The 118,175-nt window shown below is 32.3% G+C and overlaps 16 protein-coding genes across 24 annotated transcripts; 8 read left to right on the forward strand and 8 right to left on the reverse strand.

Moving 5' to 3' along the window:
- Positions 1–8,752: 8,752 nt before the first annotated feature.
- LOC114420909 (cationic amino acid transporter 1-like) lies at positions 8,753–10,911 on the forward strand. The gene is made up of 2 exons (XM_028386619.1): positions 8,753–9,173; positions 9,518–10,911. The coding sequence occupies exons 1-2, from the start codon at positions 8,753–8,755 to the stop codon at positions 10,909–10,911; spliced, it is 1,815 nt and encodes a 604-aa protein (XP_028242420.1).
- A 2,272-nt stretch (positions 10,912–13,183) lies between these two features.
- On the forward strand, positions 13,184–16,980 carry LOC114421810 (protein WHAT'S THIS FACTOR 9, mitochondrial-like). 5 transcript variants are annotated; one of them, XM_028387889.1, is made up of 4 exons: positions 13,184–13,403; positions 13,556–14,005; positions 14,199–14,769; positions 15,158–16,980. In XM_028387889.1, the coding sequence occupies exon 4, from the start codon at positions 15,251–15,253 to the stop codon at positions 16,526–16,528; it is 1,278 nt and encodes a 425-aa protein (XP_028243690.1). In that variant the 5' UTR covers positions 13,184–13,403; positions 13,556–14,005; positions 14,199–14,769; positions 15,158–15,250; the 3' UTR covers positions 16,529–16,980. The 5 variants fall into 5 exon arrangements, with proteins under 5 accessions (XP_028243690.1, XP_028243691.1, XP_028243692.1 ...); XM_028387890.1 differs by having other exon boundaries at positions 14,249–14,769; XM_028387891.1 differs by having other exon boundaries at positions 13,556–13,909; positions 14,249–14,769.
- A 1,084-nt stretch (positions 16,981–18,064) lies between these two features.
- LOC114421812 (DNA damage-binding protein 1a-like) lies at positions 18,065–29,001 on the reverse strand. Its single transcript, XM_028387894.1, has 19 exons — positions 28,725–29,001; positions 28,581–28,629; positions 28,377–28,436; positions 28,188–28,279; positions 27,089–27,140; positions 26,870–26,932; positions 26,703–26,752; positions 25,122–25,197; positions 24,432–24,641; positions 24,193–24,299; positions 23,950–24,058; positions 23,012–23,212; positions 22,652–22,867; positions 22,133–22,243; positions 20,459–20,734; positions 19,895–20,169; positions 19,409–19,760; positions 19,037–19,321; positions 18,065–18,887 (listed from the first exon to the last, which is right to left on the reverse strand). The coding sequence occupies exons 1-19, from the start codon at positions 28,826–28,828 to the stop codon at positions 18,306–18,308; spliced, it is 3,270 nt and encodes a 1,089-aa protein (XP_028243695.1). The 5' UTR covers positions 28,829–29,001; the 3' UTR covers positions 18,065–18,305.
- Positions 29,002–30,532: 1,531 nt separating this feature from the next.
- On the reverse strand, positions 30,533–34,211 carry LOC114424601 (glucan endo-1,3-beta-glucosidase 13-like). Of its 2 annotated transcripts, none has more exons than XM_028391469.1 (4): positions 33,859–34,211; positions 32,189–32,527; positions 30,956–30,986; positions 30,533–30,848 (listed from the first exon to the last, which is right to left on the reverse strand). In XM_028391469.1, exons 1-4 carry the CDS (start codon positions 33,911–33,913, stop codon positions 30,746–30,748), a joined length of 528 nt encoding a protein of 175 aa, XP_028247270.1. In that variant the 5' UTR covers positions 33,914–34,211; the 3' UTR covers positions 30,533–30,745. The 2 variants fall into 2 exon arrangements, with proteins under 2 accessions (XP_028247270.1, XP_028247269.1); XM_028391468.1 differs by having other exon boundaries at positions 32,189–32,545.
- Positions 34,212–48,602: 14,391 nt separating this feature from the next.
- Positions 48,603–50,361, forward strand: LOC114424308 (protein kinase PINOID-like). The gene is made up of 2 exons (XM_028391153.1): positions 48,603–49,356; positions 49,449–50,361. The coding sequence occupies exons 1-2, from the start codon at positions 48,779–48,781 to the stop codon at positions 50,251–50,253; spliced, it is 1,383 nt and encodes a 460-aa protein (XP_028246954.1). The 5' UTR covers positions 48,603–48,778; the 3' UTR covers positions 50,254–50,361.
- Positions 50,362–57,766: 7,405 nt separating this feature from the next.
- On the reverse strand, positions 57,767–63,423 carry LOC114421813 (cytochrome b561, DM13 and DOMON domain-containing protein At5g54830-like). Of its 3 annotated transcripts, XM_028387897.1 has the most exons (3): positions 59,198–63,423; positions 58,511–58,897; positions 57,767–58,142 (listed from the first exon to the last, which is right to left on the reverse strand). In XM_028387897.1, the coding sequence occupies exon 1, from the start codon at positions 62,900–62,902 to the stop codon at positions 60,260–60,262; it is 2,643 nt and encodes an 880-aa protein (XP_028243698.1). In that variant the 5' UTR covers positions 62,903–63,423; the 3' UTR covers positions 57,767–58,142; positions 58,511–58,897; positions 59,198–60,259. The 3 variants fall into 3 exon arrangements, with proteins under 3 accessions (XP_028243698.1, XP_028243699.1, XP_028243697.1); XM_028387898.1 differs by lacking the exon at positions 58,511–58,897; XM_028387896.1 differs by having other exon boundaries at positions 57,767–58,897.
- Positions 63,424–65,536: 2,113 nt separating this feature from the next.
- On the forward strand, positions 65,537–68,836 carry LOC114421814. Of its 2 annotated transcripts, XM_028387899.1 has the most exons (7): positions 65,540–65,809; positions 66,184–66,419; positions 66,790–66,850; positions 67,482–67,606; positions 67,871–67,933; positions 68,029–68,153; positions 68,349–68,836. In XM_028387899.1, exons 1-7 carry the CDS (start codon positions 65,719–65,721, stop codon positions 68,497–68,499), a joined length of 852 nt encoding a protein of 283 aa, XP_028243700.1. In that variant the 5' UTR covers positions 65,540–65,718; the 3' UTR covers positions 68,500–68,836. The 2 variants fall into 2 exon arrangements, with proteins under 2 accessions (XP_028243701.1, XP_028243700.1); XM_028387900.1 differs by lacking the exon at positions 67,871–67,933 and having other exon boundaries at positions 65,537–65,809.
- Positions 68,837–73,051: 4,215 nt separating this feature from the next.
- On the forward strand, positions 73,052–76,203 carry LOC114424596 (very-long-chain 3-oxoacyl-CoA reductase-like protein At1g24470). Its single transcript, XM_028391465.1, has 3 exons — positions 73,052–73,788; positions 75,129–75,198; positions 75,821–76,203. Exons 1-3 carry the CDS (start codon positions 73,139–73,141, stop codon positions 76,076–76,078), a joined length of 978 nt encoding a protein of 325 aa, XP_028247266.1. The 5' UTR covers positions 73,052–73,138; the 3' UTR covers positions 76,079–76,203.
- A 1,083-nt stretch (positions 76,204–77,286) lies between these two features.
- On the reverse strand, positions 77,287–78,415 carry LOC114422806. The gene has a single exon (XM_028389340.1). The coding sequence runs from the start codon at positions 78,179–78,181 to the stop codon at positions 77,447–77,449; it is 735 nt and encodes a 244-aa protein (XP_028245141.1). The 5' UTR covers positions 78,182–78,415; the 3' UTR covers positions 77,287–77,446.
- A 1,117-nt stretch (positions 78,416–79,532) lies between these two features.
- On the reverse strand, positions 79,533–85,241 carry LOC114421817 (actin-related protein 3). The gene is made up of 9 exons (XM_028387903.1): positions 84,684–85,241; positions 84,019–84,478; positions 83,452–83,598; positions 83,009–83,101; positions 82,677–82,796; positions 81,996–82,106; positions 81,580–81,705; positions 81,076–81,174; positions 79,533–80,033 (listed from the first exon to the last, which is right to left on the reverse strand). The coding sequence occupies exons 1-9, from the start codon at positions 84,731–84,733 to the stop codon at positions 79,953–79,955; spliced, it is 1,287 nt and encodes a 428-aa protein (XP_028243704.1). The 5' UTR covers positions 84,734–85,241; the 3' UTR covers positions 79,533–79,952.
- A 2,247-nt stretch (positions 85,242–87,488) lies between these two features.
- LOC114421819 (photosystem II core complex proteins psbY, chloroplastic-like) lies at positions 87,489–88,406 on the reverse strand. The gene has a single exon (XM_028387904.1). The coding sequence runs from the start codon at positions 88,218–88,220 to the stop codon at positions 87,642–87,644; it is 579 nt and encodes a 192-aa protein (XP_028243705.1). The 5' UTR covers positions 88,221–88,406; the 3' UTR covers positions 87,489–87,641.
- A 6,146-nt stretch (positions 88,407–94,552) lies between these two features.
- Positions 94,553–98,609, forward strand: LOC114421815 (ultraviolet-B receptor UVR8-like). The gene is made up of 7 exons (XM_028387901.1): positions 94,553–94,668; positions 95,369–95,410; positions 95,510–95,800; positions 95,906–96,258; positions 96,350–96,754; positions 97,124–97,508; positions 98,026–98,609. Exons 3-7 carry the CDS (start codon positions 95,567–95,569, stop codon positions 98,266–98,268), a joined length of 1,620 nt encoding a protein of 539 aa, XP_028243702.1. The 5' UTR covers positions 94,553–94,668; positions 95,369–95,410; positions 95,510–95,566; the 3' UTR covers positions 98,269–98,609.
- Positions 98,610–101,031: 2,422 nt separating this feature from the next.
- On the forward strand, positions 101,032–101,573 carry LOC114421820. Its single transcript, XM_028387905.1, has one exon. The coding sequence runs from the start codon at positions 101,125–101,127 to the stop codon at positions 101,440–101,442; it is 318 nt and encodes a 105-aa protein (XP_028243706.1). The 5' UTR covers positions 101,032–101,124; the 3' UTR covers positions 101,443–101,573.
- A 1,010-nt stretch (positions 101,574–102,583) lies between these two features.
- On the reverse strand, positions 102,584–107,461 carry LOC114421816 (actin-related protein 3-like). The gene is made up of 9 exons (XM_028387902.1): positions 107,108–107,461; positions 106,458–106,917; positions 105,865–106,011; positions 105,376–105,468; positions 105,031–105,150; positions 104,394–104,504; positions 103,992–104,117; positions 103,590–103,688; positions 102,584–103,218 (listed from the first exon to the last, which is right to left on the reverse strand). Exons 1-9 carry the CDS (start codon positions 107,155–107,157, stop codon positions 103,138–103,140), a joined length of 1,287 nt encoding a protein of 428 aa, XP_028243703.1. The 5' UTR covers positions 107,158–107,461; the 3' UTR covers positions 102,584–103,137.
- Positions 107,462–110,886: 3,425 nt separating this feature from the next.
- On the reverse strand, positions 110,887–111,715 carry LOC114421984. Its single transcript, XM_028388140.1, has 2 exons — positions 111,555–111,715; positions 110,887–111,265 (listed from the first exon to the last, which is right to left on the reverse strand). The coding sequence occupies exons 1-2, from the start codon at positions 111,657–111,659 to the stop codon at positions 111,176–111,178; spliced, it is 195 nt and encodes a 64-aa protein (XP_028243941.1). The 5' UTR covers positions 111,660–111,715; the 3' UTR covers positions 110,887–111,175.
- Positions 111,716–112,636: 921 nt separating this feature from the next.
- On the forward strand, positions 112,637–114,422 carry LOC114423105 (protein JINGUBANG). The gene has a single exon (XM_028389727.1). The coding sequence runs from the start codon at positions 112,969–112,971 to the stop codon at positions 114,262–114,264; it is 1,296 nt and encodes a 431-aa protein (XP_028245528.1). The 5' UTR covers positions 112,637–112,968; the 3' UTR covers positions 114,265–114,422.
- The last annotated feature ends 3,753 nt before the right edge of the window (positions 114,423–118,175 follow it).

Consider the following 118,175-nt stretch of genomic DNA (forward strand, 5'->3'; position numbering starts at 1 on the left):
TACGATGTTTGAAAAAACATACAACTAGTAAAGACTTTTAGCTGTCAAGATATGTGCCCACCGTTTTAGGAAAAGATAAAATTCTCTGTTTATTTTTTGTTTTAAAATATTTTTAATGTCTTTAATTTAGTATTTTCTTCATTTTATCTCTTATAATTTTTTATTTATTTTAATCCTTATAAAATATGATTATTTTATTTTTTGTCATTAAATTATTTTAGATAATATTTTTTATTGTTCAAAATATTTTTTTATTATTTAAAGTGTTACCTAAATAAAATAAACACATTTTATAAAGAAACAAAATTCAAAAATAAAAAAAATAAAATTATAAGACCAAAAATATATTTAAACATTTATTCTTCTATAAAATGACGTCTCCATGTGCACAATTAATACACATGCCATGTGCTTAGTCCCTTTTTTTTTTGCAATGTAAATTGTTTTTTCTTTGACTATGAAATAATTAACGAAAAAACAAAGCTGTAAAATATTAACAAAAAAAAAATAAATGTTGACGGAATGAAGTAATTAGTGGGTGGTTGTTTAATGAGAAAAGTGAGCCGGAAACGAAGAAAGAGTCATGTGGAGACACCAAGGAGATATGAAGTCAAAGGACAAAACGAAGTACCTATACCGTTATCATTTGACCTTATAATAATAAATTCAAAATTTTAGTTTAAACTAAAATATCCTTCACTTGATCGACATACATATTATCTTACTTTACAATAAGGTGTAGCCAAGCAATTTTAGTTGATATTTTTTGTTGTTGATAATTAAAGTTAGATAAATAGATAAGAAATCATTTTAAAAATAATATAAATGTATTTTATCAATATCTTTATACATATAGAAAAAACTAATTCCTGTCTTTAAATATAAATAATAGAGTTGAGTTTGGCAAATGGGATAAAGAAAGGAAAAGTGACATATAAATCACATGATTTGCTTAGTTTTATATGGGAGCATTTGTTTTATAAAATCTTGTAACATTTTTTAAATGTGGAAATGAGAATATTATTTTCATATTTATTTGAAGGTAATCGAAAAATATTATTTGATATCTTTAATTTCCAACTAAGTGAGATATTTTAATGTTTATATGATATTGTATTGAATTTTTTCCAAGAGGGTGGGAATGTGAATTCTTGTGTGATGAGAATCATATTCATTAGGTAAAAAATCTAGGCTTAAATATGCTAATAATTCCTAATATATACCGAAATTTGTTTTTGACCCCTAATAATTTTTTTCTGTTTTTAATTCATAATATTTAAATTTTTTTTATTTATGTTCTTATCATTAACCGAGTTTGTTAATTTGTCACATTCACTTACGATGTGTTACATTGGATTAAATGTGACATTTGTATTTTTTTAATTAATTACTTAATGGAACTTTTCTAACGATTAAAAACCACAAAAAAAAAGTTGGAAAACTTGTTTAAAATAAATTAAACTCGATTACAATTTATGATGACTTGTACATGCCAAAAATTGGTTTTCTCTTTTCCAAAACTTCTATGTCATGGTAATCACACAAAAAATTTAGATTCATGCCCATATCAAGCTCATAAAAAAGGAGACAAAGCAATCTTATGCTTGACAACAACCCTCCATTGATGCGTTTGCATTTTGATGGTGAACACCCTGTGTCGCATTCTACACACTGACAAACATAAATGGAGCTTGAACGGGCCCAAACGACGAATGGTTGAGGGTTAGCAGTTTTGGAAGCTTCTAGAAGGTTGATGAAACCAGTGATGTTGTTTGGATGTAGGATTGGGGGTTCTGGGTGGCAAGGTGCACAACGTGGGTGAAGGGGACGACATCGAAGAGCTTGCAAAGGAGAGTAGAGTCGTTAAGGTCGAAGTCCACGGTGAAGACGCCGACACGATTGAGGAGGTGTGACACCCTTTACCCTTACAATTATAACTAACTAATTAAATAAATCATACAAAATTTAATTAAAAAATTATAAACACATAATAATAAAAGAAGGAAAAAAAACATGAAAAATTAATTAATAATTTTTTTCTTTTTAAACACATTTAATTTAATCAATTCAAAAGGATAAAGGTTCACATCCACTTAGTGAAAACATAATAGAATATTATTTTTTTTAATAAAAGATAAGACTATCCCGGCTCAAAACAAGGCCGTCCACTCTAAATAAATAATAAAAAGAAACTAAAGTAGAAAAGTATAACACAATTATATCATTCAGTAAATCATAATCCCTATCACAGACTAAGTCTCTCCATCTCTAGCATGTGACTCATCATATGAAGGCTCACCTGAAACAAAGTGGCAATCAGCCCAAACACAAACACACACCGGGAGTGAGTTATCACATTCGTATATAATAAAACATTAGAGCATGTGAAACATATAATACTTAAAGCTGAATTTATATAAATAACATTACTGCACAAAATCGCACACATTATTCACACCCATTCAAGTTTACACACTCCATAAAATAACATCAACCACAATTGTTAACTCAATGAAATTCAAACACAAGCGTTATGCAACAATTATACTAAGACTTGAGCCTATATGCAATGTGGTACCATGTCAGTGAAAAACAACACTGGGGCGCTTAGGAGTACATGACAAAGCACACCACACAATGGGTATACTCGGTCACTCTCACTAAGTAACATCATAAGGTGACCAGTCAGGGTTACTCTATTTTGCTAGAATGCCCCAACCACATGGGATCAACATGGGCTTAAAGGAGCACTCAAACCGAGTATCTTTACCCCCAAGGCCTAGACTCCGAAGAATCCGTTTGGACCTCACCTTCCTGATCCAGGTCCAACCCCTAAAATATTTTTTTTATTTGCACGCAGACACTGTTTATGAGTTATATCATACCCACGACCTTACTCTTATATTTCAAACATATTTAACAAATTGCACTATAGTTTAACCCTTCAGGATCCTAACTAGGAATCCTACAATTTTCTTTAACACTGCGCATAAAAGTTCTCTCAAGGTACACACTGGTCGGGTTACTGTATAACTCATAACTCACATGACAAGTAATATCACTACAAATATCAATCACACACTCATTCACAACCATGTTTCATGTCTACAGTTTAACATTTCACACTCTAACTAATTACAAAATATACTCAACAATTAGATGACAATGTATCATAATAATAATAACATACAATATTTAACTTCAAGGCTTATAAACAAGTAACTATAAAATACACGTAAAATATATATATAAGTATATTATATTCAAAATGTATAACAAAAATATATATTAACGTAAACGTAAACGTACATATTATATATAACATATAAAAAGTATTAATTATATATTAATATAAAGTAATCACAATAATATCAAATATATTATTAAGTAAATACAAATTATATATAACAATAAAATATATACTCATATTGATTTCTATGAACAACATGTATACCTATATTTTAAATATATTTCAACTAAGTTGCCAACATCAAGAAAATGCCTAATTACAATGTGAATACAACTTTAGTTAATTTCTTTAAATGATTTTAGCCAATTCAATTATCTAACAATCCCTACACCTATGAATTTCATGACAAGAAATCACCCACGTGAAATAAAATATACAGTTTGTAAAAAAAACAGTATCAATATATATGTACACGTATACACTGCGGTGTAAAAATAATTATTTGGACACAATATACATTAGCACAGGAACAAGATTGAAAGGCCAATATGTCTGGTATAAACAAAATCATCACCACACAATTTTTATGCTAATTATAAAGAATTATAATTCCTAAGGTACACACCTAACACAGAAACACATCAATCCTACAACAAACTCGCAACAGAACACATCAATTCTACAACAAACTCGCAACAGAACACCAATTGGTTCATCAAACACACTCAATCCGCGATTAAACATGAAAACATAATTAAATTCATAAACACCCCAAAATAACCCAAAAATTGATCCTCTAGGGATCCCTACACATGTTCATTCTAATCCCCAAGCGTGAGTAACTCATCCCTTACCTCGAGCTAGTCGCTTAAATGTTCTCTGTTAGCAATGGTGGCGTCTTTGGTGCTCTCTAGAGCTCCTCCTCTGATTGCTCTGTTAGGGTTCTTGTGCGTCAGAAAAGAAGAAAGAAACATAATGTGTTTTCCAAAAAGCTGCTCTAGGTTAACATTTGGCTTATATAGTGGGAATTTATGACCTAATAATTTTTATTTTATTTTTTCTTATTTATTTATGTATTAATTTATTAATTTATTATTTTCTTATTTACTTATTAAAGTTACGGGTGTTACAGGAGGCACTGGAAGGTGCACTTGAGAGAGGGGGTGTGGTAGTAACTGAAATTATTGAGGCCAAGGATGTCGTTGCCATAATGCTTGAGGGAGAGGGAGACATGGGAGCCGACAAAGACAGTAAAGTCGATGACGAGGATGGAGAGGTTGGAAAGGGAGGAGCGACGAGCAAACTTGGCAACGCGCTTCTCCTAGTGGGAGTCACCCCAAAAGTTGCAGATGGAGCAACGATAAGGGGAAGCTAAGGGCGATGAGTGTGACAAAATGAAGAGAAACATGTTTGATTGTTGGTTAAACAATTTTTTAATAGTTTGTAGGATTTTTTGATATGCGACTTGAAGTAACATTTTTTAAAAACGTTAGCTTTTAGTTTTTTATATTTTATTTCACTTTTATTTTCAATATATTCATTCATTTTAATGTCACATTTTTTAAATAAATCATAATTTTATTCTTTTTTTTATCATTTTATATTTTTTAGTATTTCAACAGTCAATTTTATAACATTTATAATTTAGTAAACTAATTTTTTAACTTTCAATTAATTTTGTTAAACTTAGCCTTAGTTTGTTTCCTTGTAATTTTTTTGTTCATATTTTGATGTCATCATAATAAATTTCACTTTACACCACAAAATATTTTAGATTCTGCAAGTTCAATTCTGATAACAAAGGTGGTGAATTTGAAAGCTAAGGATGAGTATGTTGTAGTTGTTGCATGTGGGGCAGAGTTAGCACCATTTTTTAAAAAAGTTTTGATATACATGTCTTTTTGTGTTGTTTGTTCTTTATAAGCTAGGTTGAAGTGGATATTTTGGTGTTAAATTTAATAGTAAGATGTGGTTAAAAATTTATTAAAAAAGTTTGAAAAATTCGTGGCTGCTATTTACAAAATGCAGTTTACATCTAGCTTCGTGTTTTCTTGTATGGGTACATACAATAAGTTTTTTAATGAAAAAATATTTTAGTAATAAAACATATTTTTAGAAAAAAAAATAGTGTGAACCAAATAATTTTTTAAAATATTCTCGAGAATATAAAAAGAAATGTCCAACTAATTTTAATAGTTAAATACATATTTTTTAAAGATACTCAAAAATATAATTTTCATCTTCAGGAAATATTATTTTCAGGAATCCTATAAAGTTCTGTGAAACAAAAACTACCTAAAATTTGGATCAATGACCTTTTAATAGTGGCATGTGTACGTGATGAGTAGTATATTAACATCAACATCTATTAAACAACTTATAACATAACAAAGGTGAGGATCAATTATGAAAATAAAAGGATCAACTATGAGAATAAAAGGAAAAATCAATAGAGATCAAAATCGAAATTTACTAATTTTATTGGGACAAACATATTTTACTTTTTACATTTGTCATGTTTAATTGGTGATATAACACTATTATTGGAAACTTGTAGAGGACTAGTTTTGCATACATTGAATTAATAAGGGTCAATATTTAGGTTAAATTTTTACTAATAACTAAAATTTAATTTTAATTTTTAAAGGACATATTTACCCTTATTTAGGAAATGCCTATAAAAAAACTTATTTAGGAAATATTTTTTAATTAAAAAAGAACAACATAAAATTGTATCCAAGTCTTATCTTCATGAAAAAAAGACTTTTTTTACCACCTAGTTTCAAACAATTGCTTGATTGGGCCATTGGAAATTCTTATTCTGTCAAGTTGGGTGTTGAAAATTCGATGGCGTGTTTGATACTATCACTTGGATCGGGGTCAAGTTTTCCCGTGGCACCTAAGCCTTTTAACATGCTATTGGCCACGTTTTAATATTTATGTATTGCGGTTTGGCTGCCATAATTATTATTTTATTATACGTCGTATATTTCAATTGCTGATGACATTATTTATACAAGAGTTTTTTTTTTAAAGATTGCATTATATATTTATATATACACGTCTAAGCATTATAAGTGCCAGACTATAACTCAAATGTTAAGAATAATACAAATATAACATAATATAATATATACAATGAAAAAAAAAAATATGCAACCCTAATCAATTAATATCGTGATCATTCATATCGACCAATCTCGCCACTGGGAAGGCTGTTGGAAAGGTTCACATGAGCATGGAATATGGATAGCTCATCGGAATGAAAGCCATCATCAAAGATATGAAAATTGACATATGAGAGATAAAATATCACCATGAAGTGTATTGGAGCATGCATTTGCAGAGATTCTGATAAGAATCAGGTAAAAAGCATTTTTTTCCTTTAATGTTTCTTTTGTTTCGATTATGTCTCTTTGTTTGGGATCTCTCTATTCTAACTCCAACATGCAAATTGTCACCCTTGCAACTGAAGATGAATTTAATTATATACAAATAATCACTCTAAATATAGTGGATAGTTTTTTTAAAAGAAATATAGTAGATAGCTAGAACATAAATTAATTTTGATAAGTTAATTAAACAAATACGTACAACTGATGAAACCCAAATCTAAGACCGAGTGAAAATCATATGTTGGACGTTGCTAACTTGCTATCATATTGACACGGAGTTATCCACTTATCCGTCCTCACCTTAACTTATATTTCACAGTCCTTTTTTTAAATGATATTTGATGGAACATTTTTTTTAACAAACACCTATATTTTGCCTATTTTTCACTTTTCATCGCATCATATTTCTTATAAACTTATCACATGTTTCTTTAACTTTTAGCTCTCACTAGGTGTTGATAGACATTGGGGTGTCCATCAAACATTCTTTTTTTTTCTGTTTAGAGTAAATTACAAATATTAACGTTGATTTAGTTGCAACCAATTATATCGACCGTTCAAACAAAAAATGACATTAGAAAACGTGTTTTTTTTTAATCAAAAGAAAGTATTTTTAAGATAACTATAAAAAAAAGTATTAAAGTTTGGATACCAGTGGTGCATTATAAAAACAATTCATATAGAGCAATATGAAATATTTGTAAACATTTATGCAATGAGAAAATATAGTGGTCTCTTATAATTAACTACAAAAACAAAAGTTAGTAAGTGGTTAATTCAATTGATTACTAAGTAGACAATTTAAGATAGGATTTTTGATTTTTTTTTCTCTTTCTGAACTTCACTCTTTCTAATATAAATTTTCTTACATATTCATCATAACAAGAATTTAATTTAATTAATTAAACAAGTGAATTGTTGTCTTATGATACTTATTTTTAATTTCTAGAAATAAAAAAAATATTAAATTATCACATGTTAGAGTATTTATAGATTTTTTACTAACATTCCAACAACTAATATTTATCAATAAAAAAATATACATATTTAATTAGTATCTTAATTTGATTTTTTTTTTCAGGTTCTCTTTCTCTTACATTTATTTTTCATCCGCTCTCTATTCTTTCTCTATCGTATCTCGATCTTACGTTTTCTCTCTTTCTTTTATCTGTTTTTTTTTTTATACCTTCCTTTTCTTTTCACTCATATTAATTTCACACCCAATGTGAAATTAACATTATTGATTTAGTTATGGTGTGTATGTTACTGTATTTCTTTTATGTAAGCTATACCATAATTGAGTTTCTATCACAACTTTTCTCATCCAATCATTTTATCAATTTCTCTTAATTAACTCGATCGTTTTGATTCTTCTATATTTGTCAACAAGTTCTTTTTGTTTTTTTCACAGGTTATAGATCGCTGATGCCATCCAACTTTAACAACGTGGCATACACTATAAAAATAGAAAAAATAAAATATAATTAAATTGTGTTACACCCGAATACCAAACAAATTAGTTTTTCGCTTCTGGTTTTCGTTATATACTGTAGTTAACAGACATAGACCGGAGAGGTAGCTGAATCTAGTTAGTAGTTACCCATCCAACCGCATTTCATTAAAGAAATACGTTGTAAATTTTTCAACCAGAGGGGTACATATCAAAATATGGACAAAATAATCCATATGAAAACAAAACAAAAGAACAATATACATCAAATTAAAGTAATAGTTAAGGAACCTAAACATATTAATTTATAGTAAATCAAGTTGTACCCTAAAGTAGTGCGACTACGCGTTTCTTGTTAATTACTAATTTAGGCACACACATTCATCATGACTTATTATATACTACTATATGTTGCATATATAAAGCACAACCCCCCACGGTCTTACCCAGGTGCACCCGCCCCTACTCTTTAAACGCTTTCTTTCTTTCTCTCACGCACCAGACGATCGCAGCTGTTATCTCCGCTTTCACTTCCTTAATTATTTCATTCCATCAATTAGATTTTGCATGTTTCCCTCCATAATTATCTGTAAGTACTATTTTAATTTGCTTATTAGCTTCCTCATATATACATTTACACGGTCAAATTAGTGCTTTCCTCTCTATATACTGAATCATTACGTACGTGCATGCATGTTGATATATAGAGAAAGAGAGATGACCAGAATGGAAATGGAAGAAGGTGGGAGCAGGGGTGCGCGGAGAAGGGGATGCACGTTTCAGAAGAACGATTTCTTCCCGGAGGAATCGTTCAAGAGCTGGGGTAGCTACGGAATAGCGTTGAGGGAGACGCCGTGGAAGTTTAAGAATCGGGTCATGACCCGATCCAAGGACGAGACGGAGGTGGTGGAGATGAAGGGGCGGAGCAGCAACGAGATGAAGAAGACGCTCAACTCGTGGGACCTCATATGGTTCGGCATCGGCGCCGTCATCGGCTCCGGCATATTTGTCATTACCGGCCTCGAGGCACGTGACGCTGCCGGTCCTGCTGTCGTCTTGTCCTACGTTGTTTCCGGCATCTCCGCCTTGCTATCCGTCTTTTGCTACACAGAATTCGCCGTCGAAATTCCCGTCGCAGGTTTTTCCCCTAACTATTAATTAAGACAAAGCTTACTTTCAGTACTTTGGTGTTTTTATTCCGGAGAAACTATGAAATGGTCACCTAGCTAGGAGTTCATTGTCCTAATCAATCTCCAGAAACTACGTAGTTGAGTAATTACGTGTTAGTGGGAGATTGACAAAGACTATAGATTCATGGGGATGGATTATTTCTATTGTAGATTGGAGTTTTATGTTAGTAAGTTATTTTAACTTTTAATTCAATATTTTATTTTATAAATTATAGAGACGAAAACTTTTATAAGAAAACACATTGATATATGATTGTTTAATTAATTAAACTTTGTGGTGTGTGTTTTTCAGGTGGGTCATTTGCGTACTTAAGGGTGGAATTGGGAGACTTCGTGGCGTTCATAGCCGCCGGAAACATCCTCCTGGAGTACGTAATCGGCGGTGCCGCCATATCGCGGTCATGGACCTCCTATTTCGCCACCCTCTGCAACCACCACCCAGACGAGTTCCGCATAATAATCCCCAACGTGAATCCCGACTACGGCCACCTGGACCCCATAGCCGTGGTGGTCCTCATAGCCATCGCCACCCTCGCAATGGTCAGCACCAAAGCCTCCTCCCTCTTTAACAACATCGCCACCATCGTCCACTGCCTCGTCATCGTCTTCATCATCGTCGCCGGACTCATCAACGCCAACCCCCAAAACCTCACTCCCTTCACACCCTTCGGCGTTCGCGGCGTTTTCAAGGCCTCAGCGGTTCTCTTCTTCGCCTTCATCGGCTTCGACGCGGTGGCGACGATGGCTGAGGAAACCAAGAACCCCGCAAGAGACATTCCCATTGGACTTGTCGGCTCCATGACGATAACAACGTTGGTGTACTGCTTGTTGTCTTTAACACTATGTCTTGTGCAGTCCTACAAGGATATTGACGTGGATGCACCGTTTTCCGTTGCGTTTCATGCTGTGGGGTGGGATTGGGCTAAGTACATTGTCGCATTGGGTGCGTTGAAGGGAATGACCACTGTTTTGCTTGTGACTATAGTTGGTGAATCTCGTTACTTAACACACATTTCACGTACTCACATGATGCCACCTTGGTTTGGCCTCGTGGACGACAAGACCGGGACGCCAGTGAATGCTACAATAGCAATGCTAACAGTAACATCAGTGATTGCTTTCTTCACAAACTTTCGTGTTCTCTCTAGCCTCTTGTCCATTTCCACTCTCCTTATTTTCATGCTGGTGGCCGTGGCGCTTCTTGTGAGGCGATATTACTCAAGTGGGGTAACCACAAAGGCGAATCAAGTGAAGCTTATTGTGTGCCTTGTGCTAATATTTGGGTCTTCGTGTGGCGTTTCGGCTTATTGGGCAAACAGTGATGGGATTATTGGGTATGTGATTTGTGTGCCGTTGTGGCTTTTGGGGACTGGAGGGCTTTGGCTTGGTGTTCCAATGGCCAAGACACCCAAACTATGGGGGGTGCCTTTGGTTCCGTGGCTACCTGCTTTGTCTATTTTCATTAACATTTTCCTTCTTGGATCTATCGACGTGGCCTCATATATTAGGTTTGGGGTGTGGACAGCGTTGCTCTTGGTTTACTATGCTTTTGTTGGCTTGCATGCTTCTTATGACGCCGCAAAGGAGTTAAAGAGTGCAAGTAGTAATACTACTACTAATCAGCTTGACCAAGACTTGAACATGCTGGAACAGGGAGTGCAAAGCCAAAATATCAGTACTACATAGGTAAAAGTAAAAAAGAAAAAAATAAGTTGTTTTTGTTGTGTGTGAACGTAAAGATTCACATTTTCTTTTTTGTTTTTATAAGCACTTAAAGATTCCGATGTGCACATATATACATATGATATTAGATTAGAGATCAACCACTGCAAATTAGTCTGACATGGTAATTATGTATGTGAGAATAAATACGCGAAGTATTTTTTTTTGTAAGAAAAATAAATATATATACTATATATGCTTTATATATTCTGTGATGCTACTAGAATGTAAGAGTTATTACTATATATTAGATATTAGATTAGAATGCTTTATATACAAATCACTATATATTATTCAAGAAAAAAAATAGTACCAAGCTACAATCTATAAAAAAAAACTATACCAAAGTTATTACTAATTTATTACTTTCCTTATTACATGTTTAAGTTTATATATATATATATATATATATAGTTAAAAATATAGTTTGAAAATTGGAACCGATCCTATCAGTCTGAGTGTCTGACTGTGTCCCGATGGCTGGACCAGGTCCTATTGTTTTTTTTTCCTCTGTGGAGTGAGAAACGGCGTCGTTTTAATTTTTAGGTTTCTGATTTTAGAAATCCTGATCCGTTGTCTTCTCGTTCTCGCTTAGTCGCAGGCTCGCAGCTTCTAGGCTCCTTCCTATCGCGGCGCCGTCGTCCACGCTCCGTCGTCCGTCGTCCGTCGTCCGGTGTCCCAAAGGTATAATTCTTCTCTAAAATGCAATTGCTTCTTCTCTCTCGTCAAAGCAAAGACTGCTACATGTTTGTTTTATGGCAAATTCAGATTTTGGGTTTTGCCATTTTGTTCCTTCATATTTTTCCAATGTTTGTGATTGTGTGTGACTGTGTGTGCCTGCGGGTGTGGTTCGGTATCTTGAGCGGGCCTAAGTAAATAACTTATTACGCAACCTCGTAGTCGTACTGTTACCCCCTTTCCCTTATTGTGCGAAAAGGATTATTGAACTGTTACGTTTGGTAGTTGAAAATCCTATTGCAGATGCGGTGCTCTGTTGCTTATGGGATTTCCATAATCCTAACTGCCTTGCGTGGCAATGTGAACAACACTTGTCGATAGGAAGAGAGAAGCTTGCATGCTCAGGAACACAGTTCTGAACTTCTGATATTAATTGGAAGCCAATAATATGAGATATTTTAAAGGGTGATAACCAAGCTCTAATAACTTTTGAACGATTGAACCTGCATTATTATGTAACGAGTTGGATGTTACAACACTAAAATTAGCTATGTTAGTGCATATATTATTTTATAGTGAGGAGGGACAGTCCAGGCATGCTCGTATGCCCATTGCCCACTCATAAATATGGGATAACATGTAGCTTCTTTGATTCGTATTTTTTTGTATTTTGTTGAACAAGTTTCCTATCCTTTCTAATGGACAAGGAATGAAAATAACATTATGTTATGTAAACGTAAGTATACTTTACCGTGATTATGAAAAGAACATTATGTTATGCCCACTCAAAATTTAATTTTTTTTTTTTGGTGATTATAAAAAAACTAAGATAAAATTATTTAAAGAATATTATGTTATGTAAACGTAAGTATACTTTACCGTTTTATAAATTAATTAAAATGTTATACTTTATTTTTACAGAAATAAAATACTTGTTTCCGTCAGTTTGATTAGGATTCAGGGAGTTGTTATTTACACTCTTCATTTTCACTTGTACACTCCTCTTTCCCTTTCTTTTTCATAATCTTCCTAAAATGCCCTCCTTAACACACTCCACCTCGTCTCTTTCTTCCAAAAAAAAAACACATCGACCGTGGATGTGTCTTATGGGTGTTTAAATTCAAATCATCCAAACCTATTCTTTTTTTATTTGTTTGGATGATTTTTCTCTCAAACACATGATTTGGTTTGGCAGCGGTTTGTGGTTTTTAAATCAACCAAACCACATTAATTATTTAATTATATTAATACAGTGTTATGTATTTTTTGGTATATTATTTAATTTTTACAATTTTTTTAGTATTATGTACATGAAACTTATATAATGTATATTATTTTTTTAAATGATTTTTTTGTAGTATTATGGACATGAAATTTATACAATGTATATAATTTTTTTTGTAGTATTAAGTTTTGTAAATTATTATTTGTAATTTTTTAATGTAATTTAATTTAAAAGATGTAAAGGAAGGATATAAATTTTAATGAAATAATATTTTAGTAAAAATCGTAAAAAGTCAAACTAAACAGCAAAATATTAGTTTGATTTTACAAAAAAGGGAGTGCAATTTTCAGGCTATTTTAAGAAAAATAATTATGAAGGAAAGTGTATTAGTAACCAGAGAAAATGGAAACAGCAAATTCCTTTTATTAGGCAGGGCCGGATGGAGTCTACAGCGAAATGAAAAAAGGAAGCACAAAAACATAACTTAAACCCTCCCAATCCCATTCCAAAGTCTAAGAAACGGTTATCCCTTACAAAGTGCCGGCTGTCTCAGGTAAACGAGTGTTCTTCGCCCCCCATCTCAATTTTTCAGCTTTTTCTACACTCCACGCTCAAAAGTCAAAAAATCTTTTTCTTTTTCTTCTGGGTTTTGTGATTATACACTCTAACCAGTAATCAATCATTTTTGTTGTTTTTTTTCCCCAGAAAGCAATGTTGTCAAATAGCGGCTATCACGGCGCTATCACGCTATAGCGTAGCGGGTTTTGGAGAAAACGCAATTGCAACGGCGTCGCGTTGCGGATTCCGCGAGAATCGCGATCCCCGGAGTCTTACGCGTCGCGAAACCACGTTGGGTCGTGGCTGTTGCGTCGTCGGTTTCCGACAAGGATGAATCCGGAGAGAAACTGCATCGACGGCGACGGCGCGTTTAGGGTTCATCGTGCTGACTGCTGAAAGAGGAAACCGGGTCGGAGCGGATGCGGGTCAGTGCGGATTGCAGTTGTTTTGGGCTTGCAGAATGCTCACAAGGGCCCAAAAGTAGCCTTACTTCTACTTCACGTAAGTTTTTTCCAGAGCATTCTAGAACCTCTCATTTCCTCTGATTCTTAGTCACCACGTAGCCTTCTTCTTCGCCCAGCCTCTGTTTTTTTACGGGTAAGATTACAACTTTTTTTTTTCTTTTGTATAATACTTCTTTCTTCTTTCTCTGTTTTTTCTTTCTTCTTCTTCTTCTTCTTCCTCTGTTTTCTTGATGCTGGGGCAGGGGCAGGGGCAGAGCAGAATAAATAGATGTTTTCTTGATGCTTTTAGCTTTTTTTGATTATATGCCTTAATGGGACTTGTTTAGCTTATATATTCTATTTCAACCGCTATGGGCCTTCGCCTTCTGCTGTTTAGCTGCGACGCTATCCGCTATATTCTGTAGTGGCCTTTTGCGATTTTCCGCGATCCACTACTGACAACACTGCCAGAAAGTGAAAATGAAGAGAATGATATCGTTGAGGTTTGAGGGTTCAGCAATCAAGATTGGTGTTGGGGTAGTGACCTTAGATGACACAAGATTTGGAATTTATTTTAAAAGAAAATTGAACCAAACCGAATTGCATGTCTTATAAGTTTGATTCAGGTGATTTTTTTATGAAAAAAGAATCAAATCGAGGCACAAACACCTCTAATGCACCGAGCAGAGCAACCAGAATGGGATATTTGTAGGAAAAGAATGCGGAAGGGGGAGGTTCATATAGTAACTGTCTTCAATTCAACGCTTAATCTGTGATTCTCTCGGGTTATGACCCGACCCAGTTCAGCCCAGCCCATTGTACATTTCTCTTTGTGACAGTCACACTCATTCTATTTTGCCTTAACCTACTCTACTGCATTCTCAGGCAGTCGGGCTGAACTCTGAAGATCAAATCATTGTGAGTTTTTAATAATTGTTTCTTTGTTACATCAAAATGTTAATCGCGCAGGGCTATTTTTCTTAAATCTGTGTATGTAAATTTAGCTTGGGATGGAACAACGGGATACAAAGCTTAATCTTCAATCACATTCTGTTCTACAATTTTGCATACCTTCTGGTGTGGGTTTTGTGATATTCACTCTTTCTTAGGTTTCACTTTTGATGTTTACATATCTGCATGTGATTATATTTTTGTTATAATTTTGCTTTATTTGTAGTCCTAGGGTATTTGATTTCTAGCTGTAGTTTGAGATCTGATTTTGTATGGAGTAATACCCTTCCTAGTGGTAGGAGAATATTTCTCACTTCGTTTAAATTGTCTTAAATCCAAATTTTTACATATGCAGAGCATTTATTGAAGCAAAGTGTGGATTCTGATAACTACAAGTGCAAAGGGCATCTTTCTGTGCTAGTTATGCTATCTGTAATCGGTTTATAGTATGTTCCATTGGCTTTTTGGTATTGCAAGAAATTTTGGTTTTGTTCGTGGTTATCAACAAGGATACATTTACCAGCAGAAGTTTAGTCTGGTGAACATAAAGTTGAAATGGGTGAAAGATAGGACATTGGATGCTGTTGTTACTGGTCAGAGGGATCTTAAGGCAGCTGGGATTCTTGTCTCCATCATTTATTCTTCTTCTGAATGCTGCCTTCCAATATACCATCTTTCTCGCCACCGTGGACAACTTGGTCTTCCCAGTGACCTCAAACTTTCCACCTTTATAAGAAGATATCCCAACATATTTAATGAGTCCTCTTTTCTTGATAGTGGAGGCTCTCCTGTTCCGTGTTTCAGTTTGAGTCCTGAAGCCTTGGAGCTCCATCATGAGGAAGTCAACATCCTTCAGCAAAATCAGTTGGAACTCAGGGATAGGCTGTGCAAACTGCTTATGCTCACAAGTGATAGAATCCTTCCACTACAAACCATTGACCAGTTAAAATGGGACTTGGGTTTACCATACGATTACCAGCATTCTTTTGTTCCAAATCATCCTGAAAGTTTCTTATATGTTCGCCTTCCTGATGATCGTATTGGCCTGAAATTGTTATTTTGGGATGACAAGCTTGCCATCTCAGAGTTACAGAAGAATACTTCTCTACAACAAAAGGCAGAAGACATAAAAAATGGATCCTTAGCATTTCCAATTAGTTTCACCAGGGGTTTTGGTTTGAAAAGAAAATGCATGGAGTGGTTGAAAGATTGGCAGAAACTCCCTTATACTTCACCTTACATCAATGCCTCTCATTTGGATCCCCGTACTGATGTATCTGAGAAAAGGATAGTTGGAGTCTTCCATGAGCTCCTTCATCTCACACTCCATAAGCAAACTGAGCGCAAGAACGTTAGCAACTTGCGTAGACCCTTGGCCCTACCTCAGAAGTTTACTAAAGTATTTGAGCGTCATCCTGGTATTTTTTATATTTCCAAGAGGAGTGATACCCAAACAGTTGTTCTTAGGGAGGCCTATAATGGTCAGGAACCTGTGCAGAATCATGCCCTTGTACAAATTAGAGAGGAATTCGCAAGCCTGCTGAAGAAAGGGCTATTGGATAGGAGTAAGGGTGTATACAAAAAAAGCAGACACACTAATTTGGTGGAGGGTTTTAGAAAGGAGGTTTGCATTGCTAAAAAAACTAACCAGCTTAGTTCTCAGGATGAATCAGATTCCATGTTTTCTGAATATGATTCGGATGGCCCTCCACAAAACCCATGCTGATATATGTGAATGTGATATTTCTCTTTAGCCATTATGTTAAAGTGGTTTGGCTTATTGACAATCTTGAAATCTGGCCTAGATGGGGGATGTTTGCATTTTACTATTTTTCACCCGCTTTTGCCTCTTGTGAAGATCTGTCAATAACCAAATATGTCAACAATGCTATCTTCTTAGCAAGGGAGAGCATTTTCTGATTAGATGTAATATTCTGGAATAAGGGTTACTGCTCAATCTCATTTTAAGATTAGATAGACCCAGGTATAGCTACAATTCATTTTACCGAGAGAAATTTTGAATATCTCAAAATCTTTATGGGAGTTCAAAATGTAATTTAAAAACAATGACTAGATACCTATAGTTTTAGAGCATCTTTTTTTCTTGGGGTTGTGGGAGGTGTTTGACAAAAATCACTATTATGATATAATTTGGTTAATCCGGTATTCTATTCTTACTATGGCATGTCCTCCCGTCCCAAAAAGTTAAATTTTGCCAGGATATTATTTACGTCATTTATAATTTTATATTATGTTGGATAAAACTAATTGAAAAATTAGTTAGAAGTTGATAAGTTAGTTTATTAAATTAGAATTGTATGATAAAATTATTTGTTAAAAATATAAAATGATAGAAAAATAATAATATCATGATTTATTTTAAAAGAGTAATAAGAAAAATAAATAAAAGATAAAAGTGATAGAAAATATAAAAAGTTAGAAATTAGAAACAAGTATTTTAAAAAACATTAGTAATGTTTTAAAAAATATTAAAAGTGATTGAAAAATTATTAAAAAAATTTGTTTATCGAATAATTAAATGAATTTTTCAAATAATAAAAAAAATTAAAGTTAACTAAAATATTTTGTCAGAACATACTCATTCTTTTTAATAACAATTGACTTGTCAATTTTTAATATTACAATTTTGTAGATGACCAATCAAAAACCAATTTTTTGTGAACACAATTTAAATAAAAATCCTTTCATCCTCTTAATTCTTAAATCAATTTTGATCTTATATTAAATATTTTACAATAATATTCAAATATTAGCGATTGACGTAATAAAACACTTAAATCTAAATTGTTCTTTCAATTTTTATCAATTTGACCTACCATTTCAACTTATTTTCACAACATTGTTCTTTGTTTATAATAACTTTTATTTTGACCATCAATGGATTTTGAAAATAATTTATTTTCTTAAAAGATTATTACATCAACAGATCAACTTAACACTTACATGGGAAATATGTTGAAATTAAAATAATTAAAAGACTACTACTGCTTGGTGAAATCAAAGTGACAAAGTCCTTCAATGATTGAAAATCAACTTGGTTTACCATTTTTTCAATGACCAAATTTGTCTCGAAAATCTTTCGAATAACATTTTTTAATATTCAACCAAAACTTTTGAACAACGTTAAAATACTTCTTGATATTGGATATCAAATCTGACCAGATTTTTTTATACTTTAAAATTCACTTGTTAACATGGCACTTAACAGAACTGCAACGTATAAATAACTTGAAAGCAAATATTAGGAAAATGATAGCGTGTCCAAAAGTGTCAAATAGAAACTTAGAACATGACATCCATTTCATACACCATTTGTGATCCATGTATTGTAAAATGCAAACAGAAGGTAAAAAGCGGGGAGAAAATACAAGCATATAATGTTATTTTAACCCCCACCCAACCCCTCAAAAAAAAAGGAAGAACAATATTAAATAAGAAAAAAAAAACAAACAAACAACGAAGCTACACAGATTAATATAAAATCAGTGCAACCTTGTCAACTCTTCTACTCTCTTGCATAACTCCTCCACTGAAACGTCCACTGCCTTGGAAATTTCATCCATCTTACTGCGGTTAAGATCGAGAAATGATTCGATCAAATCTCCATCTAAAAAGTTTCTGGCTTCAACAGTTTTCTTCTCATTGTTAAATGATCTCCATTGCTCATGGCTGAGCCCTCCAACGCCTTTAATTACCTTCCTCAAATTTGACTGAAGTTTCTCCAAGAAAACATATTGCTCATGTGGAAGAGACGCAATTACCCCAATAACACCATTAATGGTGCCAAAGATAACAGTTGGAATCTGGCCCACATCAGAATCTGGCAAGCGCATAACAAGGGAGCCATGCCGGAACCGATTGACAAATTCTCCTAGGTGATACTCACCAACCACTTCAAGACGACCTCGCTCTTCATCAGTAGCACCTTCACTATTTTTCCGAACAGTGAACAGATTAAAACTGTTTTCTGCACCTAGGTATATGTCATCATCAACGATTTCAACGGCTGACATCCAATTTGCATTGTAGTCACGAGCTCTTTCCTCAATAGCACCTTCTTCATGCTATCAATAAAAGAACAATTTATCATTCCAAAAGAATGTACTCATTATATATACAAAAATCAGTTATTCATCCAAAACACTAAGCAGAAGAACAGTTGAAATTTAACAAAACCAGACAGAAACTAGTGTCACAACAGTTTAAAATTTACCTTGTAGATTAACAAGGAAATTGACTTCATCAGATCACCAACTACAATAAAATCTCCTCTAGTTTGCACATAAAGTGCTAGGATGTGTCCGTGATGTCCACATTCAGACTGCAATTCATGAGTACCATCATCCCGGAGCACCCACTTATACAGCTGAATTTTTTGATTAATAGCTGCAAGCAATTTACCATTAAATGCATTCAAGCAATAAACAGCTCCTTTTGTCTCTTTCTCGGCAATTAGCTGTAGTTTTCCATCTTCAACAGCAAAAACAAGAATTCTTCCCTACATGTTTTAAAATGGCCAAAGGAAGCAGGATATCAGAAGCTTTGACTAGAACAATGCTGAAAAAATACAAATTTCTCAACTTACTTTGGTTGGTTCATTTTCCTCTGGCAGTACATATGCAGTTCCAACACAGTAATACACATTATTGTCATCTGAGAAGGAGCAGCTAATTATGAAGCAACCATACTCATAAGTGTCAAGAGAATAAGTTGATATGAACTCAAAAGTCTGGTCATCCAGCAAGCGGACAAAGTGCATTTCTGAGTCTTCACCACTAGCTGGGTTGTATTTCAAACTACAAATAGCAAAAGTCCTAGATTGCTCCTGGTGGCAGATACGTCGTGCGTGCTCCCCCAGCGGAATAGAGCGAATATGAAGTTTTTGTATATCATCAATAGTGCCAATAGTAAGCTCACCTTCTTTTGCAATTGCCAAACTGTTTCAGTTATTAACAGTAGATGAGTGTCATCACCAGTAAAAGATTTTACATTAAATTGTACAAGATCCAAGAACAGCACAAGGGGATATGTAAACAACTCTAGTAAGTCAAACTAACAAAGACCAAGATACCTGTCTGGAAAAGCAGCAGAATTGAAAGGACACATGTGACTCACTTCCTTCAGATTCACATTACTATAAAGTAATTTTTTGTTACTACTATAAATTACAGTTGGCCGATCAGATGCAGCAAATACATGAGTAGTATTTTTGGAGGAGAAAGTCCGTAGTGTTATAGGTTGTGTCCCTAGAGATACCTTTTTCCTATCTGTTAATTCACCGGTACTAGTATTCAACATAAAGTTTAAGAGATGGCCATCACCAAGGGCACATAGCAAGTACGATATCTGGAGAATAAAATGAAAAAAGCAACACACTTTAATAAGATGTTTTTAAGAAGGAAACTACCATTAAACTTGTGACATTGAAAGTTAAGCAATGCCTCAATTTAACATGAGCATAAGAGTAAAAAGATATTAATGTTGCTGGGTAGTATATTCCTCACAACTGTCGCACATGTAAAAATCCAAAATCTCTACTTCAAAAATAGAACTTACAAGAAATAAAGTAAGAAAGCAGAATGCCAGAATCAAAAAAATAAAAGCAAGTACAAAAAATGACTCAAGGAAAACCTACCCCTTCAAAGGCACAAAGAAGAACAGAACGAGGTATGATCTCCCCTCCTAATTGTTCCTTTGTGATGAGACTCAGATCAGGAAGAGAAAAAATTCTAACACTTATGTCTGTCCACATTCCAACTGCTGCTAGATTACTGTGATTGGGGTTTTCACCAATGGGATTTATGTCCAGGCATGAAATCTCATACTCTAGCTGGGCATGCTTTACTTCCTGTAATATGCCATCTCCAATTTCAAGGTAAACCAAATGCCCTCCTCCTGTGGCCAACAAAACCTGTGTCCAAGTGTAACAATAATTATCAATTTAATTGCAAACTCAATATGTATTGTCATAATAAAATCCAACAATATGTGCATAGTGTAAAAGTAATGCAATAGATTGAAGCAAATTCTCTTAAATGGTAACTTTAGTAGAGCTTGATTGGATACCATACCAAAACTACTCTGATGGAGATCCAGAAATAAATATCAAAGGCCAAGTTTTGAAGTTGCAGCCAAGCACAACATTTATTTGGCCAGCATAAAAAATACTGATACTTCTGGTCAAAATTGATTCTAGTATTTCTATACGAATTAAACAAAATTATGTTTGGCTGAACAGTCTTATATTACTTTGTAGACTGTAGTCTGTAGCTTTAAGATATCAGAATCTGGAGTTCTCCACCCTTTGGAGGAGTCTTTCAGTGATGGAAAATCCTTTCAACTTTTAAGGAGTTAAAATGAGTAAAATATACATTGTCACTGGGTCATTAACTTTTTTTAGCTTTAACTTTCACTGTTATTGGATTATTGTTTTATATTATTAAAAACATAGGGCAAAATAAATATTACAATATCTGAATTAAAATATCAAAACAAAAAAAAGAAACAAATTTATCGGTATAAAAGACATTCTTATTCATGTAGAATATTTTATTATTGGAGTTTCACTGAACACCAAAAACAATCCATGGAGAATCAAAGAACATGATTCTTTAAGTAAATGAAATGATGGAAGCAGGCATTAAAAAACTACAGCCTTCACACCTAACTAACATTTACTGTACCTTCAGGAAATCTGTCTTTCATGCTTATAGCCTCACTGAACACCAAAAAACAATCCTTGAAGAATCAAAGAACATGATTTTCTAAGTAAATTAAAAATTGGAAGCAGGCATTAAAAAACTAGAGCCTTCACACCTAACATAAACTCGAAGGAAATATTCATCTTTCATGCATACAAAAAAATTCCATACAACCAATGACAAATATTTACAATTACTAATTCAGCATCCCTTCAACTGTCTTCCTCCTTTTATCTTTAAGAATTAACCCAAGGTAGCATTTATTACTTATCAGGATTACATTCTACTTCAATGATCTTATAGCTTTCTAAACACAATAATTTCACCCAAATGACTCTGGCAGCTAATAGGAAAACAGGGGCTCAAGCCATATTAAAATTAATGATAAGGAGCTTTTCATATGTCACTATTTCCATTGCCCTGATAGCTAATGTACATCAAAATTATTTCCATCGAAACAAGTAGGAGGGGGAATGTGACAGACTCTGATCTGCCTCTACTCAGATAAGCCACATTGACGAGGGAACCCATTGCAATTAAAAAACCACTAAAAAAATATCGCCTATAATTTTTTAAGATAATGTTTTTGTAAAGCATCCAAATCACACCTGGGTAGCGTTTGCCGTAGCTACATTTACTGAATAGCCTGATGGTGCATGCCATTCATTCCGAAGATCTCTAGTTGTGGAGCTGACCAGTCTGACAGAGCTTGAAGTAACCTGTAATGCTGGTTTATTAGCTAATGGCAGGTGACTGCCATAAAACAAAATAAAAATTAACTAAAAAAGCATAGAAGAGTACAGCAGAATAGCATCAATTTACAAAAATTAATCAAACTAACAAAAAAGGAGCATGCAAAACTTAAGCTTACAAAAGAAGCTTCAAGAATATTAACACATTATATAAGTTTAAATCTTTATTTCTTTAAAGTTCCAACGCATTTTAATTCTTTTAGTTTGATTCCAATTATGACTTACCCACAGTTTTGTATTATCCAAAAACTCTAAATAAATTTCTTATTTTTTTCACAAAATGGACAATCTTTTATATAACAAAGAAACTAAAAAGATGTAGGTGTTAAATCAAGATGAAAAGAAAACCAATATGGTAATAAGGCAAGAACCTACTTGAACAAGTTGATTATGAACTGCATCATGGCAAAATAAAGTCTGCACTTGAGAACAGAATCCCTCAATCTCAGTTTCTTCCAGCTCATCCTCAAGATTCATTGCTAAGATTCTTGTTTCACTTATAAAACTCACAACCAGAAAAGTATCAAAAGGATCATCTGTTGAGGATCTCAGTGACCACATTCCTTTGATACCTTGAAGTTCTACCGATGCCTAGATCAAATACATGCATAAAAAAATTAATATTTTGTAAGGAGTTTGTCATTAATATAAAGATTTATTTTTCCAATTTCCATTCCTTTTGAATGTGTCTTGGGTGCAAATATTCCACACTGAGGTAGAGGAAGGGGAGCTGACCTGTTCATTAATCCCTATTCCATTACGAACGACACGAAGAGAACCATCCTTGTAAGCTCCAGAGCAAGTTACAACCTGACCTTGGCCCTGCCTTTCGAGGTCTACCACACAGAAGTCAACAATAGGCCCCAAATTGACATACCTTTCCAATACTTCCACATAAGAACCTTTTGCATCAGGCTGTAGATTTAGTTTTATTAGCTGCATTTTACCATCAGAGATTGTCAATATGTTATGTCTGAATATGTAAGCATAAGTATTCAGCTATGGATATGCCATACTACACTTCCAAAGTCTTTAAAGCAACATGAATAGAGAGGACAATGAAGAAAACACTTCACATATTGCAAAAGCTTCCTGATACAGATTTGTTCTTTACCTTGTTATCTTATATTAGAGGAAAAAAATTAGAAGAAAAGAAAATATCCTTAGAAAAAAACTTGATTGTTTTGGTGAAGCAGGTCCCTCTTGTATTGTCTTATTGCCTTATGTCCCTACTATACTATTTCATTTGCTTTGTTATGGAGTTGGAATGCCAGAATATTCATTATATATATATATATATATATATATATATATATATATATGCTGTTAAATTATGTTTGGGGTACCAGGATAGGTTTTAAGTAATATTTCAAAAGTCTCAAGTTTGACAACCTTGCTATTTTACTATATAAATAAAGCTGTGCTCTCTAAGCTATATTTAAACAAGTACATTCAAGAGTCATAAATTCTCAAATCTCAATACAACTAATAAGCAATCAACCCAACATAAGCTACAGATTCCATTTCATATTAAAATAATGAAATAAGTCAAAGCCTCCATACTAGTTCAAAACTAGTACTTGGGGAGACAGAAATTGGGAAATAATTCACTTTCATGTTATGATCTCACAAAATGAAAATTTATAAAGTAATTTTCCAGTTCATTACCCCACCTGTGAATCTCCATAACTTGAACCAACGTAGACGAATGCATTATCAAGGTATGATATTGTAGATGCAATGGAAGTCTCCCCAAGGGGCTCAATTTTGAGTCCCGTAACCCTACAAAATAAATGTAAATGACAAACCATAAGATCCAACAGTTAAAATAGTGGTCCATTGTTTTTTTCTTTTTGATAAAAATACAGATTTTTATTCAATCAATATACTGATGACAAGAATGAAAGATCACATACTTTTCTTTCTCATGGATTATTACAAGTAGGCTAACCAACCCTGTATGGTCACCAAGTAAATATCGAGAACCGTCAGGATCAACTCTTCCATAGGCTTTTGTAATTGACTGAAAAGCACACAAGGTATAATTAAGATGGAAGGGAAGTGCAAGAACTCGTATTGTACAAATGCAGTTCGTGAAAATTCAAAAATTTACAGATGATTTAAATGGAAGTACAAAAAATAATTTTTAGCATACAGGTCTGATTGGGATAGCCTTGAAAGCATTAGCACTGCAGTACACTATGGTTTCTTCCCCAATAATAAGCACACCACAAAGAGGTGGGGGAACTGGTATCAATAAATCAGCCCCATTATCGAGATTGTTCTGGGACCATGGACCTTCAACAAAATCTTTATCCTTCAGTGCAACCTCATATGTTTTAACATGACGAGCATCTTTATTATCCTGTCATTGATGAAAACATAGTAACAAATCCATCAAAACCAAAAATGTTTATGCTAAACACCATTTTTCCAACCAAATATATTGCATAAAGGAAATGCAAGAAAAAAAAAATCATATTCTTGCAGAACTGCATGCAGCCACATAAATTTAGCCTCCTTGTACAGAGCTCTAGATTTCTAAAAGCATTTAGCATGGACCCAAAGACTAAAATAAAAGAGCAGAGGAAAGAAAAGAAGCAAAACAAGATGACACCTCAGAATCTACTCAATGAACTAACAAACTAATAACACCTCTGTCCAAGATAACACAAATTTTGCATCCTTATATAGAGCTCTAGATTTCTAAAGTATTTAGCATGGACCCTAAGACGAAAATAAAAGAGCAGAGGAGAGAAGAAGCAAAACAAGATAACAACTCAGTCTATTCAATGAACTAATCAACTAATAACCCAAAAACAATAGGTAGAATAAAATTAGAAACCTGGTAAAGAACCACAATAGTTGGCTTTGAACAACCATAAAGAAATTTGATATCCAAAACTTGGAGCTCCTCAAGCCTGAAAACAAATGCATCATAATTTTAATAAACTATATCAGAAACAGAAACAAAAAAAAAGGAAAAAGAAAAACTAAGTATGAAAATTACAAGAAATAAATTATAAATAAAAACATTTTCAATTTATAAAATGTCATTTTATTTTAAATTCCAAATAAGGTTTCTAGAAGAGTTAGGTAGTAACGATCAAGATCAGAATAATCTGATCTGATTCTCCCTTATTTTCTCCATATATTATCCTAATATTTATTCTGTGATCAGGGTGGTTAGGATCTCTCCTTGTCAGCTCTGCCTTTATAAATCATGTAATTCAAATCAATCAATAATACAAAAATATATTTTTCTTCTCCTAAAATTACATAGGATCAAATCTTCAGCCCTGATCCTGTGTTCAGTGTTCGCAATCCATGTAGTGTGTTGACAAGCCAAAAAAAAAATAGTGACTGCAACAAAAAAAATATAACATACTTGAAGTTGCTCAGGCATTGTTTCAAAAAGAAGCACCAAAATATCTTTGGGGGTAAAGCAATCTTAATTGGAACTTTTTTTTATCAATAACATGTATAGCAAAGTTTTGAACTTCAAAACTCCTTTTGATGTACTCAAGTTTCTTTTTCAAATAATAGACTCTCTCACTTCACCTCTAAGAATATTTGGGTGTACTCTGTACTGTTTTTGTGCATACTCATGAACCAAATTTAAGTAAACTTGAACCTATAGCAAAAGTATACCGTTATGCTCCCAACCAAAAAAGATACAAATTACTTACACCCATATTTTAAGAATGTTCTCTTAGGTAACATAACATTTAAAACTGACACCAAACAAACTTGCAAGCCACTATGAGATCAGCAAAGCATAAACAAAGCTAGGGTTGTTTTCCCGGCACTGCAGTCGTCCAAAGTCACAGCGGAGCTAACATGAAAAAAGATACAGAGAAACTAAACTGTACAGACACCCATTTACATTCATGACTTAGCTCCACCACCATGACATCCACAGTTTTGATCAATGTTTCTAAAACCAGACCGATTATTGAACCAATTAAGGCATTGGTTCAAGGTTCAATGGTTCAACCATGGTTGAACCAGTATTAATAAAATAATAATAATTATTATATAATTGTTAACTGTCTGTACAGGAGAAAGTTTGGATTTTAAAACCATCTCAATTAAATACATAGATTAAACCAACTAATAAAAGTATATTCATACTTCATTTTGTTCTTTCAAAGAAAGCTATATTTAAGTTCACTATTGACCCAAATCCTTGACGCATGAGATGCGGAATCCACTTTTCAATCTTATGTAAAGACACCAACAATATCCAACTTGACATAGGTTCACAGTTCATTCTTACACAACCAGGGCTTTGGCAATGGTAACTGGTAATCCTTAATCAAGGTCATAGGCTCATAGTTACTAGCACTACATTTATGCATACCTAGCAAAGGTCAAATTGTAAATAGAATCCATTTGTAGAAAACCAAGGGAATAATATGGTTACCTTATATTAAATGCTTCCTTGAGCTGTCCTTTATTGTCGAAGGGAATAACCTGGAAGATCAATGAACAGTTCATTCAAATACTTTAACATGACATTAAACAGAAACATATTGTCATTCTAATCTTCTAATATTTTTACAGGATGGTGAATGAGAAGAAATTACATACTTTAAACAAACCATCATACAAGTGGAGTCCAATCAACCTACAATCAGGATCAATAATGCCAATCTGCAGAAAGAGAATGGAATAACAGCTGAAATGCATTGAACAACTTTCAACTGATCCTAGACTAGATAAAGCATAAACGTTAAAAATATCAAAACTGAGAGAATATTATAACTATCAAAGTTTTATCAGTAGATAGAAGTAAAACAATTCAAATACCTGACCATTATCTGTGGGACGTCCTATCCGGTCAGAAACATCCCCCATTGCCCTGGATGGCAATAACATAACATAAGAGAATTAAACAGATAAAGAAGACAATCATTCATGCCCTTACTAGGAATTTCAATTTATAGTAAGATACAGAAATCGGAAAGCCTAACTGTTTCTTTGAGCTATTTTGACTCATTATGTCATTTGTTTTCATTTTTTAGGAGGATTTCCTCTCCTGTCTCCTGCCCCATATGTACATTCTCTCAGACTTACACCACTCACACACATTTAAGTTAGGGATCTGGGATTCCATTCTTATTTTGACTTACAATTCCCAACTTAATTCCAACTCCAAAGTCCTGTTAGGGTCCCAAATGACCCAGACAAGACCTATTCAATTAACATAAGGTAATGTCTTGTCAGGACAGAGGAAAACATTTCAATTTTCATTTTTCACAGAAATTCCTAGCTTGTATGCTAAAGATAAAGATACTGTACTCAAAAGCACAAAATTATCAACCAATAATCCCATTCAAACGAAGTAAAAGAGGCATCCTAATGCACAAGACTCAATCTGGGGAGGTCGGATGCATGCAATTTACCCAACAACTGGATTTTTCCCTCCCAAGTTCTAAGAGATACTAATTTCCTTCTTTATAAGTTCTAACACATCAGAAAGAGGTTATACAAAATATATCAATCTGGACTTTCTTGTCATATAGAAACAATGTGCTATGTTAAGTGCAAGCAAATACAAAATACATGTCAGAAACATATTTTCTCCCCATTCCTTCATCTGGCAGCACCAGCAAGCTTAGTAGTAATAACTAATGAAGCAGTAGTCTATTAACAAAGACACTGCTTCAAAGTTATGAAACTATCTTTTACACATTGCATACAAAGTACCCTATCCTAAACTAATTGGATTATTGAATTAAAAATTCACATTGAGATTGTTAATAATACCCCAGCTGACAGCTTATACAGCCCCTACATCATAATTGCTTATGATTAAAAACAATGTTGATTTCAATCTATACAAAAACAATACTGGACACAAGTAAATCCACTCCAAAGGAAAGAATTGGTGCTTCCTCACACATACCGTGTAACAAGCTCACCAGTCTCGGAATCCCATTGAAGAACACAGAATTTGTATCTTTCAGTTGCAATAAAAAGATAATCCTGCGCTTCACCCTGGTTGAAACCAAAAAAAAAAAAAAATACATTATGGAAGAAAAAACTACAACATTAGACAATAACTCAAAAAACAAGGATGCTTGAATTTTCTCACATGAGGGCGGAAGAGTTCAAGTGTTGCAATTCTTCCATATATCGGCACATCCAACATAGGCTGCAAAAAGAAGTTCCAGTTTAACATTTATCTGATTTTATTGAGCACATTCGTCGAAAACAGAAGACAACAAAATCCAAAAAATGCATATTCAAATAAAAATGATTAAAACAAGTAGCCTGTGAAATGGAATAGAGAAAGAACCTGCAAGCCTTGGGGAGAAAGCAGGTGAATCTCGATGCGCGTGCATTTCCTGGAAGAAAAACGAAGTGAAAGGGTAAATAAGTGGAGATGAAAATGAAAGAGAAGAAAGGAACCCTAGGAAAAGGAAAGAGAATGAGTAGATACGCGATGATGAGATTGAGGTCTTGAGGACTGGTGAAATTGCCGACGCAGGAGTGGGTGACGTTGGTGGGTTTGTGAGCCGTGACGACGTAGTTCCATATAGTCATCGTTCTCTTCTCTTGTTTCTCTGGTTCGAATGTTCTGCGATTCCGAAATGAATAGGGTTTAGTTTCGGTTCGGTTCAGAGTGATTAACCGCTTCCGCTTAGGGCGTGCCCCACAACGCAACAAGCACCTCCTTCGAGCCCTCGTCTGCTAAAGTGAAGTGAGTGAGCTGCTTATTTTCTTCTATTTTTTATTATCCAACAACCCCCTTTGCCTCAGAGTCACCAATCGCGGTAACAATCTTAATCAAATTATCTAAGAATAACTTTAGAAATTACCAACATCATTATCAGTAAAATAAATAATTAAAATATAATCTATAATTATTAATAAAAAAAATTTAATTATTTTTGTGACAAACTAAACAACTAAAGAAATTAGTAGTGCATATATGATAAATTTATTAATTTTAAAATAATTAATTTCAATATGATTTGTAATTATATGTAAAATTACATTGTTCCCATATATAATTTATATTATATGTTTTCTTTTTAAATTTAGGTGTACTTTTAAATTATAAATTCAAAATATTCACACGTAAATATAAATAAATAAAAACGTAAGTTGTTTTAAATGTAAACAGTAAAAACAGATGTTCAAAACAATAACACTCATTTGTGCCCTCATGAATTGGGGAGAGAAGAAGCGGCCATGATGGATTGGTTTATGTTAAATTATTTTTTTTCTTTTTTTATGTAAAACTCTAAAAATATACATTTTGAACCCGAGTAATTAAAGATTAAATATCTCAATTTGAAATAAAAAAAAATATTTATGAGATTTAAAAACTAAAAATATAGTGAATTTTAATGATTTTGTGAGGCATGAATTTAAGGTTTTAAAGAAATTTTTGTCTCAAGCTAGCCTTATAAGCCATCAAATTTTATTGGCGATTAATTTTTATCAAAAAATTTATTTAATTATTTTTAATATAAAAAAATCTCTTAGACGTGAGACTTATGTAGTATAATGGTAATAAGTATAAGTGGAGTAAGCAAAGTCATTGGTTTAATTCCTTGGACGTGAGACTTATGTATTTTTCTTGAAACTAGGCTTGCATGAGTAAAAATGCATCGCATTTAGCCTAATTATTATGTGAGAATTTAATTATTTAAAATTTATTTTTAAAGCTTCTATAAAACATTTAAAGAAATAAAAACACGAAAACAAACACATTCTTTATCTTAAAAATTCAAATAAAAACTTTTTTAAGAAATAAAAATAAAAAAACTTTTCTTAAACTAGATATGTCTTTAAATAGGAGACAACCCCTAACTTCTTAAAAAATGCACAAGTACATAAAAAACTTTTCCAACTAATATCTCAAAGCATTAGATGTCAAAAAATAAAATAAAACATATAATTGATTAATTATTATGATAATCAAATGAAACTATTATATTTCTTCTTGAAAACTTATTGTTAATAAATTAAGATAATATTTAACTATTAAAAATGATATCTTATTTATAATAATCTTATAATCAAGAACAATTTACATTAAAATTATAAAAGATTTATTTTTCATTATCATAATCTCTATTATGATAACAAGTCTTTAATTTTAATTAAAGACTTATCAAATTAATAATTTAATAAAAAAATATGATAATAAAATAAACAAATAATTCTTTACTAAAATTAATAACATAATAAATTGAATATTAAACATATATATTTATCCCAATATAAATAAAAATAACATTAAACACCAACAAACAAATAATATACAAAACTACAAATTAAACTGCAAAAATAGATTATTTGCACAATTAGAGATTCTTGTCCTGACCCAACATGAAAGCTAAGAATACCTTAGCAACAAAAACACAATTACAAAATGCTAATAAAGGTACAATATTCCCTAACCTTCCTCTAATTCACTTTTCCTTTTGTCCACGGTTTGGCCGACCATAGTCACATCCAAAAGTATGAAAGCAGTAACAAGGCAGCAAGTTTCGACCAAACCAGGTTTTGGTTATGCTTCCTCAGTGAAGGTGGGGCAGAAGCAACTAAAGATCTGTCACATATAAAAAAAAATAATGAAATATAAATGTGATTAAATAAAATGTGAACAAACTTCTTTCAATTCAGGCTATGTAATTATGCTATAAACATCATACATACCCAGATGTAGAATAGACACATTTTCCATAACCTGAAGTGAAAAGAAACAGAAGTTTAGAATGGATTCTATTTCAAAATCCAAGTATATATGAACATTCAGATGTGAACACTCCAATAGTCCAATGGTTGAGTATTAAGTGATTCATCTAGAAAGACTAAGATCAAAATTCCACGAAGCCGGAATAAAACTTAGGGGAAGAAAATACGCTGCTCACTACTCTGCACTTAATTTTTTCAGAAAGCATCCAGCAAATAATGCGTAATATGTACACTTTATGTCATGAGGAATACAATCTAATGTACCTACTTATTTATATATACCAACTCAAAACAATTGCTTATTCAAAAGTAAATCTTCTGGTGTCTTCTAAAAGAATATCACATCACAGCACTTCACGTTAATTATAAAAACCTTTTGCAGTTTTACAAAGAAAACTAGTTACTTAATTTTAAACTTTAAAGAAACTAGAATAATGCAAATGCAAAAAAGCAAGCACGCAAAACAAAAGTAGACTAGCATTAGTTGCTTAAGCACCTGTCTTCTCAAACAAAAAAGAACGAAAGATAAAAGCCGAAAGTTCCAGAAAACTTTACAAAATGATATTCATCAACCAGCTGATCAATATGTAAACATATTTATAATTATATTCATCAACCAGAAAGAAATTCAGTAATGATCACACAACAACTAACGCTATTCATAATGCATTACACACTGCAAATGCATCATCACTATGGCACCAAAAGGGAAAGGATGCTCCGTAGACATCAAAACAAAAATGGCAAAGAGGTAAAGTACTAAACTTCCCAAGATCCAAGAGGCAAAACTGATTGTCACTTGTGACCTTCACATAATGCATCCACATCTTTTATGGTGGGGCTATGGAATCTTAATCACATATTTCATAACATAAACTTCCCACGTACAGCACTAAACATAAATCATATTTAGATAAACTTTTCAATATCACTTACGGGTGAATAAAATAAGAAGATAAAATAAATAAAGTTTCTTTCATACTTTAAAATCAATTTATACACTTTAACTTTTATAGAAGATCCCTCATTTAATCTATCCAAATTCTAAAATCTCTCTCATTTAATCATCTAAAACTGATTATTTAACATATGCATAAATTTATTTTAAATTTTAATTTTATTCTATCGAAGTGTTTATAGAAAAATTTATCCAAACTGGACCTGAATTTGAGTGCCATTAATATTTTAACTTACTGGGGTTATGCTTTGTCAAAGCAGCAGTTCCTCCAAAATTGCATGCAATATCAGAATTGCCATTTATCTGATAGTAGCTGTTGAAAGCAAAGGATGCATGGGAAACTAGTGTATCTGGTTCAAAACATGGTCCACCATGTTGGATGGCTGTGCAATCTGCCATTCCAAGTCCACAAGCCCAATCAAGAGCATTCTGCAAGTCAGCTTGGGAAACACCAGCAAGAGCCACACACCAAGTTGTGCCATCAATGAATGTAGTGTTGCCTTCAGGTGGTGACAATGTTGTCACTGGGATTGCAGCTTCTGACTTTTGTTGCACCACAATTCCCCTTGCCGTGGCTATATATTTTTGCCAGACTTAGAACCAATAAAAGCATTGCAATAATTATGCTTGAATTATTTTAAGATAATTATTTAAAAAATCATCAAACTTATCATGATTGATTATGATTAGGAAACTTTTTATAATGTCAATGTACAACCCTTCCTTTTTCTCTATTTGAGTTTAAAATTTATGCACTAATAATATAAAATAGATTTATAGTTATTTAAAAAATCACACACTTATTGTAAATGGTTGGTTGTGATTAGATTAGCGTGTAAATAAATAAATCACCAAACCAATCATTCAATAGTATTGTATTTCGTGAAAATCATGCGATAGCATTAACCGTTGGTTCACCAATAAATTAACAACACAAGAAAATGAACAAGTGAATAAAAGAAAGTGGTCTCATCACTTTATGGTTATACATGTCTGAGATATATAATATTTAGATTAGATTAGATTGTTTTGGGGAGATTGTGGCATGAAGGAAGCAAAGAATTTGAGCTCCATTATTCTTATATCCTTTTATCCCTCCTTTTCAAACTAAAAACTACCAAAAAAATTGACATTTTGGTTCATAAAAATAATAACCTATTGGGTTTAAAGCCCACAGAAAGAAAAATAAGGTTACAAATAATGACTCAAATTGGATACAGCAAATATTTTTGGTCGCAACTCACAACTTCACAATACTCAGAAATGTGACTCAAAAATCATTTTTTCCTGTTTACAAGACTACAAGGTGAAAAAGGAGTGGTTGGGTAGTTTTTGAGGATTATTTTATTTTTAGTTAGTTCTCCCCCACTTGACAAGAAGAGTACAAGGAAGAGCATTAAACATGCTTCCTCTGATTTGTTTTTAAGAGTCAAAGTCTACTCTCTTTTTTTTTCATGCTAAATATTAAAATCAACATAAGTCACACCATTTTTTGCCTACCTGGTTAACAAAAACTCACCATGACCCCCCATCCCCTTCCTAAACACAAGCTACAAAATTTAGTATTGCAATGATAAAAATTGAAGTACCCCCAAATAAAAATCAAAATAAAAGAGGAGATTTATTGATTAGTTACCAAGAGGCAGAGAACACTAAGATCTGCGGAACTGAGTAAGTTTTAAGAAAATGATCCCTTTTAGCAAAAAAAGAAAATAAAAGAAATAAATAAAAAGAAAAAGTGATCCTAAAACTTGCACACTGCACAGCAAGCAAGACACTCAAGAACCAATCTAAAATCCAAAACACACACACACACACACAAAGCAAAACAGAGTTATAGCTAGCTCTGAAGAGGCAAACACCAACAAGACCAAACTAGTACAAACAAAGGAGAAGGATGACATACCCAGATAGCATTCCATAAAAAACAGGAAGAGGAAAAGGCACATTTTGTTTCTCATGTTTCCAGCTACAAATGACCAAGTTGCTACAAAGGTTATATAGAATTTAATATTCCAAGTTTTACTTGTACTCTGACTCCTGAAGAAAGGTGGAGTGCAATCACTAGTGCTATAAGAGCTGCAGTGTCAATGGAATCACCGGTTACTTGAAGGAAGATTTCATTTTATTTTTTTTCCTTTTTCACTTTTTGTGATTTTAAAATTATTTATGATGAAGGAGAATGCATCCTTCTGAAGCAAGTACTATCTTTGACAGACTACTGCAGAGGATACATTTGAGCCTTTTCACGCTCACACAGCTACAAAAGGCAGTAGAGTCCAGCAAGTAATATAAAGCCTATGTTATTAACTTATTATCAATTGATAATGTTTTATATGTGATTTACTTGGTACAGTGCAACGAAATTAAATTTGTTATAATTTTTTAAAAATAGTTTCATCTGATTTCATTTGAATTAAATTAGTGTAATTTGAATTGATCTAAAAATTAAACATTATGTTTCAAAATCATTATAAAAAGTTTGATTTAATTTTGATTTGAAAAACATTGTTATAGTTGGAATTTAAGGGGAAAATGAGGTTTTACTTTTATAAATACTATAATTATATTTTTTGTCGTGAAAATAAGTGACCAGAAATGAGAGGCAAAATTTTAAAGTGTCATAAATTATCTATATCTATATACTTAAAAAATTAAAAATACTCACGAATAAAAAAAACACGTAGCATTCTGAAGATAAAATGATTTGATTAAAATATTAACCTGAAGTAATATGTATCCTATGATAAATTTAAATCTCAGTTCGATTATTGTATAAAAAAACGAAATTTTATTAAGAATAATAATATATATACATTCATGTTTTTAAAACACCAGATCAATACTCATAATTTGTATCTCTTTTCATATCACATCATAATACCAATAATATATATATATATATATATATATATATATATATATATATATATATTATTTCTCTCCCTATAATAACATATTTGGTGACCATTAATATTTTTCTTTTATTAAAAAAAGCAAAGGCTACCTTAAAACCAAGCTCAAACAGTTACAATAAATCATAAAATTTACCTCCCATCAGATAAAGAAAGCCCTTGTCCCCTTAACCAAAACAATTAAACAACCCACCCTGCACTGCACATACCAAAAATTCCCATGTGAACTGATGTTTGCACCAACCAAAATGGAGATTTTTGTTAGAGCAGAAACATATACCATATATATCGGCTATTTCGAAAAATTCATCCTCTGCCTGCCATTACTAATAATGAACTTGCATAACTTCTGCACGTTCAATTCATGACTTGCTCCTTGCCAAGCTACCACACAATCATGATAAATCAGCCAGTACCATAAACACAAAAACTCATCACATCTGCATCCCTTCTATGTATCAGAACTTAATACAAAGGGTAAAATCTGATAGAAAAACCTCCCCACACATATTCACCTCGAAAAACTACTTCTCAGTGCCTCCACTGTATTGTCTCTCACAGTCAATCTAAACCACTTTACCCCCCATACATGCATATGGCTCTGCACCTGCACCACTTCATTTCTGACAATCACTTTGTTCCTTCCCATCCAAATGGCCCTCATCTATGATCTATCAATAATTTGGTTTCTAAATTATAATAATTATAATGATTGTTAGGACTGATTGACAACAATCAGAATTTTAATAATTGCAATTTTTATTTGCCAGATTTTGATAGTCTATAGCAAATTAAATTCTTTTATTTGAATAATCAATTAAAAAAAATCTAAAAGCAAGGAAAATATAATCTGCAACAAATTGCACAGGTCTAAATTAAGACTAATATGGTGGTGATTTAATTTTTATGTAATTATGACAATTCAGTTTAACATCATTAACGCCTAATCAATAATTGAACGATCATTTGTTAATTTTGATATATAATTTGTTAATTAGTTATTCTAAGTACCAAAAAGATGGGCTACTCTAAGATGGATTGGGCCTAAAACATCTGGACAAATGAGAAGTATCAAATGCCACAAGCTAGACTATTGAATCATGCATCTCATTATTGTATCATATACTTCGCATTTTACATTTCAGAATAGGTATTTTAAAATGTAATGGGAAGTGTTTGATATAACAGTGAGAGTGCAAAATATAAATGTCCAAGCTAGAATATAACTCAACAAAGGTCCATTTGGGAACACCACTACTTTCTGACTAATTTCAAATTTCAATGTGTATTGTGGACCAAAAATGTTGTTTTTTTTATATAAAAAAAAACGAGTTTAATGTGTTACTCCGTAGTATTTTGTTTTAACTTTTGTTTTTTGTCACGCACAAAATGTTGAGTCACCCATTCTCGTTGGTTTTAACTTTTGGTGTGTCGTTTCACAAACAACATTTTAGTCGCAATGTGGCGTGTAGTTACTGCGTAGTATGAATAGTGTAGACGTGATAGTATTTTTTGTCACTAATTTAGCCATGTTATATATATGGATTTATATTTTTACCAAACTACGTTACTTACCTGATGAATTATTTGAGCAGCCAGATTAGAATATCACAAACTGGAATAAGGTAATTAGTTGTCACATCTCTGATCTCACATGACATCAATAAATGAAGAGAGAATTTACTAACTGACCCTGGAGCTAAAAAATTGCTAAGGCACAATACAAACACAACGTTGTTTAAAACAAACAAGAGCTTCAATAAGTTCCTCTAGGATATTAAAACTTAAAAGCTTTGAGTAAAACTATTCTGACTTCAGAACATCTTTTCCATTACCAGCCTTAACAAGATATACTATGGCGAATTCACAATGGAATCCGATAAGTTTAACGAAAACTGAATGTATACCTACTTGTGTAGGCAGTGAAAATGATTTGTAGCAATTTATTTTAGTTGTTTGATTTGGTGATAGAAAATTATGATAAATTCACTAAAAAAAACAACTATTTATTAATTCTATAAATTAGGATGAATTGAAATCACCACCAATTCAAACACATATTATATGGTGTTGGACGGTTGTAGGAGAGGGCACCGATAGGGGTTCTAGTCCCCCACCCTTAGGCTTCTTATAATATTCCATGAATTTATTGTTCAAAATTGGGTGTGAAGGGTAGTAATTGGAGTGAGCAAATTATAGGTATTTATATGTTGTTGAAAAGCCTTTCAATTCAAAAACTGCACCTAGAGATGGGCTTCCATTTTTTATGAATATTGGAGATTTTGGAGTTCATGTATTATTTGTGTTTGTCTCTGGCGGGGCTGTGAATTTAACATTTCTATCTTATTTTTGTTTCAAACATATATTAATTAATATTATTTAATAAAAATGACATCTCTGTGACTTTCCATTAATTATTATTACCTAAATTAACTATGCTTTGTGTGTTGTTATAACTCTTCATCATATAATTATTAACATTATATTATAAACATATATATATATATATATATATATATATATTATATATAATTATAATATTTTATGACTTTTAGTTATTATTATATCTGATAAGTTTAATTCTTTTATTGATTATCATATTATTGGTGTAAGTCTTGTTTGATTGTGTTATTACGATAGTGAAACCAAAAAAATCTTTAAAAAATTTGAGACAAAAAATTAGTGCAGGTAATAGTATATAAAATTTTTAGCAATAATATTTTGAAACAAGTTAGAACATTTGTTTTCTTCTTGTATCATTTGGAATAAAACTCAATTTTGTTAGTTTTATGTATAAATCTAATAAATAATTTTATAAATTTATTATTTACTATAAGTTAAATAGTTTTCTGGATTCGTCCTGTATATGAGTGTGGAAGTGAGCATTTCTTCTAATTTGCTAATAAATAATAAATTCAATCTTCTTATCTGTTGAGCTCGAGTTTCTTTATCCACCCATTGGACATGGAATAATAGAACGTTTTCAAGTCCCTTCTTAAGCATATAATTGAGTTAAATCATGAAAATATATGTATATAAAAAACTATATTATCAATTAAGAAGAGTTCAAGCCATTAACATTTGAGCTTACCATATTTCAAGTGATTATCTTCTCGCCCAATTTATCTAATAAGAAGATACCCAGAAACTAAAAGCATGCAATTGTACCATTTTTATGAACTAAACTATGCCACTAAACTGATTTAAATATCTTAAAAAGTTTTTCGATAGCTAAATGGTTCAAAGAGATAAGGACCTATGTGAAACAGTTTTTAACTGAAATGTGTTAAAAAGTTAAATCGCATCCTATTAATACTACCACATGAAGAGTACATGTGACTCAAAACATGTCACTAATGACCTTCCTACATCATTAAAGTAATATAGTAAACAAAGAAGTCGTATTAAAAATAGATGCGGCAGCTAATTGACTAACATCTTCTCCAAAATCTATGTTATAAAGTCAGTTAAAGCCCTTAAAACCGGTTGACTCTAAATCGATCTGACCCATTTAAAATTCTTTGTTGCGGAAAATCGTGACGTAGTATTACCTTACTAATCACATGATTAAATTTGGATTCTAGATTTAATATCATATATCATATATATGGTGGGACAAAATCTGTAGTTAGATGAACAACCACTGATGAACCAATTTTTATATTATAAAACCAAAGAAGACATAGAAACAGTGTAGAACAATTCGGGAACATATGGCGTGGACATCATATTATTATGGTACCGAGGAGGAGGAACTGAGATTCCACATCAATTTTTCCATGGATTTTGCTAAACATTACTTTAAAAGCCATGGTCACAGAAGGAAAAAAAATGAAAAAGAAGAAGATATAATACTTAACTATCATTTTTAATAAAAAAAATCCTGTTTATTATAATTTTAACTATTTTATAATTATATTAAACTAATGAATATCACAGACATTTTTTTTGTATGAATTGCTTTTTGTTAAGCCATTACGTTTATTGTTTTTATCACTGGATTTCCTAAACATTCATACATAAAACTATAATCTAATTAGACAATGATTAAACTTTCTTTTATTTATAATAATAAAATCATAGACAAGATAATGCGTAAAGAACATGAAAGATGCTGATTTTTTTATTTTTAATTATCTTAAGTTGGTGGCATGATGTCATTTCTTCTATACTAAGTTTAATTTTACATCAAGGATGAGTTGCTGTCTAATGTGACAGATTTTGTCTGATTGTCGGCCTATCAATATAGCGGGAATATTGGTGGGTGTTTTCTTTTTTCTACCATAGACGGTGCTTCATTGCACAATAATTTGCTCATAATCATAATATTCTCGAAATTTTATTCTATTATTTAGGACATTTGTTTTCCTGCTTCCTTTTCCATTTTATTAGCCGGTTACATTTTAAACTCCACTACAGATAAGTAATTTCTTTCATTATTTTGTTTTATGAATGAAAAATAATAATTTTCCATGTTCTTATGGAGGAAAGTGAGTATTTTGAAGATTAACAATGTGTTAAGTGTATTATCATAAATTAGGCAAAAAAAAAAGGTTGATTTAATCTCTGATAGACTTTTTAACAGGAAAAATTGGAGAACAGATGTAAGGGGATAATGAAAAGGTTAATTCATATAAATAAATGAGTTTTAAGTTTACATGAAAAATTTAAGTATATATGCAAGACAAGTGACCTCTGCACGTGTTATTCTTTTAATGTTTGTAATAGTTAGTTCAGGCTTCTTATAAATTCATATGTAAATTTACTCCATAGACAAGTGAATTAAATCGCCCATCCTTTTTCGAGGGTGTTTCAATTTTATGTGAGTACACATCATTTTGATTAGCTACTGTATTGATGTTTTGCTTACAAGTGAAATGATATCAGTTTATTCCAATAACAAATTTATCAACGACGTTCTATTTTTCCCTAAAAAGCCATAGCCCAAGAGTCACCACTTGCAAAGTTTTTTTTTAAAAAAAATAGTCAATTTTGTCCCTCAATGTGTAATTTGTTGACAAATACGTCCCTGAAAGATAAAAATATATCCTACGGTTAACTTTCATCCGTCACCGTTAATAAAATAACCTATGAGACACGGAGGGACAAATTTATCAAAGAAATAATTGCCAACGTAGATTGCCAACATAAGGGCATATTTGTTATAATATTTTTTTTGACTCTACTCCGCTGACAAATACATCCCTAAAAGATAAAAATGAAAAATTTAGTTCACGAAAGTATAAGAAGTGCAACAAAAATATATATGGATGTTAATAATGAATTGTATAGGAGAGAAGTTATGAAAAAATGGATTAAAAAATAATAAAATACAGCTTAATATTTGAACTCTTATACTTTGATTATCTATCTATTTATTCATCTATCAAATTGTTAATTAGTTTTTTAATTAATCAATATAACTACTTATTTTCCAAAATAAAATAAAATTCTTTAATTTTATGATATAAAAAAATTGAGTTACCATTTAAAAAAATGAAAGCCTTTTGTTTTTTGAATTTTTTTTTCTTTAATTAATTATTAATTTTTATTACGTATTTTGTCATAATATGTCAAATGAAATGCAAGGTAACTGTAGTCCCTAAATCAACGGGAATTACAACTCTGCGTCCCATAGACAAAGAATAAACTTTTGTATTAGTTTTTTTTTTTTTAAAGTTAACCTCTGTATTAATTTAAGCATTATTGTATTTTTATTTAAATTTATTTGGATTCTTTATTTGTTAGTAACTACTTTCATTTCTTTAGTTTTATGATATAAAAAAATTGAGTTACCATTTAAAAAAATGAAAGCCTTTTGTTTTTTGAATTTTTTTTCTTTAATTAATTATTAATCTTTATTACGTACTCTGTCATAATATGTCAAATGAAATGCAAGGTCACTGTAGTCCCTAAATCAATGAGAAATACAACTATGCGTCCCATAGGCAAAGAATAAACTTTTGTATTAGTTTTTTTTTTTTTGTTTTAAAGTTAACCTCTATATTAATTTGAGCATTATTGTATTTTTATTTAAATTTATTTGGATTCTTTATTTGTTAGTAACTACTTTCATTTCATTCATATTATATATAATAAGTGTTGTCTCGAATGGAAACACAAGTTTATCCAAGGAATTCTTTCATATTTGAGGTATATATATATATATATATATATATATATATATATATATATATATATATATATATATATATATATATTGATTAAGGAAAAAGACTTATAATTCCACTTTATCTTTATCTAGTTTAAATTTTATGAGATGTTTTAAAAAAAATAGTTGATTAAATTCTTTTTTTAAAATAAATAAATAAATTTGATCTTGAAATCGATTGTGTTTTTTCTACTCAAAACTCTTGACATATTATTTTCAATATAAATACGAGGACACTTAATTTAGAATTGTGATATAGAATAATTTTAAACATTAAAAGTGAGAAATTTAGTAAAAATTTGATAAAATTATAAGATATAAGATAAAGTTTTTTTTTAACAACAAAGACTAAGGTTTGACAAGGAAATTAAAATAATAAAAATATATATATTAAAAGAAAATTTAAAAAATATATTACATAAGTACTAAACGAATAGGAGCAGTAAACTATAAACACATAATAATAATAATAATAATAATAATAATAATAATAATAATAATTAGTCACAAGCTATTATTAACGTCCGAATATATTTGTCAGACTTTTTTATATTTTCAGGGACTAAATTTTACATTTTTATCTTTCAAGGACGCATTTATCAGTGAAGTGAGAAGACGAAAAATCAAAAAAATATTATGACAAATATGTCATTATGCCGACAATCCACGTTGACAATCATTTCAGTGATGAATTTGTCCCTCTGTGCCATGTAGGTTATTTTATTAACGGTGACAGGCGGAAGTTAATGGCATGATATATTTGTCGCACTTTTTACACTTTCATGAACTAAATTTTATATTTTCATCTTTCAGTTGTCAACGAATAACACATTGAAAGACAAAAATAACTATTTACTTTCTAAACTATACTGAAATGATCAATATGATAAAAAATCACCAACAAAAAGACAAATAAAAGCATAAAAAAAGAACAATGAGAAAACAACATTGTTACCATAGAATCATACCAACAAGGAGAAAACTTGAATTAGTTCTAATTTTGACAATGAATACTCATTTTGACCGTGTACATATATGAGTACGATATACAAATATTATTCTTATTCTTAAATGAAGACAACTACAAGGATGAGTATATAATTATTCGTCTCTCACCTGTACTCATACCATACATGCCCCCATTATGTTATTTTATAATATTTTTGTTATATATATATATATATATATATATATATATATATATAATATTTTATTGTTATAGTTTATAATTTTTAAAATATAATTTAATTAGTTTAATAGCTAAATAATTTTTATTATAATGATAATTAACTAACTAATTTTAAATTATATATTTAACTAGGATACAATTTATTTTAATTTCTTTGTTATTAATTTTTATATTATTTGAATTAAAATATAACTAATAACCACCGGAGTTTTGAATCTTTATTGACAAAATCTTGACTCTGTATATGGTTTTGGGCGCCCTATACACTTATTTGTTGATTAAAAATAATGTTACTATATCTAGTAATATATATATCTAGCAATATATATACACTTATTTATTGATTAAAAATATAACTTATAACTTAATATATAATTTATTTAAAATGATAATATTAGAAATAAAAAATGGTGTGGTGATTACTCGAGGGTCCCCAAACTCAATTAAACTCAACGGAGATAGAGATCATGTGCATTGAAATTTTAAATTTGTCTATTTTATATTTGAACTCGAATCTATTTTGTTTTTTGTGGTGATAAAGACAAGTAGAACCAAATTCATTCCTGGCCCACCTCATTCCGTCCAGTTGTCATGCCTAATTTCAACGTGTCAATAGCAAATCAATTTTGGGGTTGCTTATTATTCATTTCAAAAAAAATTAAAAAAGGAAAATGTGAGATTTTTATAGTTTAGGTGCTCGGGTTATCATCGATGACTAGGTCATTGCTTTACATCTAAAAAATTCAAACCTTCAGAAAAATTATCAGCAAAAGCTTACGTGACACTTTTTTTTTTTAATTACAAATGGTTGTTTACGTTAACAATATATTTCTTTTATTAATTTTACCAACGATTTAGTCGTTGCTCAATAGCCTCGAGGTTATTGCCTTTGGTCCACTGCTATTATGATAATTTATCTATACTAATAGTAAACAAAAATTTCCATTTAGTATTCACATTTTTATTGGATTTTTTTTAAAATTATTTATTTTTTCTTTTGACTTATATTAAACTCCCATTACTTTTATGCTGTTAGTTTTTTTATTCTCATTTTTTTATTAATTTTAATTTACTTCTTTTTTATTATTTAGAATTTTTTAGAGAGTGACTCTCTTTTCCAGTACTATAACGTGTTTAAATATCAGCACTCAATATTAATATATACTCTAACTAAATGGTCTACTTGTAAACCCTAAAAATATGAAAGTTGCTTGTGAAGACGGCAAATAGCGCAAAAACTAGAAGGAGATAAGTGAATTTAATTAGGCCACAAATATTTTTTAGAGTGAGATTAGTTAGAATTTGGAGCCATTCATTGTAATTGTCTATATTTTTTTTAATCGGCAAAATAATTAGATTTGTTATCTTCTGTGATGCTAAATCCGATTTATTAATTGGTAGATATCACCCAATCTATCAGTTGATAGTAGTCTGCTTCAGAGTATGGTTTGTGCCATCGGGACAATCAATTATTGGTCCCCTCTCGTGCGTTTAGGCAAAAGCATTCATAGTAATGGCACATTAATTATTGTTTATCTCTTATGAACATAATCATCAACAAAAAGTAAGAATTAATTAAAGTGCATGTAAGGGTGTCTGGTTGGTACGTCGGTATATGAAAGTTTGCTAGGTTCCTTGCGTTGCGTTAGTATAGTGTTTCAAATTTTGTCATGGACCTCAAAAGCGAACAAAATAACATCAATGCTAATGTGTATTTGAGTTTCCCTTTTTGGGATAACGTTGGTCCCCCAGGCATAACAATTCCCTTTGATACACTTTTTGTTGTTCTTTCCCTAAACAACAATTCCCCTCCAAACAATTATGGGTCCCTTGTGAACAATTTCTTCTACATGTACATCACCAATAGTGAGAGGGTGATCATCAAATAATACAAATATCAATATATCATGTAGGGATTTTTGGGAATTATTCCTTTTTATTGGGACCCGATTATTTTCCATCAACTGCATGCATGGACCTCACTTTTCCATCCTTTATTGTACGTGATGTTCCTGTGGAATAATATATAAATGTTTTTCTAAGTGAAATTTCATATATATATATATGAAATTTCACTTAATCAAGATTGTTTGCTCACTAAATCAATTTTTCAGGCTGACTCATCTGGTGTCATATGTAAGTTTCACAGTGAAGGAAGTCTAATTAATTAGTTGAGTAGAAGGTACGAATTATTATAAATCCTATAATATAATATTATCTTTAATTCCTATAAATTAAAAAAAAAACGTGAATTTGAGCTAAAAAACAATAAGTAACATGTAATGATATGTGTAAAAAAAACATTTTCAACGTTACTATTACCCTTTTTATTTTTAACTAATTAACTGTTTTTTATATAAAAATATATTTAAAATTTTAATACGGTATTTATTTATTATATATATTTCCAACAAAGTTTGGTTGTTTTATATATTTATCATGAAACTAAACAGAAAATGAAAAAAATAACTGACAAGAAAATTAATCAATAAATTAAAGAAAATATAATAAGAAATTGAATAAATATCTCAATGGAAATAAGAATATCAGATATATTTTCAAATTTAATTTATGTATAATATTTTTAAAAGATACTTAAAAATGAAAGGTACTATAAAAGATAGATTAAAATGTAGTGGCCACGAATTATTTTCTTTATTCAAAAGAATATAATAGTATTATTTGACACGTAGCAAAGGGTTTGTGTTTCAAATTATAGCTTCAAGTGTTAGTGTTAGTGTCACAGGAAATAAAAAATAAAAAAAAGCTTCAAGCTAGTGTTAATTATACAAGGATGGTATTGCTTTATATCGTCTGTTATATATAGTTACCTAGTTAATTTGATAATTTTTACAAATAAATTGAATTGGTCGTTTAATATTAAATTAAACTATTGTTATTTGATTTTACATGTCTCACTTTATCGTATTAAATATTTATATATGAATGGCTAAATAATTATTATTCTTCGTTTTTTTTTAAAAAAAATCAACCCCGTAGCATGGCGTATTTAAGTGATGAATGAAAAATTTACAATATGTTTTAAAGAAAATATTTTGCAAAATAAATTTCCAAATAAAAATTCAAATATACAAATCCTTGAATATATTTAATTAAATAAAATTTTCAAAGTATCCTTGTTTTAAGAAATACGACACTGGCTATGCTCGATTGGGCAAAAAGATAAAAAGGAAAAAATACAAATAATATTATTTTGTTTGGTTGAAATGAAGATAAAAAAATAGTTTTGAAAATAAAATCATTTTTGAAGTTAAAATTTTCTCTTTGAATTATTTTTTATTTTCTATTTAATTTGAAAGTTCTTTTTTCTATATTTTGTGTGCAAAGGAGTATGTAGGAGGGTCATCCTCTGCATTTAATTGCCATTATTAGGCCCCCTGCTCCCTACCCTCTAGACCGAATACGTTCACGCAGGTATCGCCTTTGAACGGTGATAGTTACACTTTTTTGTTTTTTTTTTTACTTGTTACATCATTTTCATATCACATCAAATGATTAACTCTAGATAAGTTTTGAATGTTGGTTTTTAATAATGACGTGTTTTGAATTATTATTATTTTTGGTGAATGTTTTGAATTATTTTAATCTTATTTTAAATATTTTTTATTATTACTTTATAAACTTAAAAGTATCTATTTTCTTAAAATCTAAATCCAAGCAGAAATTTGTTAAAATTAATTGTTCCCATGAGTATACAAACGAAAGCTTCACAATTATTAATGAAAAAACTACGGTAAGTTTCACTTTCAACCTAATTCATTTTAAGTTATTGTACAAATAATCTTGATATCTTCGGATAAATAATCACTTTTAAAATTACCACATACTTTAAATTATGTGCACATTTCTATATTTTTCAAATAAAAATTCAAATGTAATTCTGTTTTATTTTTTATTATTTATGTTTTTTAATTTAAATACTTTTGGATTTAAAAAAAATGATATAAATTTAAAAACATTCTTAATTTTTAACGATATTGATTATTTATGTATTTTTTATAATTTAAAAACTTGTTAATTTGATATAAATTTAAATAAAAACTTCGATAGTTAACAACATATATAAAATTTTCTTAGTAAAAAAAGAGATTAAACAAAACAAGCCACAATATTAAAAAAACAAAAAAAGAGATCAAAGAAAACAAGCCACAATATTAGAAAAACAAAAAACAAAAAAAGAGATCAAACAAAACAAGTCACGATATTAGAAAAACAAAAAAGAATTCATGATATTGATGTGAACGAATAACAATAACATTATGTTACATGGACAAATGGACAATTGACTGTGTGTTTGTGGAGGAGTCAGTCACACCAAACTTAACTGGTATTTCAGGAATAGCTTTCCTCACGCTGTTTTAACATTTTCTGTTTCGAAAAACCAATTTTTTCCATTGAACATTATTTGGATGGATTTCTGAATACACTCTGAAATCTGAATCATGACAAAATTTTATTCTCTTAAATAACATCGATCTTTTTAAATAAATTGGATTTTGCTCCCATTTTCTTAAGAAGGTCATTCAACATTTTTTTTCCACCATGTCATCATCACTTGCTAATACTTCTTAATGAATTATTCTTAGATCCCTTTGTTCCAATAATAGGTTTTTCGCTTAGGTAAATGGAATAAGAATCTTGATTGTAATATATAGAAATTATTATAATTCTTATTTTCCTGTATAAGATTGTGGCGAGAAAAATCTAAGACGATTCGTTTAATAAACTAGGAAAATTTTCTAGATATTAAACGACCCTTTCAGAAGGATACAACCTAATTTTTTTAAAGATGTTGTAACGAAACAACATTAATACAGTTATCATGATTCAATTGTTCGTGTGCAACCAGATGTTTTCGTAGTATGCACTTTATATCAATAGCGTGGATATTAGACCAACATTATCTTGATATGACTAGTGGGGTCTATTTTTTTATTAATATAACTCTAGGCATCATTTTTTGAGAGTAAACTTTTCTATATACATATGTATTTCTCCTTACAATTATAATTATATTTTGCAACACATTTTGATTAGTTTTTATCTATTTTTATTAGTTAATTTTTTTTTATTGTTTGATAAATAATTTTTTTAATATCTTTTAGTATTTTTTTAAACTACTTGAATTAATATTTTATAAAACGTTAGTTTCTAACTTTTAATTTTTTTATATGTTATTTTATTTTTATCCTTAATATATTTATTAATTTTTTTTAAATAAATTAAGATGTTATTATTTTATGTCATTATTCACTTTTTAGCTATTATAATAATTAATTTTATCGAACAATTTTAATTTAATAACTTAATTTTTTAATTTTCAACTACAAATTAATTTTTTAATTTTTAATTAATTTTTCAGTTAGTTTTGTTTAACATAACTTGTATATTATTATTTCCGTTTAAGGGCTATTTGATGTTTTAGTCTCTCTTGCTATATAATTTAAGATTATTGATATTTTATAAAATTAAATTTTATTATTTTTTTTATCACATATAACTCTATTTAGAATAACTGGATTTGATATTTACAAAAAAATACTACACTTACAACTCATTAAAAAAATATTTCAACAAATAATGAACCACATTTATATTTTATATTAAATTAAACAAATGAGTATTTTAGACTTATTAAATATTTTTAATATGTGTACATTGACCTTAAATATTAATAATTGTAGAACAGAGGTAGTAAAATTAAAAATTCAATAGACTCACTATTAAGTATTTACACATTTTATACAGAATTAATAGATAAAAAAAAATGCCTGAGAAAGAATTTTTTGGTTGCGCTGTACAATGTACTAATGTTAGACTCAATTTCCGACACAGGCTAACCTCGCACAAGAAGATTCCCATGCCAATGCCATGCAGTAGCTTGAAAGGTATTATAGTCAGAAGGGCCACGTCAAGACTTACCCTTTGTTTTGGTAAACAAAAGTTTGTCAAAAAAGATAAAGTAAAGATAAAAAAAATATTTTTTAAAAATAATTTGAGTGTTAAATTTAAATAATATGGGAGAAAAAGAAAAAAATATTTTATTAGCTAATATCTTTTAATTTCCATCCATGTCAGTCAATAAAAAGAGAATATATAAAATAAATATGTAAAGATAAAGTTATTTATCCGAAATAATATTAAGTATAAAAATAAAAATGTTTTCTTTCTTATGTTTATGATCGTAAAAATTGATTTATTTTTGAGTAATTTGTGAAAGCTGAGCAATGCTGGAAAGAAACCCCTGGCACTGCCACGTGACAACTCTTCCTCCGGTCCTCAATTGGTCATCATCCTTTTTCTCTATGATCACTCCTCACGTGTTGAGCATAAATACAACACAACCACCTCTTGTGTGTCGCTTCCTTTCTTTTAACACTCCTCTATCTATTACTGCTCCATCTCTTTTATTGCTCTGAAACGCCTCCTACCATCCAACTTTTATTGTTCTTTCAATATTGCTGCCTAAACCCTATGCACTTACAGACTCTTTCCCACTTTCTTTCTCTCTTTTTCGTCTTGTACTACCATGTTAGACACTGCTGAGCGTGATTCTGAGGTGAGTTTGGAGACCGTCTATTCTTCCACACTTGGAAGCTCAATGAGCAGCGAGAGCATTTGTAGCACCAGTTTCAGCCGTCTTTCCTTCGATCTCCTCCCTCCCTCTCCCGAGACTCTCTCCATCAAGCCTCACCGCTCCTCCGACTTCGCCTACTCCGCCGCCTTCCGCCGCAAGGCCGCACTTACCTTCCGCGACTTCCACCTCCTCCGCCGCATCGGCGCCGGCGACATCGGCACCGTCTACCTATGCCGCCTCCACAACAGCAACCAATTGAAGAATCAGGATGAAGACGAAGAAGATGTTTCTTGTTTATACGCCATGAAAGTGGTGGACAAAGACGCAGTGGCATTGAAGAAGAAGTCGCAGAGAGCGGAAATGGAGAAAAAAATCCTCAAGATGCTCGACCACCCGTTCCTCCCTACGCTCTACGCCGAGTTCGAAGCTTCTCATTTCTCTTGCATCGTCATGGAGTTTTGTTCCGGTGGAGACTTGCACTCCCTGCGCTTCAAGCACCCTCACAACCGTTTCCCTCTCTCCTCCGCAAGGTAAAAACAAAACAAACAAAATTTAAAACCGTTATCCAAAACGATGACGTTTCGTTTTCTCTGTTCTGGTGAACTCACAAATTTTATCTCAGATTTTATGCGGCGGAGGTGCTGGTGGCGTTGGAATACCTCCACATGCTGGGAATCATCTACAGAGATTTAAAGCCTGAGAACGTGTTGGTTAGATCAGACGGTCACATCATGCTTTCTGATTTCGATCTTTCTCTTTACTCAGAGGCAATCCCAGCCGTTGAATCCTCCCCAGATTCCTTACCATCTTCAAACGCATTACCATTACCTTACGCTTACACTCGCTCGCATTCTTTTATGAGTCCATTCTCCTGCTTCTCAAACCGGTCGCGCGAGGTTCGAACTATTGAACCGAATCGGCTTTTTGTTGCCGAACCGGTTTCGGCTCGGTCCTGTTCCTTTGTTGGGACCCACGAGTACGTCTCGCCGGAGGTCGCTTCTGGCCGGTCGCACGGGAACGCCGTGGACTGGTGGTCGTTTGGAGTATTTATCTACGAGCTCATCTACGGTCGCACGCCGTATGCGGGTCCATCGAAAGAGGCTACGCTGCGGAACATCGTAAAGAAACCACTGGCGTTCCCCACGGCCACACCAACGAGCAATCTTGAACTGCACGCGCGGGATTTGATATCCGGCTTGCTGAACAAGGATCCGGCGCGCCGGCTCGGCTCGAAGCGCGGCGCCGCTGACGTCAAAAAGCACCCCTTCTTTAAAGGGCTCAACTTGGCGCTGATTCGCATGCAGACGCCGCCCGAAGTGCCTGGCTCCAGAAGAAGGACCAAAACGACGTCGCTGTACCCCGTGAAGGGTAACGGCAACAACAACCATAAACAACAACAGACGGCGTCGTTTGATTTTTACTTCTAAAAAAATACTACGATGAAAGTTTTGTGCCACGTCTCCAGTGACCTATTGTATATTGGAGCTGTCCTTTTTTTTTTATATATATATATGGAATAAAAATATTTATAGTAATTTTTATTTTTATTATGTCGAGGAATTGAAAACAAGAAGTAAAATAGTTTGAAGAAAAGGGAGGGGAAGTGGAATCGTGGTGTTGTTGTTTTTTTTTGTTTTTTGGTTGCTTGCCCTATGACGGAATCATCATAGATGGGTGGCTTTAAAAGCTGCTGAACTTGGTTCTCTATTTCCTCTTGTGGAAAGCTTACAGGAGGAGACACTGTGGAAAAATGGTTGGACAATTCTAAATGAAGAAGATTCGTTGCTTAATAACTTTTCCTCCTTCCCCCACACACTAGAGTAGTCAAGAGAAAGGTTATTACGGTATCAATTCCAACGTCAATTTTGATTTGTTTATGCGTCATAAGGACATAAAGTCAATATTATGCCTTAATCGAAATTCGTTAACTTAGAGCCATGTAAGTTGGTAGTAGTTTGTAATTACCGTCATTTATTTGGAAAACGTAGTATAAGAAAAAATATCAAGGCATTTATATTTTATTTCTGCCCTAACCATGGACATTTTTTTAAACGGCAAACTGAGAAAAAAAGGTCAAGTTTACAACTCATCATTGACCTAATTAAAGAGTAGTACTAATTAGACTCTAGTTTTTTACTTGCTTCTGCCTCAACACAGGGAACAAAGGAAAAACAGCATAAAGAAACGTGCATATATAGAAATACTGTACTACATATAAATAAAGAAATGTGCGTGACTTTCTTGCATTAATCAATATTCATTTATTTTTCCTCTCTCTCTATTTATAGGATGTCAATAGCGTCAATGTTTTTCATTTAGTAGGTATGATGAAAATTCTTAACTAGTACTATATAAATGTCATATATAAACGTTTCTGTAGATTTTTTTTAAAATGCAATATTGTTGTTTTTCTTGGCAATATATGCATCTAACTTACTAGTAATAGAGAGAATGTTGACCATAATGTGCGACTCACGTAAAGAATTGCAAGACTTTAATAGGATATGTTTAAACATGTCGCAGCATGCAACGTATAAATATAAATAGTTATATGCCATCATTTACAACTTGTTCACGATGTGTGCCTCAAGATTTTTATGAGCATGGACTTCATTTAAGAATGGATTCCCCCAGCTCATTAAAATTCTGTTTTTCTGCTTTAAATTGTTACTTTCAGCCTTTACAGATATATGTTCATTCCATCAAATACTGTTCATATGAAGTATCATCCATATATAGAGCTTTAAAATTCTCTTTCTCTTTGTCATGCACGCTTTAGAAAGTCCGAAACTCTTTTCTATATATCCTTGTACACCAGACGGGTGAGTTCACCATTTTATCACTTGCGTTTCTAAGAATCCTTTTTGTCCACTCATGTAGAAAGCCTATGGTTGAAATTCACCGACATAAATTGTTGAATTAATTAAACCATTTTCTTTTTACATTTTTTGAATCAAGCATATACTCCTTTGATCTCAAATATAAAATAAAAAAAAACTTTTTTCTTAGTTTCAAATATAATAGAATTTCAACTAATTTTATCTTACTAATGTTACTATCTTTAAAATATACTTCATTTAATTGAGATGCTAATTTCAATGATTTCTTCTCATATTTTTAAGAGTAAGTTAGAAAAAAATTATTTTTAATTGAAATTGATGTGATGAAATGTAATTAACTAATATTCTTAATTAATGCGCCATTTTTTCCTTATATTTAAGGCTAGAGGCTAGAAATAACTTTCTTATCTAATTTTATTTCTGGTTAAAAGTTAGGTGAAATAGTTTTTGTTTTTGTCTAGAAATGGGTTCAAATAGTTAAATTGACGAGTTTGTAAAGTAGGTATTGGGTGTAATATTTTTTTTATTTCTAAATGTTAATTGTAAATTTTTGTTAGAATGTTAATGAGGGAATTTAAACTGAGGATCTCTCATCTTTCTTCCTCAACCACTAGCTAGCCAATCTTATAAATCCATTGGGTGTAATGTTTTTATGAATTTTCTCATCACATGCTCCCACTTTTAATTAAACAGGGGGAATGTTAGAGCGGATGATAATTAAATTTTAGATTCATTGTAATATTTAAAAAATTGTAAATTTTAAAAGATTGAAATATTAAAATTGTGGAATCTAAAATTAAGGAACCAAAATTTACAAATTGAGAATTATAGAAAAACCAAAAGTGTAATTTAGTTAACCTGAATTTTATTATAAGTAAAGTATTCTTAAAAATATAAATTTGTAAATACTTAAAAATAATGTCAACGATTCTGTCCTTATTAAAACTCACTTTCATAATGATTTGACATGCATGATTAAACGCTATTGTTAAGAAAACAAACATATTCGCTGCTAATAGTATAGTTTAATACTTGTTTAAACTTAAAAAAAAATAAAGATTTTTTTTATCAACAATTCTCTCTCTAAATGCCAAGAAGTGGCAAAACACTTCATAATAATAATAATAATAATAATAATAATAATAATAATAATAATAATAATAATAATAAACTCCTTAAAAAAGAGGCACTAACAAGATCCTTCAACAGAAGACCATCACAACCATTAGGTGATTTATCTAGCAACCGAATCCCAATTCCCAACTAAAATCATGAACAAACTTAGTATGCCATTCTTCATCAAGAATATTAACGAAGAGAGGTACACATGATTTATATTTAATTAATTTGTAAAAAAATATTTTTAAAGTTTAATTGATGTGTAACATTTTTATGAAACCATGGGTTCTTTTATATCATTGGTAGAATTTATTATTAGACCATCAAATGTTATCACTCTTGAACCAATTATCCATTCGATCATGACACCGATGAATTAGTTTTAGTATTTCTACAACTTTGAATTCACTATTCATTGTAGTTCTACCGATGAATTATGCTTTCAAATATGAATAGCTAGAATTATGAACAAATGCTTTCTCATAGACCGTGTCAGCTCAACACAAAGTTTAACGTACAGCCACTTCAAGAACCTATTGTATTGGTTTACTATCCTGCAGAAATTTAATTTTCCAACAAGTTTCCATAGCATCCAATTCAGAAACTATTATGAAACAGTATATTGGTGTGCCGCTAGAAATACCACATATAGCTATAAAAATGGAAAGCTAACAGTTTTAGTACAGGTTTAAATAATGATTAACATAATAAACTGAAAACATCCATGAATACAACCCAATAAACCATCCTATAATCGCTGCCATGGAGAAAGCAGAGGGAGGGGATGAACAAATTGCAAAACTAGAGCAAGCCATCCACCAGAGAACAATTAACAAAGCGTCCCACTTTACATTTAGCATTTCTGATAGTTTGAGATATTCTAGCAGACTCATCCTGTGTTTTACCTAGTGTCTCCTTGCAAGCAGTCTCTTTATCATATATTCGATCAAGTAACTGTTGGAACTCTGCTTCTAGTGCCTTCTTCTCTACTTCACAACATTCCAATTCTAGTTATAACCGGTTATATCTAAAATCAATTACATAACTGGCTATGAATGAATAAAAATAAGTTATTTGAAATAATCATTTCTATAAAACTAGTTATAGTTTTATAACTATATGTATTTTTTAAATAAAAACAAGTTATTTGAAATAAAAATAACTATAAAACTGGTTATAGTTTTATAACTAGTTATAGTTATTTTTTAAAAATTAGGTTTTTTGAGCAGCCCTAATTGTAGTTCTACCCCAGAACATTCTCAAACTTGGGCCTGCACAGATGTTCCTCTAGTTTCAATAAGCTTCTTTGCTGATCTCAAAGAGGCAGGGCGGGTAGAAATGACAGTGGAATCTGGAATCAAACGCTTTTTGGTATAAGGAGGGTACCAAGACACTGACTGAACATTGAACACAGGCCAACATTGTGCAAATTGGAAATAAACCAATGATAATTAAGGGAAAGAAAAAAAAAAGGTCATTGCTCATCCTTTATTATGTTACTGGCATTCACAAGAATGAAAAATACATTTGCATTTTGAATACCAAACGTAGAACAGTAGAAGTGTTACGGATCCTTCATTTCCCCTTAACAAAACAGAAACTTTTTAGATGGTGAGACTCAACTAAATATTTCTGTATTTTTGTGCAACAAAGATGAGTATTCACATTGCATCAACTCTCAAGATGACTGTAATGATTTTCCTTAACATCAAGATGTGCAACAATGAGTATTCACATTGAATCAACTCTCACTAAAGTAAAGGGATTATAGGCAATCTTGAACCTGCTGAAGAGGTTTTGCATTGTAATAAACAACTGAAAGAGTTGCATGAAAGCTAGTACACTAGTAAATGAAGATAATTTCCTTTTACACTTTTCACTTTATGTGAGTTTGGGGACTTTTTTCTCTCTTCAACTTTCTATAGAGTGCAAAAGGAGTGGTTTAACAATTAAACATTTTGATTGATGCGAGCAAATGAGGAAAAAGAAATGTGCATCAACTTGGGTACAATGTTAAAAGTAAATATATAAACAAAAAACTCTCATGGCCAACAAATATAATAGAATGAGAATTGAGCTTATGATTGACAAAGGCTGATAAATGATAAATCAAGAAAGTTGTAGTGACATTAAAAACCATAAGTGTCTCCGAGCTGTGATTATGATTCCGATTCCAAGTTCATGTTTTTACCATTTAATTTATACAAAAATGCCTCTATTAAATCATTTTCATTTTTTTGTGTGGAATAAATCATGGTACTCACACAAATGCTGCAAGATTCATGCATAACCACAACATTTGGAAAGAAGAGGGTGGATGGATAACATGTCTTACCTGGTTCTTGGATGAATCAGAGTAAGAAGAATCCATAAGCTGAACATGCTTCCCTTTGTTTTTCATTGTTCCTTCTTCTTTATGTTTGTTTAGTGACACAACACAGCTATTGTTCTTACTCCTTAGTCCTTACTTATCAGTGTACTTGCCAAGAAGAGTCTATAAGGCTAAGAAGATGGTTTCTTAGGACACAAAGTACTTGCAATGTGTGCTAGATGCTGTTGTGTTGTGTATGATATGAGTACGGAATAATGTGTGATGCACACCCAATATGCTACTTAACACCTAGTGAGAGAGAAAAATTATAGGTATAATAAGATTTATAATGTAATAAAAAAAAGATAAATATAGAAAAAATAAAAAGTATTGAAGAGCTATTTAAAATTAGAAGATGTTTATGTATCATTACTCATAAGTAATGTTTAGAAGTTAAAGTACTATTGTCTGCTTTTAGAATAAAATTTTTCATATTATATTTGATCATGATATATATATGCACTGTAACAACAGTGACACTTTCATTTTTTAACCAAAAATGTATGTTTGATCTTTACCAACATGTGCCAAAATTGAAAAAACAATCAAATATGTAATTGTGTTTGATTGAGTTTATTTGTTACCTATTTCTATTAACCTTTTGTTAGTCACTCACTCTATATCTAATAGTCACATTATATTTTGATCAATTTAAGTTGAGTTGAGAGAACTTGTTAAAAGAGTTAAAAACTCTTTTCGATGTTTATTTTTAATTTCCAAGATTAAACAAATTTATTTAAAGATAATTAAATTCCTTGTCACTTAGATCAATAAGTGTTGGTATAAACATATAATGTCCCAACAAAATAAAGGCTAGTTGGTCAACTTTGTTCTTGGCCTAAATCAGCAAGCAATTTCCTTAACCACGTTGCTTGATTTGCAGCAGGTTGTCAAACTAAAAAATTTAAGGAAACTCATGAAGTTTCCATAAATTCAACTAGTAAACTCTTATGAGTAGAGAGTTTACCTACCTAACTTAAAATAATTAAAAAAATATATGATAATATTAAAAAAAAAGAGAAACTAAAATCTATCACAAATCATGATAGAAACACAGAGCAAGGATCTGCATGCCTGTACATCCGATCAGTTATCCATCCGTAGTGTTCTTAAGATGTCACAAGACTATGGTTATATTACATTTCGTGTAATGGCATATTAGAGGGATATAGGGGTTTGTCTTGAAAGTATTCCATATCAAAGCAAAGTAGCATAATCCTTATTGTTTGTTCAAAGCCCTCTATTTAGCACATATCCTTCTTCCTTCAAGATGGGTTGACAAAACAGTTCTTTTGGTGATGGGTTCATAGGCATCGTTGTGATAGAAGACGAATGACACAAGTTGACAACTAACGAAACTTCATGCTTCGACTGAGCTTTGATTGGGTAGCAGAAAATGGAAAACGGTGAGGGTTTCATCAATTTGTGTAATTGATTTGAACCCCAATAAAACGTTACATTTACATTGGCTTCAGAAACCGTCATGGGTATCATAAAAGTGATAAAACCAGTAGGCGTGCGGGGATTACATTTGATTTTAGACTCCCTTCTCAACTCGAGGGTTCATGCTAGTTTGTACTACTTTGCCAGAAAATAATACTGGAAGTCTAAGAATTAACTCTAGAGTTTAAAACATTGCTAGTGGAACATACTCTACTTTAGCAATTGATTGTGCCACTACATGTAATTTTTGCATTCTAGAAAATAATACTCTCCAATTCTAAATATAAAACTTTTTTCTTAAATTTGGTTGTCCATTTTTATAATAATCTTTCTAAGTTGTCTTTTAGATTAATTATTTTTTTTATCAAAATGTTCTTAATTACTTTATAATAAATGTTATGAATTAAAAAGATAAATACATTCTCTCTTATAAGAATTGAAAAACAAGACTAACATATCATCACTAATTAGGTAGAGATTAATTAAGTAAAAATAAAATAAAAAATTATGGATTTCAATAATTATAAGGATAATTTTGGAAAAACAATAAAAATTGCTAACAAATTTGATACTACTAATTAAATTAACCAACTTTATTAAAATGTGTGAAATAGTTTAAAAGAATCTTATATTTAGATATTACAGAGAATACATGGAAACAAACTATTAAAAAAATAAAGAAGGACATGAACCAATTGTAACTGCATAGATTGAATTGGTCTTCATGTTATCTACACTTCCTGCCCACTCACTGTCAACATAGACATTTTAGCTTAACAACTCCTGTCTTTAAATACTAGATGCCAAAATTTGTGGTACCTTTACAGCACCCTTTTTGCAACTCCCATGAGATGATGAGAACATTGCTTGGTGAACTCGTGAACCTAGAAAGTATAATATAGTTGGAAACATCAAGTCTAGTCGTTGCCAAGTACTGTAAACTACCCACCAAGCTTCTATATGCAGAGGGCTCTTCAAGTTTCTCACCATCATTCTCAGAATTTTTCTCACTTTGTGCTATAGCAAAGTTACTACTTCTTTGCATGATTCTAACCTAGACTTCTTGAGATTATTAACAAATAACAACATATTTTCTTTGTGAAATAAAATAAACCTGAGCTACATTGGAATACTTCCGTTCAAATGAAGTAATTCATGATGCCAAAGTTAAGACATGTCAAAGTCAAATATATCTTGCATTTCCATTTTCAACTGGCCAGAAAAAGTAAAATTACTTCTTATCACAAGCATGTCATCAACATAAAGTGACGCTACAAGTTACAAACCACAATCATTTTATTTCAAATACAGAGTTGTTTCATTCTCACTCCTGAATCCAAGTTGGATTAAGTAAGAGTCAACTATGCTATACTAGGCCCTTGGTACTAGCTTCAAATCATAGAAATCCTCGTGTAGTCTGTAAATTGTGTTCTTGGCCAGCAACCCAGCCTTCTGGTTGCATGATTCCAAATGTTGATAGTTTTACCTTTAAACACCGGAATTATAGACGAATTGCTAGAAGTAGACATTTTCACCCAAATACCTGAAAAATAAATTGCTCAACCTCACCAATGTTTGCACTCCACCTCTTTGCCTCCAAACACAAAGAAGCCGGCTCTTATACCACAGTTAAATATCAGATTTGAAAAAAACCAAAATACTGGAACTAGCAGAGATAAAAATTGAAGAATACAATATTTCATAAATGAAAATGCTTATTTATAGGAACATCTTATTTACCCATAATTTTCACAAATCTACTACAAAGCATGCTATTGGGCTGGAAATAATGGTAGGAAGAGGAAGAGGAAGAGGAAGAGGAAGAGAAAGGTATGTTCATTCATAAAAGTAGCAGTCGACAAATCCTAAGGTGCAAATATACAACAAAACAAGACGAAATAAAATATTCACCTTTGCCTAGTCTTGACTATTGACTAAGCTTTACTGCTATGGCTTGCAAGTTCTAACTGGACCTTCTCCCTCTAAATCCTTTATTTGCACACAAAATGTCGAAAACCAAAGCATCTACCATTAATTCTGATTTCTGAACACTCCAATAAATAATAAGATTAAGCTGGTTTGTAGAAAATTTGTAATTTTAAACTCACTGCACAAACACACGCATAGACACAGATAACCACACATATGCCGCGCTGCCCATCCATCCACACTTCCATCTTGTTTGGCAGCTGCCACATACTTGTAGAAAGTTAAATTGGGTTTACCATAATGAAATAGTACAGACCTGACCAATGTATTGATTGTATGCAGTTTTACACAGGGCAAGCCATGTACCACCTACATTGGAATCAACCCATTTAAAATTTGGCTATGATAATATGCTTTTTCATTTCAAAAATCACAGAGCGAATAAGATCCAGAATACAGAAGGTGATAATATGCATTTTAATATTACTCGAATCATCTTGCAATAGAACAAATAATATCACACACAAATAATAACATAAATATAACAATCAGATCCAGAGTCCAGAAATTAAAATAATACATAACCACCAACAAAATAGATCCAAATCTAGTTTTCAGAAAATAAGAACAAAAGAAAAAGATTGGAGAATAGTAAGAAATTTTTTTTACGTGGTCCAAAGAGAAGAGCTCAATCACAGAAGATCCGAGGGAGAAGGGCACAGAGAAAGCCAGAGAAGCTCGGACAAGAGAGTGATCCGGACTCAGGAGCATGTAATGGTAAGAATTTAGAGCCAGAAAGAGAACATACGAGGGTGAATCAGCCGCACACAGTGTGGGCGGTGATGATCAAAGAGAATTTACAAATTCTGAGTTTTGGTGTTATTTGAAATTCTCTCATTTTACTTTAAAAAAAAAAAACTTAGAAAGTGCCCATTATTTAAAAAAATCTTCGAATTTGATACCAACAATATATTTTAATACTTGGCATTTTAAATCAAGTGATTAGACACAAGTGGTTAATATGCTGAAGTTAAGATTAAATCATTTAAATACTACCTGAATTCAATCTTTGACGAAAATAATTTTTGATCAGATTTTACTTACTTTCGGATCAAACTCTAGATTAATTAAGGTCTCTTTTCTCCGATAAATCGGAGGGTTAAGACAAAAAAAAAATCCTTTGGAAATTGAATTTCACTCTCAAAACTTCCCACACTCTAATAGAACTAAAGATGAAATATGCAATAACATAGAATCTAAAACAATAGAGCATTATTGACGATAAAAAATTATGTTGTATTAGTTTTCTGCATCTCATAATTTACAACAATGCCTTTGGTCAGATAACACTCCATGTCCCAAATCATCCAAGATACTATCAAACTAACCATTCAGAACCTACATGGATCCACAAAAAAACATTCACCTTGTAAAGTTTGTTTTCTTCTATTTTGGGAAGTAAGAAAAAACAGAGTAACAGCTAGAGTGGAAGTATCTATATAACCTATTCTGTTGAAGATGTATCACTATACGCACTATATGCTGCAGGAAAACTACTCTATATAGAAACAAGAAAGCAACATAAGTCAAAAAAAGAGATTGATAAGTGCCTCCCTTTTCACCTCTGACAACACCTCATAACCAATAAAGATGACTGCCAGCTCGCAGACTGAACGTGAAATTTGCAAAAAAAATGGGTTAACTGTCTATCAGAACTTAATCAATGCAATTTTATCTGTTCAGCGGTTCTAACTGGACTTCCATCCTCGCAGAGGGTTGTAACTGTTTATCTGCAATTGTTCTGGTTGGCCTCAAGAGATCAACTGAATCATCTTCCTCAAGATTACCAAGCACCCAATTGCCTCTTCCAGATATCTGCCGCTCTATTCGCTGTCTTTCATGGTATTCCAAATAAATAACAATCAATGCACCAATTAAGAACCAAATTGCCATAGCCCATTTGAGTCCATGGACATTTTCCACGTCATATCTGTCTCCTAGATGCTTCATCCCAGTAAAAAGTGCAGCAATGCCAACAACAACAGCACATCTACCAACAATTCCATGGAAATATTCCCAAATAACCCTCTTGGAGGATGCCTGCTCCCCATTTGCTGGTTTTTGAGGCCTTAGGAAAGCATTTACTGGCTGTATACAAGCCAACAATATAGTAGCAAATCCACATTTAACATGTGCTGAGCTGAAATAAAATCCCCGGAGCTCAGCCACGGCAAAAAGAAGGGCAAGTAGAACAATTACTAACCCTGAGTATTGCAAGTAAACATGAATCCGGTACCATCCATCACCCTTGAGATGTTTTAAGTACCTGGCTGCCAATATCCCTCCAGGAAGCAGGATACCCCATGCAATAAACATCATAAATCCATGCACAGCCAAAACAGGAAGCAGATCCTGCTCTGCTTCTGCTGACCCACGCATCAGGTGTACGAGGATAGGCCTATTACTTGTACTAGAATGCATATTCCTGTCAGTAAGATGATCATTAGCCCATTTAGCACCCATTGCCCAAACAACTTTGAGTGAAGTTGTGGGATCAATAATATTTTTACATTCCACCCTCTTTTCCAGCCTACAAGATGGGTCCAAGGGACGAGTAAACTCAAAAGTAATGATGCCATTTTCTGTTTTACATCTCACATGTGTCAAATTTTCCTTTGTGCGATGTATGCTTGAAGCATCCTTTCCATCAATCCAATAACTGTTTACATGTCCTATACCAGTATCATCAATCCAACCCACATACACATAGCTGTTCACCATTCCACTTCCAAATCCTACGGCAATATAACCACTTTTTTTCTCGCCACGAACAGCGATAGATATGGAATCCTTTGACAATGTCCAAAAGAAGGTAACCTGTTGATCATCCAAAATAACACTGTTATTATACATGTCCGATAAACCCCCATCAACCACCTCGACCTTCCAACCCATTTTCTGGTCATACAAGGAATGATAGTAGACGTGATCAGGAGTGTTCCTGTCAGGAGCCCAAACTAATTCAGTAGGGCTGGCTTGAACTCCGTGGGCCTCTGGACCTCCAGCATAAATAGTCTCAGTCAGATTCCTCGTGGTAGCATTTCCACCAAGCGGATCCGAAGTAATATAAAGTGCAACATCATGCCCGGCTTGGATCGAAAACTTGACAGGCACCCCTCTTTCCACTCTCAAGACAGGAGCTTCCTTTTTGTTGATGTAAAGAACCTTTTCAGGATTTGGAGGGTTGGGGTAATGCATTGCTGGAGCAGAAGAAACCACCAATGGAACTTTTGCATCTGCAGTGATGAGACTTTGATCTTCTTTATCTTCAGCGTCCAAGGGACCTGTACATTCATTCACATGCTCCGAGACATTCAGAACCAAATGACCATAATTCACAGCCCCATGATTCTGGGGAAGATAGTAGGGATTAATAGAATCAGGAGGCTTAATGCGCCCCAAAGCCCAAATAACCTTCATATTCGCCGAATGGTTAACAGGATGATCATACTTTTCATCGACCTTAGTCAAATGCCTGCGGTATCTGACAAAGGTCACCCCATCCTTCCTATGACCATAAATCAACATTGAATTGTTGACTAAACCCACCCCATCAGGGCCTTCATAAAAGGAATCAGGACAAACCCCTTGAGCAACTCCATCACTATTTCTCACACACTCACTATACTTGGTAATGAAAAAATCATCCACAAATGGCATACCATCTTCCATAAACCCTGCAACAGCAATATCAGCACCAATCATGAGATCAGAATCTTCAGCACTGGAATTAGCCCAACCAAAAGCCATATAATTGGTGATCCCAGTCGCAGCCTCCAACCCAATTTCAATTGAATCCTCGGACACATTCAAAGTCCACCTCAACCTGAAATTCTTCGATAAAACCTTGCAATTCTCGAACACCGTCGGAGGTGGCGTCGTTGCCGGGGCCTCGTTGCGGAGCACGACGTGGCCGAAATCAGAGGCGGTGGCGCGATCCCAGACGGCGAGGACGTTGATCTTGCTCCAGGAAACATTGCTCAACAAATGCACATCGAAGGTGGAGTTGTTGTAGGTTCCGTTCAATCCGTCGTTGGAAACAATGAATCCAGCGGTGAGATTAACGAAATCGGAAGCCTGCGCGCCCCACCAGTGGACGTCGGAACCGGGAAGCATGTCGAATTGGGAAACCCTAAAGGAGCAATCGTCGTTGATTTTGAGCGATCCTCGGAGTTGGTGTTGAACCATTTCGAACTCAGACTCCGAATTGACGATGGAGCTGAGGCGAGTGCAATTGGGAGCAGGATCCGCATATCCGAACGAGAACAACAAATGTAAGAGAAAGGGTACTACGATGAGGGATCTGCGAAGCATGACGGGTGCAATTGCAGCACTGTCACGCAAATTCTGCGGATCCGAATCCACGGTGACGAACCTTTCAGGATCCGATCGTAACTATGATCTGTGCGCGTGGCGGAGGGGTTCAGTTCAGGTAGGTCACACGTTTGTTTGTGTTAATGTTATGTTCTGGTGGAGCAATTAACAACGTTTTCCCCGTTTTCATGAGTAAAAAATGGTGGTGTTGTATTACTATATCACTATCAGCTCATAGAATGGATCTGAAACAGTTGTCCTTAGTCAGGGTTTTGCTTGGATTCCTAATTTTATATTTGTAATTCTGCATTCGTGTTTCAACTTCCAGCCAACAAAAATTACGATTAGGTTAAATAAATTAGGATTATGCATAAATATATTTGACAACAAAGTCCGTATCCGTAGAGTTCCGTCCAAACCCATCCCGACTTCTTTGATGGAAAATAAGTTTGGGTTTTATCTAATAATCAAAAGCAAGAACGGGTATAAATTTGAGATTACTCATATTTGTCCCACCACTTAAGAAATAACATAAAAAAAGTAAAAATCCTAATATATATATCTAAAACCTAAACCTTCCTCATCCTAAAATATGGGACGATGTACTTCATGAGGCTAAGCCTTCCTCACTCATCTCTCTACCTCTCACCCTAAAATCATCTTCCCTTCCTTTCCGTTCTGGGTCACTAGTGCGACAAAGTCTTCCCTTCCTTCACCAGTGCGTCGAAGGTCAATGCCTCCCTTCCATCAATGCTGCAACAAAGTTTTCTCAGTCGAAGGTCATACTTAAAGTTATTATGTTCCTTTTGTGTTTTCTTACTTTCGTGTTAAGCTGGTTATGGTCCTTTCGTGTCTGCTTACTTTATTTTCTTAGTATTATTGATCGGTAAAGTAATAATTATACTTATTTGTGGATGTGATGTTTGATTTTAAGATTTGAAACAAGATCTAAAATATGATATTTGATTTTGTAAATACCAAGTTGAGAAATAAATGTTGATGACATCTTTGATGAAGTTGATGACTATTTTGATGAGGAAGATTATTTTCATTTTTTAGTTATTTCTAATATGATGTAATTTGAACTAATGAACATTGGGTTAGTGTTTATGACTTAGTTATGTTGTTTAATATTTGGTAGATTTTGTTTACCTTAAAAATAGTAGAATCATGAAAGACAAATGTGTTAGTCTTAATTTTATTTTAAATTTTTTACATAATTTAATATTATTTGCTTGACAATTTATGTAGACAAATGCGTTGTAATTAATTTATCGATATATAAGTAATTACAAATAAATGTATAACAATCAATTTATTTTTTTTAAAAAAATCACATTTTTAATATATATTTTTTACAAAAAAAATATTTTACTAATCTAAATTAGGTATGGGGGAATACCCGATACTAACGGATACGAGAATTGAGTAAATAAATTTTAACCCATCCAATGTTTGGAATGAGTATGGAAATATATTAGAGAATCAGACCTAGGGATACAATACTTATCCCCGCCCGCCCTGTCATGTCTATGCATAAAACATGATTTTGGTGATTTTTTTTGGTGCAAAAGCATGATTTTGGTGAATATTTGATGTCATTTGAGTAATAATATTAAATTTTTTTTATGAGTATGCATGTAGTGTGTGTTTGATTCAGATGATATAAATCAAGAATGAAAATAGAAGATTTTTTTTAATTAAAGTAAAGTATAAAAGGAGTGGGGTTTTATAGAAAAAAATATAATTTTTTGATTTAAATATATTTTTACTTCTTTAAATTTGAATAATTGTTTGTTTTCCTTAAACAAAAATTTATTAGTCTTTCAAATTTTGAAAAGTTACTTTTAGTCTATTTGTCCATAGTTTCATATTCTGTGATGATTTTTAATCATAAAAAAATATATTTTTAATTTATTTAAAAAATTATTTTTAGCAATTTTAAATGGCCAAATTATTTTATTCGTTTCGTAACTTTTTTTTTTTTACAGATTATGACCATTTTAAAGAAGAAAAATAAAAACACTGAATGTGAAATAATAGGCACTGGGTTCAATTTTGAAATCTGTAAAAGAAAATCTAAGCTTTAGCCTACTTCCATCAAGAGTTTTCAAGAATACTATACTTTTGAGTACCAAAAATTATTATAAACTCAAATTTTGGAAGCATTGCTGAATCATTATAAACTAAAAAACGATCGTTAGTTGTACTTATTCAAGCCCAAGTATTTCACTTGAGAGGATTTCATAAAATTATGTTAAGGAGTATTTTTTTCTTTCTTTCTTACACAACTATATGTCTTTCTCATTTTGTAACGTATGTATTTTTCACTTTCATATCAAATGAAATTAGTTTTCTTTCTCTTTAATTAGTTATTTACTTTTCTTAATTTTTATTTTATTTAACTCATTTTTCATCAACATTTAAGTATAATGAATTATTTTTTAAAAATAAAATACTTTAAAATGATCTGCCATTAATTAAATTAAATTTTAAAATTAATAAATTAAATACATATCTCTCTAACAATTTTTTTACCACTAATAAATTAATTTATGGCAATCAAATAATTTCCACAAATAAATTTATTGATAATTTATACCGGATGCAAGTGAAATTAGTGGATGAAGGAAGGGTCTGTCTGAAATTGTCAAGAAATAAAATCGGAACTCGGAAGCGCGACACCATCCAAAACTTGCAAATAAGAATCGCATGTTATGCTGGTTAGTATGAAGGTGAATTTGAAGGGCAAAATCCCAAATGGAATGAGAAAAAATTTCTATAATTAGAGTCTCACTCTCATACTCGTTGTATGTATGGCTACGCTCTCTCTCACTCTCAACTGTTGGAGTACCGTGGAACTTGCTCACACCAGATTTTCTTCTACCTTCACCTCCCTCGGTCGCAGTTAGTTCAAACTTCCTCAACCGCTTCTGCATTTATTTATTGGATTTCTGTTTATTTCGTTGTTTTATTGATGTATTTCTATTTACCCAAATTAGTAATTAGAATAGATGAATTTAAGCATAAGATTGGTGGTTTTGTGCATCATCAGGAATGCTATTTAGATTTTAGTATAAATATTTTTTTTTGAATTTGCATGAAATGGATTTTAACCAATCAGGGTGGGAGTTTGGGTTAATGGATGGATAAGAGAAAGGAAAGTAGATCACCTAATTCATCTGTTTTTGTACTCTTTTATCAACATTCACGAGCCTTCACCTAATAGCTTAAACTTTTGGGATGGTTGGTTCACAAGAGTTTTTTTTTTTTTTTCATAGGGAGTAGATATAGCATATGTTCTTTTGCCAAGAAGTCATTGAAGAAATCCAGAAGAGATGTAACAGAGGCAGCTGGAGATCTCTTAGATGATAAGTTTGTTCAGAATGACAACTTGGACACTTCTCTTAATCCAGCTGCCCCGAATTCTAACCCTTTACCTTCCAGGAGTGCTGTGCTTCAAGCTTGCATAATAACTTGTGGTCTCATAGCTGCTTTGGGAATAGTGATTCGGCAGGTGGTCTTCCTTTTATGCATTACTAGACCAGTTTCACCCTTTGCTGCACTTGCATGTTCTCAACTTTGTTGTCTATCTTAATGATAACGATATAAGCAGGATTTCATATGAAATTTATCTATGTTTTATTTAGCCATCATGGAGAGTATTTCAGTATGATTTTTTCCTTACACCAAAGTATTTGGGAAAAGTTAAATTGAGATTGAAAGTTTTATTCTTTATCACCTAATTTGTAATTGCAGACAGTTTTTATTTTATTCTAGAAAGGAGAGTTCTTAAATTTATCACAATTTGACTTGAGATTCTGAAGATTGTATAACATGGGATATCGTGTTCATTTTGTAATTCATTTTGTTTTTGCAACTTGCAGGTGTCTCATGTTGCGTCAGTGGAAGGATTGCCAGTCTTTGACTGCTCTACAGAAGTATCATGTATTACACTCATATTTTCTTAGTTCTTACTATTAGTTTGTGGTTCAGACTTACATGGATTCTCTTTCATTGGAAGGGAGTCATAAAAAGATATTGGATACCCAAGAACTATTTTTAAACTCTTAATTGCATAAAAATAAAATAACTGTTCTCATCAAACAAATGTGCTTTTACTGTAGACCTGTACTGACATGTGTTAAATACTTAAATGCATATGGCAATGCTGGATTTTCAAGTGGTATCTTGGGTGAAAATTGTTGATCAGGGGGTTCATAAATTTGAATTTTTTTTTAACAAGGCATGAAAGTACAACCTTTCCTGTGTTTTCCCTTTTTTAATATATTTGGAACAAGGCTACACGCTTATGGGTATGGCTCTATTTATTGTGACATTTGCATGCATAATGACGTGAAATTAAAATCATCTTATTTTATTCTAATGGAACTATAAGGCTAATGTGACTTGAACTTCTAATTGATCTACTCGTGAATGTGAAATTTTTGTGATGTTTAAGTGCCTGAAGCAAATATAAATGTGCTTGTTTCTAGGTAAATGTTTTGTAATTTGTAAATGTGTAAAATTTATTCTGTGTAGTGTATCTTAAGATCTTCTTTTTTCTTTTTGTCTACAGTTGGCTTTGAAATGTGGCATCTTGAGTTGATTACAGGACTTGTAGTATTAATATCATCATGTCGCTATTTGCTATTGAAGACGTGGCCAGATTTTGCCAAGTCTAGCGAAGCAGCCAATCAACAGGTAACTGAATCAAGCCATTGCTCTGGAAATGTCCTTTAAGATTTTGCAAGCTTGGTTTGTTGTTAGTTGATTGCCATTTAAAACTTGAATATATATCATAGATCATAGTAAGTTGAGTAAAAAGGTAGTGCATCTGAGTAGAAATCGTTCCTACTTGAGATAACTTTTCTTGCAAGTCTGTTGCTTTTGTCATTTTGTGTTTGCGTCTGTATCAGTACATGGATGCTTTGCTGAACTCTGGAAATATTTTACTTTCTGAATCAGGTCCTTAGCTCACTTCAGCCTTTGGATTATATTGTTGTTGCATTTTTGCCTGGTATTAGTGAGGTTAAAGGAGACTACTCTCTTCTTGGCTTATTTTGTCTTTCTCATTTATTTTTCATCATTTGACTGATATCACTTATTATCATCATAAATTCTAGGAACTACTTTTCCGAGGAGCGATTCTTCCACTTTTGGGAATGAACTGGAATAGTATTGGGATTGCTGCCTTGATTTTTGGTGTTTTACACCTAGGCAACGGTCGAAAGTATTCCTTTGCCATCTGGTGCATATCTTTCCTGTTTCACCCCTTTCCCCCCTTATCTCTCTTTTTTCCCATTTTTTGAAAATTGTTTTGCCAAATTTATATCCTTTACTACATCCTCCCAGATCATCCTGTGTTGCGTAAATCATAACTTTTTTCCATTTTTGTGTTGTTAGTTCTGATAAAATTACATTAAGATTTTTGTTTGTGTTTTAGGGCAACCTTTGTTGGTCTTGCTTATGGATATGCTACAATTTTATCCTCTAGTGTTGCGGTTCCCATGGCTTCTCATGCAGTGAACAACCTGATTGGAGGGCTTTTATGGCGGTACACATCAAATACACCAAACCAGAAACTAAATGAGTGATTTCCATCTTCATGGATAAGTCACCACATCTCTATACATCTAACCCTCCCTGCCCCGAGTTTAATGTTGTATAAGAATTGTGATACAGAAGTCATAGAGTTAGAGACCAATCCAAGAAGTATGTTTGCAAATGCAGCAACTAATGGCAGCACTGCTCTCTCCTCCATTGTTTAAGGAAAAAAAATCAAGTTTGTATATTACACATTATATATAGATTTCTCTTGTAGTTCTCTGAAAATTGAAAAAAACGTGCTATGTAATTTATTTACCGTAAATAGATAACTGTAATTTATAACGTGGACGGCGTATCTTGGTTTGCTTGTTACCAATTTGGTTTTATTAGTCTCCCATTTTTGGAATATGGTCTCATTGGATTGGGACTAACCTTTTGAAGGAATATTCCCCTAAAAATAAAGCGAAAAATAAACAGAAAACCAAATCACCCGCGTTTTGGACGAGTGTGGCACGCAGGAAGGTAAGATCCCAACAAGCTTGGGTTGCACTCCTTTTTCTATTCCTTACCCCTTTATAAAATGTTGCATTTATCAACCCTTTTTTTTTTATAAAACATTCCAATTCTTTTCAATATCTTCTCTGTTATTTTTTTTTTCTTTCTCTTCTCTTTGTTGTCGTGTTCCTTTTCCCCAGAATTTTGGGTAACCACCATATATTACAAAGCTTCAATCTTGATGGCTTCGGTAAGAATTAAGATCCTCCCAGCATGTCATGTAATAATGCGCGTTCATTTCTAGCCAAACTATTTTTTCATCGTTTTAATAAAAATCAAAACTGAAATGAGGTTTAGCTATGTATGTACCTAGGTTTCCAGCAATTCTTTGTTGTTAATGATGAGCAAAAGGGTATTTTTTTTTTTTCATTTTCTATGAATAATTAATCTCTGTTTTGAGGTAAGCATTTTATCTTTGCATGTGCAGTATGAACAAGATGGAAAGCCACTACCTAAGTTCGGGGAATGGGATGTGAATGATCCTGCCTCAGCTGAAGGATTCACTGTTATATTCAACAAGGCCAGAGATGAGAAAAAAACTGGCAGAGGAGGATCAGGGCGCGCTACATCACAGCGAAGAAATAATTCGTGCAAAGATGATGATAGACCCTGTAAGGTACTTATCAATACTATAGAGTTATATGCTATTTAGTATGAGAAACAATGGTATAAATTTCTCACCAATGGATGTACATGTGTTTCATTGGACATTTGAAAGTTAAAAACAGAAAAAAAACTTGTCTATTTCACAGAAATCATGGGAATGTGTTTCTACGGTTGTTTCTTTTTGCAATTAAGTTGAATAGCTAATATTATACGTATGATTTTGGGTGCAGAAAAAGTGGTTTTGCTTTATTTAGACCCTAGACAGGGATATAAGGATGTGCTTCTCGCTCGCTGCTTGGGACGTATGCCATGATTGTCGTCAGTTTTCTTCTGAGGCCTCATCTGTCTCCAGACCACCGATTAGAGATAAAGAAGAAAAGAAAGAAAATAGTTGCAGAGCCTGAGCCTGCTCAAACCATCGTTGTAGATTCTAGTTATTAACACGTTTTCCCTTCTACTTGTTGTACCCACCAGCACAAAGTAAATATGTAAATAGGAGAATCAATAACTAATACCTTTTGCAATGACAGAAGTTAAGCAAATATGTTTGTTCTTGTTACTTTCATGATGTTGATGAGCTCAACTAGCCAATTTTTTTCTACCCCCGTTTTTCAGATTGTGCCATCTTTCTAGAGCCTTTTTTTCTCTCATTATTTAAACATGACGATTATTACTACTGGGGTTGTTGTTGAATGAAGACAACTTTGAATGAATCTTCAAGCCAGCAGCATATTGCCGACAACGTTTTGAAACTGATGATGCAGAGCGATGTTAAATGCCGCAAACCATGGGCTACTAATTAGAGCCAGAGGTGAAAGTGAAACACGGTGCTTATTTGTTATTCGTTTCATTTTTAGCTATTGGCAGTGAAAACCAATACTCAAGTTACTATGAAGGTTAAGGGTGAGGAGTTTAGAATTTTGGTGTCAGTTAAAATTGGTACAAGACAAATCCTTTTGATATTGCTTTGTCAAGATAACTTGCAGATAATTAATCAGACAGATGGAGTTTGGGGTAATTATGTCTAAGCTGATTATGTTGGAAAGTAGAAAATCACCACCAATCAATTTGCCATGGCAACTTCTGGATGAAACTCGTTTTTACTTGGTTTAGCTTATTCTGTTTTTTTTTTTTTATCTATAAAAATTGAATACGATTTTAAGAAATTCAAACCCTCATACATTCTTTTTAACCAAGTTATACCCCTTTGGTAGCGTATTATGTGGTTTGACATTTCTCTTGGGAATCCTATCTTCTCATATTAACTTTCATAAATAAATAAAAAAAAACCCGAAACACATCCTAAATACTTAATTAAATTATTTATTTATATATTCCATATTAATTACGACGGCCACAGTTTTTAATATTAAAAAGAAATAATGTTTAATTGACAAGCATTGCAAATCTAACTTGAACCACTTTTTTATACATCATTATCAGTTATGATTTCGCTACACATGTAGCAAATAAATGGTGGTGGTGGTTACTGTTGAATGTATTTTGGTTTTTCTATTTTACATGATTTCTTACGTTCTCAATGAATCAATGAAATCGTTAGTTAATATATCCTTACAGATTCAGATACTCACTAAAGATCATTTAATAAATAAATAAATAAATAAACATGTGAATATTAAAAGCAATTAAAAAATTGGAATAACTAAAACTTGTCATATGTAGAAAGATTACAAATATATTTAAACAAAAAATTAACCACCGAATGATTATTCTACTTAATTAAGGCAATGTTATCCCATCACATAAAAGTTAAATAATCCCAGACTGATAAAAGAGTAAAGACCCCAGTCCAATAGAGGTGTAAGACAAAACAAAATACAAATTCAGATAAAACATAAAATTCAACCAATAAAATTTGATTTATTCGTATGAAGAATAGTGTCAACTGTCAAGTATATAAGGTTGTTGGTGAAGAGAGAAAAGAAGGAAAAAGAGATTGTGGATTCCAATTCTCCCCTAATAAAAATTAATAAATTAATAATTAATATTTATTAAAAAAATATTGTCAAGTAGGAAAACAGAAAAACAATTCAGAAACAAAAAGAATATGAGGTTGGACTTAAATCGCGACCATTGGTGGTTGGTACGTGGTGTATATGTACGACTCACGTGACTCATCATTGCTCAGTTCATGCAAAACGGATTAGGCCCTTCAATAATTCAACTTAGAAGAAGTTGAATCATTAATTGATACAACTGCTAGTTGCTTCTACTTTGCCAACTTCATTTGCAATATAGTAATTATATAATGAATAAAATTAGTAGATTATATAACCTCTATATAATCCCTCCCGCGATATTTGACGAGTAGTATAATACAATTTTGAGTAAATCTATCTGGAATTACAATGGTTAATTAAATGGATTCTTAAAATTAATAAAATAGTAAACTATTTTTTAAAAATGCTGCAAATGTGTAGGAAGTATACTAAGAGAAGCCTTCAACTATACGCCAACACCTTCAAGGGAATTCCACGTGTCTAAAAATTTATGAAAACAATCTTAGCCAAAGGATAAAACAAATTTTTGTTAATTAAGAATGAAGCAAATTGTACTCCAACTTAATAGTGTAAGCAAATTTTTGTTAATTAGTCTAAAAAATATTGATTTTCTGAATCCACTAATTCTACATTATTTGTTCATAAAACCGATCTAAAATATAAAAAAACAATCAATCTCAAATATCTTTTTATACTAATTAATAACATTATTTTATTAAATGTATAGCAACTTAAGTGTTAAAATGTGTTTTCAACATCCGAATGCATCATTCAATTAGCTTAACTAATAATTTTGATCTGGGTAATTTGAATTCCATCTAAACTAGAAATGTATAAAAATCAATCTGATATAAAAACAAACCGAACCAACCCATTTTAATGGTTCCGTTCTTAAATTCAAACGTGAACTGATTTAGAGAATCGATTTGAAATGAACTAATTTTGAATTAAATTGGTTTAAGAGCCAAATTGATTACCGCCTTAAAAAAAAGAATCGAATTGATTTCCAAACCAATTAAACTAATCTTGAAACCACTTAAAAAAATAATTTATAAGAAAAATAGTTAAGTTTAAATCAAACCTGTTTTCGAAAACCAATTCAGTTCATTTTAATGGAATCAGTTGGAGCCTATTGTTTTTTTTTTTACAGCCCTAATCTAAGCATAGAGCTACCTCCATCTTATAAACTTATTGCACCAGCACATCCACCTTTTTCACTTCCGAAGTAGATCCCATGACTCTTTACTGATAAAGATACGTGGTAGAAGAAATTTGGTATGCTTGGGCTATGTTTATGTGGTTTGTTAGGTGTAGGAATTCTTATTTGTTTTCACATTCATTAATAAATTAATTGAATTCCCAACCTCCGTGCATGTGACTGTGATGTATTCACCTGTCACAATATTTAACGCAACCCAGTGGTGCCCTTGGCCACTACACTTGTGCCAAAATAGGAAAGCACGCAAAAAAGCATAGCCAAGAAAAGAAAAAAAGAGACACGACAATGCCAAGTATAGTTATTACATGCAGAAGTGTTGTTGATGGGTGCTACCTCACACTACTCATAATCTCATGCCTCGGTTTGATCGTCACACTCAACCGCTTCATCTCCTTCTTCACATGGATCTTCCGAACCTGTTTCCGATCCGAGAAGAATCTCCTCCGAAGCTACGGTTCGTGGGCTCTGGTCACCGGAGCCACCAACGGCATCGGAAAAGCCTTCGCTCACCAACTAGCGCAGAGAGGACTCAACCTTATTCTCGTGAGTAGAAGCTTCCAGAAGCTCAAAACCGTTGCCGGTGAAATAAAAGCAAAACACCCCGGCACGCGCGTGAAGATCGTTGAGATGGACTTCGCCGGCGACCTGACGGAGGGTCTCCGGCGCGTGGAGGAGGCGAGTGAGGGTTTGGATGTTGGCGTCTTGATCAACAACGTGGGGATAACGTATCCGAGGGCGATGTTCTTTCATGAGGTGGAGGAGAAAGTTTGGAGGAACATTGTTAGAGTGAACATCGAAGGAACCACGAGAGTAACGAAAATTGTTTTACGTGGGATGTTACAAAGGAGAAAGGGTGCGATTGTTAACATTGGATCCGGTGCTTCTGTGGTTGTGCCTTCTCATCCTCTCTTTACCATCTATGCTGCTTCAAAGGCGTAAGCTTTCTTAATTTTCTTTCTGTCCAATGTAACACTTTTCATTTTGTCTCTTTCTTTTTCTAAATTTCTAACTCAAAAAATGCTTTTACAAAGTAATTAATTGGAAAGATGATTAATAGTATTGTTCATAAGGAAAATAATTAACTCTTTTTATTTATTTATTAATGTGTTACTTTTTATTATGAAAATAAGAATGAAGAAGGAAACATTAACTTGCTTCGTGTTCGTTAATGTGAGGCAAACCAATATTCAACCACTAAAGGACGAAGCTCTCAAAACAAACGAGGTGTAATAATGGTCGATAACAAAGAATGATATATGTTTTTACATCCTTGTGAAATAAAATGAGAAATACAAAGTATAAAAAATTAGAAAGCAATTTTTCTTTTCCTTGTTATGATATTTTTACACTCCAAATTTTATATTGATTTAAAATTTTCTTCTCTTCTTATTTTTCTTTTCAATTCTGAAGTATATATATATATACATGCTTCAACGAGTACTTACAAAAATTTCAGACATTTTCTTTAGTACGTTCGTGGTTATATTGTAACTGGTATTGGGGTGACACGTTCATATCGTAAATTAAGGAGACTGAACTCTCATTTAAGAGAGACAGCAATTCTCACATCGTCACTCAACTATATTTTAATGAGAGCAATGCTATTCTTAAATAATTTTTTTAAAGAAGAAGAAAAGCCCTGAGGCATCCCAGCTTTCAAAAAAAAAAAAAAAATCAAAACAATTCTTATAATTTAAAAAATTACAAAATAAAATGATAGATGTAATAAAAAATTAAAAACAATTATAAAAATATTGTAAAATTTTATTGTAAGCATAGTATTATTTTATTTTGGTATGATAATAATCTGAAATTTTCTATTATTTTATATAAACAAATTCTAAGAGCTTTTATTTTGTGAATAAGAAGTTTCTAAGAGCTAGCGTATATAGAGATGCGAAAAAACATAGCTAATATTTTGTTTTAAGATAATTTTTTTTAAAGATGAAATTATTAAAAATAATATATTTTGTAATGTTATGTAGATTTAAAACTCAACAAACTTATTTATCATACAATCTTTTATTAGATGACAGTGAAGAAAAATCTTTTATTCTAGATTAAAATTGTTAAAATTTATGATAATTATTTTATAAGTCAAACATAATAATTTTTAATTGAGTAACAATATAAATATACAGAATATCAGAAATAAACCAATAATATAAACATATAAAATCATAAGTCAAATAAAATAATATGCATACTGTCTTTATTAATTAACCCGCACCCCTTGGGGTCCCCGGCTGAACTGAATGGAGACGATAACATGCAGTTACGTGGACCAGTTATCAAGATCTCTGTACGTGGAGTATGGACAATACGGGATTCATGTGCAATGTCAGGTACTTAGATACAGTACTGTTTATCTGTTTTTGTTTTTGCAGTTATTATTTTTACACTATTTTTCTTCTTTCTTACGAGCTGATATTTTTTAAGGATACAAACTAAAAGTAATGTGCAGCAAATATTTATTTAATTTTTAAACAGTTTTTTTTTATAAGATAAAATATTTTACTTTAAACATTTTTAAAAAAAAGTCGAGCAAACATACTACCAAGCTTGGATCAGCTAGCGTAGCTAGATGTCTAAAGCAGCTGCATTATAAACTCGTACAGTTTAATTTAACATTCACAGTATTTTTATTTGATGTTTGACTGAAGTCTTGGAAAAGAATATCAACTATTGGAAATGAGTGATCAAGTGCACTTTGCATGTGTGTTATTATTCTGATCAATGCATGTATGGTTTAATTAGCATGATTAACTGATCAGATTTTTGGATAAACTTTATCAGTACGCATCATGATTAATATATATCTAATACTGATCATGAATGAAGGCACCATTGTAGGTTGCACCCAATATATATGGTATCAAGGGATGACTCCAGTATTCTGATTTAATTAATTATTTCTTTTTTTTGGGGTAAACTATTATGATTAATGCATAATACTGATGAATGAAGGTACCACTATACGTTGCAACGAGTATGGTATCAAGGGTGGCATGTATTGAGAGAGATTCTTTGTTCATACCAACAGCTGAGGCTTATGCTAGAGCTGCAATTGGTGAAATTGGGTACAGACCAAAGTGCACACCTTATTGGGCTCACTCAATTCAGTGGTGTTTTGCAAACTTAATCCCTGATCCACTACTTGATGCTTGGCGCTTCTCCATTGCTATGCGCCGCAGGAATCAAAACGGAGAGTCAAGTCAAAATTAACTTAAGGACTACGTTCCTCACTATCATTAGGAATCATTTCTCACTTCAATTTCATTGGTACGAATTGTTAGTATAAACTATGTTTTTATTTATTTTCAATAATTATATATAGATATGTGATGGTATATTGGTATATATTAACTGTTTAATTTTTTTCTTTTCACACATGGCTTCGCTTGTCCGTATGGATCTTGCACTTAAATATAAATTCGTGATAAATAATTATTAAATTTAAAAATAATTATTGAAATTCAGTTTAAGATAAAAATGATGAATTGAAAAAGATATGTTTTTATAAAAAAATTAAGTATACAAATAAAAATAAAAGGTAAGTGGTTTGAAATAGTTGAGAAATAAATTTTTGGAGTAGTTTCTAAATCAAATTAAATTTAAAACTAAATTAAAAAATTATATATTCAAGGAATAGAGAATTAAAAAATTAAACATTCAATATATAAGATTAAGATATATAACATGACTCATGAGGCTCTGGCTCAATGAGAGTGAATGCTCACATATAACTCGTAGAAGCACTTTTAAGAATAACTCCTAACAACTAATGTTTTTAAAGACGCATATATGAAAATAGTCTATGTTAAATTTAAGTTTTACATTTACGAAGTGAAATAAGATATAAACATCTCTTTACATAATGGTGTAATACGCTCTTGAGACAGGAATAATCATGCACACAAAAAAATATAAACAAATCTATGATAAAAACACTCTATTCGTATTCACTATTTTTCTATATATCTTTCTTATAATATTATATCACAGAATATGAATACCTTCCTATTATTTTCCTTTATAAACTACGTCATACTTGATGGAAGTAACCTAAAAGAATCTAACCTGACCGGCCTGTTTCAATTCATACTATTTATATAATTAAAGTTGTGATTAAATTTGTTTTAATTTATTATTAGTACAACTAATATGGGACTGACCAGTAGTTGAATCACACGTTACGCAGAAGGACACAGATTGATTGATGAGTACAGATGATGCCTTTTTCTTTTATGAGATCATATAAAACACTTTTTAAAAATACTATAATATAAAAAACTGCAGAATAAATATATAAAAAAAAAACAAGATAGAAAAGAACTGACATTGCTTAAAATAAAATGCATGGTAGAGTTCTTGTAGATTGCTATCATTATATATATAACGTATTACTATGCTATCCTAAATCCATCGTAACCTAAGCAAAATGCGCAGTGCAATAAGCAAATTTGATCATAACCCACCGCAACGACCACCACCACACCGCTGAATCATTCAGCAACACTTTATAAAAATCAAATGCATCCCCAAAAAGAAAGAAAGTGGGAAGAAAAGAGAGAAGGAGTCTAAGGAGGAGGTTCAATGTACGTTCTTACGAAACGCAACCTCGGTGTCCAATCCAAAACCATCGACGCTACGAACGTGAACCAGAGCGGAGTTCCTAAACATCGCTACGAGGGGCTCCACGCTGAAGAGGTCGTTAGCGGAGTACTTATCCGCGCGTCTCGACAGCGCCACGTGCAGCACGCACACGCCGTTGGGCTTCAAGGTGCGTTCGATCTCGCCCACGAATCGTTCCGGGTACAGCGCGTGATCGAACACGTTCGAGAATTCGAAATCGAACGTGCCGTCATCAAACGGCTGGTTGTGAAAGTCGCCCTTAACGACAAGCGGAGGGTATGGAACGAGGTCCATTCCAACGGAGTCACTAACGCCGATTCGCCTCAGCGCCTCCACCTCTTGGCCCACGCGCGCGCCTATGCAGAGTGCCTTGGACGCGTTATTGAGAAGTTTTTTATCCTTAAGGTCCTCGAAGAAGCGCGCGAAAACCGGGATTTTGCGGTTCCAGTCGCGGGTTGTCCATATTTTTCGGAGGCGCGGGTTGAGGGTCTTGTTGAGCTGGCGTTGGATGTAGGAGTCGTAGGAGGAGTAACCGGGTCGGATTCTTAGGTCGTTGGTGGTGGTGGTGACGTGTGGCGGCGGAGAGAGGAGGTGGAGGAAGAGGAAGAGGAAGGGTAGGGAGAGGAAGAGGGAGATGAGGAAGCATCTTAGGATGAATGGTTTTGTGAGTGAGATGTTCATTCCCGCATGCATGTCGCTCTTTCATGCTATGCTATGGACAACAAAAACGGAACGTGATCGTGTTCTTGGTTTTGCTTTGTGTGTCTAAGAACGTAGCTTTGTGCATTCTTTAATTTGGATTTGTGTGTAGCATGAGATTGAGAGGATAGCTAGGGGTGTGGGACATGAAAGTTTCTGAAAACTTAAATTTGAAGACCCATAGAGAGAAAGAAAAAGAAGAAATCAATTAGAAGACGAAGGATAATAGATAAGCCGTTTATACTTTTAGGTTACTAAAGATAAACTGTATTTGACCAACGGAGGGATAGAGGGCATCAGTTGATTTAGGATTGTTTGAATTTAATAAGTGATTTTGAGGTTTAGTTTTGTCAACTCACCCTCTTTACTTTCTTTATATGGTCAATACTATTTTTTTCTCTCTCTTTTTATGTACTTCGCATAATTTAAAACATTTTTTTTATCTTTAATTACGACTTTATCTATATATCTGATATTGTTAATCATATATCTATCTTAATCCATCTTGTTTTTATCTCTAAATCAAATTTTAATAACTTTCAATTTTCGAAAATATCAATAGTTATAAATAATCTTATATAAAAGTTTAAATTATTCTTTATAATTATAACTTATTTATCAACAATTATTTATTATTAATTTTAAATTATACAAACATAAAAGCACATAATAGTATAATATGTAAAATGACATAGCCCAAATATACGTCGCATAGAGTGCATGTAACTTTGCTTACCGATTTATGATTGTTTTTCCATGGTGCCATTGGTGGTGCGATTAACACGTTGATGAACAAGCACTCGGATAGGTACATTATTTTATTTTTTTTACATCAGATACGGTACATTGTTAAGATAATCAGGTTAAAAGACTTCACATTATATTAACTTCTAAAGATTAAACTTTACCCATTCATTACTTGGAATTTTGATTGAATGTTGTAATGTAACAGAGTAAGGTTTGCATGCAATAATGTGATGACACTTATATGGACTGAGCCGTCTGAGCTTATGAACAACAAAACATATGTCAAGTCTTATTCAGAATAAACATGAGTTCACAAGGTAGATTAGAAAATTATCACCTCAGAATTAAATTAACTCAACCCAACTTGAGTTGAAAATATGGTAATTCATTGTGAGTCAACTCGAATGTGCCAGATTACCCCAAAAAGATAATTCAACCAAATAAGTTCAATCAAAATGTGTTGGGAGAGAAAAGGGTTGAAAGAATGAGATGGGAGAGAAGGGTGAGTAAGAAAAATATTTCTTAATCATATCATATTGAATTCTAACCTTGACCATAGGATAAAATTTTGCCCGGTAAATAGAATATGATACAATAATAGGATTAATTTATCATATCTTATTATCTCACCAAACCATGAATTAAGATGGGATATGATAGTATATCTCATCTTATTTCCCTTCTCATGCTCCGAAACTGTCCTTAATGGAATTATCAGTCCCAACACTGAATGACAAAAAATACAGAACTTCATCAATCTCTAAGCTCAACACCAAAAATTGCAAGTCAAAGATCAATTTCTATCTAACCATTAAGTACTATCTGCACCTGCTGGCAACTGGTGGAATAAAAACAAATGCATATTTTCACTGAATATACATATTTTACACTCACTCCTGCCACCACGAATACGGGTGAGAAGAAAGACCAGGAGGGGAATTGAGGATCAAAATAACCGGATATTCATTCAACTGTTTATCAAGTAACTGTATCCACTATCAACTAATTCGTCGTTGCTTTAATACATCCCCTTGAATACCGGATTTGTACGGCAAATGCTAGCTCCATACTCCTCATATTCTGCCTTTGTATGACAAGCCTGTAAGTTGGAACATATAGTAAATTAACGTTTTGCATTGAGACTTATCAGAAGGATTTAAGAAACATTAAGAAATTGTGGATACTCTCACTAGGAGAACATTAAAGCAAGAAAACACATTGCAGTCCACAAGGATGGCAAACAAAAAAAAAAAAGAAGCTCTGATGTCATACATTGTTCATGTTTCATATTTCTAAGCTTAACAAACAATACCATATGATTTGTTACCATGTATGTAATCATGGATTCATTTAACCTGGCAAAGCATACAAAATTCAGGTTATCAATACCAGGTAAAGAGGCATAGACAACCAACTACAAACATGACTGTTAGGAGATTAGTTATGACAGTTAGGATACTAATTAGTTAGTTAGGAGGTTTATGAGTTAAATAAATAGGAGGGGAAAGGATTCATTATATCTTATACGATTTGAGAATTTAGCTTTGTTGTTTGTGAAAGGAGAAATCCTGTGTGACACGGAAACCATTGGAGGAGAGTTATTTCTCCTAATTTTGTTCTATAGCAATCAAGAAATATCATCTTTCTTTTCTTTCTTCTTCTTTTTTTTAAGTTTCATATTTCTAAACTCAGCAACAATACCATGTGTGCAATCATAAAGTCATTTAACCAGGCAAAGCATACAAAATTCAGGTTATCAATGTCAGACAAAGAGCATGGACAACCAACTACAATCATGACATTGGCATGTAATCCATCCACCATTGCTTTCTCATGGACAATAAATAATCTAAGATTTATTGTCAACAAATAAAGGTACATCTCAAACCTATAAATCCATACATACCATTCAACAAATTGTCTCAGATCAATGTGCTCAAGATCAAAAGAGATTTTTTTCTTCTTTTTTTTTCTGGGGTATGGTACTTATAAGTCATAGCAAGTAAGGAAGTTAGTCATTGAACAAGTACCCCACCCCCTTTCCAATTACATATATGCACACTATTAGTACACAAAATTAGTGATTATAGGATGCACGTACTGAACCTCATAACCCCCAAAAAAATGTCGGAAATGCATACCGTAAAAAATTCAGGTGTTGATGCAAGTACTGATCCTCCAAACCAAACTGCAAATCTCTGGATTGGATGGCTGAGTACATTTACCTCCACTGGCTGTGACTGTAGGCACCAAATTAATGAAGTAGAAAAAGTAAATGCAAGACCAAAGCAATAAATATGTATAGCAGTACAACCTGCCATAACTATATCAAGGTGACAATTTGTTCATGCATGTGTTGGGTCACAGGGGAAGGAGGAATTGAGTACGACCTTGTCAGCACAAGTTACATAACCAAACCAATCAAAAACCAGCACAACACTATTTTCAATGAAAATAATTATGTGACAAAAAAAATTGTAATTATTTAATACAACATAATGATGTATTATTGGTTGTCAATTGGCTTAGTCCATACAACTTGTGCAAACAGGTTTACATATGAATTTCTTATCCGTGATTGTGGTGTGTGTGAGAGAGGGAGAATGATCAGTTTAAAGATGGTTTAAAGGTACCTAGTTACTTACTTTTATCTCCCCATTTATGCGTGCTTCAGATGAAAGGGCACGGGCATCCACTATTTTCTTAAGATCACGTTGCAACCTCCTGTGAAAATCCTTGAACATTGTTGAACCTCCAGACAACACGATATTCTGAAATAAAAAAGACAAAATAGGCAAGAGATAAAGAGATCAATCATTAAGAACAAGTTAACTAAAGGGCTTGAAATTCGTATGATCAAAAATTAAATATCGCAACTGGACTGATGGACTGATATAACACTTGACACTAGTGTACTCCACCTGGGCCAACAACAAAAAATACCTCAAGCTTAACATTGAGGTTTGGAAGATCCCTAATTTTATGATTAGAAGTAACGATTCACTAAAATTTAAAAGCACTCTTAGAGATTATTAATACACGTGTAAGTAAAGTACTTCACCTTGTATAGTGATCTCCTTGTGTCAATTGGCGCAGACTGAATGCATTTGTCTATTACAACTGGCAAAGGGGTAGTAAAGTCACTACTATATATCTCAGGATTAAAGAAAATCTGCAGAAATCATAGGGAAAACATACAGATATGTTAAATTGACTGGTCCTATTGATATAATGACCCCAACTGAACCTATAGATTAGCTCAGGAATTACACCAAGGCACTACTAAATTTCATGAATTATTCAATAGTTAAAGGAACAAACTCAAGTGGAATCAATAGCTATCACTAAGTGATACCAGGACTCTTAGAGATAGAGACTACATGATCAGTTGATCCCAAGTTCAAATACCCAGAGGCAGCAAGGCTACACTGCCTGCACTTAAGCCTCCCTTGCCTGTTCCCACACTACTTTCCGGGCCCCTTTTATAACCCAAAAAGCAAAAGGAAGAAATTCTGACCTTCTAAAGAGAAGGTTTGGATCAAGGCAAAAAGCATAATAGCACTTTAGTTTTTTTTACCATTTTCTCATATAGACCTCTCTATTTCAGCTATAGAATATAGATATTAATGTAAATATCTCCAATCCAAGTCCCCCTCCCCCCCCCCCCCCCCCCGCCCCCCCAAAAAAAAGGCAGATTTATGACTATAATAGAGAAAATCTAAATAGTGCCCATAGAACAAACCTCAGGGCCAAGAAATCGCTCATAGCCAATATCACATGAATATGGTGCCCCCGTCTTTGGTTTAATACCTCTCCAATGCTTGATGTACTTGCCTGGTTCTTTGTCATGCTTATTAAATTCCTGAGAGAAATTTAGCTAATGTTATGTAGGAAAACTAAAAATTTAAAAGACCACTTTAGTTACATCCCTTGATTCACAAAAAGAAGGGCAAATTAAAGAATTTATTGACATTTGACATGCAAATGGAAGAAGCAACAAAACTATTGGCAGAGGCACACCACAAACTCCTCAAATAATGCTGTCAAAGTACTGAGTATTGAAATAAAGACAACCTTCACAATGTCAGAGCAGGTGTAGCAATACATTTCCTTCACTTTCCGTGCCACTTCAAAAGAGTCTTCCGGTGGTACATTTTCTCCTCTTTCCTGCATGAAGCAATGTCAACACAACAGGTTGTGAATCTGGCTTGGAAAAATGCAGATTGGCAATTGGATATGGATTATTACAATCTCAGTCAGTTCAACAAAAAATATATAGCTAAATACACGAATAAGTTTCATAATCAATCATGAAATAAGTAAAGTTCACTTCTATTTATTAACTATTAAAAATGTAACAAAAATACTATCATAAGTGTGCTTCACTAGCTAGTGTAAATGGTAATTTATGAGATCTTTCAAAATGAAAAAAGGTTTACAAAAATTCACAGATATTCAAATATGGGAACAATACCAGCACAATAACTTTTTAATTTTATACCAGAAGGATTACCCACCCGCATAAGCTGCTGAACAAAAAGAGTAATATCTTTTCCGGCAATAGGAATCGATTTGATGCTACTCCCAATAACATAGCCGTCTGCAACAGGCACAATGTGAGTAGCTCCATCTCCAACATCCACTACAACTCCTGTCATCTCACACTAAGAAGAATTCCAGATCAGCCTAAAAGGAAAATATTCTTAAAGTAAGACAGATACAATAAGAAAACAAGAAACAAAATTTCTTCATAGCTCTAATGGTACTGTTATCAAATTCAAGTATGATTATGCAGAGTCAACTTAACATTTTATATTCAACATAATGAGGGGAGCTGATGAATTATCCTATGCGCTAGTAATAATGCAAAACCACCACAAAATTTCATTCATATTCTACAGTATGGTTCACTTTTGGTTTCAAGTGAAAGCATCCAAAATCATCAAATTGCAGGGGCTGATGAAACATCCAGTGTATTTTGTGTTTAGATAGCTAAATATGTAAAGCATTCAAGATTTATCATCCAAATCCAATTCTGTATTCAACATTATTCCCAATTATTTTCGGGTGTACCAATTACCAACCTTGGACGTCGTGTATCCAGCTGCAAGAGCAAGCACGGAATTGACAGCAATGTAAAGTCCAGGCACATTAAAAGTCTCAAACATGATCTCCCCAGTATACTCGCGACTCTCGGGCGCGGTCAATGGGCTCTCGGTCAAGAGGAAATAGTGATCCTCCGGATCACACCTCAAATAATTGAAAATGCACTGCTGCCAGAAGCGCTCCATGGCATCCCAATTCTCAACCTGGCCATGCCGAATCGGGTAGCTGAGATTGTAAGTGCTGCTAGACCGAGACTTGGAAAGTGCCTCATCCCCGATGAAGAAATCAAGATCTGCCATAACCCCAGCATTGTGCTGGGCCACCCAACTGCCTTTAGAAGAGCCCCTCGATTGATTCAGAAACGACTCATTAACAGCAACAACTGTCGGAGCAATAAAACACGGCTCAACATTACCAGCAAACCCCATCTTCGTATACCTGCAAAAAAAAAAAAATCATTTTTCAAATTCAGACTAAACCCAATTGGGATGAATCAATATTACAGACAATTCTAGTAACAAAACTAAGCAAACATGAGTGGGCCTTCCAACAAACACATAGTGTCCACACCACATAAGAAAAAAAGTACAACAACATAAAACTAAAAGAGAAAGTGGGTGATAAAAATGGAGAAAAAGGGTACCCGGAGCCATTGTCGATGACTACAGCTGGACGAGAAGAAGATGGGTCCATGAGAAAAAGCGAATAAGTAGTAGTGATGGTGAAAGCTGAAGGTGGATCTGCGACTGAGATCCGAGAGTGAGAGTGAGTGTGAGGCAGAGGTTCATGGTCGTGAAGAGCGCCGTGAGAAGCGCAATAAGGAGGAGGAAGAAGAAAGTGGTGTAGGTGAGGGTAAAGATGATGGTGATGCAGACTTTGATCCGAAGTGAAAGAAGATAGTAAAAGACAAATGAGAATGGTTGGTGATTGTTGTTGCTAAACCCATTTGAACACAGCGAATGGAAGTGGAAGTGCAGGTCCCATTTAGTCGATCATCATTCTGTTCGTTTCCCGAAGATGCTTTCCTTGGCAACCAAACAATGACTCTTCTCTTCTCTAGTTCTGTCTGTTTCTTTCTCTTTGGTTTATTATTAATCTTAATTTTTAATAATAATAATAAATTAGTGTGCAGGGCATGACGGCAACTACAAACAATTGTCGTTGTTGCCGTGTTGGTACGAACAAATGGAGGATGCTTGATCTCAAGCACCGCCACCCAACACGAATATTTAACTTGTTTGATTTCTTTCTTGCTGCCTGCCCTAGTACCATGAATTCATGAACCTCTGTTAGAAAAATAAAAACTGTCCGTAGTTTTAATTTAAATAAATTTGGGTAATTAAGAACAGATAACTCACAATTCAATTCTAACTCAAAATCTAAATTTTCAATTGAAATTCAGGTCACAGCTCATTCAATTCGTTATCAATAAAAAAAATCATTACAAAACTAAGCTCAAAATACATGAAATTGAATTAAGATTACAAGCGGGAATTAAAAAATTGAAGGTTCCTTTAAAAAAACATTGAACAAGGAATTAATTTATATTTTTGGTGAATGGAAATTAATATACTTGAACCCTTAATAGACATAATTTAAATATTTAATAAAAGTTTTAATATCTAAAAATAGATTAGGAATAAGTTTAACTGTTTTAGAAAATACATATAATAAATAAATTTAAAAACTCTATAAATAGAACCTTAAACATTCTTAGAGCATCTTCAATTCAATGAGAGTGAATTATTTAATTTTAAGTAACAATATTAAACTTTTTTTCCACTCAAGCAGATAATATGATGTTACTCGTATAAATAATTGTTGCTTAACAAATTAATACCATAAATAAAATATTTTTCAAAAATATTATATGACCTGTAAAATTAAGTTAATCACTCATTTCAATCGTCTTAACATGCGTAGAATGTTTAAATTTATGTAAAATTCTAAGGCCCGTAAAATTGTAGATGTTCTTGAATGTATTCTAAAAAGTAAATTTATTTTTGTGAAATCTTTAATTATTATTATTGGGATTGATTTAATATATTTCATAGTAATTAATTGTCATATAATATTTGGCATAATATTATAATATATATTATATTTAAGAATATTTTGGGTGTAATTATAGCCAAAATTTGGGAGGTAGTTATTTTTTTATATATTTTGTATATATATTCAATTCAATTTGTTCAATAAGAATTGTATGGCATTTTCTTCTTCATAGGATTCCTTAGAAAGAGAAGAAGCTAGAAACAAAGAAAAAAGGTAATTCTTAGGTCAGTTAGGGGTACAGATTTGATCTATAACTTTAGGTGATCTTCAAGAGGTAAAGACCTCTTTTCTCAAACTTTCCATAGTAGTGCATTTTATAATTATTTTGGGTATATTGGTAATACATGGAATTGTTTTTTACTTTGTCTGTTAATTATGTTTTTTTATTTTAATTAGAGAATTATTTTGAGTTGATGTGGGAAGAAATGGGGATTTTTCTTAAATTAGGAATTAATTTTTATTTTAAGATTGAGTTTATTAGTCCTTATTTTTTTGAATTTTTGGTTTTAATTCCTAATTTAAATTTTGACAAAATTCTTGAACTTTTACCCTATTCACCACTTTTTATTTAAGCTTTAAATAATAACATTAACGTACAATGTAACAATAATGTTGATAATCTAATAGCATCAAAGAGTCTAACAAGATAAAATAATAAACATGTAATTTTTTTTAATAAATTATAATTTATTTTTTTTATCAACTAGTATGTCATAGTTGCAACCTCTTTTAGAGATGATTGTAATTACATCCTCAAGAGTATTGATTTAGTCAACTAACGGTAAGATTTTAAATTGAGCCTATAAATCTTTGGTAGTCCTCATTTAAAGAGTCAAATTTTTGAAGTTGAATCAGATGTTAAAGCCAAACTGTTATTGGAAAGTTATCTTAATTGCAATCTCTTGATGGACTACCTTAATTGCAATCTCAAAAACAGTGATTTACTTCCACACAACTAGAAATATAGTTTAAATAGATTGAACTTATAAAACTTGGTCTATCGTCGTCTTAAAAGTTGATTTTGTGAGACTCAATTAAATCCCAAATTCAAATTCTAAGAATTCTATTGATACTTCATATTTTTATTATTTCCGTTCTGTATATAAATTATGATTTTTGAAGCTGAACCGAACAAAACTGACTAAAAATGGAAAAACAAGTGAGGATTAGTATTAAAAAATAATAATTTATCGTTCTCTTTCCAGTTCTTGCTTTTCAAATCGTTGCCAAGCCCAGGTGCAAGGCAACAAGAAGCAAATGGAAATTCATTCAACAATAGATCAACCTTTGAAAACTGCATGGAGCTTAATTTGTAGAAACTTGAACCGAATCAGATCTATAAATCGCAAAAGGGGAGGTAACCAAAAAAAGAAACCACTGGCTAGCTTGGGAATGGAAGATAATAAAAGAAAAGCGGATATAGCATTAGATACAAGTTGCAGGAAGCAAGTTACATGAAAACTATTAGTATGATCATATGATGATAATTGATATCCCACAGCATTTAATTAAGCCCCTTCCCTATTTAAATTTCACAAACATTAAATCACTGGGATCTCATCCTGTTGAGCTGGTTAAGAGCAGGCTGCAAGATGTTGTAAAGAACCCAAGCAATAGCCGGCGTAACCACAAACAGCAGAAGCTGTCCCCTGTTGTCGTTCGAGGCAGCTTCAGCCATCGCCGCCACTTCAGAAGCCGCCGCCGCCGATGCATGCGGCGCAGCCACCAAGCCAGCCAAGCCGCCAAGCCCCAACCCAATGATCACGCCTTTGGTGCTGCGCATGCGGTTCAGTTGGTTCAGCGCCGGCTGCAGAATGTTGAACAGAACCCACCCTATTGCAGGAATTATGGGCAGCAACAGTGCCAGACCGCGGTTGTCGCCTTCTGCTATGTCGGCTATTTGTTGAACGGCGAAAGCGGCGTCGCAGGTTCCGAGGGTTGTGAATATTGCTCCTGCGATTGCTGTCGCAGTGGAAAGTTTGGTGTTTTCGGGTGAGGCTATTAGGCCCTTTGGAAGGTTGACCTGAAGGGAAGGTTTTGATGGTACGAGCTTGGTGGGGTTGGGGAACTTTGGGTTGACGCATTTGGCGTTGATCATGGCCATTGCTGATATTGTTGATGCCATTGATGAGTGAGTGAGGGAGGAGGTGTTGAGAATGCTGATGGCAGTGGCAGAGATGGGGAACGTGGCTCAGAGTGTTGGAGTAGCAATTTAGCGTTTGGAAAAAGCCACGTTGGAGAAACGAGGTCCAATGGTATTCTGGTTTCTAGATTCTTCTCTTATCCGAATTGGGGGATAGATGACATTTCCACCCCATATTTCTTCCCTTTCTTATCACTTGCGCTGCTCAAATGCCTCAAATGCCAATATTTTCTTGTTTTTGTTCCTAACCAGCTTGTCCCAAACACGCGTTTTACAGTGATGCAACCACACGTCGTTTAATGGGAAAAAATAAAATGTTTTTTTTTTTTTTACTTTTACTGGTCTAACACATCTTTATCTAATTATTAATATTAATAGCTTCACTTATACCTCTCGCCAGTAAAATTGTTTTATTCCCTCCTCTTTTACAATTAAAAAGGGTTTTAAATGAACATTTTTGTATTGAATCCTTAATTATTAATGATATGAGGTAATTTCATGGCTGTAAAAAAAAAGGACATTTTTGTAGCCTATAATATGGGATGAGACGAATAAGAGGAGAATGTTAAATCTTAGACAGCAAACATTTTAGGATAACTAAATGTAACAAAGAATTTGCAACGGATGTATTTGGAATGAGGTGGTGTCCAAGTACACGACTTTTAAGTACCTTTCATATGATCATATTCCAAACCCTCTTTTTATCTTAAGGAAACGAAAATTTTAATGGGTAAATATTCGGGTCCTTGGAGATGTGAGGCCTTCATATTTTAGGTTCTCAAAGAATAATAATTATGAAATAATTTACAAAAGTGAACCAAATTAATGTTGTCGTTAAGTTTAGTATGTTATTGTTTATGTGGCATATTTTTTACCCACCCGATACTTGTCACATGGTTATTAGTGCTGAAAAGTTTAGTTTTCAATTTAGTCTATGAATTTTAATATTTATTATCATTTTGTTTTTTAAACTTAACCAAGGATTAATATTTTAGTCTTTATCTAAACTTAACTTTCAACTGTCATTAAGGTACTTAAAATTCTTTCAAATTTTTAATACAGCTAAACTATTAGCATAAAAATTATTATATTTTTTTCATTTTTATTCTTTATCCTTATAATTTTCACCTCTTATCAAGTTTGGCATTTAAATTATATTATAACAATAGAGCTAATTTATAAACAATTAAATAGTAATAGTTAACACTTAAAGTCAAGACATTTGACATTTCAAACCCGATTTTCTACCCAAATCAAACTATTAAAACTTATATGTCATTAAATATGTATAATTTTATATTAAGTATTTTTATTTTTTTTAAAAGCAAAAATAAATGTTAAATTAATCATGGGAAAACCCAAGTTAAAAAACTTTAGAATCACACAAGAGAGAGAAATGAAAGTGTTAGAAGTAAGAGAATGAGATTTGGAATGTAGTGGGTGAAAATTTTTTAGGATGAGGAAGGTATAAGTTGAAGGAATAACACAAGATTCATGTAATTGTTAGACACATAATTAATGATCAAAGTAAAAGAATTAAGTAAAACAGGAATGTAAACAACCAAAGTTGTTATTTTCATATAAACATGAAATGATTTTGAATGGAGTGGTTAGTTGAGAATGGTGAAGAAGATATTTTTAATTGAATAAACTCTAACTTTTATATATATATATAAAAAAAAAAAGAACTAGCAAGTGTTTATTAAGAAAAAAAAATGAATAGTTTTTTTAGATGTTTCTGTGTTTCAATTGAATAAATAGCAAGCTTGACATGCAGTAGATGAAGGTGAATGTTTATTTTAAAAAAGGAAAAGAAAAGAGAGTCCTCTGTTCATAGGTTAGAAGCGAGAGAATCTGTGAGGGGTAATCCTCAGTCCGAAGGCAACAATGTTTGCCATCATATGCTTACAATGGTGCAAAATAACATTGGGGCTTTACACAAGTAGCTGCAGCAATCAGCTTTCCATGTGGAATGCATCGAGAGAGCTATGGAAAACCTTCATATTCCTACTGCTCCAGATATTATAGAGGACCTCAAACACTATAGCAGAACCATTATCAACAGAAAACTGCATAAAATTAGCCAAGAAGCCAATACAGGTGGATAGAGGCAACGCCAACCAAATTCTTTTAACAACCTCACAGGAAAGCAGCGTTTCAGCATAATTTCCACATATCGGACTCAGTGGGTCCACCCTTATGCCTTTAAAGAAAAGATTTTTCTTCACTAGAAGGGCATTGTGGCAACCTCTCCATGTCTAGATAATATGAACTACAAAGGATAAAAAAGAAGTTGAAAAATATGAGGGATAAGAAATGAAAGTATAGATAGGAGATGACTAACTTAATAATTTAAGTGCAACATGAAATTCAATTGAAATTTTAAAAGTACTTCCAGAACAAAATGCAATAAACATTAAAACCAGAGATAAAAATTTAAGTAAATGGTATTTTTTACACCTTTAGAGAATATTTTATAATTTTCATTATTTCAAAAACTTAAATGTCATTGTTTTACATTTTTAAAGACCAAAATAAATATTTATCCAAAATTAAATAAATTATACTTATTCTATTTGATTTTAAAGTCATGCATTCCACAAGTTCATTTAAATTATATATATATATATATATATATATATATATATATATATATTTATCATTATATTCATTATTATTATAAAAATAAATGCACATAAATAAAATTAATTTTAAAATATTTAATAGTATATTAAATATAATTACATTAAAATAAAATTGATTGATTATATATTTGAACAAATGTTGCATATTCAATTTTTTATGGTTTTTTAAAATGGTTAATTATATTTTTTTAAAATGATAATATTTATTTTTAATTAATTATATTTGATACATGAAAATATTAAATATATTTCCAAAATGTACATACACAAATTAGTCTTTATATTTTAAGGACAAATTTGTGTAGACATTACATCCAAAATAAGTATGTTATTTGAAAGAATTATTGGAACATCTTTATTTAAATCACCAAATATAAAGAAAATATGAATTTGAAATTTATTAAAAAATATTTTTCAAACGTGTTCATATCATTATACTAATAAAGAAAAATGATCAGTTTTAAACTTATTTAAAATCAATTTTAAAATAATAAGGAATCATCGTTATTTGAAATTCATTTAAATAATACCAAAAACAGATATTATTGTGCGGGATTTATTTGTAGATATTAAAAAATATATTTTATTTTAATATCTGAATTTGGAGACGATACTTGTTTTTTTTTTGTGTGTGTGTGTATATTTGTGTGCGTAATTGGAATATTTTAATTTTAAAATAAAAATTAATTAATAAACAAAAAAACAACATTTTTGAAGAACTAAACAAGCAAAAAATATTTCATATTTCATGTTGTTAATGATTGTAAATTAAGAAATTAATCATAAAGAAGTAAAGAGTAAAATATTATTTTACAAATATAATGCATAACTTTTAAATTAATACTACATTATTTCTTCTTTTTTTATTTAATAGATATATACAAGATAATAGTTATAAAATAGTAATATCTTTTAAAAAATATGGTTTCTATTAAAACAATTTTTCAAATTCATTTTTTAACACACCTACTTATGTCTTATGAATTTGAAATTTTAAAAATATATAAATTTTGTAATGCCTTTTACTTTGGTTTTTGGACGAACCCAAACATAAAAATAATATGCAGTTTGTTTTGGTTTAAATGTAATATCATATCTGAAATAAATCAAATTTATTTTTTGCGATTTGGTTTCAATCAATTTGGTTGTTTGTTAAATTTTTAAAATTTATTTTTACATGACTATTTGTATTATATTTAGTTTATAAAATAATAAATAAATTGGCACAATGTAACTATTGAGTCATGATCCTCATCCCTTCAAAATTACATAATCATAAAAAGCAACAAAAATTCACATATAATAATAACTAAATGACTAACCTCTCATACATAAAAAAAATAAGGAATGCTAACAAAACTCTCTCCAACACTCTTCCTTAAAGATTTTTTTTAGAGTTGGTTAAATTTTTTTGAAAATCATTAATTTTGGTATATTTCCAATAAATGCTAAGAGAATTATTAAATGACAAAAAAAATATAAAAAACGATAATTTTTAATAAATTGTAACAAATCATAAAAATTTTTAGAAAGAGAGCATTGAAGATAGTATCACTAACATCTTTAAAAAAAAAAAAGACTACATTAGAGTTACATTCTTTTATCCATTAACCTATTAAACAAAGAAAACAACAAAAGACAAATACTAATAGATAATGTGAACTCAAAATACATAATAAGATAAGATTATTATAACTAATAGATAATGTAAACTTAAAATACATACGTGTCTTTTAAATATTTTACACTTGAGACAAAAAAAATTATCTCATAATTTTCTTATTAACAAAAAAATTAAGTTTTTGTTCTATTCTTATCTGATTAATTTATATTATCCCATAAATTCTTTTAAATCAAACATAGAACAAAAATATATGTCCATATAATAAATTTTAGCAAATCAAATACATCCAATAAATCATTACTATTTAATTAATTATGCGCTACTAATGTTTTTTTAATTGCATTACTAATGTTGTAAACTTTTTTTTAAAGAAACTAACATTATAAACGTACTACGGGGTTCAAGCTTTGATTCAACACATATTTTAACATATGAATTTTTAATAATTTGATTTATGAATAAAATAGATTAATTTGTCATGTTTAATATGCATTTCCATATATTACTTTGAGGAAGTTTTTAAAATGGTAGACTACGTTTAAGATGGAGGTTTAGGAAAAAGGAAATGGTTATTAGATAGATAAAAAGGTCGGCTATATGCTATAATTAATACGGAGGATGGAGGTTTAGGAAGATTTTAATATGCCAGGTTGAGGAAAAGGTAGGCTACGTTTAAGATCTGGTTTAGGAAAGAAGAAATGTGGCAACAAAAATGGATATATATATATATATATATATATATATATATATATATATATATATATATATATGCAATGGTAGCCTAATAGAGGTTAGGAGTTACAAATTTAATATGATAGGCAACAATTAATATGAAAGTTTAGTGTAGAAAAAATGTTAGAAACGTAGGTAGATTTATATATATACATTAAGATGATTTATCATAACTAGAAAATGTATAGAAAGAGAATCACGTACTATCATTAAGGGTATAAAATAAAATACATATAATCTGACTAAGTTTAAAGTAGCCATTATTTCTTATAATTAATACTGAAAAAATGTTTCTTATATAGATAACTACATAAGTAGTACTATATAAGAATAAAAAAAATGTTACTTAAATATGTTTTTATCCAAAATTTTGAGATAATTTTTTTTTACCCCACATTTAAAACTGATATTTCTGTTCCTAAAATTTGAAAAAAAAAATGTTTTAGTGTCTCTACCTAAACACCATTAGAAATTTTACTTATGTAATTAATGAATTACAACTCACACAGTAACTCACTTTAATTTTGCATTGGAAACACCCTATCACATGTACGTGTGTTTCAAAGTATTCATTTTGATTTTTTTTAAATATTCATTTTTACAGTATTTGGATAAAATGGCTTTTAGAAAAAGGACTAAAATAAGATTTTTTTTTTCAAATTACAAGACTAAATAAAATGATCAATTTAAAATGTAGAAAATAAAAAATAAATTTATCTTAAATTTGAGAGACTAAAAATATATTTAAATTAAAAAATCTAACATAATAATATTATGCGGTTTGATTGAATTTTCGTAAGAACTATAATTCGAACCAAATCATAATAACATATTTGGATTTTTCAATTTTTAATTTTTTATTAATAAAAAATGAAAGAATAAAAAATTAATAATATAAAAGTAATGAAAAATTAATATAGGTTTGAAGAAAAATTTAAAATTTAAGAAATTATTTAAAATTAAAATTATTTAATGAAATATGTAAAAAAAATCATTAATAGTTATAGATTATTTTTATTTAAAAAAATATGAAAAAAACAGTTATACAGGAAGGGTCTATTTTCCCGTTTAAATAATGTTATTCATCAAAGACTAAAAAATAAAAATAAGTATTTATATTAAAAATATAAGGACTCAAAGCGTATTAAACTTTTGTAGAAATTAGAACTAACATTTAAAAAAAATTAACATTCGAATTATTTTGAAAAACTAAATACATATTTTATCTTATCATAAACAATCTGTTGCCAAATATGCTAAAAAAATAGGCAGTAAAATGGCTGCTACGTAACAGTAGCACACCTTATGATCATCAGAAAAAAACTAAACAAATAAATTAATAGAAAGTATATGATAGCACTGGCACTTCTCTTCTGGCCAATTCTCCACGGATGATGTTAAAGACTCAGTTTGAGGATCCCTCTCATATGTAATCACCGTTTTCACGTGGCTTTGCTTCGATCTATAACTATGATCATAATGAATGTCATTCACTCAAAACTTGTTTATCATGTTTTATTTTCCGCTTCCCCTGACTGATTCCTTTTTTTTTCAATTTTTTTGCTTTACCCTTTTTTTATCGTGGGTATCCAACAAGTGAACTTGTTCATTGGGTTACTTGTGATTCCATGATCTGGGAAAGTAAAAAAAAAAAAAAAAGGTTTTTTGGTTTCTGTATGGGATAGGGCATTTTGTAATTTGATTCATTTTGATGGGGATGATCAACCTTTGGTGGTGGCGATTACTTCAACTTTGATCGGGAAATTCTTTCCTTTTTTTTGTTTTTCTTTTGTATGATTGTACAATATCCCATCATCTGGGAATAGTGTACTTCTCAAAGTTTTCTTCTTTGGATTCCTTCACCTTATTTTCATCTTCAATTTTCTTCATATGGTTCACCCTTAATCAATAAATTTACGACTGCTCGAGATTTTTTTTAGTTTGGTGCTTGTGAAAAGTAAAATATTTTTTTGTCTTTCTGATGATCCTCAGTTTCATGACTTAATAGTTGCCTTCTGGGGTCTTTGATTTATAATGCCATTGTAAATGGAGACAGAAAATCATGTAATTCAGCCGTGTTTAAAAAAAAACGTGTCACATATTTTTATAAGCATGATTTTTCTTTGTAGGTTTGAGAGACCTGAGATTTGCTAGTCAAATATATTCTTGAGGTACATAATCTCTAGAGAGTTTCAGATGGTTTAGTTGGAGAAACAGAAATTAATCAATTAATGTAGTAATCCATTTGCACGTATTTTCATAATTACCAGAAGTGTTAGATCCTCTCTTGTGCTGTGTGTGGGCACTGTATAAGGTTCGCAGTGCCCATGGATGCCACTACAAGCGAAACCCCAACTATCCAATTCCATAACATCCCTGATCAGCCAATTACTACCATTGTTGCCACCCAATTGCCAACACTTCAAGGCCAGCAAGAGCAGCAACACCATTGCTTCGGGGACTCCAGTCCAGGAGAGTTTCCCTTGTCTGCTAATCCCTCCATCGTCCTTCATGTCCTTACAACATGTAACTTGTATCCTCAAGACCTTGCTAAACTTGAGGCAAGTGCTGTGTTTGCCTGCATTTCAGCTCTTAAGTTGTTAATTGAAACTTAATAGTACAAATTCTATTACTGCTGGTTTCATTTCTGATGTGGTGTTTTGTAGGCAACATGCTCCTTCTTCAAGCAGCCGGCAAACTTTGCTCCAGATTTTGACTTGTCCTTGTCAGAGCTTGCTGCATTGGACATGTGCCAGAAGAGAGCCATTTTTAAGCCAATGACAACAGAACAACGGCAACATTTGAAGCAAAGATGTGGTGGCTCTTGGAAATTGGTTCTGAGGTTTTTGCTTGCTGGAGAAGCATGTTGCAGAAGGAGGGAGAAATCGCAGGTAATAGCAGGTCCTGGTCATAGCATTGCCGTGACATCAAAAGGAGTTGTTTATTCATTTGGGTCCAATAGTTCAGGACAACTTGGGCATGGCACCACTGAAGATGTATGGCAACCTCGGCCAATCAGGTTGGAACTTTAGTTAGTACATTATCCTACTAACTTAAATTTGAAAGTGAACTAGTTGAATTGAAGTTAACATAACTCAATTATGCTGCAGAGCTTTGCAAGGCATCCGAATTATACAAGCTACAGCTATGACTGGGAGGACAATGTTGATCAGTGATTCTGGGCAGGCTTATGTCTTTGGAAAAGAATCTTTTGGTGAAGTTGAGACGATTGTAAATCGAGGATCTAAAATTGTTACAACTCCACAGTTAGTTGAATCTTTGAAAAACATATTTGTTGTGCAAGCTGCAATGGGAAACTATTTCACGGCCGTATTGTCAAGAGAAGGCAGGGTTTATACATTTTCTTGGGGTTGTGTTGGCAAACTCTGTCACCAGACTGATCAAAATGATGTGGAACCCCGTCCTTTATTAGGAGCTCTGGAACACATACCAGTAGTGCAAATAGCTGCTGGATTCTGCTACCTGCTTTGTTTGGCTTGTCAACCAAGTGGAATGTGAGCTACAGCTTAATCTCGTTACCTCAACTGTTGCAATTCTTTTTTCACAAGAATTGAATTGAGACTTATATCATATGATGCAAATTAGGCACTCTTCCGTACTTCATTTTTAGTATGCATATTAATGTTTCTAGAGTGAAAAGAGAACATTTTTGTATTATGATTTATTCCTTGATTGGCAACACATATATCTTCCATTCTGTTTTCTTCAATTACCTACATGCATTTGCATCATAAGTTCACAGCTTCAAGATTTATGAAAATGCTTAAGCATTGCTGATTTTTTATTCTTAAGTAAACTAGATTTTACATTTCATTTCATTTTTATTGTAATAACTATTTATATGTTTTCTGAAATCTTAATAGGTCAGTGTACTCGGTTGGGTGTGGTTTGGGTGGGAAGCTTGGACATGGTACAAAAACGAATGAGGAGTATCCTCGTTTGATTGAACAATTCCAGCTGTTAAACCTTCAGCCCATGGCGATTGCTGCTGGTTCTTGGCATGCAGCTGTGGTTGGGCAGGATGGGCGTGTTTGCACATGGGGTTGGGGCAGTTATGGCTGCTTGGGTCATGGAAATGAAGAATGTGAATTAGTACCTAAGGTGGTGGAAGAGCTGAGAAATGTCAAAGCAGTTCATGTTGCTACAGGAGATTTCACTACTTTTGTAGTGTCTGATAGTGGTGATGTTTATTCATTTGGTTATGGAGAATCTGGTAGTCTTGGCCATGTCCCTGAAAATCATGAGCAGGTCTGCTTTGCTTATGCATTTCTCCTTGTTTGATTTGTGAATTACTTGTTTGGTTTGGTTCAAAGGAAGTGTCCTTCCTCTGATTTTTGCACAATCATGATATGACGAACTGGTTAGTGATTACTGCTTTACACTAACTGGAACTTTCAGATGAGTTCCAAACTGGACCAGCTTCAGAATGAAGCTTCTAGTTGAAGCTTACCTTTGTTAAGGTCATATTATGCATGTATGCACTAGTTTATGTCCAAATATGAACGTTGATGATCTAGCATTACACTATCAAATTCATGTGTAAAGTGCATAATGAACCCTTGATGACATTTTCTTGTAAATGTCTTAAAGCCAGGGCACAAGTAGCACAAACCTAATTTTATATTGATGACTCTAGTGCATTATATTAAAAGTTAATCTTTCCATGTCAATTATTAGGTAGACACTTTCGGAAATTTTTTAATTCATTTAGAAAATCCTAATATGAATGAATTTAATCAACAATATTATGTTTGTACTTGTGCAGGAAGACATGCATGAAAATGTGTTAACTCCAAAGCTAGTCACTTGGATGAAACAGATCAATGAACGGGTGGTACAGATTAGCCTGACCAATTTCATATATTGGAATGCTCATACCTTTGCTCTAACTGAATCAGGGAAGCTGTATGCCTTTGGGGCTGGGGACAAAGGACAACTAGGTGTAGAGCTTGGTGCCCACCAGACTGAAAAAGGAAAGCCAGAGCGGGTTGATATTGATCTGGGTTAACTATGTGCTGGTGCACACCAATTATTTTCACCATGTCATCCTTTAATTTATGCTTACCATGCATAAGCATTTAGTGTTTTAGTCCTTTGTTTATTTTGTAAATAGAATTAAAAAATGCATCGATAAGGTCCAAGCTAGGCAACAGATAACAATGGCCTCACCTACTGCTACTACTTGTGCGGTTGTTGATATCAATCTTAGGCTTCAACTAGATCATCATAGTTGAAAATGGTGAAGGTTCATATACAGTTTAGTTGTCTTGACTTTTGAATTTGGCTATCCTAGGATCATTTGCTTTGATAAAGTTGGTGAATTTCATTAAATTACCGTTCGCTCGATCACCATTTCTTGATTTTAATAATTGGATTTATCTCATCTAAAGCCAAGGCCTTACACTAGTGTACGAATGCAGAAAATAAAGCAAAGTATTGAAGTAATAGAAATGAGACTAAGAAAGTTATGAGGTACAATCTAAATTTTTTGAAGAGTTTTACCAACACCTTAGGACGAAGAATGCAGAATGTAAAATATATAAGTTTGTTAAAAATAGAAAAATGAAAACAAGAGATCTGAATCAAGTAAGATTAAGGTGAAAAAGAAATTATTTTGGTTATAGATTAAGATATTGAAGATAGATGAGAGAATTGTTTTTATAAAGTTTTGAATGACAGACAAGAATCGACTTATAATATGGAGGGAATAAAAATGTAAGAAGACGAACAAAATTTGGTTTACAATCAAATATAGAATTCATGTTAGAGAGATAAAAAAACAATTCTTAGGACATAGGAGGATGAATAATGTTAAATTTGTTTGTCTTGATAATCTTATTGAAATTTGTGCCTCCTTAAGTGGAGGAGGAACACTTTTCTTCCTATATTTAAAAACGATATTGGAGATGTTTAACATTGTGCATATTAGGAAAAAACAAATTATGAGTCGCATTATGAAATTTTGAAGAAAAAAAATAGGTAGCTATGCATAGATTAAAAAAGAGACTAGAATTACAGAGAATTAATTTGAAGGAGACTTGCATCTAAGGATAGAAAGGTTTATGATAGAAGTCACTTATATTTTATGGGGGCTGATGGAAATGTATTAAAGGAGACTTGCATCTAAGGATGTCTTGTGAAAGACTTTAAGAAAGGTGTTCATGTAACGTATATTTATTATTTAAGCTACACAAGACATTTATGATAGAATAATTACTAATGTGAGAATTTTTAGAGGTAAGACTAAGGACTTCTCCAGAAGGATAAGATTACATTATAGCTCAAAGACTTGAGTCTTTAATTAATTGTTTAATTTAATTTTGGATGTACTTACCAACAAGTTCACAATACTATCACTAATTGCATAATTTTTGTAGATTATGTTGTTTTGATTGAAGAATTAAGGGAAAAGGTTGATGGTCAACTTGAAATTTGGAGACTGCTAAGGATTTTCACTTACGTTGGAGTAACTAATGCTGTTTACGTATTTATGAATTATGTAACGATTAAACATATATTTTTCTTGCATATTAGTTTGTAAATAATTTGTTGTGAATTATGGAATTACTTGTGAAATAGATTTATATGATTATTAGTTTATATGGTGTGTTTTTAAAAAAGTTACAATTTATCAAACAAATATACATGGAGTGAATTTACAAATTTATCGACACACTTTCGTACGAAGGAAAATTCTGTTATTTAATACATGGAGTGAAGTAAAATCAAAATTTTGTGGTTATTAATCGTTTTCCTCGTGCGGTGTGTGTCAATCAGAAAAAAAAAAGGTTAAAATTGTTATATACAAGTAATATATCCCTATATAAATTTTGTTATTAGTCTATTATTTTAATTCTCTTTCTTATTATAAATTAGAATTCTTACTCGATCTTAAATAAAAGCATTTGTCAAAGTTATTTACTTCCTGATTAAACCTCGTGACTTTTCTAACATGGAATATTTTATTTGAATTTGAATTTGAATAAATTATATCAAAGGGAAGAATATTTCTTAGATAAATTTTAAAATTATTATAATCTTAATTTTTTTTTTTAAAAAAATTTAACATATTATATCTATAAATATTAAATTTCTTGATTCAAATAATTCATTTCTATAATTTTTATTTTCATCTTAAGAAGAATTTATATAATTAGAATGAACAAATAATGTAAAGAGCAGTTTTTTTTTCAGAGTTATTTAATTATAAATTATTATATATTACAAGGATGGTTGAATTTTGTAATAATTATTTTTAAAAACATTTTTATTTTTAATTCATTCACAAGGTAAAAGAAATCTTTTCATGTTATAGTGTATAGAAATTAATTAAATTCTTTTTAAAATATTATCTCTTTAATTAATTCCCATCTAACAGAAAAATAAAAACATTTACTATTTACTATTTAATATTAAAATATTGATTATTTTTAATTAATAGAATTTACTTAAATTCAAAAGCTATTTATACACCCCAGGAAAAACTTGCTAATTTTATGAACGGCCAGCAAGGATGTCCCCTATATTCTTTGCCATTATTGTTGCAAACCCGCATACAAAGAGAATAAGGATTTATTTAGCACACCATAAATATAGTACAACCTTAACAAATCCAACAACGTTGTTTAATTTGTTGTTTCCCTCTTCCATGCAGATATATACCTTAAATAGCGAAAAACGTAACTAACGGCTTCCCTCACACATCGCAACCTACGTAGCCTATAATATATATATGAAGCCTCTCCTTACGACCTTTGTGCAACCACAATATATTCCTTGCATTGCAGAGTTTCTCTAATATTTCCCCTTCCTTAGAGAAAAACTGCACAACAGAAAGCATCAAATAAATAAATAATCTTTAAAAATGGCACGTGCAAGCCGTGTTGTGGTTCTTGCCCTGGTGATGTTCGCCATGATTGGGTTGGCCTGTGCTGCACCCGCACCAGAGGCCTCTGACGATGACTATGAAGGCGATGATTACTCCATCGGAGCCCTGACCAGCGGCGCGGCTTCTTCACCCAACGGTGTCGCCGCTGCACCCATTGGTGGACCCGTGCCTCCCGGTGCTTTCGACAATGCTAAGGGTGGTTTAGCTCCCAGCGCCGCCTCTTCCTCCCTCGCTCACTTCTCCACCGTCGCCGGAGCTGCCTCTGCTGCTCTTGCCGGCTTCTTCTACTTCTGAGTTTCAGAATATATGCATGCAAATATACACAAGAATTAATATTACAATGTTATTCCACATCTTGAGTACCCATATCCACTGAACTGATGTCAAATTATTTCAGTTTATAAATTAAAATTTTTTAATTTAAATATTTAGTATTCATAAATATTTTTTTTCCAGTCATATACGGACTTATCTGGCTTGAAAAGGATAAACTAAAAAAAGTCTAAAATATATGTGATGTAAAAAAAATATCAAAATGTTACCGAAAGATTTACAGTTATTTCTTGTGATAAAGAAGACGGGAAATAGCCTTGAGTAGTTATGCTAACCTATCACTTCATTATACTTGATTTATTACATATCACTTATCAGTTATCACTTTATTGAACTTCTCGTATAATGAATGGCTTTACACCTGATTATTTTATGACTTTTAATAAGATTTAGTGTTTAGAGTTATTTCTCAAATGCATCTCTAACTTCTTTTTTATGTACATCTCTACTTTTTTTTTTTCTCAACGAAAGAAAGAGTATATATATATATATATATTCTGAAATGAAAATATATTGCGTTGTAAAGAGACATTGAAGTGTCTCCCTATAACAGATTTCTAGAAAATATTATCATAAAGTATTTGAATTAGCTGATTTTGATAAATAATTTAGTGGTATTCTGAGAGAAAAAAAATTAAAATGATTATTTTTTATAACTATTTCTCATCGATGAAAAAGAACTATTAGTACAACTTAATATATTTTTTTTATTAGATATCATTGTATGCACGTGAATTAATTGTTCCAAGGAAAACACACCTTACATATCAAGATATTTGAAGTCAATTTCTATTCAAATTATAGATCTTTTTTTTTTAAAAAAAAAAAAAGAAGACCTGCATGATAAATTTGGTTTATTTTACCCAATTTTTTTTTCTTATAAATACTTAAGAAATTCATTCGACTCTGTCTAGAAATTATTATTTGAATTTAAATGGGATCATTTTTACCAGAACCGAAAAGAGCAAGAGGCCTTGAGCCACTTTCACCAACAGGTCAATGTGCTACCAGAAAGAAAATAGCTTATTATTAATTTATTATATTAAAAATGTTGGTTGAATGATTTCAAATTACCTGAAGTACATCACAAATCACTAAATAGTTCACGTGGCAACAAAAATATTTCTGGCTCTGATCATCAGTAAACAATATACTATTGTACATTATGTTCCCAAAAATGCCAAACTATATGACGTAAACGCAAATCTAACCTTCACTGGTGCTTATTACAATTCAATCAAAATGAATTTAACTTACTATATACCTAGAAAAGTACTTCATGGAATTATCAGTCCCATCAATGAATGACAAATAATGTAGAACTTCATCGAACACTTAAGCTGAATACCAGAAGTTGCAATTCAGTTCAGCCAGCTTTGTCAAAGATCAATTTTCTATCTAACCATTAAGTACCGTCTGGACCTGCTGGCAACTGTATTAACCGTGTGAAACTGACTGCCTAGGGAGATTGCCCGGATAAAAACAAAATGCATATTTTCACTTAATATACATATTTTACACTCACTTCCGCCACCCTCTGAATTTAGGTGGGAAGAAAGACCAAGAAGTGAATTAAGGATAACGATAACCAGCCAGACATTCATTCAACAGTCTTATCAAATAACTGCATCGATAATCAACTAATTTGTCGTTGATTTAATACATTCCCTTGAAAACAGGATTTGTCCGGCAAATGCTTGCTCCATACTCCTCATATTCTGCCTTTGTATGACAAGCCTGCACATTAGACCAGAAATTTTAAAACTTGCATCGAGATTTATTGGAAGGATTAAAGAAACATTAAGAAATTATGGGCACTCCCAAGGAGAATGACATTATCACAAGAGAACACATTGCAGTCCACGGAGAATGACATTATCATATGGCAAAGGGTATAGAAATCCTGGTTATTAATGCCACATAAAGAGGCATTGACAACCAACTACAGACATCACACTGACAAACAGCCTGCATGGGCAGCCGGGGCTGTGGAGCGAGGTGGGATGTTAAGATCAAATTGTAAGGTATGGAACTTGAGTCCCACATTGGAAGCACTGAACCTCTTAACACCCTCCTACCCCGAAAAAAAAATTGTCAGAAATGCATACCGTAAAAAATTCAGGTGTTGATGCAAGCACTGATCCTCCAAACCAAACTGCAAATCTCTGGATTGGATTGCTGAGTACATTTACCTCCACTGGCTGCGACTGCAGACTCCAAATATAAAAAAGTAAATGCCAGGCCAAAGCAATAAATATATAGCAGTCTGCCCTTCCATAAAACCAACTAACAACCAACACATCACTATTTTCATCGGAAAATAATTAAATGACAAGGATTTATGTAATTATTTAATACAACATAATGATGTATTGGTTGTTGATTGGTTTAGTCCGTACAGCTAGTGCAAGCAAGGTTTATATGAATGATAAAGAATTTCTCATCTGTCTGTGTGCGAGGAAGAGAATCATCAATCTAAATATTGTCTAAAGGTAACTATTGACTCTTACTTTTATCTCCCCATTCAAGCGTGATTCAGATAAAAGTACACGAGCATCCACTATTTTTTTTAGATCACGTTGCAACCTCCTGTGAAAATCCTTGAACATGGTTGAACCTCCAGACAACACTACATTCTGAAGTAAAAAAGACAAAATAGGAAAGAGGAGAAGAATTCAATCATTAAGAACATGTAAACTAAAGGGCTTGAAATTCATATGATCAGAAATTAAATATCATGGCTGGGCTGACATTTCATACTATTGTATTCCATCTGGCCCAACAAAAAATGCCCCAAGCTTAACATTGAGCCTAAGAAAATCACTAATTTTATGATAAAAAGTGGTTAACTAAAATTTAAAAGCACTCTTGGGGATTTTTTATATACATCTCAATATGTAAAGGTACTTCACCTTGTATAATGATCTCCTTGTGTCAATTGGCGCAGACTGAATACACTTGTCTATTACAACTGGCAAAGGGGTGGTAAAGTCACTGCCATATATCTCGGGATTAAAGAAAATCTGCAGAAATCATGGGGAAAACACACATATATGTTAATTTGACAAGTCCTGTTAATATAATGACCCAAACTGAACCCATGGATTAGCTCCACTATTAGACCAAGGCACTACTACATTTTCATAAATTCTCCAGTAGTTTAGGTAACAAACTCGAGTGGAACTAAAAGCTATATATAGACAAGCGATGTCAAGACTCTTAGAGATAGAGACTACTTGATCAGTTCATCCCAGATTCAAACCCTAACCAGTCTACATTGCTTGCACTTAAGCCTCCCATGCCCCTTCCCACGCTAGTTCTTCGACCTCTTTTATTTTTTTGCCACTTTTCTGGAAGTCAGGAGTTAATCGAGTATATATTTAAATAATTCATTAGTTCATGAGATAGGTTCAGGTATTCACAAGGGAAAAATCATACTAAAAATAGGTATAAAACAAGTAGACACAAATATCTAAAATCCAGAGCCCCCCTAAGGGGGATTCAGGTATCCATAATAGAGAAAATATAAGGAGCAGCCATAGACCAAACCTCAGGGCCTAGAAATCGTTCATAGCCAATATCACAGGAATATGGTGCCCCTGTCCTTGGTTTAATGCCTCTCCAATGCTTGATATACTTGGCTGGTTCTTTGTCATGCTTGTTAAATTCCTGAGAGAAAATGAGCCATTGTTACGTAGGAAAACTAACAAGTTCAAAAGATAACTTTCGTTACATCCCTTGATTCACAAAAAAAAAAAAAAAGCAAATTAAATTAGTGAGAATTGATTGACACTCGACTTGCTAATGGCAGAGGCAACAAAACTATTGGCAGAGAAACACCACAAACTTCTCAAATGATTCTGTCAAAGAAGTAAGTATTGAACTAAAGACAACCTTCACAATGTCAGAGCAGGTGTAGCAATACATTTCCTTCACTTTCCGTGCCACTTCAAAAGAGTCCTCTAGTGGTACATTCTCTCCTCTTTCCTGCATGAAGCGATGTCAACACAAGACAGTTCATGAATCTGACTTTAGCAAAATGCAGACTGACAATTGGATATGGATTAATGCAATCTCAGTCAGTTCAACAAAAATTTATAGCCAAGTACACAAATAAGTTTCATACTCAATCATGAAATAAGTAAATTTCACTTCTATTTATTAACTACTAAAAACGTAACAATAATACTATCATAAGTTTATCACACTCTGTTCATTCATAAGTAGCATTTATAAATGATTGGTTTCACTAGCTGTGTAAATGGTAGTTTGTGAGATCCTTCAACATTAACAAGAAGAGGTTTACAGAAATTTACAGATATTTAAATATGGGAACAATAACAGCACAATAAACTTTTAATTTATGCCACAAGGATTTCCTACCCGCATAAGCTGCTGTACAAAAAGAGTAATATCCTTTCCAGAAATAGGAATTGATTTGATGCTACTACCAATAACATAGCCGTCCGCAACGGGTACAACATGAGCAGCCCCATCTCCAACATCGACTACAACTCCTGTCATCTCGCACTACAAAGAATTTCAGATCAGCCTTAAAGGAAAATATTCATAAAATAAGCCAGATATAATAAGAAAAAAAAAATTGATAACTCCTATGGTACTGTTATCAAGTTCAAGTAAAATTATGCATAACCAACTTCACATTTTTATATTCAACATAATCGGGGGAGCTGATAAATTATCATATGCACATGTAATAATGCAAAACAACCACAACAGCTCATATTCTACAGTACGGTTCACTCTTCGTTTCAAGTGAAAACATCCGAATGTGTCAAATTGCAGGAGCTGATGAAACATCCTGTGCATTTTGTGTTTAGGTAACTACCAAACTTGTTGATGCTGAGATCATATTAAATATGTAATGCATTCAAGAATAATCATCAAAATCCAATTATATATTCAACATAATTTCCAATAAAAAATTCGCATGTAGCTGTGTACCAATTACCAACCTTAGATGTTGTGTAACCAGCTGCAAGAGCAAGCACAGAATTCACACCAATGTAAAGCCCAGGTACGTTAAAAGTCTCAAACATGATTTCCCCAGTATACTCGCGACTCTCAGGCGAAGTCAACGGACTCTCAGTCAAGAGAAAATAGTGATCCTCCGGATCACACCTCAAATAGTTGAATATGCACTGCTGCCAGAAGCGCTCCATGGCGTCCCAATTCTCAACCTGGCCATGCTGAATTGGGTAGTTGAGATTATAAGTGCTGCTAGATCGAGACTTGGAAAGTGCCTCATCCCCAATGAAGAAATCAAGATCTGCCATTACGCCAGCATTATGCTGGGCAACCCAATTGCCTTTAGAGGAGTTCCTCGATTGATTAAGAAAAGACTCGTTAATTGCAACCACTGTGGGAACAATAAAACATGGCTCAACATTACCAGCAAACCCCATCTTAGTATACCTGAAAAAAAAAACAAAAAGATTTCCAAATTCAGGAATTCGGGTCAATTAATATTACAGACAATTCTAGTCATAAAACTAAGAAAACCACATTGGGGCATTTCAACAAACACATGGTGTCCGCATAGGGGGAGAAAAAAAAGGTATTTGTTGAAGGGAAATTAGGTGATAGAAATGGGGGAAAAGGGTACCCGGAGCCATTATCGATGACTACAGCTGGACGAGAAGTAGAGGGATCCATGAGAAAGAATGAAAGGGTGGTGAGCGTTGAAGGTGGATCTGCGACTGAGATCCGAGAGTGAGCGTGAAGCAGAGGATCATGGTCGGGAAAAGCGGAACAAGGAAGAAGGTAAATATGATGACGGTGAGAGAGGCTTTAATCCCAAGTGAAAGAAAGAAATAAACAAATGGGAATGGTTGGTGATTGCTACATCCATCTCAACTGAAAGCTGCAGGTCCCATTAGCCCGATCATCCTTCTGTTCGTTTCCAAAACATGCTTTAAACAACTACTTCCCTTCTCTCTCTCTCTCTCTCTCTCTACAAGGCAAGAATATGTTGTTTTCTTTTCATGTAATTGAATACTGTATTTTGATTATGTGTAATTTTAGAATTTGATGTTAAATTGATTATAAAAATATAATTTTTTTATTAAATTAATTTTTAAATATTACAATTTAATAATAAAATAATCTCACAAATTTAATAACAAATAAAATTATCATAATTTTTATACATGAGGAATTTAATTTAAAATTTTCACTTAAATAATTAAATTGTCACCCATTCGTATTCATTCAACAAACAAAATAATTATTTAATCTTTCTTTTCTCTTTCTTATATTATTATTATTTTTAATTTTAATTCAATAATTTTCGGGTTGCCCCCAAATCCCAACAGTAATATGAATGCATAATTCAAAGATCGATGCATTGGTATTAGATTGCAGGAATTAATCACTAACCCAATTGGAAAAAAAATAATAATATGGATGCATTACACGACATGACGGCAAATTCGTTGGTACCAACAAATTGGGCTACTTGATCGATTTGAAGGACTTGTTGCGGGGACCCCACCCAAAACGAATATTTAAATGCTTTGGAACTTTTTTTTCTTTCCTGGTACTTTGACACGAACCTCCATCAAGGAAAAAAAAAAACTGTCGGTAGTTTTTAATTTAAATAACTTCTAAAAAAAAATTAAAAGCAAATATCCTAATCTTAAAAAGTTTCGTTCCTGTCCTACATTATAAATTTAAATATTTGCTTTAAAAAATGAGACTCACACAGTTCTTATTCTCACAATTAATTCACTGCTATATTTCTATTTGTTTTTACCATTATATAGTAATTTTTACAGTTTGAGAGTGTGATTAGTTTTTAATAATAGTAATCTCTCTGTCCCATAATAATCTTTGTATAAGAAGAAAAAAATCATCTCAAAATAATTATTATTTTTATTTTTTAATATAATATTAATTGTTTTTTTTTATTTGTATCACTTATAGTATTACTAATATAGGCTAAAAAACCAAATGAATTAATGATTATAAAATTAATTTTTTAAAAAAATTATTCTATTTTATTTATTGATTGTTTTTGTCCATGAAAAATAACTTAGACAATAATTATATTAGAACAAAAGAAACACTATACATTGACAAAATCAAATTTTTCTACATTGTCATCTAATAATATATCATTATATATTATAATAGGTTGACTATATTAAATACTATTTCTAATTTATTTACATTGTGAAAACTTTTACACTAATAATTGTCTAATGTATATAAACTTTTATTAGAAGATTTAATAGCTTTTGTTCATTTCCCTTTATTATTATTGTTATTATTATTATTATATCTTTCCATGTACATGTTTAGGTAAACTTGTCTTGAAACACTTCCAAAAAAACAAAATAAGAAAAAATTATATAAAATTATTTATAAGTTAAAATTAACTCTATTAATTAACCATTAGTTAAAATTTGTAAACATCATCTCATTTTAAAGAAGCCTACCAGAACTATGTTATTTTAGTTTAGCCTTCTACTGATGATTCCAAATTTTAAACTTAAGTCTCGTTGAAGCTATTAGAATTTAGTAGCCGTTGCTTCGACGCACGGTATATCACAGCATGAATCAAGTCTGCGCGAATTAACCATTATTCTCCTGATCGATTATACAAATTAGCAAGGGAAGCACCAATAATTACAACCAGAGTATTTATATGCCCTAAGTGTGATATAAACCTTAGGTTACCACACTATCGTCACAATAAAATATTTCACTTGTGCAGCGAAAGAGTAAACATTCTCAGCACTAACATAAGCATGCACTAAATAGACTTCAGCCATCCATTATATTCCACCTTTGCACTAGGTAGTTGCCATATATAGATATACTACACAACGAGAGAAAGTGGAATATTCTGTGGCAAAATGCTAATAGAATCGGTCCATAGAAATCAATCTATCATTTTATTTTTACTTGTTCCACAGAAACTAGGAATATCCATAACAAATACATGATTCCATCCAATAGGTAAAATCTACAAAAAAAAAACAAAACTTACTGCATACATGATTTAAATGTAGTTACCTTATCATAACATTAACCATCAACAGAAAAGCAGACAACTCAATTAGTTCGTGACTACATATACCACAGAGAGGAAGTTAGTGTCTCTATTCTAGAAGTTCTTATGTACGAGTAACGATTCAGTACAATTAAATTGTAACATGTAGCGTACATAACAATAAAGGTGTTGGATTCAATTTCAAATATTACTTAACAAAACCAGAATTTAGCCATTGAAAGTACTACTCCAGAGTTTTTTTAGCAGTCAATCCGGATAGAAGCCTGGAGCAGTCAACCCCAAAAATGCCATAACAGGGTAGCAGATAAAAGGATGGCTAATAGATAGAATGCAAGCAATCATACTACACAGTTCACACATATAAATACTCAAATTATAAAAATAAAACACTCATATTTAAAGAAATATTCATCATTAATTATCAAAAGTCAATAGCTTAAACACACAATCATCATAAACGTAATGCATAACTAATAACTAACCAGTAGCCAAAGAGTCATCAACTTTTACCATGCACACTTCTGTAAGAAGTACTATAGACAATAACAAATACAATGATTGGGACAATTACTCATACCACAAGGTTCTCTGAACAGGGCATGGGAAGGACAGAACAGCCTGCAAAGTGTAAACAGAGGCAGGCCAGAACAGAGAAGAGAATGCAAACTGAAGTGCTGACCTTGGCCAGAAAATACAAGGGTGAACGATTGATGGAGATGGGCAACTAGGTTTAGTCAAAAGTAAAGGGTTCTGAAGAAGAGAATGTGAAATCATAAAAGTAACCCTAAAAGTGGGTTATGGATCCCAAGAGAAGGTGGAACAATCATATTTTTGCCACTTGTTGGTACAATTGTGCTGTCTACTGCAATTCAGCCACTATCCACACGATGCTAGGAGTTCCATGTAGTGACTGGCAGCTACAATGCTCAACCATAGCACAATAATGGCACCCCACTATTCACTATTCTGTTTAACATCTTCTACTCTAGACTGCAAAAGGCAACAAGAAAATCTACTTGTATTCCAAGCACTTGCCTACGATAGCAATAATGTCAACACCTTAGCAAGAGTTAAACATGTAAAACATCATTTTGATACCTGCTTATTCCAGTCAGTATTGCCAATGCTTCATAATTCCTCAATGGCTCAATTTAACCTAAAAATCCTGTAGAACAAGTATGAGAAAGAGGTTGAAGAAAGGCTGCAGACAATGGTTTGATACTAATTCTCCACTCTACAATTTATCATTAAGCAGGACAATTTGTCCAATTATACTTGTATATATGAATAAACCACAAACAATGAGGGAATTGTAGAGCAAGTAAGACTATAATCATTATTCAGGAGAAGCAACAGCAGCAAATGAATTATTCACCAAATCTCACACTTTCAAAGAAGAATAAAAGGTTCAAGTATGACTGAAACAATCCATCTAAACGCTTAAAATCTGGTTCATAACCCGATAGAAGTGTTCCAACAATTACTGACACATAGCAGTTAATGAAACAAGTGCATGTGTAGAGGAACACAATAGAAATCCACGCAATTAAATTTGAAGTGCTCGGGAGTAGCAGATTTTATTTGAGCACAAGACATTGCATTGGAAAAACAGAAGCAAGGGGAAATTACAAAGCAAAATTACAACATAATTCGAATTCAAGAAAGAGAATCCTTCTGACTGGCCTGCTGCTGCAATAATTCTTCTCTAACCCTTCTGATCTCCGCTTCCTTCTCCAACCTCTCTTTCTGAGACAGATTACCATACAGAAAGAGGGTCAAAAAGGTACAAAACAAATCGTAGCATTCATACTTAGAAAAAATAATTGGCTTATTATAAGAAATGCAAGCATATAGATACACACATAAATCAAATAACACGAAGCATTGCTGCAAGGTTCAAAATAATGTATAAAGGAAATGAAATCCTAAAATAAAGTTAAATTGAGTTAGGTAGGAGATTATAATAATCATATGTTAGATGATATGTAGGGTTTTGTTTATTGGCGGAGAGTGAAATTGAGAGAAAGGAATGAACCTTTTCGTCTTGACGAAGAGCGATCCAGACATGGAGTTTGTCCATGGACTGCCAGAACACGAAGGCTCCAAGCGTCATCGCGAAGTACGTCGCCACTTTCACCATCTTTCTTTCTTCTTCTCAGGCTTTCCCTTGTAATCAAATCTCTGGTTTCCCCTAATAATGTGATGTTGTGATCCGCAGTTTGCTTGGGCTCGTTCTTACTGTGAGGCCCAACTTCTATGCGAAACCACTGTTCCAGCTTAGCACACTAGGTCCAGCCCAAATATGGGTGGATACGATGTATGAGGAGGCAAAACAAAAAAACTCACATAAAATATAATCTGTATTTATAATTTTATTTTAAAAAAATTGTCATTTCTCTAGTAAGGATAATTTTAAAATAGTGAGATTCTCTTTTTTTAATTTTAAGATTAATATTCTTATTTTATTAATCAATTTTCTTTAAGTTATGCAAATTGGCTAAAAATACTTACAAGGGAGCATAATAAATAATTTAAAGACGCAATTTACTATTACAAGGAAATAAATGTAATCATGAACTATTGTTTAGTCAAACCAGTGAGGGTAGGATTATAATCAGATGTTCTGATTTTTTTAAAGATATATTTCTCGAAAAAAAATTGCTAGTAATTTACAGTGACAGAAGGATATTGTTTGTGTTGTGAGGTGTTTCACGCTGAACCGACATGAGCCCGTTAGCTTAACGTCAAAATAATGGTCATCATCTTATCCAAGTAAACTATGTACGTGATGAAATCATGAAAAATTTTCTAATATGTAGGTTTGGGGCTGAGTTGCCTATACAGTTTTGATGTCAGGTCTTGCGACTCCCATTGGCGGTTAGTATCATGAAAAAACTGACAGTTGCTTCAATAAATGAATACAGCTAGCCTCGCTGGTGGAACCAAGAACAAGAAGATGGAAGATCACAAAAACCGTCTTTCTTTTAATCCAATTGTGCATAGCCAAGAGTGTCCGGTCTTTTGTCTCGACTGTATCTACACGACTGCATGTGTGCCAAGGGTAAAATATGGCCAAGTTGCACTTCGAGATAATACGATTCATAATTTATTTTTTCTTTAGAGGTGACATTGCATAGAATAATTCAAAAAGAGCAAGGTCGGAGCCAACCAATTGAATTGAAGAAGAAAAGGACCCACCAATCAACGTTTTTGTCGTTTTCCATTGATGCTCCGGCACCACAGTAAATGCTCCCTCTGTCTCAATACTCATCGCTACAACATGCAATAAAAAATTCCGTCCCATAAGATCCTCTAACCCATCGTTTCGTCCTCCTACTTACCCTTTTTCTCTTCTTCGCGATACCATTCCCACCCTCTTAAGCCAAACTTTTCCTCTCCTCTTTTCTTCATTCATATTCTTCGCTACGTTATCGAAAACAGAATTAATCATGCGGATCCAGTGGTGGCTAAACACATGCTCCTCGGCCAACTGCGCCACCGCCACCCACCATTCAACAATCTCACTCCCCAAACAAAAAGAACATGCATGTGATGATTCCATCAGCTACTCCTCCATTTCCGAAGCACCTGCATCTTCCACAACCTCCAACAACAGCACTTCCTCTCTCGAAAGCAACCTCTCCATACAAACCCTCCCATCCGTTCCATCTCTCCAAAGCCTCTCTCCACAAAACTTCACCTTCTCCGTCTCCCACCATTGCGTCACCACCCTCGAGCCACACCTTTCTCGCCCCGTCACCTCCCTCGCTGTCAACAACAACCTCCTCTACGCCGCAACCGACCACGAAATCAACGTCTACGACCGCCACACCTGCACCACCATCCACGCCTTCAACACCCAGCCCACCTCCACCTCCAACTCCACCAAAACCATCGCCTTCTCCAACAACAACACCGTCATCACCACCCACCAAGACTGCAAGATCCGCGTGTGGCAAAACCACAAGAATATTCACCACCGCATGTTAGCCACTCTCCCCACCGTCAACGACCGTCTCCACCGTTTCCTCCTCCCGAAGAACTACGTCGCAATCCGTCGTCACGAGAAACGGCTCTGGATTGAGCATGCGGACGCCGTTACGGGACTCGCCGTTAGTAACGGTGCTATATACTCCGTTTCGTGGGACAGGACTCTCAAGATATGGCGGTTATCTGATTTTCGCTGCGTGGAGTCGTTGAAGGCGCACGAGGACGCGGTCAACGCGGTGGCAGTGTCCAACGATGGGACCGTCTACACAGGATCCGCGGACAAGCGCATACGCGTGTGGGCGAGGCCCGCGGGAGAGAAGCGGCACGTGCTGGTTGCCACGTTGGAGAAGCACAAGTCCGCGGTGAATGCTTTGGCGTTAAACGACGACGCTTCGGTGCTGTTTTCGGGTGCGTGTGACCGTTCAATATTGGTGTGGGAGAGGGAGGACAGTGCGAACCATATGGTGGTGAGTGGAGCTCTGAGGGGGCACCAGAAGGCGATACTGTGTTTGGTCAACGTCTCTGATTTGCTTTTCAGTGGATCCGCTGATCGTACGGTTAGGATTTGGAAGCGCGCTTATGATGGACGGTATGGATGCCTTGCTGTCCTCGACGGTCACCGGAAACCGGTTAAATCCTTGGCGGCGATTCCGGAGGAGTATGATCAAACTTCACCTAAATGTAGCGTCTCGGTTTTCAGTGGCTCTCTTGATGGAGAGATCAAGGTTTGGCAGGTTTCTATCACGAGTCAGTAAAGAATCGTGATCGAGAATTTAATTCCTAGAAAATTGATGGTAAACTAAAAGGGAAAAAGTAGAATGAAAATATGTACTATACAAAGATGATATTTTTGTCATGATTTTCGTGTGGCACTATGCCAGCTATAAAAACACAATCCAATTTTCTTATAATACTTTTTTTTTGTCTTTCAATTATTTTTTTTATTTCTTTTTATTGCAAATTTCATTGTATAATGACAAGATTTCTCCATTTGAAAATTTTCGAAGCGATGTTTAAAGTATTAATTATACCTTACTTCTTTTTTTAACAAAAAAAAACTTATTTATTCAAGTGTAAAATATGATCGAGAATTGAATTCGTAGAAGAAAAAATTGTTGACGTTAAAAATGGTGTCTCAGTTAAGTATTTGAGCTAAAAAAGCATTTAAATTTGTGGAAAGACTTTATCTTGCTTCATTCTGCCAATCTCTTGATATTAAATTCTTAGAAAATTAACTATAGATAAAAAGAGAAAACAATGGAAAAAAAGTATGGTGCTGAGTGTGGGAATATGTATACGAGAATGACATTTTTGTCATTATTTTTGTGACCTCGATGGAGCTAAACAAACAAGCTTCAATTTTTTTAGTCGTATTATTTTTTTAAAAGAAAATAATACATTCATTAATAATGTAAAAGAATTCCATAAAACACAATTTGACATGTATCGAAAATTTGTTGATTTTAAAAAAGATTAAAAGTCATGGGTCCGAAGAAAACAATTCATAGATAACCTCTTGGTATATATATCGAAAGAAAAAAGATAAACAAATAATAAGGATAAATGATACGATAAGAAGATAGAGAAAAAAAAAAGTGTTTATGAAATGTTTGAAAGACATGGATGCTCAGGTAGGAAAATGTTTGGTATATATCATATGTTATACTATTAAAGAGAAAAAAAAAATATATATATATATATATAGATAATGGAATACATGATATTTGAGAGAGAAAAAAAAATGAAAGAAATTGATAAATGTGTCATTACTACTTCAAATATCATCACACAATATTTAATATTTAATTGTTTTACACAAAAGTAAAGATCCTTTGCACCATTATTATATGGGAATTAAACTTTTTCTTATCTTTTCATTGGTTTTTTTTAAGTATCTCTCCACTAGTTTTCATCTCTCTTTGTTGTATAAATATAATTTCTCTGTTTTTTGTTAAAAATAATTGTAGCAACCAAGTGGGATCAATTATACATTACTTATATTTTAAAACTTATTTGATGCCAACAATGTAGACTAAGAAGGAATGTTTTTAAAGAGTATTATTATTTAAATTATTTTCACAATAATTTAGTCATTGTCCATTTCTCTTTGTGTATATATTTTTTATTTACTATGACTTTGTGGGAGAGATCTCTTCAACAAAATCTTAGACTAGTATTTTGTGACAATATTTAGGTATAATATTTTATTTTGTGTTATTTTTTATTTAAAATTAAAAGTTCATGTGGAATAAAGGTTTATATTAAATGATAAGTCATATTGATTTTCAATGTGAATTTTTAATTTAAATTTTTATATAAAGTAATATCAAGAGATACTCATGAGTTTTTAGATAACTATTAAAACTTAGAAAATCATTTGACAGATTAAAATAATATTTTATTTTATGTTATTTTCTATTTAAAAATAAAAGTTCAAGTGGAATTAGGGGTGGGAATAGGCCAGGCTAGGTCAGGCTTTAAAAGGTCTGAGCCTAGCCTACGATTAATTTTTGAGACCTGAGCCTGACCTATAACCTATCAAAGACTTTTATTTTGACTCGGCCTGGCCTTTTTGAAAGTCTAGCCTGGCCTGGTAGCCTATTTAAAAGTCTATTTAAAAATCTTCTTCACATTAAATCTTTAATATTCCTAGTTGTTTTTACCAAAAAAAAAATAACACACCTTCTATAATAGGCTAAACAAGATCTTAATATATAATTTGACTTAATTTTTAATCTAACGTTAATTTAGTTAGTAGTCTTAAAAATATATTAATAATATAAACAGAAATCACCAAATGATATAAAATAATCTAAAACAAAAGAAAACCTCATGAGGTAGTATCATCCAAGTCTATCAAATCAACATATTAATTATTACAACAAAAAAATAAAGCCTACATCATTAGCTCCTCCATATTTACCATGAGGTAGGATATGATTTTTATTTGCTCTAGAATATAGTAACGTAATAAAAGAAAAAGGAAACCTAATAGGAATAGAGAAAGGAATTATTAACAGAAATAATAAAACTAATAAAAATAATGAGAAATATAAAGAAACTCACACCTTGTAATTAAAATTTTACTTAATTATAGGAATGGAATCTGCTAGTTTTTTTTAAAAATAATATTAATTGTACCCAAAAAATAATATATATATATATATATATATATATATATATATATATATATATAGGTCGGCCTATCAAGCTTATAAGATTTCTTTAATAAGCCTCATATTTAATTTAATAGGCTTTTAAAAAAGCCTGAGTCTAGCCTTTTAATTGAATAGGTCAGGCCAGGCTTTATGTAGGCCAAGTCATAGGCCCTTGTAGGCCGGCCTAGCCTATTCTCACCTCTAAGTGGAATGAAGGTCTATATTAAATGATAACCCATATTGATTTTCAATGTGAATTTTTAATTTAATTTTTTTTATAAAATAATATCAGAAGATACTCATGAGTTTCTAGATGGCTATTAAAACTTTAGGGAATATGACTGTTTTGCGAAATTTATTATTAGAGTTATTTTTCATAAATTTCACCCGCCAAACTTTCAATTTCTTCTCATTTTACCTCAACACTTAATTTTTTTTTGTGTATTTTATAATCATATATTTTTTAATTTTTGCATATTTTACTGTTTGCATGCAACAAAACTACATTCCTTTTACAAAAAAACACTAACAAGATGACTCTAAGGTCGAGGCACACTAGATCTGACTTTGGATTTTTGATTTTGATATGCTTCAGTTAAGTGATGATTTCACTCATGATAAATATTTATATTTGTAAAGACATACAAAGTAACTGTGGTGATGAGGAGGAACCTGAGATGATGATGAAGAGAGAGGGACACCTACAATGTCACTATGTCATCTAGTACACCAACTTTTTCCGATCTTAAGATGTAATATTTCATATATTCATACATATCCACCGTGTTGGTGTTTGTTGTTCAATGTCTTGGCTTTGGAGTCAAGGTTAGGGAGTTTTGAAACACCAAATTGTGTAGAGCTTACTTGGTTTCATCATATACTGTGTTGTTGTCCCATGACTTTGAGATCCTATGTGTTTCTCATTAAAAAAAATATACTTATAAATCCTGATAATTTTTTTGGCAGCTAGAAATAATAAATAAATCCTGATAATTTTTTACCCACCATAAATTAAAACATACTTATAAAAAAATATTAGAGACCCTAGGTAAAATTTGAAAATTTACTAAGAACCTAAAAATTAATTAAGCCATATTATCAACATTATTTACCTTATTCTACTGATTCTTATTTTCATCTTCTATCCTTATACTTTTTTTTCATGTAATGTGTATGTTAGGATTTTTCACACTTATTTAATGGTGATGATTTTATTGTGAGTCTCTAATTAGGTAATGTGTTATTGTCATAATAATATTATGTCCTTGATTTTTTTTCCTCATCAATTGACTTTTGAGAAAAGATTGAATAGTTCTTGTCATTTTAAAAAGTTGGGTTTTATGCACAGTGAAACAAATATATAAAAAATTAATATTGTTTCTATTAGTATAAAAACATCACTTGCATTTTTTCTATAATATGAAAGAATACGAAAGATGATTTTTGGAATGAAATGAAAAAAATATATAATAAATCATGTGGATAGTAAGGTAAGTTGAATCTATAAG

This window comes from Glycine soja, chromosome 8, assembly GCF_004193775.1.
Source record: "Glycine soja cultivar W05 chromosome 8, ASM419377v2, whole genome shotgun sequence".
NCBI classification, from domain to species: domain Eukaryota; kingdom Viridiplantae; phylum Streptophyta; class Magnoliopsida; order Fabales; family Fabaceae; genus Glycine; species Glycine soja.

What these genes read in the sequence shown, in the direction of transcription:
- LOC114421819 (XM_028387904.1), bottom strand. Translation starts at nt 88,220, where the DNA reads ATGGCATCAACAATATCAGCAATGGCCATGATCAACGCCAAATGCGTC.
- LOC114421820 (XM_028387905.1), top strand. Translation starts at nt 101,125, where the DNA reads ATGGCACGTGCAAGCCGTGTTGTGGTTCTTGCCCTGGTGATGTTCGCC.
- LOC114424596 (XM_028391465.1), top strand. Translation starts at nt 73,139, where the DNA reads ATGCCAAGTATAGTTATTACATGCAGAAGTGTTGTTGATGGGTGCTAC. An exon ending in ATCTATGCTGCTTCAAAGGC is followed by an intron (nt 73,789 to 75,128) that starts GTAAGCTTTCTT and finishes GATAACATGCAG; the next exon opens with TTACGTGGACCAGTTATCAA. An exon ending in GGATTCATGTGCAATGTCAG is followed by an intron (nt 75,199 to 75,820) that starts GTACTTAGATAC and finishes TGATGAATGAAG; the next exon opens with GTACCACTATACGTTGCAAC.
- LOC114422806 (XM_028389340.1), bottom strand. Translation starts at nt 78,181, where the DNA reads ATGCATGCGGGAATGAACATCTCACTCACAAAACCATTCATCCTAAGA.
- LOC114421810 (XM_028387889.1), top strand. Translation starts at nt 15,251, where the DNA reads ATGTTCCATTGGCTTTTTGGTATTGCAAGAAATTTTGGTTTTGTTCGT.
- LOC114421984 (XM_028388140.1), bottom strand. Translation starts at nt 111,659, where the DNA reads ATGGTGAAAGTGGCGACGTACTTCGCGATGACGCTTGGAGCCTTCGTG. An exon ending in CTCTTCGTCAAGACGAAAAG is followed by an intron (nt 111,266 to 111,554) that starts GTTCATTCCTTT and finishes AATCTGTCTCAG; the next exon opens with AAAGAGAGGTTGGAGAAGGA.
- LOC114421813 (XM_028387898.1), bottom strand. Translation starts at nt 62,902, where the DNA reads ATGCTTCGCAGATCCCTCATCGTAGTACCCTTTCTCTTACATTTGTTG.
- LOC114423105 (XM_028389727.1), top strand. Translation starts at nt 112,969, where the DNA reads ATGCGGATCCAGTGGTGGCTAAACACATGCTCCTCGGCCAACTGCGCC.
- LOC114421816 (XM_028387902.1), bottom strand. Translation starts at nt 107,157, where the DNA reads ATGGATCCCTCTACTTCTCGTCCAGCTGTAGTCATCGATAATGGCTCC. An exon ending in AACGATTTCTAGGCCCTGAG is followed by an intron (nt 104,505 to 105,030) that starts GTTTGGTCTATG and finishes TGATTTCTGCAG; the next exon opens with ATTTTCTTTAATCCCGAGAT. An exon ending in CAAGGAGATCATTATACAAG is followed by an intron (nt 104,118 to 104,393) that starts GTGAAGTACCTT and finishes TTTTTACTTCAG; the next exon opens with AATGTAGTGTTGTCTGGAGG.
- LOC114421817 (XM_028387903.1), bottom strand. Translation starts at nt 84,733, where the DNA reads ATGGACCCATCTTCTTCTCGTCCAGCTGTAGTCATCGACAATGGCTCC. An exon ending in AGCGATTTCTTGGCCCTGAG is followed by an intron (nt 82,107 to 82,676) that starts GTTTGTTCTATG and finishes TGATTTCTGCAG; the next exon opens with ATTTTCTTTAATCCTGAGAT. An exon ending in GCATAAATGGGGAGATAAAA is followed by an intron (nt 81,175 to 81,579) that starts GTAAGTAACTAG and finishes TGGTGCCTACAG; the next exon opens with TCACAGCCAGTGGAGGTAAA.
- LOC114424308 (XM_028391153.1), top strand. Translation starts at nt 48,779, where the DNA reads ATGTTAGACACTGCTGAGCGTGATTCTGAGGTGAGTTTGGAGACCGTC. An exon ending in TTCCCTCTCTCCTCCGCAAG is followed by an intron (nt 49,357 to 49,448) that starts GTAAAAACAAAA and finishes ATTTTATCTCAG; the next exon opens with ATTTTATGCGGCGGAGGTGC.
- LOC114421812 (XM_028387894.1), bottom strand. Translation starts at nt 28,828, where the DNA reads ATGACTATATGGAACTACGTCGTCACGGCTCACAAACCCACCAACGTC. An exon ending in TTTCTCCCCAAGGCTTGCAG is followed by an intron (nt 28,437 to 28,580) that starts GTTCTTTCTCTA and finishes TTCTTTTTGCAG; the next exon opens with CCTATGTTGGATGTGCCGAT. An exon ending in TTTCCTTGTTAATCTACAAG is followed by an intron (nt 18,888 to 19,036) that starts GTAAATTTTAAA and finishes TTTTATTGATAG; the next exon opens with CATGAAGAAGGTGCTATTGA.
- LOC114421815 (XM_028387901.1), top strand. Translation starts at nt 95,567, where the DNA reads ATGGATGCCACTACAAGCGAAACCCCAACTATCCAATTCCATAACATC. An exon ending in AAGACCTTGCTAAACTTGAG is followed by an intron (nt 95,801 to 95,905) that starts GCAAGTGCTGTG and finishes GGTGTTTTGTAG; the next exon opens with GCAACATGCTCCTTCTTCAA. An exon ending in GCTTGTCAACCAAGTGGAAT is followed by an intron (nt 96,755 to 97,123) that starts GTGAGCTACAGC and finishes AAATCTTAATAG; the next exon opens with GTCAGTGTACTCGGTTGGGT.
- LOC114421814 (XM_028387899.1), top strand. Translation starts at nt 65,719, where the DNA reads ATGGCTACGCTCTCTCTCACTCTCAACTGTTGGAGTACCGTGGAACTT. An exon ending in CTGCTCTACAGAAGTATCAT is followed by an intron (nt 66,851 to 67,481) that starts GTATTACACTCA and finishes TTTTGTCTACAG; the next exon opens with TTGGCTTTGAAATGTGGCAT. An exon ending in TTTTGCCTGGTATTAGTGAG is followed by an intron (nt 67,934 to 68,028) that starts GTTAAAGGAGAC and finishes CATAAATTCTAG; the next exon opens with GAACTACTTTTCCGAGGAGC.
- LOC114424601 (XM_028391468.1), bottom strand. Translation starts at nt 33,913, where the DNA reads ATGAGAAACAAAATGTGCCTTTTCCTCTTCCTGTTTTTTATGGAATGC. An exon ending in TTTTATGGAATGCTATCTGG is followed by an intron (nt 32,546 to 33,858) that starts GTATGTCATCCT and finishes ATTGGTTCTAAG; the next exon opens with TCTGGCAAAAATATATAGCC. An exon ending in TTTGACAAAGCATAACCCCA is followed by an intron (nt 30,987 to 32,188) that starts GTAAGTTAAAAT and finishes TTTTCACTTCAG; the next exon opens with GTTATGGAAAATGTGTCTAT.
- LOC114420909 (XM_028386619.1), top strand. Translation starts at nt 8,753, where the DNA reads ATGACCAGAATGGAAATGGAAGAAGGTGGGAGCAGGGGTGCGCGGAGA. An exon ending in CGTCGAAATTCCCGTCGCAG is followed by an intron (nt 9,174 to 9,517) that starts GTTTTTCCCCTA and finishes TGTGTTTTTCAG; the next exon opens with GTGGGTCATTTGCGTACTTA.